Genomic DNA, 104981 nt, shown 5'->3' on the forward strand with positions numbered 1-104981 from the left:
GGCAGGGGTGGTGGCTGGTCTTGCCCACCCCGGCATGGGGACAGTTTCCCCCCATCCTGGGTGCACCCCATGGTTTGTGGGGTGGTTCCCTGACCATGACAGGGACAAAGTAGAGATGGGTGGGGGGGGAAAAGGGGGTGTCAGCAGCCATGGGGAACGGGGGAGATGTGGGGAATAAGGGAAGCCATGGGGAGTTGTGGGAAACCATTGGAAATGGGGGAGCCATGGGGAGCCAGAGGGGTTCTGGGGAGCTATAGGGACCCACAGCCAGCGGTGGGGAGCTATAAGGAGTGGGGGGAGCTGTGGGGGACAAGGGAAGCCAGGGGAAACCATGGGGGACTGTTGGGGACAAGGGGGCAGCTGGGGAAGGGGCTCCTCCATGCCCCACTGAGGAGCCCAGCCAATGCCCAGCCCCTCCGCACCCCTCTGGGGGTACCCAGCATGTGTGGGGGGGGCGATAGGCCCATCTCCACCCCAACTCGCAGCCCAGCAGGGCAATGGGGTGAAGCAGCCCCTCGTTAGGGCCACGCAATTAGGACCTTCTTAGGAAAGGAAGGTAACAGCAGCCCCCTCCCCAGGGGGCTTCCTGCCAGCCCCCACCCACGAAGCCAGCAAGCAAAGGGTGTCTCTCAGAAGCCCCTGGGTGGGCAGGTGCACCCGCAAGTTTTGGGGTTCAGGGAGAGCAGGGATCAGCCCTGACCAAGGCAGCTGCTGCCTTCTGAGGCACGGAGTAGCCAGAAAAAGCCCCACAGGGACATTTTTTTGCTCCAAAACCAACAGGGACCAACGTGTCCCTGTACCTTCACCCACGTGTGTTGCTGCAGCAGACCTGGGGTGAGGAGGTCCAGCTGCGCCTGGGTTGTCTGTGGAGTCTGAGCCCTCCCCAAAGACCCTTTCCTGACATCCTTGAGGATGGAGATGACAGAACCGGGGTCTCCCTTGCTTTCTTCTCCCCCTTCCACAGAGACCAGTCCATCTCCAGCAGCCAGCCTTGTGGCCCTGAGCTATGGGAAGCCCTAACTTGCATCTTCCAGGGTTTTGGCTGCGTCCAAGCCGCCCCTGCACTCCAGCACGGGTGATCCAAGGGTCTGGAGGGTCTGACCCACGAGGAGCGGCTGAGGAAGCTGGGGTTGTTTAGCCTGGAGGAGGCTCAGAGGTGACCTTAGTGCAGTCTACAACTACCTGAAGGGAGGTTGTAGTGAAGTGGGAGTCGGCCTCTTCTCCCAGGCAACCAGCGACAGGGCAAGAGGACACAGCCTCAGGCTTCGCCAGGGGAGGGTCAGGTTGGACATTAGGAAGCATTTCTTCTCAGCAAGGGTCATTAGGCATTGGAAGGGGCTGCCCAGGGAGGTGGTGGAGTCACCATCTCTGGAGGGGTTTAAGAAGAGAGTGGACATGGCCCTTAGTGCCCTGGTCTAGTTGCCATGCTGGTGTCAGGGCAATGGTTGGACTCGATGATCCCAGAGGTCTCTTCCAACCTCGTTGATTCTGTGATTCTGTGATTTATCACCCTAGGAAGGCTGTCAGCCCCCAACTACATCTGCTTTGGGCAGCTGATTGCTGGGACAGACGCTGGCTGACACTGAGATATGAGGCTGGGGGCATCTCTATGTGGACAGGGGCAAAAAGCCCACATCAGGCAGCGGAGACAGAGAAACAAGGAGAGGGAAACAGGAGAGGGAGGCAGCCGGACACTGATCCCACAAGGACGAGCATCCCGAAGGATGTGGGAGCCATGTGCCAGGTCCAGAGCTCACCCAGACCCAGAAGCACCGCACCAGCAGGCAGCAAAAAAAGAAAGAAAAAACAAAAGTGAAATGTTTATTCCCACCTGGCGTCACTTCCCTGCGCCGCTGGTGATGGGCCACAGCTGGACAAGACGGTCACCTTTGCAAGGTGACAACGTCTCCTTGTTTGTCCCACATGCCTGCGGCACGTCCCGGCTCCAGACAGGGCTGTCGAAGCCCTCTGGGCCAAGGGCTACAGCAGCAACTGGTGAAGGCGGGGGGGCTTCAAGGAAGGCAGCCAGGGAGGAGGGGGGGGCCCAGCGGCTGCTGGGGGCTGCGTTTGGCACGGAGCCTCCCTGGCATCCCCTTCCCCAGGGCACGGAGCTGCCGTGGGAGCAACTGCGAAGCAGATCTCTGCAGGACCAACGTGATGCCTCATTCAGGAGGAATTCATGCTCTCCCACTGCCGGAAAATGCGGAACACCTTGCAGGACTTCACTGAGAGACTCTGCGAGAGAGGGGAGCAAAGTGACAACCGGAGGTTAAGACATCGCAACAGCCCTGAGGACCCACCTACAAAGCTTGTGGAGAGAAACTGCAGCAAAAAAAAAAAACCATCTGAAATATCCTGCCAGGACATCAAGTCACTCCTCTTCTTCGTTAACCCTATTTACCAGAACCAGAGGGGAGAACAGTAAGGTGACTTCGCCAGGGGAGGTTCAGGTTGGACATTAGGAAGCATTTCTTCTCAGCAAGGGTCATTAGCCATTGGAAGGGGCTGCCCAGGGAGGTGGTGGAGTCACCATCTCTGGAGGGGTTTAAGAAAAGCCTGGACATGGCACTTAGTGCCATGGTCTAGTTGACAGGGTGGTGTCAGGGCAATGGTTGGACTCGATGAGCCCAGAGGGCTCTTCCAACCTCATTGATTCTGGGATTCTGTGACTGCAAGCAAGAAGCAGGACTGGACTCCAGTCATCCCTGCTCCATCCCTTGCCTCCAGCTTGGGTCTGGTCCTGGAGGACCTGCAGGGGCTTCCCCAGCACAGCTGGAAGGGACCGACCTGTTGGGGACACAACTCACACAGAGTCCCCAAGACAAATGCTGAAGCAGGACTGTTCCACTGGTCCCTGCAGCTCAGCCCCAAGCTGGGAAGCCAGAAGGAGGAACCCAAGCGGATAATGGTGCCCAGGGAGGCAGCAGCAGGTACCGGCTGCTCCACGGTCACTCGGGGAGGGGGGCTGTGGCCTCAGCTGCGCTCCCTTGGCTCAGCAAACCCACCAGTCCAACAGCCTGGGGCTGCAGGAGGTCTGCAGAGAGACTCGGGAGCTCTCTATTGGGACGTGAAATGAAACTGGATCTTGGGCAGCGCTGAGCCGCTCGGGAAAGGCTGTTATTTATAGCAGCCCTTGAGCAGATCTGTGCACAACACATCACGGTAACGGATGAGACCTGGCCGAGAGGCTGCCAGAGCAGTCAGGGGGAAGCTGAGACTCTGCAGACACACGCTTGGTCCTTGCCACCTCGTTGGGTTTGCATTCAGCCCAAATGAAGCCTGTCTACCCCAAATTCTGCCCGTAGGCTTTCAGCCCTGGGCAAGGCTTTTGAGCGCTTGGGTTTGGGGCTGGGGATCCCGCAGGCTCACCACAGGCTCCGTCTCGGGCACCCTGTCGCCCTTTCTGGTGGCGAGGAGCGTGTTCAGTACCACTCGCCAGCCCGGCTCTGCCTTCGCAGGCTCCTTCTCCATCTGGGCTGTGGGATCCACCGGGCCTTCCCCTCCCTCCACTGCGTTGACCCAGGGACACCAGTCGCGATGCTGTGAGCTGGGGTCAAAGAAGCTCCTCAAAGAAGTGTCCTGGATGGGTGAGGAGATGACAGTGAAGGAGGACAGTGACAGCACGGTTTAAAACAGACTCCAATGACACAATAAAATCCTCTCCATGCCTAAACACCAGTCCTGAGCTGGCCTAGGGCTGTGTTACAGGGACAACACTGGTCCCTGGATCAGGAGCACCCTGCCCAGTTCCCTCTCCTCGCCACCCAGGCTCCCCCTGTGCCTGCACCCAGGGAACTCACCGAACTGCTAGAAGAGCAGAGCCGTGCCCGCTTGGCTCTGCGGAGAGGACTGGATGGCACCTCCACATTGTCCCCCTGCCCCATGCTGCGGGTGACGGGGCGGCTCCTCAGGGTGGGGCTGGCCACCTCCAAATCACTCCGGTCCATGGGGATGGGAGAGTCCCAACCCCGTGGGCGAGAGACGGATGGGGACGGGCTCTTCTCATGCTGCCAGTGGGGAAAGAACAAGGAATTAATGGAGGTCCTCATGTCACCAGCATGTCCTCTGCCTGAAGTGGACGCCCTGCCCAGCTCAAACGAGATCAAAGCCTTCTCAGCCACCCTGGCAAGAGCCCTGTCACCTTCCCTTCACACAAGGAGCATCTTAGATGTGTCTAGTTGGACACGGGTGAAGGCAGCCCCTGATTCGGAGCACCCTGAGTTAGACAAGCCCCAGGGTCCTGGCTGGAAAATCCCTTTTTGTGCTTTCCTACAGGAGGGCAGAGCGCTGCAAAAGGCAGGGACAAAGGCAGCAGCCACCCACTTCTGCTGGCCGTTGCCTACAGCTGGAGACGCAGCACCAAGATGAGCCTCTTTCAAGGTAAAAGGCACTGGACACCCAAACTAGATCAGCCTTGACCCCTGTGTGCCCCTGCATCACCCAGACACCCCAAGCTCAGGGGCCGGCTGAGCTGGGCCATACCTGCTCAGAGCCCGGAGGGAGCGTGTCCTGGCTCCGCGTGAGCATCCTGCGCGGGGACGTGGGCACGAGGAGTAAGCGCTCGGTGGGCGTCAGTGGAGCGCTGCTGGGGCCGCAGGAGTCCAGCTCCGGCCCCACAGACTCCAGCTGGTGGAAGCCCCACAGTCCCACCTTCCTCATGCAGCGGGAGCAGGTGATCACCGAGAGGTGCACGGAGCCGGACGCAGCACTGCGGGGACAGAGCCAAGGCACGTGAGGAGGTCAGGGGTGAGCCTGGGCCCTTCCCCAAAAATCGCAGCTTTCAGAAGAGATGCAGGGATTTGGCAGAGCACAGGAACAGCCCCAGTCACAGGTACTTGATCCAGCACGTTTCAAGACATCAGTACCCCCGGGCTGAGGCACAGACTTACTGTTTTTGTAGCCCCTTGTGCTAAGAAGTAAAACAAGTCCATTAAAACCCATCTATAGCGTTGATTTAAACGCTCTCAGCTACATTTTGGCTTCCCACGAAGCAGGAGCACACTCAGTTATGGCTGATCAGACAAGAGTGTTCCCATCACAGATTCACAGAATCAACCAAGTTGGAAGAGCCCTCTGGGATCATCGAGTCCAACCATTGCCCTGATACCACCATGGCAACTAGACCAGGGCACTAAGTGCCATGTCCAGGCTTTTCTTAAACACCTCCAGAGATGGGGACTCCACCACCTCCCTGGGCAGCCCCTTCCAATGGCTAATGATCCTTGCTGAGAAGAAATGCTTCCTAATGGCCAACCTGAACCTCCCCTGGCCAAGCTTGAGGCTGTGTCCTCTTGTCCTGTCGCTGGTTGCCTGGGAGAAGAGGCCGACTCCCACCCTGCTACAACCTCCCTTCAGGTAGTTGTAGACTGCACTAAGGTCACCTCTGAGCCTCCTCTTCTGCAGGCTAAACACCCCCAGCTCCCTCAGCTGTTCCTCGCAGGTCAGACCCTCCAGACCCTTCACCACCTTGGTCGCCCTCCTCTGCACTCGCTCCAACACCTCAACATCTTTCTTGAAGTGCGGGGCCCAGAACTGGACACAGGATTCAAGGTGCGGCCTCACCAGTGCTGAGTACAGAGGGACGATCCCTTCCCCAGACCGGCTGGCTACACTATTCCTGATAGAGGCCAGGATGCCATTGGCCTTCTTGGCCACCTGGGCACACTGCTGGCTCACGTCCAGCCGCCTGTCGATCAGCACCCCCAGGCTCTTTCCGCCGGGCCGCTTTCTAACAACTCTTCCCCGCTCTCAACCCTGCACTGCTCAGCCACAGCAGCAGCTCTGCTCTTCCCCACTATAAGCCCTTTTCCAGAGAAATCTCTCCACCTTCAGCAAGCTGCCTCAGGCACAAGCACTGTGTCTGTCCTGCTCAGGGCACACGCTTTGGGAAGTCACAAACCTTCAGGTCACGAACCTTCCCTCCCTTCCCACAGGCCTGAGGAGCAATGAAGGCATTACTGAGGATGACATTTCAGGAATTGACTTCAACATCTACATCAGCAACGAGCGGGGCAACTGACAGCTCAGGTTTTTAAGACTCTTTGCCGTCTCAGGGAGACATCTATTTTAGGTCAGGTAGTTTGGCACTGGGGTTTCTGGAAGCCCATCAATTTTAATGGCTGGAGATAAGAATAAAATAGTGAAATAGAGGACATTGGACATCTCACAGGAGGGATATCTGCATTCCTCCAGCCTCTGACAGGTTTCACTGCAACCACAAAGCGCAGCAGCCACCTGGGTATCAGTCCTACCCCACAACCCACCTGCAAGTCCAGCCGCACAGAGCCAGGATGCAGGCAGGAACGTGCACGTGCAGGACTTCCGTGGCAAACTTCATCAGGGGTTTCTCTCCCTCCGTTTTGTGCTCCAGTTCCTCCCCCATGAGCTGGAGGAGCAGACTGATCTTCTCCTCCGTCAGGGACTGCGGGACAGAGAAAGGTGGCAGAGGCTGATAAAATACACTGCTTTTACTCACAAACCACACCTCACATGGAGAAAAATCCTTTTTTCACTCCCCAAAAGGGCTGGGTGCATGAGTGAGCACCCTCAACGCTTCCACTCTGGTTAACAGGCAAAAGCCAAGCGGAGCGAGTCCAGAGGAGGGCGACCAAGCTGGGGAAGGGTCTGGAGGGTCTGACCTACGAGGAACGGCTGAGGGAGCTGGGGGTGTTTAGCCTGGAGAAGAGGAGGCTCAGAGGTGACCTTAGTGCAGTCTACAACTACCTGAAGGGAGGTTGTAGTGGAGTGGGAGTCGGCCTCTTCTCCCGGGCAACCAGCGATAGGACAAGAGGACACAGCCTCAAGCTTCACCAGGGGAGGTTCAGGTTGGACATTAGGAAGCATTTCTTCTCAGCAAGGGTCATTAGCCATTGGAAGGGGCTGCCCAGGGAGGTGGTGGAGTCACCAGCTCTGGAGGGGTTTAAGAAAAGCCTGGCCATGGCACTTAGTGCCCTGGTCTAGTTGCCATGGTGGTGTCAGGGCAATGGTTGGACTCGATGATCCATGAGGTCTCTTCCAACCTCATTGATTCTGTGATTCTGTGACTCTCCCCAATCCCTCGACTTGGTCCAAGCACCATTTGCTCCCCCGAGCACGCGTGGGGACAGCGGAGCAGGTCACAGCTCCACTGCTCATGGCAAGTATGAGCCCAAACAGCCCCCGTCTGTCCCTCCAATCCCAGGGCTGCGTTTGCCTGTGCTCAGGCAGACAGGGAGCGCTTCTGGGGCCGTTGCCGAGACACAGTGAGAAAGGAGAGTCCCTGAAGGCTGTCAGTCGGGCTCCAGACCTCGCTGCTCGTGGGGAGTTAGCCATGGAGAGACAATATGGCCATTGGCTTTATGCTGTCTCTTCTCAGGGGGCTCTGCTGGGTTTCATAGTTCAGCCAGCCCGTGGTGGCAACCATAAAACACCTCTGGGATTTCTGCTGAATAGATGAAGAGTTCCCCGGTTCCTGTACGGCTTCTCGCTGCCGAGAGCCATCTGTTTCCCAGTGAGGGAGTGCCCAACAAGCCAGACTTGGCCGGAGTAGAGGAGAGCCTGGCCAAGTCCCTACGAGGAGGCAATCCCACACTTGCTCCTGGCTGCAGCTACACTCGAGCCTCTTGTGCTGTAGCTTCCCCCCTGCCTGCTGAGCCTCCTCACACAACTGTCTCACACAAGAGGCCCCCCCGCACTGCACTCCCTGTGCTCCCTCACCTTCACGGGTCTCTGCCCACACAGAATCACACAGAATCAACCAGGTTGGAAGAGCCCTCTGGGATCATCAACTCCAACCATTGCCCTGACACCACCATGGCAACTAGACCAGGGCACTAAGTGCCATGTCCAGTCTTTTCTTAAACCCCTCCAGAGATGGTGACTCCACCACCTCCCTGGGCAGCCCCTTCCAATGCCTAATGACCCTTGCTGAGAAGAAATTCTTCCTAATGTCCAACCTGAACCTCCCCTGGCGAAGCTTGAGGCTGTGTCCTCTTCTCCTATCGCTAGTTACACCTCTGCTCTGGGGCACCCTCTGGCACCCCAAACTCCCGATCCCACCTAAGGCAACAACTGTCTCCAGTCATGTGGGATCCCAGTTAAAGGAGCGATCCACAGGCTGCTGCAACTCATGGAGTGCTTGGAGTTAACAAACAGTGGTGGGAGCTGCCAGGAGGAGCTCCTGAAGGCATCTGTGTGACCCCAAATCACTTCTGCTGGGCACCAGAGAGTACCTCGCACGCCAGGAAAGGTGCAGAGGTGGAACTGGACACTACAGCCCACTTCTCACTTGCAACATCGTGGTGACATGAGCTGTGCCTGTGTTGTGCCCTTGGTCAAGGGCTTGTACAGCAGATACGCCTTTCCAAACTCCCCTTTATGTGCTTCCAAAGCCACCAGGTGAAACCACCACGTGGGGAAGGCCCGAGGAGAAAGCCAAGGCGATGACAGACCATTCACACACACAGGCAGGGCTCTGCTTTGCCCACCCAAACCGTTTGGGTCAGGGTTTGCACAGCCCTGGCATCATCACCGGGGACTTTATTGCACCCGATCTTGGGGGCAGATGGGAACTCACCATGTTTTTCATGTCTTCTGGCCTGAGGGAGGGCAGCTGCAGCTCCAGCTGACACAGGCTCTGAAAGCGGTCCAGGAAGTCCTGGAGAAGGGCTCTGGGCTCATCGACCAGCAACATGGCGAAGCGATCTGGGGAAAGCAAACACAGGAGGCCTGAGCTGTGCCACCAGCCTTCCCTCCCCCTCCTTCTCCCACAGGGCAAGAGAGATGAGTCCAGCCAAGGTCTCCCCGTAACGGTCTCTTGGCTTTTAAAAGAAAAGCTGAGCACAGCCTTTTTCCTCTGCAACCACCCTTCTCCTTGCAGTGCAGCTTTGAAGATGAGATCTTATTGCCCTTTGAGCATCCCACATCATCCAGTCTCCCCTGTCCCCTCCCAGTTACAACCCAAAAAGCATTTTAACTGTCCTAGAGGCACGCAAAGGTTAAGAGAGGCTGGGTACAGCCTGGCCTGGGGCTCCAGCCACAGCTCAGTTGTTTATTTGCTGAGGCTGCTCAGAGGTGTTGCTCTGCCACTGTGTGTTTCATCGGCCCCACAGGGGAAAAGGGGACTGTGATGACGCTGCCTGCTTTGAGAACTTGAAGAGAAACCACAATTCCTACAGTGGGACACAAGAGCAGCGACAGAAAGGGAGAAAAGAGGGAATAATGCCAGACATGTGCATTAGCTGGGACTCTGAGACACCAACCTGGGCAGGGGCTGTCCGGCCAGAAGCAGAACTTCTCATGAGCGGTGCACAAGGCCTTCTTCAGCTCCACGCAGCGCTCCTTATCTGCAGAATCACAGAATCAATCAGGTTGGAAGAGACCTCTGGGATCATCGAGTCCAACCGTTGCCCTGACACCACCATGTCAACTAGACCAGGGCACTAAATGCCATGTCCAGGCTTTTCTTAAACACCTCCAGAGATGGTGACTCCACCACCTCCCTGGGCAGCCCCTTCCAATGGCTAATGACCCTTGCTGAGAAGAAATGCTTCCTAATGTCCAACCTGACCCTCCCCTGGTGAAGCTTGAGGCTGTGTCCTCTTGTCCTGTCACTGGTTGCCTGGGAGAAGAGGCCGACTCCCACCCCGCTACACCCTCCCTTCAGGTAGTTGTAGACTGCACTAAGGTCACCTCTGAGCCTCCTCTTCTCCAGCCTAAACACCCCCAGCTCCCTCGGCCGTTCCTCGCAGCTCAGACCCTCCAGACCCTTCACCAGCTTGGTCGCCCTCCTCTGGACTCGCTCCAACACCTCAACATCTCTCTTGAAGTGCGGGGCCACCAACTGGACACAGGATTCAAGGTGCGGCCTCACCAGTGCCGAGTACAGAGGGACGATCCCTGCCCCAGCCCGGCTGGCTACACTATTTCTAATAGAGGCCAGGATGCCATTGGCCTTCTTGGCCACCTGGGCACACTGCTGGCTCATGTTTAGCTGGCTGTCGATCAGCACCCCCAGGGCTCTTTCCGCCAGGCTGCTTTCTAACCTCTCTTCCCCCTGCAAGGCAAAGCTCACTTCTACTCCCCTGCGGAGCCACCTCCTCAGGGAACGGTTGGGAAAACCAAACCAGGAGAGGAAGGCACCAGGCTACGAGGGCTTCCCCGCTCTTCCCCAGCACGGCTGGGGTGATGGATGCCACCTGAGGCTGTAGGTTGCAGAGCCTGAAGCTCTCACCTCAGACTCACCTCCCTCCCCACCAAAAGGAGCTGCCGCACCTCCAGCCTCCCTGCAGGCAACCAGGGAGCGGTGGTGAAGGCAGGCTGGCTCAAGGGTTATCTCCACGACAGCAAGCGTTACCCGAGCCTCCCCGCAGCCAAAATCCCCTCCTGTTCCCTGGCACCCTGACCACGGAGCAGGGGAGCCTGCCATGCTCCCAGCTCAAACCAGAGAAACCCAGCTCCAACCAACCACGGGCACAGGGACTGCCTGCTCTTGCCAGAGTTACATCCTGGGCTGCTGCCAGTCCCTGGCTAACTCACCTGACCCCTCCACCCTGGCTGTAGGAGCCAAATCTGGAAATCAAGCTCCCCCCAAAAAAGATTTAATACTTAATTTAACTTATTCACCCCTTTCAGAACCAAATAATTTATTTTTCCGTTTATTTTTCAAGCCTTTCTTCCACGCTCTGATTATTTTAGATTTTCCTAAACCAGTGCGATTACCAACGGAATAATTAGGCCAAAGTTTATTTAAAAAAGATAGTCTGAACAAACAGCAGATGTCAATATTCAGAGTGACCGAAAATGAAACATGCAGCTCCCTGTTACACCTGAGCCACCCTGCATTTGTCAGACACCAGGGCTGTGCCCTCTGCTACCTTCCAGATAATGAGAGCAAGGACTTGCAGTCAAGAAAATGGAGAAGTGGAGATGACACTTATTTGTGGTGGGGAAATAAATGTCTTTCTGCAGAGGAGAGATGCAGAAAAAGGCAAGTGAAGGTCTGGGCAGGTGATAAAGCCTCGCAGCGTCAGGAGTGGCCCATGCTCTGCGGGCAGGGGAAGGAAACTGGTGCTGGGCCCAGCAGGGACCCCAGCGAGGGCAATGTTTATTGCTGGTAGGGCAAGTAGTTTAAAGAAGGCAGCAGAGGAGTTTATTAAAGTACACAGTGTGACCACCTGAACGCGCTGGCTTAGTGACCAGCAGCTGCCAACAGCCCACATCATAGAATCGTTTGGGTCGGAAAGGACCGTTAAGATCATCGAGTCCAACCATAACCCAGCACTGCCAAGGCCACCACTAACCCATGTCCCTCAGCACCACATCTACACGGCTTTTAAATCCCTCCAGGGATGGGGACTCCACCACTGCCCTGGGCAGCCTGTGCCAGCGCTTGACAACCCTTTCCATGAAGAAATTGTCCCTGATCTCCAATCTAAACCTCCCCTGGTGCAACTTGAGGCCGGTTCCTCTCGTCCCATCGCTTGTTACCTGGGAGAAGAGACCGACCCCCCCTCGCTACACCCTCCTTTCAGGCAGTTGTAGAGAGCGAGAAGGTCTCCCCTCAGCCTCCTTTTCTCCAGACTAAACCCCCCCAGGTCCCTCAGCCGCTCCTCATCAGACTTGTGCTCCAGACCCTTCACCACCTTCGCTGCCCTTCTCTGGACTCGCTCCAGCACCTCAAGGTCTTTCTTGTCGTGAGGGGCCCAAAACTGCACCCAGGATTCGAGGTGCGGCCTCACCAGTGCTCAGTACAGGGGGACGATCCCTGCCCTAGTCCTGCTGGCCACACTAGTGCTGATACAAGCCAGGATGCTGGTGGCCTTCTTGGCCACCTGGGCACACTGCTGGCTCATATTCAGCTGCCCATCGACCAACACCCCCAGGTCCTTTTCTGTCAGGCAGAAAAATTTAGTATAGGATCAGGGCAGCAGCCCGAGCAGCCAGGGAACAATTTAAAAAAGGATGTGAAGGTCCTTGAACGCATCCAAAGGAGGGCAAGAAAGCTGGTGACTGGGCTGGAAGGCATGTCCTGTGAGGAGCAGCTGAGGACTCTGGGTTTGTGTGGTTTGTGGAAAAGGAGGCTGAGGGGCAACCTCCTGGCTCTCTGCAGCTTCCAGAGGAGGGGAAGCAGAGAGGGAGGTGCTGAGCTCTGCTCCTTGGGATCCAGTGACAGGACGTGTGGGAACGGTTCAAAACTGCGCCAGGGGAGGTGTAGACTGGCCATTAGGAAGCATTTCTTTACTGGGAGGGTGGTCACACACTGGAACAGGCTTCCTAGAGAGGTGGTCGATGCCTCAAGCCTGTCAGTGTTTAAGAGGCATTTGGACAAAGCCCTTAATAACGTGCTTTAACTCTTGGTCAGCCCCGAAGTGGTCAGGCCGTTGGACGAGATGATCACCACAGTTCCCTTCCAACTGAAACGTTCTATTCTAACCCCTCTCTGACCAGGGGAGCAAGAAGTTTCATCATGTTCTCACAAACTAAAGAAAATTTATTCGACTTAGAATCATAGAATGGTTTGGGTTGGAAGGGACCTTAAAGATCAACTAGTTCCAACCCCCTGCCACGGGCAGGGACACCTTCCACCAGACCAGGTTGCTCCCAGCCCCATCCAACCTGGCCTTCAACACTGCCAGGGAGGGGGCAGCCACAGCTGCTCTGGGCAACCTGGGCCAGTGTCTCACCACCTTCACAGCAAAGAATTTCTTCCTTATATCTCATCTCAATCTCCCCTCTTTCAGACTTGCGCTTTATTTTCAGAGATACCAAACACCCAGCACCACTGAGGACAACACTAGGGAAGTCACTTGTACACAGGATGAGGTATAGACACCCCCAAACCCTCCTGCCCACCCCCCAAACCCGCAGGATGCCGGCATACGTACACTTGTTGAAGTCAAAGGCGAGCTGCAGGCTCACGCAGAGGAAGGCCTGGCAGCTGGAGCACTTCAGCATGTCGCACTCCACGTTGGTCCAGCCGTACTTGGCGCAGACCAGGGGAGACAGCTCGTGGGGTTTGCCCGCCCACTTCAGCGGGTGCTCGCGTTAAGGATAAATCCCAACAAATTATGGGTTAAAAAGTCAAAGCTTTGGCCAAAGAAACGCCTCGGAGAAGATGGAGCCTGAGGGGAAGCCATGGGGAGGGTGACAGCAAAGCAGGGTGGGGGACGGCTGGGAGCTCAGCGTCAGAAAGGATATAGTGAATGTTTCGACTCTGCTGAAATAAGCTTCCTTGCTGGTGGACTCCAAGGAAAGAGCATCCATTTGAGAAGATCCATTAGCTGATTCTGACCAGTCGGACGTGTCCTTCCTAAAAGGAACAGCAAGTGAAGCACGTCGTCCTGGAGAGATTTCATCAATAAAAAACGCACAGGCCACTTTCTAACCTCTCGTCCTTCAGGCTCACCCTTATGAGAACCTTTTCTCCAGAGCTCCTAAGCCCCAACTTTTAATTATTTTGCTTTTTACAAGGCCAAGGGCAAGGTCCTGCCCGTGGGTCGGGGCAATGCCAAGCCCAAACCCAGGCTGGGTGGAGAATGGATTGAGAGCAGCCCTGAGGAGAAGGACTTGGGGGTGATGGATGACTCCCAATAGCTCCTAGTACCACCAGTACTGCCTCCCAGTGCCCCTTAGTCCCTCCAGCACTCCCAGTACCTCCTAGTCTCACCAGCACTGCCTCCCAGCGCCCCTTAGTGCCCCCAGTACAGCCTCCCACCTTCCAGTGCCCTCCGGTGAGTCCCAGTCCCTCCCAGCACTCCCCAGCGCCCTCTTCTCCCAGTACTCCTCCCATAACAGCTCCCAGTACCTACCAGTGCTCTCCAGCACCCCCCAACAACTCCCGCCGCCTCCCAGCGCCCCTCAATAACTTCGAGGGCCCATCACACACCCCCCCCCCGCCCCCCGCCGGTGCCACACGGCCGGGCCGCCCCCCGCCCCGCTCAGGCCCGGCGCCAGCGCCGTCCCCCCGCTCCCCCTCACCCGTCGGGGCCGGCGCCCTCGAGGGCGATGCCACCGTCGATAAGGTCGCGGATCTGCTGGGGGGTGACGGCGGGCTGCCTCCCCCGCGCCCCCCCCGCCGCCGCGGCGCTGGGCGCCGCCATCTTGGTCCCTCACCCCGTCACGGCCCGGGGAGAGGGGGCGGGAAACGCAGCCGCGCAGAACCGTTCCGGCTCCGCCGGGGGGTTGGCCATGACCCCACGCAGCTCCCGCACGGCCTCCTCGTCCCCACGGAGCGTTCGCGGTGCGGGACCCCGCGTCCCTCCCCGGGTCCCCCCCCCCACCACGTCCCGGGCGCTGCACCCCGCACACCCCCCGTCCCCGCTGCCGCTTTCGGCGCTCGATTGCTCTTGCCTGTCTCCGCGGCGATCGACTGCGCAGGCGCAGCGATCGATGGCGCAGGCGCCTTTATCGATTTCTCAGCCTTCCCCCAACAGTCTTCTCGCCGCGGCGGTCCCCCCACCTGCCAAGAAGCCCGCGTTTCATAGGCCGCGGCCGCAGAAGCTCGTCGCTGATTGGTGGGTTGCGAGGGAGGGGAGGGGGGGGTTGCTCGCCGCTGGCTCGCCCTGAGGAGGAGCGGCCGGGGCCATGTCGGCGGCGGACGGCGCCCGGGAGGGCGTCAGGGAGGGCTCGGGCAGCGCGGCGGGTGGTGACGGCGGCGGCGGCCGCGGGCTCCTCAACCGCTTCGTGCAGCTGCCGGGCCGGCCGCGCTCGGCGGGTGAGTGACGGCCGGTTGCCGGGGTGAGGGGGGGGGGGGGGGGTGACCCCGTCCCCAAGGCCTGGTGGGTGACGGGAGGGGGGCCGGGGAGACCTTCTAGCACCTTCCAGTGCCTGAAGGGGCTACAGGAAAGCTGGAGAGGGGCTTTTTACAAGGGCATGGAGTGACAGGACGAGGGGGAACGGTTTTAAACTGCAAGAGGGGAGATTGAGATGAGATCTGAGGAAGAAATTCTCTCCTGTGAGGGTGGTGAGACGCTGGCCCAGGTTGCCCAGAGAAGCTGTGGCTGCCCCCTCCCTGGCAGTGTTCAAGGCCAGGTTGGATGGGGCTTGGAGCAACGTGGTCTGGTGGAAGGTGTCCCTGCCTGTGGCAGGGGGTTGGAACTAGATGGGCTTTAAGGTCCCTTCCAACCCAAACCATCTCGTGATTCTATGTTCCCATCCCAACGGCCCCGGGATATGGGGGCCAACAGTCGTGGATGGGGGCAGTCACCCCTTTCCAGATGGTTTTAGGGTGCTGAAGGGGACCCATAGTCTTGGGGGTGGGGGTCACCCCCCTCCTACGACCCCAGGAAATGGCAGTTCTTCCCTCCCCATCCTGGCGGTCTCAGCGCTTTGGGGGGTGCTTGGATGGTTCATCTGCATCACCATGGATGCAGGGTGTGGGGAGGTACAGGGTACCCCACAGTCCCTGGTGGAGGTCAGCCCCATCTTGGTGATCCTGGATGGGCCTGGGCTAACCCATGGTGACACGCACATCCCCTCCCCAATCCCAGCATGTCAGGTTTTTGGAGTGGGGAACCCCACAGTCCTGGGAGGGGTGATCCTGGGCTGGGGGGTCCAAGCTACTAGAGGGCCCTTGAAGAAGATGTCAGCCCAGTCCTGTGCCCTGGGAATGGTGGTTCTTGGTCTTTTCCACCTTTCTTCTGCCAGTGTTGGTATGTGGGGGGGTTACCCCATGGTCTCTGGATGTGTGGGTCACCCCACCCCAACAGCCCCAGGATATTAGGGGGAGGAGGCCAGGTTTAACCCACAGCCGCAGGATTGGGGAAATCATCCCCATCCCAATGGTTCTGCAATACTGGGAGAGATGTGGGGCACCCCATGGTTCTGTGGTGGGGTGGGGGGCTGTTCCCAGCTGGTTTGGGGTATTCCCCCCTCCTTATCTCCATAGCACCTTCTCTCCTTAAGGGCCACATGGTGCTGAGGTGGGTACCCCTGGTCCAGGGCATCCTTTTCTGCCCCAGCTGCCCCTGGCCCCACCACTCAGATCCCTCGGTGGGGGGTGTGAAGCCCCTTGATGCCTCCAGGTAGGAGCCTTCGTCTGGTGTGTCTGGAGCATCAGCAGTGGCTGGGAACAGGCTTTCAGACCAGGGTCTGTGTTTCCATCCCTGTGAAACCTGTCACGATCTGGATCTGCAGCCAGGACACCTTCAAGCCTTGCGCAAGACCGCTGCGAATTTGCTGAGTGGCTCCACACCTTCTATTTTGGGGCAAATTCTCAAACACGTTTCCTTCCTCCTGTGATAAGGGCCTTTTTTGGTAACACAAGAGCTGATTATCTTCACATTCCTGAATTTTAATCATTGCCTTGAGTGAACCACTAACGCATCCTCCTCACACAGCTGTAACGATCCCGCTTTTGACAATGGATTATGTCCCGACGTGGAATCCTGCCCTCTGCCACCTCTGCTGCAGCCCTGGGGACAAACCACCCCCGTTCAGCTCAGCCTTAGCACTTAAGTCTGGCCTTAACAAAAAACTACTTGATGGAAAAACCCCGTTTGAGTCGATTGCTGGAGTTTTCTCCCCATTTGACACTTGTTAACGACCTATTTATAGAGCTCCAGCAGCAACCCTTACATAAGCATTGAGATAGGAATATTTTTCCCCCTCCTTCCATTTCCTCCAACCAGGTTTGTTTTCTTCCCTCCCAATTCTCTTTCAGAGTTTTCAGGAGGCGTTCCTTCATCCCCCACCGCCATTCCATGCCCTAGACTCTTTCCATACAGCATGCTATCTCCTTTTAATCCCGTTTTTATAAGCAATTACTGTGGTGAAGGAGCTTGTAGCACGCTTTGGCGTTGGATGTGTTCCACACATCCCTCTCCGCAGAGCTCTCTGCTAAGCCGTGTGTCGTTTGAAGTAGATCTGGGCTATCTCTTGGTTAAACACCACATATGCATTTATTTAGCTGCTGCTTTGTCACATTCTCCTTTTCCACCTACTTGTAGGCAAGATTTTAAACTTTTGTCACCTTTTTCACTCGGGAGAGTTTCATTTGCAGGGGGAAATGATGACAAAAGAAGCAATTTGTTTGTGTTTTTGCTGCCTCACAATGTGTAAAATTGTACGTTGGATAAGGGAAAGGAAAGAACTATTTTTAGAAAGCTTTAGAAGGATCAAAAATGTCAAATATAGGTGGTGTGTGGTTTGTTCTCCTCCTCGTTGGAAACCTTCCTGTCCACATTTAAATTTTTTCAGTGTTTTCATCAGACTCTTGGGGTTAAGTGGATAGAAACAATCAGGAAACCTAAATATATCTTTGCTTCTCGCATGGTCAGCTTTTACGTTCTTGTCTTGAGCTGTAATTTTCCCAGTGTACCAGTCACGGTAGAGGGGTTTTTGTCTGTGGAGAGGTTCAGAATTTCTAATATGTGTTTAAAATGTGTTTTGTGTGTGGAGAGGTTCAGAGTTTCTAATATATGTTTAAAAAAAATACAACAGAGAACCCAAATATCACTGTTTTCCGGCTACGAAGAGGGTCTCTCTTCACAGGGAGCTGCATGGAGAATACAAGGGGCGATGGGTACAAGTGGCACCAGGAGAGGTTTCATCTTGGTGTAAGAAAAGGCATTTTTTACAGTGAGAACAGTCATTTGCTGGAACAACCTCCCCAGGGACATGGCAGAGTCCCTGTCGCTGGAAGGTTTCAAGATGCAGCTGGAGATGGTGCTGGATAATCTCATCTCAGCTCCCTTTCCCACAAGAGGTTGGACCAGACAATCTTTCCAGATCCCTTCCAGCCTGGGCTGTTCTATGGTTCTCAGTCTCCAGAATTCCTTTCTTTATTTTCCTTTTACATTTAAAAAAAAAAAACCCCAAACAACCCAAGGAACACTCAGTTTTAGTGGTGTTAAATCTGTAATATATAAATTTCTGGGGCAAACGTTTCCTCTTTTGCTCTGGTTTCTCATTAAAGACAGTTCATTCATCAGGACTCCTTAATTTCTGCTCTGAGGTTCTATCTCGTGTATTAAAATCCCATTCCAGTTTTATTTATAAGGGGAAATACTGACAATCAATTCCACGCTTGTAATTGTCAGATTGATGAAATATGTGATTGCTACAAAGACAGAATCACAGAACCAACCAGGTTGGAAGAGCCCCCTGGGATCATCGAGTCCAACCATTGCCCTGACACCACCCTGTCTACTAGACCAGGGCACTAAGTGCCATGTCCAGGCTTTTCTTAAACACCTCCAGAGATGGTGACTCCACCACCTCCCTGGGCAGCCCCTTCCAATGGCTAATGACCCTTGCTGAGAAGAAATGCTTCCTAATGTTCGACCTGAACCTCCCCTGGCCAAGCTTGAGGCTGTGTCCTCTTGTCCTATCACTAGTTGCCTGGGATGTTTGAAAACAAAAGCCTTTGAGAAGCAGATAAAGAGGTGGACCTGTTCTGGACATCGATCCAAACCCAAAAGCTCTCACAGCTGGATGTGAGGATGATCATTCTCCTAGAAACCCTGCTTGAGAGACTTCAAATACTTGACAGGCTCTTGGCCGGTGGCCTGTGAGTTGTGTTTGGCATCGTTGGCCGCATCCTCTGGCCTCTCCCTCCTGCCATGGAAGGGAGTTGTGTGATCTGGAGAGGCTGAACACAGCGGGATGAACAAACAGGTTTTAAACCTTGTTCTCAGCGATACATTCACATCCTGCTTATCCAAACGTTTGCAAGGGACTCTCATTACATGGGTAACCAACACATTTTGTCTGGCTGGTACGAAAAAGATGAAGCTTTGAAGAGTGGAGTCAAAGTGAATGTTGACTTGTCTTGTTCTCTCTCCCAAGAGCTAGCAGTGCTTTAGCTTCAGCCCTTGACCTAAATGTCCTTCAGAAGTCTTGCAGAAATCATAAATCACAGAATCAACCAGGTTGGAAGAGCCCTCTGGGATCATCAAGTCCAACCATTGCCCTGACAACACCATGGCAATTAGACCATGGCACTAAGTGCCATGTCCAGGCTTTTCTTCAACCCCTCCAGAGATGGGGACTCCACCACCTCCCTGGGCAGCCCCTTCCAATGGCTAATGACCCTTGCTGAGAAGAAATGCTTCCTCATGTCCAACCTGACCCTCCCCTGGTGAAGCTAGGGGGAGGATGGAAAGGGAGATATTGAAACCTGCTATTCTGGATGATGAAGAACTAGGTAGGAGGGGAAATAATACTGATACCATCTTTAGAAAGCCTTAAGAAGCAGCAAAGAGGATGCATACACACACCTTATCTATTCATCACTGGTGGGTTACTTTGAAGAGATGGGAACCCAAAGCCACACCATGTTTGTTAGCTTTACATCCTGTAGTTATTTTGTTTGTATTTCCAAAACCAGTGCTTGAAATAGAAATTATATTGCTAATAGTAACGCTAATAATGTTGCTGTGTAATATATGCCACGTGGTATGGCCTTGCGGTGGCTTAGTAGGATTGAAGATCACAGATTGATGGAAAGAGCCAACATGTTTGGGGCAAGTCTTGTGAGTGGAAGACCGTGCTCCCTGATAAGAGGACAAATTCGATGTGGTTGCAGCTCGGCACCCGTGCTGTTCCCTTTCCTGTTAGCCCAGCAGGAAGAACTTTAAGAAACTCAAAATGAGGAAACGCAGACAATAGGCAGCAGATCTGCCTCAACCTCATGGAAGCAGAAGGAAGCAAAACTCTGAGGCTGAAGCATCTCGCTGTAGGAGCCAGAGGGTATGAAAGACCTGCCCAAAATTAGTCTGTCCTTCTAAATGAAGAAGAACCCAGGAATCGTAGCGAGGACTCGGCAGCTTGTCATCCTTTCACCCTCTGTGCTGTATGTAAGTCGTCCTGGCTGGATCACTTGGATATCACAGAACTTCCCATGTCTCAGCTTGTGCCTGTTGCCCCTTGTCCTGTCACTGGGCACCACTGAGAAGAGTCTGGCCCCATCCCCTTGACACCCACACCTAAGGTATTTGTAAGCATTGACAAGATCCCCCCTCAGTCTGCTCTTCTCCAGCTGAACAGCCCCAGCTCCCTCAGCCTCTCCTCGTAGCAGAGATGCTCCAGCCCTCTGACCATCTCCGTACCCCTCCGCTGGCCTCTGTCCAGTAGTTCCTTGTCTTTCTTGTACTGGGGGACCCAGAACTGCACACAGTTACTCCAGATGTGGCCACACCACAGCCGTGTAGAGGGGCAGGAGAACCTCCCTCGACCTGCTGCCCACACTCTTCCTCACGCACCCCAGGACACCATTGGCCTTCCTGGCCCCAGGGGCACATTATTGGCTCATGGGGAACTTGTTGTCCACCAGAACACCCAGGTCCTTCTCTGAAGAGCTGCTCTCCAGTAGATCAGCCCCCAACCTGTACTGGTGCATGGGGTTATTCCTCCCAAGGTGCAGGACCCTACACTTGCCTTTGTTGAACTTCATGAGGTTCATTCTGAACGGAATCGACAGTTCTCCGTAATTTCTGTTGCCTTTATCTTATGTGCTTTCCTTTTTGTGAATGGCAACGTCTTCAAATGGCCAAATGAACAAGCAATACAATGGTTGCATGAAACAAGCAACCAGTACGTGGAAAAACAAATCATAAACGCTTTGACTGAAGGAAGAATTTCTTCTCAGCAAGGGTCATTAGCCATTGGAAGGGGCTGCCCAGGGAGGTGGTGGAGTCACCATCTCTGGAGGGGTTTAAGAAAAGCCTGGCCATGGCACTTAGTGCCCTGGTCTAGTTGCCATGGTGGTGTCAGGGCAATGGTTGGACTCGATGATCCCAGAGGGCTCTTCCAACCTCATTGATTCTGGGATTCTGTGACTGCTGCATTGTTTGGATCTTTCTGTAATTTGGTGACTTGGGATGGGGCAAGCAGCGTGTCAAAGCATCGTAATTGTGCTCTGATTTCAGGTGGGTCTTTAGTGGTCCTTTAAGGCTGAAAGAATAAAGAGGCAACACTTTAAAATCAACACCTGCAGCTTGGAGTCTGCTGCTCTGACTACAAAAGGATTTTTTTTTGCACCCTTAGCAAGCAACAGCGTGGGGCGGAGTTTAGAAATGAGGCATCTTGAAGCTGGGAAGTCATCAGCGTTGCAGCTCCAAGGCGGTAACCCCCGGGGAAGGGGTATGTGTTTGCAAGAGGAGTATCTTTAGTCCTGCTCGTGCCACTTCTGCTAGCTACAGGCTAATCTCTTTCCGGTATCTGTGGTGGCGAAAGAGCTTGACTTGTTTCCATTTCCAGAGTTGCCTTTTAAGCGTGACGTTAGCAGTTTCGCTTCCCTCATCTTCTTTGCTCCTAAAGGATCTAGGAACCATTTTTTCTGCTCCAGGTTGCTTTGGCTACTGCTCAACCTCGTACCTGGCCCTGGCGGGGGTTGTTCGTCTTTGCCTTTCTGCTTACAGGTTTCTGAGCAGATGGTGGGACAGCCCAGACCCTTGGTCTCTTCCTTCTGAGGCTGGTTGGGAAAGGGAAACAGCAGTTGTGGATTTGCCACCTTGGGAGAACAGCACTGCATTGGTTCGCTGGGAACTGGTAACGAGGCGTGGTGGTGATTAGGGAAAATTCCCTGAAAAAGAAAAATTAAATTCTGCAGAACCTGAGTAGCAGGTTTCACTCTCTGCTGAGAGCTTCCCCTTGTGTGCCCAGGTGGCCAAGAAGGCCAATGGCATCCTGGCCTCTATTAGGAATAGTGTAGCCAGCTGGTCTGGGGAAGGGATCGTCCCTCTGTACTGGGCACTGGTGAGGCCGCACCTTGAATCCTGTGTCCAGTTCTGGGCCCCGCACTTCAAGAGAGATGTTGAGGTGGTGTAGTGAGTCCAGAGGAGGGCGACCAAACTGGTGAAGGGTCTGGAGGGTCTGACCTACAAGGAACGGCTGAGGGAGCTGGGGGTGTTTAGCCTGGAGAAGAGGAGGCTCAGAGGTGACCTTAGTGCAGTCTACAACTACCTGAAGGGAGGTTGTAGTGAAGTGGGAGTCGGCCTCTTCTCCCAGGCAACTAGTGATAGGACAAGAGGACACAGCCTCAAACTTGGCCAGGGGAGGTTCAGGTTGGACATGAGGAAGCATTTCTTCTCAGCAAGGGTCATTAGCCATTGGAAGGGGCTGCCCAGGGAGGTGGTGGAGTCACCATCTCTGGAGGGGTTTAAGAAAAGCCTGGACATGGCACTTAGTGCCCTGGTCTAGTTGCCATGGTGGTGTCAGGGCAATGGTTGGACTCGATGATCCCAGAGGGCTCTTCCAACCTCATTGATTCTGGGATTCTGTGATTCTGTGAATAGATTTATTTGGGTTTTCTCTGGCAGTATGGTCATGATAAGAAAAAGGATGGTTTCAAGCAGGCTCTCAAAACAACCCCATATCCAACTCTTCCATGGTTTATTTTTATTTTTAAGAAATTATTTCAGCTAATTAGACCCTTTTTCCCCTCTTGTTTAAAAAAAAAAGACCAGCTGGGTGGCTTACTAACTCGAATAGCAGGTACTCCCCTCTTGTTTAACCTAGCTAGTGAGATGATGCCAGCATTTTCCTGCGGTCATGAAAGGGAGGATAATGGAATGGAAAGAAAACGCCTTTTTTCTTCGCAACTTGTCTTTGTGCTGCTCTGTTGGAAGCGCCTCTTGCCTTAACGTTTGTGCTGCGTGTGACTCAGCGCTACCACTTGGTACTTCGCAGTTTAATTTTCGTCTTCTGTAACTTTATTATAGAATCATGGAATAGTTTGGGTTGGAAGGGACCTTTAAAGGTCATCTAGTCCAACCCCAGAGCGATTGAAAAGAGGTAGAGAAATCCAGTAGACTTGAGCGTAGCTGTTGACACGTGCTGTGGTTCTGGGCGTGCTGGTAGCATTTAATTCGCTCTATAACTTCAAGTAATCTGCTGATGCCAAGGGATTTTTGTGGTGTTTTTTTTTCTCCAGGCCTTCCATAGATTTCTGTAGCTGTCAAGGCCCCACAGTTAGAATTTTAATAAACTTTTAAGCTGGTGTTAGTCAGAATAGGAACAGTATTTATAGCCCAGCAGGTGCAGAATCACAGAATCAACCAGGTTGGAAGAGACCTCTGGGTTCATCGAGTCCAACCATTGCCCTGACACCACCATGTCAACAAGACCATGGCACTAAGTGCCATGTCCAGGCTTTTCTTAAACCCCTCCAGAGATGGTGACTCCACCACCTCCCTGGGCAGCCCCTTCCAATGGCTAATGACCCTTGCTGAGAAGAAATGCTTCCTAATGTCCAACCTGAACCTCCCCTGGCGAAGCTTGAGGCTGTGTCCTCTTGTCCTATCACTAGCTGCCTGGGAGAAGAGGCCAACTCCCACTGCGCTACAACCTCCCTTCAGGTAGTTGTAGACTGCACTAAGGTCACCTCTGAGCCTCCTCTTCTCCAGGCTAAACACCCCCAGCTCCCTCAGCCGTTCCTCGTAGGTCAGACCCTCCAGACCCTTCCCCAGCTTGGTCGCCCTCCTCTGCACTCGCTCCAACACCTCAACATCTTTCTTGAAGTGCAGGGCCCAGAACTGGACACAGGATTCAAGGTGCAATTCAGCTTCGTTCTCCCTGTAAGAGGGACATTTTGAGTGGGAGTCTTGTTGGGCACCATTCAGGACCATTACGCTTTCTCCTCAAAATAAAGGGTTTCTTTAGATTTTCTTAATGAACATCTCTGTTTTCTCCTCCTCCTCGCCCCAGACCTGTTCTGTATTCAAAGTTTTTGGAGAGGTAGGAAACGAATGTCTCGTGCATTGGTTGCTCTGTTGTGCTGCATCAGGAAACTCGGGAACAGATCTTCATGCCGCCTCTTTGCCTCCTCTTCTGTTCTAATAACACCTCTCGCAGGAGAGGTATTCAATTAGGAATCCACTTTAACGAAGTCCATCTGGGCCATCCGAGCAGCTCCCTCTGAAGTCACTCAATGAATCACTTGAAAAGGGTGAATTTAACAGGGTGTTGATAGGTCAGTGCATAGCCAGCAAGCAAGTTACTATCAGGTACCTTAGTCCTAAATTAAGACTTCCCTTAATTATGTCCCTGTCGCTCCGTTTCAACTGTTGTGGAGCTGCTTCTTCTCTGAAAGATTTATTGTTCCCATTTCTGCCCTCAGGACCAAGGAAAAGGAGTCTCCTTGTGAATGCACCTTCCCATCCTTCCTTCCTGCTTCGCTTTGGAGTCTTAAACTGGGAAAGCAAGTGCTTTCTGAATTATATATGGGAGGTTGTAGTGAAGTGGGAGTCGGCCTCTTCTCCCGGGCAACCAGCGATAGGACAAGAGGACACAGCCTCAAGCTTCGCCAGGGGAGGGTCAGCTTGGACATTAGGAAGCATTTCTTCTCAGCAAGGGTCATTAGCCATTGGAAGGGGCTGCCCAGGGAGGTGGTGGAGTCACCATCTCTGGAGGGGTTTAAGAAAAGCCTGGACATGGCACTTAGTGCCATGGTCTAGTTGCCATGGTGGTGTCAGGTCAATGGTTGGACTCGATGATCCCAGAGGTCTCTTCCAACCTGGTTGATTCTGGGATTCTGTGATATCTGTCCACTTTAAAGCTATTTTCTACAACTAGCTTTACGACCTTTTTCCCACAGATCTGTCTTGACTTGGGACATCGTGCTGCTACTTTCCATGTCCAGCATCAAAGAATTCATAGTGGGGCCCAGTGACTTCCAGCTTTTCATGGTGATGGTGCTTCACTTAGTGTTGGGTGCTTCTTTAATCTGTGGCAGGTTCAGCTCCTGGGGAGATGGGCTTTGCTAACTAGAGGAGGAAGTTAGCAAACCCTTGGGTGTTCCCATCTTCCTGCATGGTCTGAAGTTTGCACTTGTGTAACAGGCTCGTTGTGCACCGCTAATGCTGGAGCAAACACAATCCAAAACTTGCATGAAGGATTTCAGTAGATGTGAATCATCAAATAAAACGTGATTAAATGGCAATGCAGCTCTTTGTTGGAGGTGCAAGTCATAGAGCTTGTCTGCTGAAGAAACTAATCTGAATTAACTCTTAAACAGATTCAGCTTTTACAGGTCTCTTCTTTAAAGAGACATAACTAGAGGAATCTTTTTCTAAGACTTCCTTCCAAAGTGAATTAAGGCCACTTCAACAGAAGAGTTTGATGACAATTTAACTCATTTTCACATTGTTCATGGATACATTTGCGAGTGTGCTTCCATAGGTGATCAGAAGATGTCTTGGATAATTTTTTTTCCTGTTTTATGGGTAGATATGGATCATTAGCCATTGGAAGGGGCTGCCCAGGGAGGTGGTGGAGTCACCATCTCTGGAGGTGTTTAAGAAAAGCCTGGACGTGGCACTTAGTGCCATGGTCTAGTTGCCATGGTGGTGTCAGGGCAATGGTTGGACTCGATGATCCCAGAGGGCTCTTCCAGCCTGGTTGATTCTGTGATCTTCTGTGGGCCTCTGCAAGCGGGAGGATCTAGTCCATTGAGATGAAGGGGTTAGTGAAGAGCGAAGCTTAGAAACAGCAGGCTGGAAATGTGAAGCCTTTGGAGAGAAGTCAGTCATCACGTGTGGAGCACGGTGTTGAGCAAAGGCAGCTGGGATCTGCTTGAATAGAGCAGAAAATCTGTTACTCTCGAGCAGAGCAAAATGAAATTCCTTGTGTTTGTAGCTACAGAGGTTGGCCCTGAGCTTGTGGAAACCTTGCTCTGGTCGGCATTTCCAGCCCTCCTTTCCCTGAGAGTCACCATCACATAGCAGGCACAGTAGGAGGAAGCATTTTGGCTGCTCTCACCCACGGTTTGGTGTTCAGCTTAACGCCGAGGACAGTGGATGCAGCTGAGTTGTGAACGTGTGACCAGGGACAGGTATCATTTCTCCTGCTAGGTCTGCCATGAGGATCCCAAGCTTCTGGCAAAGGGCAGTTACTGAGTGAGTGTTTAATTAAAAAGTTTGTTCCTGTAGTTGACCGAGCCCTCCGAGTTGCCAGCGAGAGTGGTGGGTCCAGGCAGGGAAGTAGCAGCAGATGTGGTTTGCAGCAGGAACATCTGAGTGGGAAGGGGCGTCCTTTCAGACCATCTCAATTGGGTACTTGTAAGTTACCTGTTTGACACCAGCTCTGGCTTCTGATGGCCTTGAAAATATCTTGAAAATATCTTGAAAATATCTGGAAAATATCTGGAAAAAAATCATCTTTTAAAGATAGGAGATGGGTTTCTGGGTAAATGGGAAGAGGTGAAACCAGTTGGGCTGTGTGTGGGCTTAATGTACCCATCTTGCTATCTTGAGGGCCTGCATGCATCATAGAATCACAGAATCAACCAGGTTGGAAGAGCCCTCTGGGATCATCCAGTCCAACCATTGCCCTGACACCACCATGGCAACTAGACCATGGCACTAAGTGCCATGTCCAGGCTTTTCTTAAACCCCTCCAGAGATGGTGACTCCACCACCTCCCTGGGCAGCCCCTTCCAATGGCTAATGACCCTTGCTGAGAAGAAATGCTTCCTAATGTCCAACCTGAACCTCCACTGGCCAAGCTTGAGGCTGTGTCTTCTTGTCCTATCGCTAGTTGCCTAGGAGAAGAGGCCGACTCCCACTCCCCTACAACCTCCCTTCAGGTAGTTGTAGACTGCACTAAGGTCACCTCTGAGCCTCCTCTTCTCCAGGCTAAAGACCCCCAGCTCCCTCAGCCGTTCCTCATAGGTCAGACCCTCCAGACCCTTCACCAGCTTGGTCATCAAACGTTGATCCCTTTCTGTTGAAACTTAACTGGTCTGGGGCAAAGTCAGGTGTCTTCCCTTTTTAATTTTGAGAGGGGAATGGCAAGGAAGGCCTCCTTGGTGTTTTTTTTTTTAAATTTATTTTCTTTGAATTATGCCTTTTACTCTTTAGTCTGTTGGCTTTATATAAACTCAGCCTTAATCTCTTATCTTCCCTCTGGAAAATTCTCACAGCTAGTGTTATAGCCAGAGGGAAGTAGGATCTGTAGTTAATGTAATATTTGAACTCCTAATTCCCTACCACCTTTTAAATTCAATGGGTGATTGAATTAAATCCTCGTTCCCCTGCAAAATGTGTGCAGCAGTGCTCCCAGTCTCTGCTGGAATTAAGCTTCCATTTCAGTTCTTTCAGGTCTTTTTGGAGACCTTCAGGACAAACACAGAAGAAACAAGCAGGAGGAGCTCCCCTTGGCCGAGCGCAGACACGTGAGCCCTTCGCTAGGATATCCTCTGTAGGCTGCAGAAAGGCACGGGCACTTCTCAAGCACGGTTTTGTTTGCAGAAACTCAAGATCAGATGAATTGTCCTCTTGAAGCATCTCCGATGATAAGAGTCTGAACAATTAACCTTGACTGTAAATAACTTTATTGTCAATGTGTTCACTTAAAAATGAATCCATCTCTTTGGATAGACTCAGAGTTTGAAATAAAAAGCCCAAAGGGACGGATGCTTCTCTTCCCCTTTGTGAATCACCTCTAAAGCATGTAATATTTGTTTAACAGTTTAGTCCAGCGCTGAGGCCAGTGACATCCTGGCTGCTGATATTGGTACATGTGACATCACCCCTCCATGCCACGCCGGGTGCCCGATGGCACTGCGCTGTCTCAGTAGCCAGGCCAAAGACTACAGATTTTTCCATTAATTCCTTAACTTTCTTCCCCTCTTTTTCATCCAGTGCTTATTAGTTTTCTAAGCGGGGATTTAGCTTCGCCAGGGGAGGTTCAGGTTGGACATTAGGGAGCATTTCTTCTCAGCAAGGGTCATTAGCCATTGGAAGGGGCTGCCCAGGGAGGTGGTGGAGTCACCATCTCTGGAGGTGTCTAAGAAAAGCCTGGACATGGCCCTTAGTGCCATGGTCTAGTTGCCATGGTGGTGTCAGGGCAATGGTTGGACTCGATGAGCCCAGAGGGCTCTTCCAACCTCATTGATTCTGTGATTCAAGATGCAATTATTACTGGAAACAACCCAAATCTGTCAAAACTTGGCCACGAGGAGTTTGTCTGAACCCTGTAGAGCAGCTTAATTTTGGACAAGGGCTGGAGCTTAAAGCAGCAGCAAACGGGCAACGTGATTAAGCACAGCTGCTTGTGCTGAATTAAAATTCATTATTCAGTCTGGACACATCATTTATTTCACCTTTCCTGTAGGAAAGATGCTTGATGCCTCATTTGTTACTGCTCCGCGTGTCCGATTCACTGCTGATAATCACAGAATCAGTCAGGTTGGAAGAGCCCTCTGGGATCATCGAGTCCAACCATTGCCCTGACACCACCCTGTCAACTAGACCATGGCACTAAGTGCCATGTCCAGTCTTGTCTTAAACACCTCCAGATAGGTCCTAATTAGATGCTTCACTGGGTCCCATTCCATCCTACAAGAGCTCTGAGGGCAGGTGGGTGGCGAAGGTCACTGGTTTGTTTGGGTGAGGGGTCTTCAGGGATCTTCATTTGATGATTTTTTTTTGGTTTGCTCTTTATTGTCAACTGAACCAAAGCGAGCCTGTCTCGAGGAGCAACAAGCACAGGGTGTGCTCGAGGGAGTGATGGTTACATGTTGAAATTGTACATTTTAGGGGACTATTATGTATCCTCCTTCTCAAGATGAAGCTTAGAGTTACTCTCACCAAAACACTGTTGTATTGCGGAGAAAAAAATGATTTTTGAAGCCTTCCTGGTTTAGTCGGCTTGAGATGTTCTACACGTGTCTCACAACCAGCTCCTTTGTTCAGGGCCTGATCATTTTCTGTTCCTTTCATCTTGTTCGTTTTGTGGTCCTGTGTCTCGTTGGAGAAAAACACCCACCCTGGCACTGTGCTTGGCTCTTGCTGTGCATCGAATTCGAGCAAGCTCAGAATTACTTTTTGATCACTTGTTGGCTGGGACTTCGATTGCTGTTGTCCAACAAGAATGTTGCTCTTTAGATTTTCTGGACTGAATCGGTGGTTTTGCCTGTTCCAGTTGAGGTCTGAGCTTGCATTATCCTCCCTGCTTTTATTTCCTTTGGCTTTTAGGGAAGAGGGTGGGTAGGCAGAGGACGTCAACAAGGTTCAACAAGAACAAGTGCCGGGTCTTACACTTCGGCCACACCAACCCCCTGCAGCGCTACAGGCTGGGGGAAGAGTGGTTAGAAAGAGCCCTGGGGGTGCTGATGGACAGGCGGCTGAACGTGAGCCAGCAGTGTGCCCAGGTGGCCAAGAAGGCCAGTGGCATCCTGGCCTCTATTAGGAATAGTGTAGCCAGCCAGTCTGGGGAAGTGATCGTCCCTCTGTACTGGGCACTGGTGAGGCCGCACCTTGAATCCTGTGTCCAGTTCTGGGCCCCGCACTTCAAGAAAGATGTTGAGTTGTTGGAGCGAGTCCAGAGGAGGGCGACCAAGCTGGTGAAGGGTCTGGAGGGTCTGACCTATGAGGAACGTCTGAGGGAGCTGGGGGTGTTTAGCTTGGAGAAGAGGAGGCTCCGAGGTGACCTTAGTGCAGTCTACAACTACCTGAAGGGAGGTTGTAGTGGAGTGGGAGTCGGCCTCTTCTCCCAGGCAACCAGCGATAGGACAAGAGGACAGAGCCTCAAGCTTGGCCAGGGGAGGTTCAGGTTGGACATTAGGAAGCATTCCTTCTCAGCAAGGGTCATTAGCCATTGGAAGGGGCTGCCCAGGGAGGTGGTGGAGTCACCATCTCTGGAGGGGTTTGAAAAAAGCCTGGACATGGCACTTAGTGCCCTGGTCTAGTTGCCATGGTGGTGTCAGGGCAATGGTTGGACTTGATGATCCCAGAGGCCTCTTCCAACCTGGTTGATTCTGTGTGATTCTGTGACTTCCTTTTGGGAAGGGCTGCGTCTGCCAGTCGTAGTCAACCTGTAGGATCTCAGGGGGGTTCCCTGCCACACTCCCTCCCAGTGCAAATGCTTTTATCTACAAGCAGATTTTACTTGCTGTATCAGACCTGCGTTGCTTAATGTTTAGGGGTGTCCAAGATGAAAGAGCCTTCTGGAGATGTGAGGTGCCAGGAGCAAAAGAGAAGAAACAGAGAGAAGGTTTGTGTAGGAGGGAGAGTCATCATTTTTCTTCTTTATTCCCTTCGGGCAGCTTTAAATATAAACATTTTGGAACTGTTTCCGAAGTGAAATGTGCTGTGCAGAACGACAGAAGAGGGAATTTGTGAGATATCTCAGAAATAGCTTTTATGGAAGGATTGCCACGTGGAAAGGTGTCAACCTGCAGGAAGGTCTCCTTAGGCAGGTGTGGTCCAGGGGCTAGAGCAGATGTGAACGAGCTGGTGACACACACAGGCTGTCCCCATTCCTGCCCAGAAGTGGATCTGTCATTATAGAGCCGTTTCCTCCTGGCTGCAGATGTGCTTCCCGATGGCTAAACACCAGCCACTCCTGCTGGAGGACCTCCCCAGCAGGTTTAGTCCTGACCCTCGGACACAAACTCACCTCCTCTTCTGACATTTCACTGAAGCTCTTTTCCTTTCTCATTTTGCTGTAGGCCATAGATCTCCACCAGCAAGAAGTGGCCATCGTTGCGTGGCGGATAATGCCAACTTGTACGTGTTTGGAGGCTACAATCCTGACTATGATGAGTCCGGTGGGCTAGAGAATGAAGACTACCCGCTCTTCAGGGAGCTCTGGCGGTACAACTTTGCTACAGATACCTGGCATCAAATGGGCACTGAAGGCTACATGCCCAGGGAACTGGCCTCCATGTCACGTACGTATGGAAATTCAATTCCTATGCACCTACTCCTGAAGCTATTTTAATCCATGTCCCTGGTGGAATGCAAAACTGGGCAAGAACTGGGAAATCTGGATCCTGTTTCCAACTGTTCTGCGAGTAGGCCTGAAGTTTGGGTTGGTTTTGTGACGTTTCTTTCCCCTTTCACTCGGATTGAGGCAGAGGGAAGGCAAAAATTTCAAATGCAAGAGGTAATTTATAGGTATTTAGCCTGAGAGTCGCAAGGCACCTGCACTTTCAGCAGCTAAGTGCTGAAAATGATCAGACAAAGCATCCAAAAATAGATCTCTCTGTTCATTAGCCATTTTTAAAAGTAGACCTTTGGTTACCATGGTTTTAACTTGCATTCTTTCTCTTTTAGAGCATTTCAAAGCCATAAATGCGTAGTGGGAATTTCAGGGTATTTGAACAATATTGAACGCTCGCTGCTGACTGTCTCCAGAGCAGAGAGTCGTTCTGGTTTACTGCATCTCACAACAACAAGTATCTCTGCTCTCTCTCTCTCTCTCCTAGTTGTATTGCATGGCAACAACCTGCTTGTGTTCGGTGGGACCGGGATCCCCTTTGGGGAGAGCAACGGCAACGACGTCCATGTCTGCAACGTCAAGTACAAACGATGGGCTCTGCTCAGCTGCCGAGGAAAGAAACCCAATCGAATCTATGGCCAGGTAGGAAGGACATCCCTTGTTGAGGCACTTTGAGCGTGACTGCGTGTGCTGTGCTGTGTGTCACAGAAAAGGGGCCGGAGCACGGAGATCTCTGCTAGTAACTGGAGTTCTTCTCTCTGTGCATAAGTGTAAGGAAAGGCAGGGATCACAGAATCACAGAATCACAGAATGTTAGGGATTGGAAGGGACCTCGAAAGATCATCTAGTCCAATCCCCTGCCGGAGCAGGATTACCTAGATCATGTCATACAGGAACACGTCCAGGCGGGTTTTGAATGTCTCCAGAGAAGGAGACTCCACAACCTCTCTGGGCAGCCTGTCCCAGTGTTCGGTCACCCTCACCATAAAGAAGTTTTTCCTCATATTTATGTGGAACCTCCTGTGTTCCAGCTTGCACCCGTTGCCCCTTGTCCTGTCAATGGGTGTCACTGAGAAGAGCCTGGCTCCATCCTCATGACACTTGCCCTTTACATATTTATAAACATTAATGAGGTCACCCCTCAGTCTCCTCCAAGCTAAAGAGACCCAGCTCCCTCAGCCTCTCCTCAGAAGGGAGATGTTCCACTCCCTTAATCATCTTCGTGGCTCTGCGCTGGACTCTCTCTAGCAGTTCCCTGTCCTTCTTGAACTGAGGGGCCCAGAACTGGACACAATATTCCAGATGCGGCCTCACCAGGGCAGAGGAGAGGGGGAGGAGAACCTCTCTCGACCTGCTAACCACACCCCTTCTAATCCACCCCAGGATGCCATTGGCCTTCTTGGCCACAAGGGCACAGTTCTTTGAGATTTCAAAGGAAAGGAATAGTTTTCTGTACTTGGAAAAGCCAAAATTTGTTAACTAAATGCCAGATGCAGTTGAATGAAGAATCACAGAATCAATGAGGTTGGAAGAGCCCTCTGGGATCATCGAGTCCAACCATTGCCCTGACACCACCATGGCAACTAGACCATGGCACTAAGTGCCATGTCCAGGCTTTTCTTAGACACATCCAGAGATGGTGACTCCACCACCTCCCTCCAGCCCCTTCCAATGGCTAATGACCCTTGCTGAGAAGAAATGCTTCCTAATGTCCAACCTGAACCTCCCCTGGCGAAGCTTGAGGCTGTGTCCTCTTGTCCTGTCGCTGGTTGCCTGGGAGAAGAGGTCGACTCCCACCCTGCTCCAACCTCCCTTCAGGTAGTTGTAGACTGCACTAAGGTCACCTCTGAGCCTCCTCTTCTCCAGGCTAAACACCCCCAGCTCCCTCAGCCGTTCCTCGTAGGTCAGACCCTCCAGACCCTTCACCAGAGGTGTGTCTGATTTCAGGAGTGGTTGGTAGTTTCTGGAGTTGCTCTCTAGCCTCCTCAAAGCCTTTAAAACCCCAAACTATAAATGAAAACAGTGGTTAGTGGCTATTATTTGTATCATCCTTGTTTGCCCTTAATGTTCCTCCTGATCACATCATTTTGTAAGCTGTAGGTAGAGCTTTGCAAGCAGCGTCTTGCTTTGGGAGTGTGAGAGTTCTCAGGCCCTGATGTCTGTGTCCTTTCTAACTGGTTTCTCTCTGTTACCTTCCAGGCCATGGCCATCATCAATGGTTGTCTCTATGTGTTTGGAGGAACAACTGGGTACATTTACAGTACCGACCTGCATAAGCTAGATCTCAACACTAGAGAGTGGATCCAGCTGAAACCAAACAATATGTCCTGTGACATGCCAGAGGAGAGGTGAGAAGCTGGAAAGTCTCAGGGAGCTTTTGTACTGGGGAGTCACCACCTTTACTGGAGGGAGAAGCTGAGAGAGCGCAGACACAGCGCTCTTAGAGCAGTGTTTGTGACTGTGAACCTTGCACAACCAGTGCTCCAGCACTCTGGCACGCAGCGGGATGTAGCGATGGGATGTGAAGCCTCTGCCAGGGCACTGATCTGTATTGAGTGGTGCCAGAACAGAGCTGGGGACCTGGGGCAGCTGGTGAGTGCTGAGGAGGGGAAGAGGCTCCGGTTGATCCCTGTGTCCTATTCTGTAGGAAGGAAGGCTGGGAGATCAATCAGTGACCATCCTAGTGGGAGAAAGGGATGGAGTATTGAGGGCCACCATGGTGCTCCGTAAATCATTGTACTTAAATTCTGTGATGCTCAGCTCTCAGAAAATGCCTTTCAAGCTCCTGGGCTGCTTCGCAGATTGCTCGTGAAAGCTTCCACATCTTCTGCAAGCTCCCAACCTGAGGAACTAATACATAGCCATGGGGTGTCTGCTTACACCACGGGAATTTGATAGTGTTTTCCAGAAGGCTTTTGTTGCTGCTCACTTGCACTAATTGCTTGTGCTGCTCAATGTCCTTCTTTGCACCTTCAGGTACAGACATGAAATCGCACACGATGGTCAACGGATTTACATCTTGGGAGGTGGAACTTCCTGGACAGCTTATTCCTTAGATAAGGTGAGGTGATCAGAAACCTTGAGTGCTTGCCTGGATAGGAGATTTTCTACAGTGAAGTATCACAGCACGGTCTCTTCATCTGGCTTTGCCTGGAAAGCTTGGTAAAAAAAATAGATAACTGGGAGCAGATTGTTCTCCTATTTCTGAAAAAAAAAGTGTTGCCACACTGACTTTTTATCTCTCTATTCTCTGCATTTCTTTTCTCCTTATGTCCAGTATGAGATAGGTATTTCTAAATACTTTTGAGAACTAGAGGGTGTGGGTTTTAATTCGTCCAGTTTTTTTAAAAGCAATATTCTTTTTCTTCAGCTGTGGGGCTCAAATAGCAAAGCCCGAGATGAGCTGGTACGCTTTGAAGGTGATTTTATACCTGCTTAGTCACTGGCTGTGATTAGCTATTTTTGTTTTTACACTTAATGAAAAAGAGGTGTTATTTATAGTGACTCCTTGGGTCAGAGCCTGTAACTGCGTCATCGTAGTGCTGGAAGAGCCAGGAGGAACTAATGGCTCCTCTTTGTCCCTTCAGATCCATGCGTACAACCTTGAAACCAACACCTGGGAGGAAATTGCCACAAAACCTCATGAAAAAGTTGGTGAGTCTGGAATTTCTCACGTCTTCCCCTGCAAACCAGAGAGTGGCCAAGAGGCTCGAAGATGCTGTTTGCTGGCAGGCTGACAGCCTTTTTCATAACCTTGTTATACAGTACGTGACTTAACGCTGGCTTTGAGGTCCTGCTTGTTTAGAGCAGTGAGGACTAACCCATCTGAAGCATGTTTAGCACTCCAGCTTCTCTCCTTCCCTGGGTGTGAAAGATGATAGTGGCTGGCTCTCCTCCCAGAAAGTGACACACATCATCTCTGCTCCCTCTGAGGGACCCTGTGCTGGCCTGGATAGCAGCTGGGGTTTCCCTGAAACCCTGTAGGCCCTTGGCTTCTGCCTTTCACCAAGCCAGAGCTGGGAGCTGGAGTCTGTGGGGAATGAGATTCCAGCACATTTCTTCCTTCCTTCCCTGGAGAGCAAGTAGGAGTCAAACCTGAAACAGCTGGTTGCTGAATTAGAGATGTTATACCTGTGGTTGTAGGAAAGCAGAAGCCCCTTTTAAATCAGACAAGTGACTCCTATCCATGATTATATGTTGAGATATAATCACCACTTGCCCAAGCACTTTAAAGCATCTATAGTTGATACTTTTTTTTTATTCTCTCCAGGCTTCCCAGCAGCCAGAAGATGCCATAGCTGCGTTCAGATTAAAAATGGTAAGATCTGCTTCTTGAAAATTGGTGTATCTTATACAGCCTAGCAATGATGAGCCCATCCTTCTAGCCTGAGAGATGTTGGCCTCCAACACGTGTTTGAGAGAACTGCAGGGAACACATGTCTTTTCTGGAAGAGGATTTCTTGTTAACAGGCCTTAAGCTGCCCAGTTGGCACCACTCTTCATGTGAGGGATCTTGCTGCTGTAGGCAAATTCACTTCTGCACTGCACAGTACTGTCACTGTCTGGAAGCCTGCAGGATTTTATGCAACACATAAATAACTCCTTTGGACATGTGGGGCCAGTCCTGGAATCACAGAATCACAGAATCAACCAGGTTGGAAGAGCCCTCTGGGATCATCGAGTCCAACCATTGCCCTGACACCACCCTGTCAACTAGACCATGGCACTAAGTGCCATGTCCAGGCTTTTCTTAAACCCGTCCAGAGATGGTGACTCCACCACCTCCCTGGGCAGCCCCTTCCAATGGCTAATGACCCTTGCTGAGAAGAAATGCTTCCTAATGTCCAGCCTGAACCTCCCCTGGCCAAGCTTGAGGCTGTGTCCTCTTGTCCCATCACTAGTTGCCTGGGAGAAGAGGCCGACTCCCACTTCACTACAACCTCCCTTCAGGTAGTTGTAGACTGCACTAAGGTCACCTCTGAGCCTCCTCTTCTCCAGGCTAAACACCCCCAGCTCCCTCAGACGTTCCTCGGAGGTCAGACCCTCCAGACCCTTCCCCAGCTTGGTCGCCCTCCTCTGGACTCGCTCCAACACCTCAACATCTTTCTTGAAGTGCGGGGCCCAGAACTGGACACAGGATTCAAGGTGCGGCCTCACCAGTGCCGAGTACAGAGGGACGATCCCTTCCCCAGACTGGCTGGCTACACTATTCCTAATAGAGGCCAGGATGCCATTGGCCTTCTTTTAATTGTGCCAATAAAAGTAAGGCAGGAGCTGGGAGATGCTTCCAGTCACCATCAGCAGCAGGATTTTGCTGCAGTGCAAGGCTCGAGTTGAGAAGTTGGGCAAAGCCTGGAGCAAGGACCTGCCTCTGGCAGGCAGCAGGACTAGGAGCTGGGGCTGCGTCTGCTCCCTGTGGGTCTAAAACCAGTAGAATCCCATCAAACCCAGGTACCTGTGAGCTCAGCTTAGTGAGGGCTTAATGCAGCTCCTTAAAGCAGGAGTTGTGCTGCACTCCTGCTTCTCAGCAGCATTTAGCTCTGAATGTGCCGTGGTGGGGCTGGGATCACAGGTGGGCTGGGAAGTGGACATGAGCCGGCAACGTGCGCTGGCAGCCCAGAAAGCCACCCATGTCCTGGGCTGCATCCCCAGCAGCGTGGCCAGCAGGTCAGGGAGGGGATTCTGCCCCTCTGCTCCGCTCTCGGGAGACCCCCCTGCAGTGCTGCGTCCAGCTCTGGGGCCCAACAGAAGAAGGACACGGAGCTGTTGGAGCGAGTCCAGAGGAGGCCACGGAGATGCTCAGAGGGCTGGAGCCCCTCTGCTATGGAGACAGGCTGAGAGAGCTGGGGATGTTCAGCCTGGAGAAGAGAAGGCTCCGGAGAGACCTTCTAGCACCTTCCAGTACCTGAAGGGTCTACAGGAAAGCTGGAAAGGGGCTTTTGACAAGGGCAAGTAGTGACAGGACGAGGGGGAACAGTTTTAAACTGAAAGAGGGGAGATTTAGATGAGATCTGAGGAAGAAATTCTTTGCTGTGAGGGTGGTGAGACACTGGCCCAGGTTGCCCAGAGAAGCTGTGGCTGCCCCCTCCCTGGCAGTGTTCAAGGCCAGGTTGGATGGGGCTTGGAGCAACCTGGTCTAGTTGAAGATATCCCTGTCCATGGCAGGGGGTTGGACTAGATGACCTTCAAAGATCCCTTCCAAACCCAACTTTCTGTGATTCTATAAATGGCCTCTGTGATTCTGACCAGTGTGCTGGAACTGATCTGGGAGGTACCCAGAGCTCGTGTGGAGGTGAGATAAGTGTTGATCCTAAACCTGTTGCGCAAAGGTGATCGTTGACTTCAGTCCCTGCACATTCTGCAGCTGCTGAATAAAGGATGGTCGTGGGTTTCCTCTCTTACAGATGTGTTCGTTTGTGGAGGCTATAACGGAGAAGTGATTCTGGGAGACGTTTGGAAGCTGAATCTGCAAACTTTCCAGTGGGTCAAGCTCCCAGCTGCCATGCCAGAACCAGTGTATTTTCACTGCGCTGCTGTCACACCAGTAAGTGACTCATTTCTTCCCTGCGTAGCTCAAGTCCAAGCTGTTTGTCCAAGCCCTCTGATGGTTGTGTGGGCTGCAAATAGAGCTGAACTGATGTTACCAAGGAGGTGACCTCCACTGAATGCGGTGTCTTTAGGGAGGCTGAGGGCTGAGATGAGGTCACTGCATCGACACCTTTTACTCCTACAGCCCTCTTTGGAAACAGCTGCTGATGGGAAGGTTGGGATTGGCAGAGCTTTTTGCCATAACTAGAAGCTTGGAGACCTGTGGTTGATAAGCAGCAGGCAGCAAGAAATGCATTTAGGTGTGGCTTCAGGCTAAATGTGACAGGCTGGAGAGTTGGGCGGGGAGAAATTTAATGAACTATAACAAGGGCAAGTGTAGAGTCCTGCATCTGGGCAAGAACAACCCCGTGTATGAGTACAAGTTGGGGACAGACCCGTTGGAGAGCAGCAGAGGGGAAAGGGACCTGGGGGTCCTAGCGGACAGCAGGATGACCATGAGCCAGCAGTGTGCCCTTGTGGCCAAGAAGGCCAATGGCATCCTGGGGTGTATTAGAAGGGGTGTGGTTAGCAGGTCAAGAGAGGTTCTCCTCCCCCTCTACTCTGCCCTGGTGAGGCCACATCTGGAATATTGTGTCCAGTTCTGGGCCCCTCAGTTCAAGAAGGACAGGGAACTGCTAGAGAGAGTCCAGTGCAGAGCCACGAAGATGATGAAGGGAGTGGAACATCTCCCTTATGAGGAGAGGCTGAGGGAGCTGGGTCTCTTTAGCTTGGAGAAGAGGAGACTGAGGGGTGACCTCATTAATGTTTATAAATATGTAAAGGGAAAGTGTCATGAGGATGGAGCCAGGCTCTTCTCAGTGACATCCATTGCCAGGACAAGGGGCAACGGGTGCAAGCTGGAACACAGGAGGTTCCACATAAATATGAGGAAAAACTTCTTTACGGTGAGGGTGACTGAACACTGGCACAGGCTGCCCAGAGAGGTTGTGGAGTCTCCTCTGGAGACATTCAAAACCCGCCTGGACGCGTTCCTGTGTGACATGATCCAGGTAATCCTGCTGCGGCAGGGGATTGGGCTAGATGATTACAGAATCAGAATCACAGAATCACCTCGGTGGCTCCTGAACAGCAGCAATGCCTCTTCTTTTCTTGTATACTAAAGAAATGCCACTCAAAACAGGCCAGCAGCTGAGCTTTTCCTGTCTGTGTTCATGTGATTCCTGGAGCAGGGTTATGCTGAGCCAGCGGAGGGAACGCAGCGGGGCTGTGTATGGTGTGGTGTTAGTTTTAAAAAAAAACACATTATTTTTAGCTGAAACCTAAAAGTATGGTTCTATACTCATTTTTGAGTATATTCTCATTTATTACCACTTTGCCCTGCTCCTAAAATCGATTTCTTGGGGTAGAAATCACTAAAATACAGAGCAAAATAGCAGATACGTGGTTTAGGATGAGCTGTGTCTTTCAGCAGCAGGATTTCCTCCCCTTGGCTGCGAGAGGAGCCTGGGGTGGCTGGCCCAGGCAGTGACACTTCTGTTATCAGCACATATTTACACAGCCTCAAGCTTGGCCAGGGGAGGTTTAGGTTGGACATTAGGAAGCATTTCTTCTCAGCAAGGGTCATTAGCCATTGGAAGGGGCTGCCCAGGGAGGTGGTGGAGTCACCATCTCTGGAGGTGTTTTAAGAAAAGCCTGGACATGGCACTTAGTGCCATGGTCTAGTTGCCATGATGGTGTCAGGGCAATGGTTGGACTTGATGATCCCAGAGGTCTCTTCCAACCTGGTTGATTCTGTGATAAAGCTTTGTAAGGTGAATCCCACTCTGATGTTCCAGGTGGGAATCTGGAGAATCAGATCCTGGTTTTTCTGGCTGTGTCTCTCCTCTGCACCTTCTGGTGTCCCAGTTTGGTCTGTGCCCCGTGTAACTCCCCTCTCCCCCTTCTCCCATCTAGGCTGGCTGCATGTATGTTCATGGAGGGGTTGTCAACATCCACGAAAACAAACGGACTGGCTCGCTGTTTAAAATGTGGCTGGTGGTACCCAGCCTGCTGGAACTGTCGTGGGAGAAGCTCCTGGAATATTTCCCTCATCTAGCGACTCTCTCCCCACCTCAGCTTTTGCACCTCGGACTGACGCAGGGACTCGTTGAGCGACTAAAATGAGACCATCTCCTGCTTCTGGCCAAGACACACTACGTTCAAGAAGCCCCCTCCCACCCCCCTATTTATGGATACCGTGGATGGTCTTGCTAAGAACATGGAGGAACCCGCTCAGCGCCTTACTCAGCAAATACATCGATGCCTTTCTAGAGATTTTTAAGTTGTTTAAAAAAAAAAAAAAAATCCACTTTTTATTTATGGATCTCTTAAATTACACCATTAATCAAAAATACTCTCTGGGCCTAATCTGTAACATCAACTTAATGTGTAACTTGCAACTTAATTGGGGAGCTTAGTGAATGTCTCAGCCCGTGCTTACACGTGGTGCATTCAACTTTTAGTGTTTTCATGAGACTTATCTAACAGAGGACTTTTGATGCCACCCTGTGCTCTTGCTTTGGCTGAAACTCATCCCCCTCCTGCCCAGCTGAGCTCTCCCTCTAGAAAAACCAAGAACTCGCTGCCCCTTGAAGGCTTTGCATGCGGTTCATGGGCACGTTTCCCACCTCCTTGAGCTTCAGAAGACGGCTGGAACGTCACAGCGAGCAAAGCTTGGCCCGTGCAGTGTGCAGTGATTTGAACCACCCCCTGTCTGTGTTCCTCACCTTTTCATATTGAAAGGTTGGCTTGGAAGACTGGGTAAAAGTTGCCACTTACTGGACTACTGTGTAGTTTACTCGGGGTGGGGAGGGAAAAGGTTTTGCTGAATCGTTTTTAACCCTTTCTGCTCACATCACACTCTGCAAAAACTCACCCCCGAGCTTTCAGAGCTGTCTTGGACCCAGTGCTTGGGTGCGAGCCACCCACACCAGCTCAGTCCTGCTTCTGTGTACTGGGAGCTTCTGGTTTGGTCTTTTTCTGGTTAGCTTCATGTTCTTCTGGGGTGGTGTTACTGCTGTGGTGGGGTTAATGTGTGTCCCTGGAAGCTCCTGGATCACTCCTCCCAGGAACCACAGCATCAAAAAAGGGAGAGGGAGCATCTCTGTGGTCATCTCTGCCCAGGCAGGGGAGGAAGGGATGTCTGTCTGTCCCTGTACTGTGAAATCAGCTCTAGAGACCACGTGTGAGTGACCATCAAACTGGCATGAGGTTTGTGCAAAATCCTTTTCCTTTGCAGACCATTTTTAAGTGCCTTTTTTTTTAAATCAGCTTTTCCCAGTCCCTTCCCCTCCTGCCAAAGGCCAAGGTTAGACCCTGGGGTTTTAGTTTCTTTTTAAGAGCTTGCATTTATGTTTAAATAAACCATAGCGTTGTCTTCATGGTGGTAACCTGAACAGCACTGGCTGATTGAGTCCCTCCTCCCCCTCTTAGGGACCACCTACCCCTGACCTTCAGCTGAAGTGTTACCCCTTGCCCCAAGGTTAAGCTTCCCCTGTTCTTGGGGAGAGGTTTTTTTCCCCCTTCTGTAGCCTCAGTTGCTGCTTTTTTCTTCAAGGCCTGGAGCAATAAAGGTTGGGCATCATCACTGAAGCATTCCCTGGTGCTTTGGACCACAGAAACGGGTGGCAGCTGCCCCTCCAGGGCTTTTGCAGCCCCTCCCCACCTCTCCAGCCTTTGCTCCTGGAGAGTCTTAACCATCCTATTTCAACCCCTTCCAAGCCTCCCTGGCTGTTTCCTGCAGCATCCCAGTGCTCCCAGTTCAGGGACTGACCCCCAGACCCTGCGAGCAGCATGGGCTGGGGAGGGTGGAGTCACCATCTCTGGAGGGGTTTAAAGAAAAGGCTGGACATGGCACTTAGTGCCCTGGTCTTGTTGCCATGGTGGTGTCAGGGCAATGGTTGGACTCGATGATCCCAGAGGTCTCTTCGAACCTGGTTGATTCTGTGAAAGTAGTCTGTGAAAGGGGTTACCTGCTCTCCTGGCCCTGGCTTCTGGTGTCCTCTTCTGCAGGACCATGGTGGGCCAATGGGCCTTTCCTCCAGCTCCCTCGGTGGCTCTCACCTCCTCTTGCAGAGGCTGAATGTCTGCACTTCACCTTCTGGACTCCAGTTCTGCTGGGACCTTTGTGGTGGAGGAGCCTGGTCACACATGTGCTGGTTCTTCCCTACTTTAAAGAGCATCTCCCATTGTCACCAAGGCAATATTAAAACCATCTAAGCCTGGACCTCTGATCAAGCAGAGGCCTTAAGCTCCAGTGTTTTCCTTGCTCCTCATGGGTCCAGGAGCATCCCCCTGATGTGAATGCAGGGAAGAAGGTGGTGGGTGTTTATCTGGGGAACATCTGGCCTCAGCCCAGCTCCATACTGACACCTGTAACACTCAATCTTAGCTTCAACTCTTGACATGGAACATGTTCAGCCACCCAGGCAGGATGATATGGTCCTTGACATCCCTGTGACACACCAAGTCATTGCTAGGTCGCCCAAACACATGTGCCCAAGCCTCTTCCACTGGCTGGACCACGGAAGGTGCGAGCCCAGAGCCTGCCTGTGCTTTCCACCACGCATCTGGAGCTGGTCTCACCCTTCCAGCACACTCACTTTTGCTGATACAGGCAGATAACAACCATTGTCCACTGATGGGAGTCCAAGGGCCTCTGCCCTTCCAGTAACCTGGGGTGGCTGCTGCATGACGGGCATGAGGTCTTGGACGCTGCTCTGCTGCTCTTCCTAAAAAAAAAACCTTACTTGCTTTAAGCACTGCAAAGCTCAAGTTGGCTTGAGTTGCTGCTGGGCTACTGCATGTGGAGGTTTTTGAATGATAAAAACTGTGTCCAGTTCTGGGCCCCACACTTCAAGAGAGATGTTGAGGTGTTGGAGCGAGTCCAGAGGAGGGCAACCAAGCTGGGGAAGGGTCTGGAGGGTCTGACCTCCGAGGAACGGCTGAGGGAGCTGGGGGTGTTTAGCCTGGAGAAGAGGAGGCTCAGAGGTGACCTTAGTGCAGTCTACAACTACCTGAAGGGAGGTTGTAGTGAAGTGGGAGTCGGCCTCTTCTCCCAGACAACCAGCAATAGGACAAGAGGACACAGCCTCAAGCTTGGCCAGGGGAGGGTCAGGTTGGACATCAGGAAGCATTTCTTCTCAGCAAGGGTCATTAGCCATTGGAAGGAGCTGCCCAGGGGGGTGGTGGAGTCACCATCTCTGGAGGGGTTTAAGAAAAGACTGGACATGGCACTTAGTGCCATGGTCTAGTTGCCATGGTGGTGTCAGGGCAATGGTTGGACTCGATGATCCCAGAGGGCTCTTCCAACCTGATTGATTGAAAAGCTTCTCACTGGCTCCTGGTGGCAGAGGCTTCACTTGAAGGATAGATGGCTCCAGGCTTTTCTTGCTTCATCTCCTGCACATCTTCACCTCCAGCCCAGGTGATGCCCAAGTAGTGGTTCCTCCCTTTTAAGGGCAAGTCACCAGGGTTTTGTGTGACAGCCTTGCTGCTGTCACCCCACATCCTACCCCTACTCCCAGCACCAAGCAGAGCAGCTCAGGGCAATGTGGGACCTCTTTATGGCCAACCAGGATGGCCCTGCACCAACTGCGGTTGGGGACTTGGATGTAACCCCTTGAACCACGCTCTGCTACATGTCCCTAGGGTTGGGGACAGCATCAGCCAAGGTAGGAGACATCTGACCCCACCTTCCCCTGCACTGAGCAGAGGAGAGGAGACACTGGGGATGGGGACTGTGCACTTACCACATCCCATGGAGCACTGGCTGTCCCCAGCCCTGCTGCGGGAGGTCACCCAGGGGCTGTCCTGGGGCTACTCACATAGAAGATGGTGAAGAGCACCAGGATGGGGATCTGGAGCATGCAGAACAGGGCACTGGGGAAGGACCTGCAGTGCTGGCCCTACCACCCTATCCCAAACACAAAGGCAGGGTCTGGCTCCAGGAGAAGCCCCAAACATCCCTCACCCCAGGGTAGATGTCTTCTGTTTAGTCTCAGATGAGAATCATAGAATCATAGAATTGTTAAGGTTGGAAAAGACCTAAAAGATCAAGTCCAACCATCAACCCAATGCCTCCATGCCTCCTAAACCATGTCCTGAAGCGCCACATCTAGACATTTTTTGAACACCTCCAGAGATGGTGACTCCACCACCTCCCTGGGCAGCCTGTTCCAATGCCTAATGACTGTTTCAGTGAAGAAATTCTTCCTAAGATCCAGCCTGAACCTCCCGTGGTGTAACTTGAGGCCATTTCCTCTCATCCTATCGCTGGTTACCCGGGAGAAGAGACCAACCCCCACCTCAGAAGTAGAAGAACTTGGTGCCATCATCTTCTGCCCTCCCATCCCACACCTTTTCCATCCCTTCTGCCCTCCCACCCCACACCTCTTCCATCTCTCCCTGCCCTGTGCTGTCAAGCCCATCTGCTGCCATCAGCCAACTCGCCCAGGAGTCCTCCCAACCATCCCTATTAATGATGGCAGGATTGTCCATACTGATGCTACACTAGGAGAACAAGAAGAGCTTGATAAAGCAGCATCATTAATTGCTAACGAGGAGCTGCCCTCCCTTGGGCACATGTTAAAGCCTGTTAAAGACCTCTGAGCAAGGGTGACCCAGGACAGTCAGATAAAACCAAGCTGGAAACAAGAGCTGGAGCTTGGGGAGGGTCATGGAGAAAGCCAGAGCCCACAGCCACCCCATCGCTGGCTCTGTCCCCACAGCACGGTGGTGGGTCTCCTCTGCCACATGCTCTGGTGCTGTGACAGAGGACATTGAGCGCTGTCCTCCTCTGTTCCAGGGATGCTGGCTCCAACCGAGCTGTCACTGGTGCCCAACGCCCACCGCATTGAGAGCCAGCCTTGATGGGCACCAAGCAGCCATCACCCCACGACCATCACTAACCTGGGTGGTGGGCACGGAGGGGCCTGGACAGGCTTGTTTAAGGAGAAACGAGCTTGTTTCTGATTTGTACAAAACTGCTTTAATGACAAAACAGCTGAAAAATACCTTTTGGTGCATTTCTAGTACCATCAAGAAGCCCCATGTGATCCCCAGACCCAAGGCCCTTCCAGCAGGGATCTGTCTGGAAGGGCAAGAGGCTCTTCTCAGGCACTTTCTCCCAGTGCAACACATCCCAAGGGAGGGGTCTGTCCTTGAGACCACACAGAAACCCCCTTCGAGACCTTCCACTTAGGACAATTTTCCTTCCAACCACACAAGTGTGGTCTGGAAATACCTCTGTGAAGTGCTCTGGCATTGAGGCTCCTTCATGGTTCAGGATTGCTTCCATTGCCACCACCCTTCCCATCACTGAAGCCCTGTTGGCACCCCACTGGGGGAGCCAGGCAGCAGCAGAAGCTTCAAACGATGCTTCCAGACCGGAGCCAGCCCGGCCAAGTCCCTGAGACACCAGATAACACCTTGATGGGTGCTGAAGCCAACGAGAGGGTTGGAGAAAGCAGAGTCCAAACCTCAGCAACCACTGGGCGATGGGGCGAAGAAATACACAGCCAGGAGGATGAAGTAGACCATCACCAGCACTGTGCCTAGGGCAGACAGAGCAGGTTGGAGGGGGTTAGTCCATGGAGGAAGGAGGGAGGTTGCTTTCAAGACCTTCTGGTGTGGTCTGGATGAGCCTGCTGTAGAGGACTTCCATGGTCCTCTGCAAAATCTCAATTAAAAGGGGCTTAAACTCTTAAGAGTGACAAGGGAATGGTCCCCCTTGGAGCTGCTGCAGGGTGGCAGCTCCAGCGCTTCCAAGACGGTCAACCAAGACCCCAGAATTGCTCAAAGCCACCACATGCCAAGAGCTGCAGCAAGCAGGTGGCCCCAGGAGCCCCCCCACCCCATCAGCACAGGGAAGGTGGGTACACCAAGTCCCCCAGCAGCCTCATGGGCGAGCAATCACCTTGGAAGTAGTCACATTTGCCATCCATGAAGATGTAGTTCATGAGCACCACGCTGAACATGCTGGCGTAGACATGGAGGTCGCTGAAGACTAGCGTGAAGTTGGTCGGCTGTGAGGCAGAGAGGATTTGGGATTTATGGCCAACCAGGACAGCCCCACACCAGCTGTGGTTGGGGACTTGTGTGTCACCCCTTGAACCCCCTCTGCCCCATGTTCCTAAGGCTGGGGACAGCATCAGCCAAGGTAGGAGACATCTGACCCCACCTTCTCCTGCACCGAGCAGAGGAGAGGAGACACTGGGGACAGCAGCTGTGCACTTGCCATGTCTCATGGAGTGCTGCGTGTCCCCAGCCCTGCTGCAGGACGTCACCCAGGGGCTGTCCTGGGGCTACTCACATAGAAGATGGTGAAGAGCACCAGGATGGGGATCTGGAGCATGCAGACCTGGACAGCAATGCAGTTCCCAATCTCGATGCTGGGGAGGACAGAGAGGTTAAGAGCCACCAAGAGGCAGGTCCCCAGCAGCCCTTGGGGTCACTCATCTTAGGGTGAGAACAAACCCATTTTGGGGAACCAAGTCATGGAGCCCAACCTGGTTCTGGCCTCATTTTTTGGGTGGCTTTAAATCCTCTTGGGGGCAAATCACAGAATTGTTTGGGTTGGAAGGGACCTTTGAGATCATCGAGTCCACCCGTTAACCCAGCACTGCCAAGGCCACCACTAACCCATGTCCCTCAGCACCACATCTACATGGCTTTTAAATCCCTCCAAGGATGGGGACTCCACCACTGCCCTGGGCAGCCTGTGCCAGTGCTTGACAACCCTTTCCATGAAGAAATTGTCCCTGATCTCCAATCTAAACCTCCCCTGGTGCAACTTGAGGCCGTTTCCTCTCGTCCCATCACATGTTACCTGGGAGAAGAGATCGACCCCACCTCGCTACACCCTCCCTTTCAGGCAGTTGTAGAGAGCGAGAAGGTCTCCCCTCAGCCTCCTTTTCTCCAGACTAAACCCCCCCAGGTCCCTCAGCCGCTCCCCATCACACTTGTGCTCCAGACCCTTCACCAGCTTCGTTGCCCTTCTCTGGGCTCCCTCCCCACAGATCTGACCCACTATTAAGCCAGGCAGCCCATCACTGTCACTGAGGCACAGCTATGGGGCATGGGGACCGTGCTGGAGAAGGCCACCCCAAACCCATCCTTTGAACCATCTCACCTCAAGCTCAGGTTGTTCTGCAGGGCAAACTGGATGCCGTTGACAATCTCCGGCAGCTCAGGCACCATCGCCAGCACAGTGACACCGATGAAGTACTGCAGGGAAGAGGTGACATCAGTGCGTGTCTATGGCCTGATCCTGACCACATCCAAACCCTGGGCAACCATAGCTCCTCCTGCGTGGAGCATCTCGGCATCTTTCCTCCACTGCTTTCAGGACTCAAACTGCAGCCAGGGCAGGTTCCCCATCCCTGGAGGGCACATCTTGGTCCCCAGGGTCACCCCAACCAGGCTCACCACCATCCCCGTGCTCACCTGTGAGATGGTGGAGTTGGTGAGGATGGGGCTGATGTGCTCCGTGGCCAGGTCAGCACAGGCCGACATGCAGAGGGTGGAGAGCAGGAGGATAACCAGGGCACGCCAGCGAGACCAGTGGACCACGGCGCTGTGGTGGTGGCCGGGCACTGAGGAGAGAGCAGAGACATGGTGAGACACCCTGGGGCGGTGAGAAGAGCTGGCCCCGCAGCCAGGACCTCCCACAGTTTGGGGACACTCACTGTGACAGTCGCTGATGTGGATGTCGTAGATGTGCGAGTGAGTTTTCAGGGTGAAGAAGAGGCCGATGAGGTAGGCGGCAGGGAGGAGGAGGGACACGGTGTACACCAGGGGTCTGTGGGACACAGGTGACACATGCTCAGTGCCACCAGGGTCCAGTGTGGAGACCCCAGGGGGGTCTCCTCCACCAGCTGGGGACAGAGGAGATGGGGCTGCAGGGTTGGAGCCCTTTAGGGTGGTGAAGGGGGGACCTGGGACCACAACCCAGCCCAGGAGGTGCCACCCCACTGTGGGGACAAGCCTGTCCCCACCCCAGCAGACACTCACTGGACGTGGCTGTAGTAGAGGGTGCCGTTGTTCTCCATCTGAGGAGAGAGAACCTGTCAACGGGGACACAGGGGACAAGGGACAGCCCCACTGCCACCACCCAACATAACAGCAGGAGCCAGGTGGGCTCGGAGCGTCCCCAACCCCAAACCCCAGCGGTTGGGGGTCCACGTCCCCACTCACCAGGTCAAAGTGACAGTTGTGGCAGAGGTAGTGACCCAGGGGGTTCTGGGTGACGTTGTGGCACTCGCCGCACACCAGCTTCCCGTACACCTTGGAGAAGAGCGTCGGGGCAAAGACGCCTGCAGGGATGGAGGGACATGGGGTGGGCACCCACGCTGGTGGGATCCCCCCAAACCTGGGGACACCCCTGTCCCCAACTCACCTCCCACGGAGAGGAAGAGCAGGGCTGAGCCAACACCCGCTGAGCGGCTGTTGAACCGCTGCTCCTGGTGCCGGATGCCCCCGATGACCATGCACAGACCCTTGGGGATGGAGAAAGACCCCCCCAAAAAACCCCCATCAATGCTTTGCTTGCAGAGACTGGGCACCCTCACGCCATGAGTGTGCCACCCCAGCTCACCGGGACAAAGAGGACGCAGCCCACCAGCGTCCCCGTCAACGCCGACTTGACGATCTCGGCGTAGCAGCGGTTGCCCTCGCGCGAGCCCTTGATGAGGGCCGTGATGTAGAAGGTGAGCTCCGTGATGGAGCCGAACGTGGCGTTCACCACCGCTCCCACCGCAAAGTTGCTTTGGGCCGAGATGCTGGAGGAGAAGGAGGGCATCAGCGGGGCTGTCCCCACCTTGACACCAAGTCCCCCCCCCGCCGTCACCGCTCACCTGGCGATGGCCATCCCAATGTAGTAGGACAGAGGCATGATGGAGAGCAGGGCCAGAGTGAACTTGACAGGAGAGCTGGTCAGGCGGTTGTGGCTGTCCACGTAGCCCAGCACCAGCGTCACCAGCACCAGCGGCAGCAGGTCTGGGGTGACCAGTCAAGGAGACAATCACCAAATCGTTTGGGTTGGAAAGGACCTTTAAGATCATGGAGTCCAACTGCTAACCCAGCACTGCCAAGGCCACCACTAATCCATGTCCCTCAGCACCACATCTACACGGCTTTTAAATCCCTCCAGGGATGGGGACTCCACCACTGCCCTGGGCAGCCTGTGCCAGTGCTTGACAACCCTTTCCATGAAGAAATTGTCCCTGATCTCCAATCTAAACCTCCCCTGGCACAACTTGAGGCCGGTTCCTCTCATCCCATCGCTTGTTACCTGAGAGAAGAGACCGACCCCCCCTCGCTACACCCTCCTTTCAGGCAGTTGTAGAGAGCGAGAAGGTCTCCCCTCAGCCTCCTTTTCTCCAGACTAAACCCCTCCAGGTCCCTCAGCCGCTCCTCATCACACTTGTGCTCCAGACCCTTTACCACCTTCGTTGCCCTTCTCTGGACTCACTCCAGCACCTCAAGGTCTTTCTTGTAGTGAGGAGCCCAAAACCCCATTTTGGGGGTTTTTGTTCACAACTGGAGCTAAATCTGGTTTTCTCCAGTTTGGGACTTTGAGAAGGACCTTGGGCTGGTGGTTGTGAGTTCAGCCCCTCAGCCTCCTTTGGCCAAGATGGGATGACTGAGGTGAGTGGGATTTGGGGTCACCCTGCCCACTCCACCACACAAAAGGATACTGACAGCGAAGACGTTGATGCCATCCACGGCGTACTTGTAGTAGTAGGGGTTGACGGCGCGGTAGCAGCAGAGGATCACCTCCCCCTCCAGCGGCACCTCCGTCTGCAGAGGGACAAGTGGGTGACACTGCTCCGAGCGTCCCCACCACCCCCCCAAAATCCACCCCCAGAGGCACCCACCATCCTCAGATGCCGGACGAGGACCCGCTCTGGGGGCAGCAGCAGGACGCGGGCGGCGGTGCGGGCGCTCAGCTTGGCCACGGGGATGAGGACAACGAGGAGCCACGCGGTGACGCACACCAGTCCGTGGGCTAGCGCCAGCGCTGGGTAGCCCAGACACAGCCACGCCACGGTGCCAGCACGCCGCTGCGGACGGGGAGTCACCTTTAGGGTTTGCCCACCCCAGGGGAGCGGGGGCACCCATGGGTGCCATCCCCCCTGTGATGGGAGGCTCAGGGGTGCCCATGCACAGGAAGGGGGTGTCACCATGTCTGGTGTGGGGCTCACCCAGTATCTAGAGTCCACCCAGCACCGTGGGCTCCAGCGGCGCGGCGTGGGGCCACCAAGCAGGGCTGAGCTCTCCCCTGCGCCGGCCTCGCACGCGCCCAGCGCCTGGCGGGATTTGGGGACCTGGGGGAGACGGGGGGTGTCATGGTGTGGCATGGGACACCCCAGTTCATCCCCCAGTGGGGTCCCAGTCAGGGCACACCGTTACCTCCACTTTCTGGATCACTTTGCCAAAGGGCCAGAGGAAATACCCAGCCAGGTCCCAGCAGAGCCGCCCTGCGGGGACACGAGCATCAGCTCTGTTGGGGACACACATGTCCCCTCCAGCTACAGGGCCACCCCACAGGGAAGGGACCCAGGAGACCCCAGCACCCATCAGTGCCATTTTGGGCTCAGCCAGGAGACCCACAGCTCACCAACCCTTCACACGGGGGTCCCAAATTTGGGACTCACCATAAGGAGCCCCCACAACGGTGACAAACATCACGGCAGCCACGAGGACATAGAGGAGCGAGAGCCACCAGCCGAAGAGCAGCAGATAGAGGACGTTCCCGCATGTCACCGTGGACCCTGCAGGAGGGGAGGCGCCAGATGGGACCGTTGTCACCTGCACCATCCCAAATCCACGTTGCCACCGCACAGCGTGTCCCCAGGGTCACCCACCTCCAGAGCCACGGATGACATTGAGATCGGAGTAGAGCTCCTTGACGATCTCCGACCTGTCCTCCCAGGGCCGCGCCGTCACGTGGCTCTTCCATTTCTTGAAGCCAAACTGCAGAGAGAATTTTTTTTTGAGGGGCAAGAGAAAAAGAGAAAAAAACCCCTTACGGCAACCCAGGAGCACCCATGGGTGCCCTCACCCACACCACGAGCACCCACCTTGTAGTTGTTGGAGAGCTTGTTGGCCTCCACGGCGTTTTCGGCCGTCAGGGTGGTTCTCACCACGCAGCTCTCGCAGACCTCCTCCGAGTGCTGCTGGCAGCAGGACGGGGGGCACATGGCTGCGGGCGAGATGGGGGGTGACAGGGGGTGTGGGGACCCCCCTGGAGCCCCGTGACCAGCCCATCCCATGGCTGACCTACCTGGGGGGATGCGGGGCCGGTGGAGGTGGCAGCCCAGGTCACCCAGGTCACCATGCACGTTGTTGATGGCGGCGCAGTGCCGGTCGCAGAGGGAGCCCCGACGGGGGCCGTCGCTGTCACCCCGGGGCTCGGTGGCCTTGGGGACATCTGTGGGGTGGGCTTAGAGTCACACTGGGGCCGCATCCTGCCTGGACTCAGCACTGCAGAACACCTGGGTGCTGCTGCACTGGGGTGGCACCCAGGTCCCCAAACCTCATGGGGGGGACACAGAGCCCCTGGGGTGGTACCCAAGTGATGCTCAGGAGGAGGGGACCCCACTGGTGCCCAGGCTGGGGGTACCCCCCCGGTGTGATGCCCAGGACGGGGGGACCCTACCGGTGCCCAGGATGAGGGGAGACACTCTGGTGCCCGGTGTGATGCCCGGGATGACGGACACCCCCCCTACACCTCCGGTACCCGGCATAGGGGGGACCCCCCAGTGCCTGGGAGGGGGGTATCACCCCAGTGTGATGCTCGGGACGGGTGGTACCCACCCGGTGCCCACGATGGGGTTGGGGGAACCCCCCCCGGTGCCCGGTGTGATGCTCGGAACGGGGGGAACCTCCCCGGTGCCCGGCATAGGGGGGGGTGGCCCCCCGGTGTGATGCTCGGAACGGGGGGGACCCCCCCGGTGCCCGCCCGCCCTCGGAGAACCCCCCCCCGCTCACCGGGTGTATCCTGCGGGCAGCAGCGGCGGCCGGGCTCCCCCTCGCTGGCCATGGCGGCGGCACCGGTCCTTGTCCCGAGGGCGGCGGTGTCGGTGTGCTCCGACCCGCCGGTATTTAACGGGCGGTGCCGGGCATGCGCGGGGCGCCCCCGGGAGCCGCCCCCACGGGAGCCGCCCCCCGGTTCTCACCGGGAGGGGCCGGGGCCGACCCGCCTCCGCTGGGGGCTGGGGTGTGCGGGGGCGTGGGAACGGCGGGGTGCGCGGTGTAGCGGGGTGGAAGGGAGCAGGGTGCGCAGGGACGGGATGCGCGGGGATGCAGGGTGCGTGGGGATCGGGGTGCGCAGGGACGGGATGCACGGGGATGCAGGGTGCTTGAGGATCGGGGTGCGCGGTATACCGGGGTGCACGGGAAGCAGGGTGCGCGGTGGGAGTGTACAAGGGCGGGGATGCACGGGGATGCAGGGTGCGTGGGGATCGGGGTGCGCGGTGTAGCGGGGTGTGCGGTGTAGCGGGGTGCACAGGGACCAGGGTGCGCGGTGTATGGGGGTGCACAGAGACGCACGAGGATCCAGAGTGCGTGGGAACGGGGGGTCGCGGTATATCGGGGTGCACAGGGAGCAGGGTGCGCGGTGGGAGTGCACAAAGGCGGGGATCCAGGGTGTGTGGGGACCGGGGTGCGCGGTGTAGCGGCGTTCACGGGGTTATGGGGTGCGTGGGGCTGGGGTGCGTGGGAACGGGGGGGGGGCGTGGTATATCGGGGTGCATGGTGACCAAGGTATGCGGTGTATGGGGGTGCACGGGGACGGGGATGCACGGTGCGTGGGGGTCGGGGTGTGCGGTGTAGTGGGGTGCATGGGGATGTGGGGTGCGCGGGGCTGGGGTGCGCGGTATATCGGGGTGCTTGGGAACCAGGGTGCGCGGTGTACCGGGGTACACGGGGCCAGGGATGCACAGGGATCCAGGGTGTGTGGGGATTGGGGTGCGTGGGAAGGGGGTGGGGGGTGCGGTATATCGGGGTGCACAGGGAGCAGGGTGCGCGGTGGGACTGCACAAGGGCGGGGATGCACGGGGATCCAGGGTGCGTGGGGATTGGGGTGTGCAGTGTATTGGGGTGCACGGAGCTGGGGTGTGTGGTATATCGGGGTGCTCGGGGACCGGGGTGTGTGGTGTATCGGGGTGCAGGGGGACTGGGGTGCACAATGTATCGTGGTGGGGAATGGGGCAAAGCCCAACTGGGGCCGGTCACTAGCGGTGTCCCCCAGGGCTCAGTGCTGGGGCCGGTGCTGTTCAATGTCTTTATAGATGATCTAGACGTAGGGATGGAGTGCACCCTCAGGGAATGTGCAGGTGACCCCAAGCTGGGTGGGAGTGTCGATCTGCTGGAGGGTAGGAAGGGTCTGCAGAGGGATCTGGGCAGGTTGGATCGATGGGCCGAGACCAACGGCGTGAGGTTCAACAAGAACAAGTGTCGGGTCTGACACTTGGGCCACAACAACCCCCTGCAGCGCTACAGGCTGGGGGAAGAGTGGTTAGAAAGAGCCCTGGGGGTGCTGATGGACAGGCGGCTGAACGTGAGCCAGCAGTGTGCCCAGGTGGCCAAGAAGGCCAATGGCATCCTGGCCTCTCTTAGGAATAGTGTAGCCAGCCGGTCTGGGGAAGGGATCGTCCCTCTGTACTGGGCACTGGTGAGGCCGCACCTTGAATCCTGTGTCCAGTTCTGGGCCCCGCACTGCAAGAGAGATGTTGAGGTGTGGGAGTAAGTCCAGAGGAGGGCGACCAAGGTGGTGAAGGGCCTGGAGGGTCTGACCTACGAGGAACGGCTGAGGGAGCTGGGGGTGTTTAGCCTGGAGGAGGCTCAGAGGTGACCTTAGTGCAGTCTACAACTGCCTGAAGGGAGGTTGTAGTGAAGTGGGAGTTGGCCTCTTCTCCCGGGCAACCAGCGATAGGACAAGAGGACACAGCCTCAAGCTTCGCCAGGGGAGGTTCAGGTTGGACATGAGGAAGCATTTCTTCTCAGCAAGGGTCATTAGCCATTGGAAGGGGCTGCCCAGGGAGGTGGTGGAGTCACCATCTCTGGAGGGGTTTAAGAAAAGCCTGGTCATTGCACTTAGTGCCCTGGTCTAGTTGCCATGGTGGTGTCAGGGCAATGGTTGGACTCGATGATCCCAGAGGGCTCTTCCAACCTGGTTGACTCTGTGATTCTGTGGGGTACACGGGGTGCGTGGTTTATGGGGGCTCACAGGGACTGGGACGCATGGGGACCAGGGCGCACGGTACTATCGGGGTGCACGGGGGCGTGCAGGGCCCTGGGGGCGCCAGGGCTCCGGGGGTGGAAGGTGCCTGCAGGAGCCCGCTGCCCCCCGGGGTGCCCTGCGGGCCGGGCTCTGCTCCAGAAACACCCATTTTTTGGTCAAAGAAGCAAATTTCTGAACTTGAGGAGCCTTCAGTGCACGAGAGTTAATGGAGCTCGCGGAGGGGGGAAGGCAGCGGGACGGCCCCGTGAGACTCGGGGTCAAGCCCAGCTAAACCCGGCTCTTCCCCCTCCCTCCTTGGTCCCTCGATGGCTTCAGCGACGCTGAACCCCAGGAAAAACCCAAACGAGTGTTTGAGAAAACAAAACTCCTTTAATACCGGAACCAAACGAGCCGTTTGGGGGAGCTGGAGGCGCCGGGAACGGTCGGTTCCCCCCGCGGAGGTGAAAAGGGAGAGTAAAAAAATACAGTACAAAAATATCTTCTCAGCAGAAAACCCCCCGGGTGGTTTTTGGGGGCGGTTCTTCGCCGAGACGCAGCGAGGAGGAACACGCCGACACTCTCCAGCTCACAAAAATCTTCATCTCGGGGTTTATGGATTTTTACCCCTCTTTAAAAAAATAACTAACTACTAAAATTAACTATATACACTTCTAAACCCCTCGTTTGTCAGAATTTACAACAGATTCTTTTCTCTTCCCCCTTAAATAAAAAGTTTTTTGGCAAAATCAGAACGAATCCTGCTTTGAAATAAATCCAAACGGGTTTTTTTCCCCTCTTTTTTCCCCCAAAAGTGGGGACTTAAAAAGTCTGTGGGTCGTAGAGCCTGGGCTCCCCCGAGGAGCTGGAGCCACGTGTCAGTCCCAACACCCCCAAACAAGAGGGTCCCAGCGGAAAAAGCTGATGGGAGCAGTAAAAATAAATAATAAAAATCTTATTTACTGAAACCCACAAGTCAAAGAGGGTTTTCTCTTTCCTTCCCACCCGCAGGGCAGAGCCCCAACACATCCTGTGGGGTCAGAAAATCCAATTAGAGCCACAGATAAAAAAAATTAATGTTTTTCTTCTCGTACATAATAAAATGAACCAAACCGAGTCTAAACTTTAGGCCTTGGCTTTTCTTGCGCCTCTGCTTTAAATAATAGTCACCAAACCCATGCAGGAACGACAAATGCTTCCCCTTAAAATCCTGAATCCTTAAATCCCGAGTCCTTAAATCCCAAGAATTTAAATCCTTAAAGCTAAACTCAAGAACGTTAACGCTGCTGCTCGGTTCCTCTCGCCAGAGCAGCAGCGTCCCTCCGACCCGGCGTCCCGCGTTACTCTCCAAAAATCCACAGGACGTTGACTCCCGACAAACCCAGATTGACCCGCCTGCAAAACCAAAAATTATCTTAATAAATCCAAGCCAATTAAAGCGCCTGTTTATAATATCACACAAAAAAATATCGATTCCACGCTTCGGCGTTTGAACAGGCGGGTGGGGGCGGGTGGGTGGAGGAGAAGACGAGGATTTGAACCCCGTTAATATCGATAAGATGTTGAGGGGTTGGAGCGAGTCCAGAGGAGGGCGACCAAGCTGGGGAAGGGTCTGGAGGGTCTGACCTACGAGGAACGGCTGAGGGAGCTGGGGGTGTTTAGCCTGGAGAAGAGGAGGCTCAGAGGTGACCTTAGTGCAGTCTACAACTACCTGAAGGGAGGTTGTAGTGGGGTGGGAGTCGGCCTCTTCTCCCAGGCAACCAGCGCTAGGACAAGAGGACACAGCCTCAAGCTTTGCCAGGGGAGGGTCAGGTTGGACATTAGGAAGAATTTCTTCTCAGCAAGGGTCATTAGCCATTGGAAGGGGCTGCCCAGGGAGGTGGTGGAGTCACCATCTCTGGAGGGGTTTAAAAAAAGCCTGGACATGGCACTTAGTGCCATGGTCTAGTTGCCATGGTGGTGTCAGGGCAATGGTTGGACTCGATGATCCCAGAGGGCTCTTCCAACCTGGTTGATTCTGTGATCCCGCTGTCGTGATTTCGGGTTGAAGCGCTTCAAAAGAGGACGCCCAGGGAACGGCGGGTACTTACCCCAACATCCCCGATTCTTTCGTCTTGATGATGCACAGGAACATGAGCAAGGTGTGGAACATGTTGTTTCTGCCCTGGATCCACGGGAAGAGAAAAGAGCTTAGAAATGGAGTCGCTGATGGGAAATCAGAGCGGTATTTCAGGGTAGAATCATAGGATGTGAGGGGCTGGAAGGGACCTCTGGAGACCATCAAGTCCAACCCCCCTGCCAGAGCAGGACCAATCTAGGGCAGGTCACACAGGAACGCATCCAGACGGGGCTTGAAAGTCTCCAGAGAAGGAGACTTCACACCCTCTCTGGGGAGCCTGTTCCAGGGCTCTGGAACCCTCACAGTAAAGAAGTTCTTCCTCATGTTGAGGTAGAACTTCCTGTGCTCCAGCTTGCATCCATTGCCCCTTGCACAAGTGACAAGAGGTTGCCCCTTTCCTCTTGACACCCAGCCCTCATCTATTTCTACCCATCAATCAGATCCCCTCTCAGTCTTCTCTTCTCCAGACTAAAAAGCCCCAGGTCTCTCAGCCTTTCCTCCTAAGGCAGGTGTTCCAGTCCCTTCATCATCCTCATAGCCCTCCGTTGGCCTCTCTCCAGTAGATCTCTGTCCCTCTTGAACTGGGGAGCCCAGAACTGAATGCAATACTCCAGGTAAGGTCTCACCAGGGGAGAGTAGAGGGGGAGGAGGACCTCCCTCGATCTGCTGGACACACTCTGCTTAATGCGCCCCAGGATCACAGAATCAACCAGGTTGGAAGAGCCCTCTGGGATCATCGAGTCCAACCATTGCCCTGACACCATCATGGCAACTAGACCAGGGCACTAAGTGCCATGTCCAGGCTTTTCTTAAACCCCTCCAGAGATGGTGACTCCACCACCTCCCTGAGCAGCCCCTTCCAATGGCTAATGACCCTTGCTGAGAAGAAATGCTTCCTAATGTCCAACCTGAACCTCCCCTGGCCAAGCTTGAGGCTGTGTCCTCTTGTCCTGTCGCTGGTTGCCTGGGAGAAGAGGCCGACTCCCAATATAATATATTTCCCAATATAATAAGCGACCGTAGAGAAAGATGTCACAAAATGGTGTTTCAGGGAGGGTTTTGCCATAATAATTTACTTTTTTCAATGAGGTAAATACCAGAAAAAGACCAAACGTGGGTTTTGGCTGGTTTATCATCTCCGAATGCTTTAAATGCCGTAGCGTTTTGGAAAGCAAGAGATCCAGCAACAACCAGGGCTCAATATAAAACGAAAATTTGCAGAATTTCACTGGTTTGAGACTGGAAACTTCCCCCTGCAATTCTTACGGGCAAGCACCGGGGCTCGGTGGCCTGAAGGGGTGAGAACGTGCATCAGGGACTACATGACTTGGTATTTTAAAATAAATTATCAGAAAATAAACAAGAGGAAGTTAGTACATATATATTTATGTATCTTAAATAGATACTAAAGCTGTTATTTAGTAGCAGATGAAGAACCACGTTGTGGTCAAAGACCACACTGATGTTTATCTCCTGCCTCGGGCCAGCCTACGCGTAAATTGTCGGAGCGAGTCCAGAGGAGGGTGACCAAGTGGTGAAGGGTCTGGAGGGTCTGACCTACGAGGAACGGCTGAGGGAGCTGGGGGTGTTTAGCCTGGAGAAGAGGAGGCTCCGAGGTGACCTTAGTGCAGTCTACAACTACCTGAAGGGAGGTTGTAGTGAAGTGGGAGTCGGCCTCTTCTCCCAGGCAACCAGCGCTAGGACAAGAGGACACAGCCTCAGGCTTGGCCAGGGGAGGTTCAGGTTGGACATTAGGAAGCATTTCTTCTCAGCAAGGGTCATTAGGCATTGGAATGGGCTGCCCAGGGAGGTGGTGGAGTCACCATCTCTGGAGGGGTTTAAGAAAAGACTGGACATGGCACTTAGTGCCATGGTCTAGTTGCCATGGTGGTGTCAGGGCAATGGTTGGACTCGATGATCCCAGAGGGCTCTTCCAACCTCATTGATTCTGTGACTCTGTAAATAGTCACTAAATGTGGCTAATTCCTTAAAAACCCACCCCAAATCAGACCCACCACTGATTTCCTGGCAGCGGGAGAAGAGCACGACCACCATCGTACCTTGGGAAGGTTGTAGACGTGGCGCTGGTAGATCAGCTCGTAGTGGGGTGGGTTGATGCTGCTTTGGTAGATGCAAAAGACGTTTTCGTTTGACGTGTCTGCGAAGGAGAAGTTTATAAAGACGAGGGGGATTTCAAGGGTGCTGCTGTGAGGTGAGAGGCAAAGAGCAGCTACACGTGGGTGCCGGTACCTGGTTTGTCTGGGGTCTGAAGGAAGTGTTGAGAAGTGAAGGTTTTGCCGTCGGGATACTTGGGGTGAGGCGGCAGCCTGGAGTCGAGGTAAGTGCAGAACACGTGCATGATGATCTGGGCAAAGAAAAACACATCTCACTTTCGTGTCCTTAAAAATACAGCAGCTTTCTTGCCATAAGCTCAGCCACGTGTCACTGTATGGGACAGCCTGGAGGTGTGACGCTGACTTAACCCCTCTGTGTTTAGGAGCCCAAGGCAGCTTAAAGCTCAAAGCAGAGATTGCAACGGTCCAGGCACGTCATTTTGGTTGGAAAGGACCTTTGAGATCATCAAGTCCAACCATTAACCCAGCACTGCCAAGGCCACCACTAACCCATGTCCCTCAGCACCACATCTACACGGCTTTTAAATCCCTCCAGGGATGGGGACTCCACCACTGCCCTGGGCAGCCTGTGCCAGTGCTTGACAACCCTTTCCATGAAGAAATTGTCCCTGATCTCCAATCTAAACCTCCCCTGGTGCAACCTGAGGCTGTTTCCTCTCATCCTATCACTTGTTACCTGGGAGAAGACACCTACTCCCACCTCGCTACACCCTCCTTTCAGGCAGTTGTAGAGAGCGAGAAGGTCTCCCCTCAGCCTCCTTTTCTCCAGACTAACCCCCCCCAGGTCCCTCAGCTGCTCCTCATCACACTTGTGCTCCAGACCCTTCACCACCTTCGTTGCCCTTCTCTGGACTCGCTCCAGCACCTCAAGGTCTTTCTTGTCGTGAGGGACCCAAAACTGCACCCAGGATTCGAGGTGCAGCCTCACCAGTGCCGAGTCCAGGGGGACGATCCCTGCCCTGGTCCTGCTGGCCACACTAGTGCTGATACAAGCCAGGATGCTGGTGGCCTTCTTGGCCACCTGGGCACACTGCTGGCTCATATTCAGCTGCCATCGACCAACACCCCCAGGTCCTTTTCCACCAGGCACTTTCCAGCCACTCTTCCCCCAGCCTGTAGTGGTGCGTGGGGTTGTTGTGACCACGTGTGGGATCCTGGCATCCTGCAGAATTTGGCAAAGTCACGGGTGTTGTTAGTGTATCAAGGCCAGAAACTCCAAACCATCTGTTTTTAGGGGTGGGTTCTGTACCAGCTGTGAGGATTTGGCTGAGAAGGGCAGAAGAAATCAAACTCCAGCTTTACTGACAGTACATCTTAACAAGACAATTTCTCTTCACAAAAGGCAAAACAAAAATCACTGGACAAACCTGAGCTGGCCACGAGTCTTATTAAGAATGCCAAAATTTTGAAATAAAGTCCTAGAACAAGTGTCCAGAAAACCACATCACAGCCTGCTATGTGTGTGTTAACCCTTCCTGGAGAGTTCTCAACATTTGATGTGGGCAATGTCACCAAATTAACTGTAATCTGATGTTTTCTGTGTTCATTATAAATAGAATGATCTATTTTGTAGAGAAAACAAGAGAGTTTCTCTGGGCTAAATGCCAAAAGTCTCAAGAAGTCTGGGAGATGCACCCTGGAAATCCCAGCTCTGTATCACCAGCAGCATGCTTAAAAATGTGAAATTCTATTTTTTTGATAGTAATTGTCTGAGTAAGTTAATGTCAAAACTTCACAGCAAGTGTTTATCTGAGTCTCTCCTATCAGAATTTCTTTCCCAGAATCCTTAAAAGTTTAATATATTGCCCAACACCACCCCTCCCAGCTGGCTGTGATAACTGACTGAATTATGGGGCGTGCTGCTCTGCCTCGTGATCTTTAAACACTTTGGAGCTCATCACTCTGCTGCCTATCAAGGCACTAAGAGTTGCTCCCTGGCCAGGCACTATCAATAATCTTCACAAAACCAAAATCAAATCCCCTTTCAAGACTGATTTTGTACAATTCCAGCTTCCAGCCATTGAATCTCATTCTATCTTTGTCAGCAAAGCTCTGACATTCAGATCTCCCGGGTTTTATTCTCACGAGTAACTGAAAATCTATTTACAGTGGGGAAAAAATAAATCACCCTAAGTCTACTTTCAGATACAGAGTTCAGCTGAAGGCTCCCAGTGCAAAGCCCGTTTTTCTACTCCCTGAATTGCTCTGTGGTCTTCCTTTTAATTATTTTAATTACCTCAGTTGAATTTTCAAGTCATTGTTTACACTGAGGTGCTGTTCCTCCCGAACTTTCAGATTAACGGGCTCAGCATCACTACAAGGCTCCTCTCAAGAAGAATGTGTGACATCTTCTGATTTCTCACAAAATATTACACAAAATATTGTTGCAGCAAGATGTCTTCGAAAACTTACAGAGGAGTCAGTGGGTAAGTCGGTGTCCCACTTGCGGCCTTTGAAATCCCCTCCTCTGTTCCAGCGGAATGAACTCATGCATCCTCCCTGAGAAAGCTCTGGAAGCAACACAATTTATTCAGTTATTGGGGGCTGAACGTGTATGAAAGTGGGATTTTATGCTAGTTTCAGGGGCTTCTGTTTCTGGTGTATGGACAAATTCAGCTAATGAAATGCTTGGAAAAATAATATGGGGAGGTAAATTTACAGGATGATTTTTATTTTCAGTTAATGAAGAGATTAAATCCAGCACTTTGCACCCCAAGCACACAGGAGGAAAAGGAGAAATAAAGCTTTTAAAAACCATTCCCAAAGTTACATCCAAGTCATGTATCATTCATAAGAAAAATGATAAAGTCAATATAGTGACACCACGTACCTTTGATCCTTTCAACCAAATACTCCTGGTTCGGTGTGAGATCCAGATACTGCACTAAGGCGTTCAGGGTTGGAATGAGCGGAGCTTTAACGAGCGCTGCCTGCTTCAGACTGCTGATGCTGGCTTCTGCAACACAAGAGCCAGCACGGGTCAGCTATGACCACCCCAGAACTCTGACCAGGCTCCCTTACCAGGCATCCACCAACATCCACTTGGAAGAGCAGAGGGAGAGTAACGAGGCGGGGACAAGGCCAGCGTTGAGCAGTTTTTCTACAGGCATCGCAACAGACGCGGCTCTTGAGGGGACACTACAACAAACAGCCTGCAAAAGGTGGATTTAATTTAAATGCAGCACACCAAATCCACTTCTTGGTTAAGGGGGTATAAATTTGAAGCAACAAGAGGAGTAGTTCCTTCAGAATTGTGTTGTGACATGAAAAATGGAACTCCAGTTTCTCAGAATTTAAAAAAATAGTTCAGAAAGTAGCTGATTTTAAGGAAGAATTTGGAAAAGCACATAGGGCTTGAGACACTGAGAGTTTATAGGGAGACACCAAGAGTCTACAGCACCTCTATCCTTGAAATGTTTTCTGACAATTTAATATGCAATAATCAATGGTAATTTGAGCCTTTAATTCCCCAGCAGTAAGTTTAGGGGGAAAAAAAAGAAAAGGAAGGAAAAAGAGAAGGAAAAAGAGAAGGAAAAAGAGAAGGAAAAAGAGAAGGAAAAAGAGAAGGAAAAAGAGAAGGAAAAAGAGAAGGAAAAAGAGAAGGAAAAAGAGAAGGAAAAAGAGAAGGAAAAAGAAAAGGAAAAAGAAAAGGAAAAAGAAAAGGAAAAAGAAAAGGAAAAAGAAAAGGAAAAAGAAAAGGAAAAAGAAAAGGAAAAAGAAAAGGAAAAAGAAAAGGAAAAAGAAAAGGAAAAAGAAAAGGAAAAAGAAAAGGAAAAAGAAAAGGAAAAAGAAAAGGAAAAAGAAAAGGAAAAAGAAAAGGAAAAAGAAAAGGAAAAAGAAAAGGAAAAAGAAAAGGAAAAAGAAAAGGAAAAAGAAAAGGAAAAAGAAAAGGAAAAAGAAAAGGAAAAAGAAAAGGAAAAAGAAAAGGAAAAAGAAAAGGAAAAAGAAAAGGAAAAAGAAAAGGAAAAAGAAAAGGAAAAAGAAAAGGAAAAAGAAAAGGAAAAAGAAAAGGAAAAAGAAAAGGAAAAAGAAAAGGAAAAAGAAAAGGAAAAAGAAAAGGAAAAAGAAAAGGAAAAAGAAAAGGAAAAAGAAAAAAGAAAAGAAAAGAGAGAACAGAGAGAACAGAGAGAAAAGAGAGAAAAAAGAAAAAAGAAAAAGAGAGGTTTATTAATTTTATATGAGCTAAGCATCAGTGTGACTTCATCAATATTTCCAGAAGTCTTATGAAGAACCTTTCCAGCTTACTGAAATGCAGGCCGTGGAACAAAGACCACACCAGTACAGAGCAGAAATGGAACAGCAATGTTTAACAGACCCAATTTATATAACACCTATGCAATGCCCCAGTGATGGAGCAGCTGCCCTCCACCGGGAACCCCAAAGCTCCTGCCTCCTCCTACCTCCGATCTGCAACTCTGGACACCCCATTCTCCTCAGCTGAGTGCTCACAGACTCGATCTCTTGGACAAGTGGCACCAGAATAGTCTCATTAATCCACTAGAAAAGAAAAATGTGAAAATTCAAGAGGTCAGAAGCAACAAAACTACGTAAAAAACCCCCAAGCCTTATATTACACCCTACTAGTCATCACCGTTACAGCCACAAAGGAGCTTCACAACAGCAACACTGAAGCCAAGCAAGCAGGAAAGTAATTAAATTAGAATATCAAGTTAGGCAGAGTTTAAAGGACTCTTTAATACCTTCTAAAAATGCCAGAAAATTCAATGTAAAGGAGTCAGGAAAACAAACCTCTAGAAAGTATCAGATAAAGCTTTTCTGAACAATGAGGAAAGGGGTATTATGAAGCACAGCCCTCCAACCATAAAGCTAATTTATTCTTTAATGAGTCCACTCCCTCTGAGATTTGTTTCAGGAAAGGAAGAAGCCGATAAACACTACGTGTGGGATCTGGGAACTGAAGCAAGCTGGCCCCAGGTTTAGGGACAGATGCTCAGGAATCAGGTATGGATCTCAGACGACTTTTGTTTCTCATCCAAAGGTGGATGAACTTTACAGCTGTGAAGTTTTCAGAATACAAACCACCGAGGACAGGGTGAAAACGCATCTCAGTACTCCTCTCTTACAAGCACGCTGTGTTGTTACCTCTTTGCATCAGCCCACCTCAATCCCCAAGACACTGCAATTCTTTCCACCTCTTGGCATACAGGGGACACAGAGGGGCTCTTCCTAAAACCTTTTTTCCTAAAAACCAGAGTCCTTAGAGATGGGACTTACGTTTCTGAACTTAGCAGTCCAGGAATCCATGTGATCAAGGAGCTGTCGGTTCATTGTCACCCGTGCCCAAACCTATGGAAAGGTTTATTATGTATAAGAACTTCATAGGATGCCACAAGTCTTTAGGGTTCTGATATTAACTACACCACATAATTCAAATTGCATTTTTCCCCAAAATTCTTATATATCTCCTGGCTGTATCGTGGGATTTCTACAGTGGCTTCACATACGACACTCCCACTCTCAGCATCAGCCCAAATTCAGTTTTAAGCTCTCTGCTCTATTAGGATAAAATTGATTTGAATTGTAGGCTTGATTTAAGAGGGATTTGAATGGGCAGCTTTATTAGGTTAATGTAGGAAATAAAGCGAATTGATCAAATTTAACTGAAGCCACATGAATTGTATTCCTTCGCATCAGACTTCTTTCAGGCAATGCTTTATATCCTTCAGCTGTTCCACACAGATCCATTTCAAGTCAATTTTTATATCACAAATGTATTTTATCCAGCATAAGCCTTGCTCTCTGAGGGAGAAATAATTTCCCAACTACAATTCAGAATTTGAAATGTCCATTTACAGTGAAGCTGTATGAAGTTGGTTAAATGCTAGAGGATTTCTCTCTCCAACGTTTCTGATACAGTTCAAATCCAAACCTTTGCACAAAACTGTCTATTTTAGAGGCCTGTTTCTCCCTCTTGATCCCCTTGCTGTTGAATTTACCTCTTCTGCAGCCTGTTTCGAGCTCAGATCAGCTTCGTCCTTGTGTGCTGACGGAGCCTGGGACCTGCAAGCCAGCTGATACTGGAACTTTCTCAGCATCTGTGAGTAGTCTGCCATGGAACGGCTGTAGTTCCAAAAACTTGGGCTGCTGGAAGGAGAGCTGGAATCTGAACTTCCTGAAACCATTCATTAAAGAGTCACGTAGTGCCAAGTAATTCTAGAAGCAGCACTACAGGCAATAGGTCAGTGATATTAAGGCTTTGACAGGAGACACGAACACAAACTGCCACAAATACCTACACTGAAGTCAGTCTGCATAAACACTGATATCACCCTTGATTGTTCCTATCCAGGAGAAAAACCAGCTGCAGGTAATTCACCCCCTTTATCTGAAACGCCTTCTCCACAAGATATCCCTCTCCTCAAGGTGATAAAGCCACTCATCATGCTCCACTACAGCCAACAAATACTACAGAAACAATCTATCAGCAGATGTTCCACGTGCTGCAGCAGCAGCATATATCCTACCCAAAGGAATACTTTGGAGGAAAGCTTTCTGAAGCTCCTAAGCCATGGAGACATGTAGAAAGGATGGCGTCCCACCTCGTGTGCTAATTACTCAGTAGAAGACTAAACTGGTCAGCAGGCGCCTTTACCAAGGTCACAGGTGATGACCATAAATGAGTTAGGTCTGTTTACTAGTACAAGTACACTGGAATCCTTTGCCACTTTTCTCATCTGCAAAAGTCAACCTCAAATAAATCAAACACCTTCTCAGAATCACAGAATCAATGAGGTTGGAAGAGCCCTCTGGGATCATCCAGTCCAACCATTGCCCTGACACCACCATGGCAACTAGACCAGGGCACTAAGTGCCATGTCCAGGCTTTCCTTAAACACCTCCAGAGATGGTGACTCCACCACCTCCCTGGGCAGCCCCTTCCAATGGCTAATGAACCTTGCTGAGAAGAAATGCTTCCTAATGGCCAACCTGAACCTCCCCTGGCCAAGCTTGAGGCTGTGTCCTCTTGTCCTATCACTAGCTGCCTGGGAGAAGAGGTCAACTCGCACCCCGCTACAACCTCCTTTCAGGTAGTTGTAGACTGCACTAAGGTCACCTCTGAGCCTCCTCTTCTCCAGGCTAAACACCCCCAGCTCCCTCAGCCGTTCCTCGTAGGTCAGACCCTCCAGACCCTTCCCCAGCTTGGTCGCCCTCCTCTGGACTCCTTGCCAAGCTTTTCCAATCAAATCTGGTTACTTACCCAGTTGAATTCTGTTTTGTTTCTCTTCTTCGTTTCGAAGGAAGGTGTCCAGTGACACGAGGTCTGTCATATAGTCTTCTTTGCCGGTGGGAGAGTTATACATAACGGGGGAAGAGCGGGAACGAGACCTTAGCCCGCCGCTTTCCACTGGTCCGATACTCGTGGGGTATGGTGATCCACTGGGAGAGGGGTTGAAGGTGGAAGCCTGAATAAAAATAAATGGTTGTGTCACATGAGGAAGACAGAATTACACCTTGATTTGTAAATGACACAGAATCACAGAATCATTTTGGTTGGAAAAGACCTTTAAGATCATAGAGTCCAACCGCTAACCCAGCACTGCCAAGGCCACCACTAACCCATGTCCCTCAGCACCACATCTACACGGCTTTTAAATCCCCCCAGGGATGGGGACTCCACCACTGCCCTGGGCAGCCTGTGCCAGCGCTTGACAACCCTTTCCATGAAGAAATTGTCCCTGATCTCCAATCTAAACCTCCCCTGGCACAACTTGAGGCTGTTTCCTCTCATCCCATCACTTGTTACTTGGGAGAAGAGACCGACCCCCACCTCGCTACACCCTCCTTTCACGTAGTTGTAGAGAATATAAATGAATAAACATGAATATAAAAGACTCCTGTTTGGGGTTTGGGTTGTTTTTTGTTTTTGTTTTTTTTTTCTCCTTTGCATTTACATTCTGGTTTTTGATTTTTGTTCTGAAACAAATTAGTCACTCTAAAACAAATGAAGTGACACCACCTAAAAAGGACAAATCCTGATGTGACAAATTGCCATGATTTGCAAAAGGAGCAAATGAACAAATACAGAATCACACAGAATCACAGAATCAATCAGGTTGGAAGAGCCCTCTGGGATCATCGAGTCCAACCATTGCCCTGACACCACCCTGTCAACTAGACCAGGGCACTAAGTGCCACATCCAGGCTTTTCTTAAACACCTCCAGAGATGGTGACTCCACCACCTCCCTGGGCAGCCCCTTCCAATGGCTAATGACCCTTGCTGAGAAGAAATGCTTCCTAATGTCCAACCTGAACCTCCCCTGGCCAAGCTTGAGGCTGTGTCCTCTTGTCCTAGCGCTGGTTGCCTGGGAGAAGAGGCCGACTCCCACCCCGCTACAACCTCCCTTCAGGTAGTTGTAGACTGCACTAAGGTCACCTCTGAGCCTCCTCTTCTCCAGGCTAAACACCCCCAGCTCCCTCAGCCGTTCCTCAGAGGTCAGACCCTCCAGACCCTCTCTGCTGGGTGCTGCGCACCTTCGATGGCGTATGGCACAACACAAGGGCCAAGCTGTACCCTTGGGAGCTGCCTTGGTCGTTACCTTGCTGTAGCTGCTGCCTGGTGAATAGGTTACAGCACCGCCGTAAGAAGCGCCGCTGCTTGACAGAGCCTGTAGCTGAGGGCTGTACCCTGTGATACAACCGGTAGTAAACTTTGGACTGGCACTGGGGGAGCGGGATGGGCTGTAACTCAGCACGCTCTGACCCTGGATTGGAGGAGAAGGTGTCGAAGACGGGACTTTCTTTGCTGCCAGCTCACGTGGGGGAGTTGTTTGTACCGCTGTGATAAGGAAGAACAGAATTAGCATTGTGGGTGCAGGAGCCCCAGCCTCTCCTCCCTTTAAATGCCCAACAAATCACACACACAACGCTACCTTAAGGCAATTTTAAAAAGATGCTACAAGGGACGTTAGAAAAATCTGGCCCCTACAGAACTCAGCCACTGACAGGAAAAAAAAGAGAGAGACTGAGACACACGACCACAACTCAGTACAAACCCCACAGCTTCACACTTCAGTTAGGCTAAAAATTCCTTGTCCAGCCTCACGATGTTCGAGTCTCTCCCTGTCCTTCAGCAGCCACTACCATCCTGTCCTTTTTCACAGCGTGTTTGTTTCCCCTCCAGTTCTCCCACAAACACTCATCAAATCACCACCTGATGTCATGAATTAAAATTCACGACATCATGACATGACTGCTCATGTCAGAGGAGGTAATTCAGAACTCACTTCACTAAAGAATCCTGCTATTGAGAAAGATATAGTCTCAAAACACACAAAAAAAAGAATAAAGATTGCCAGAAGTATTTATTACACCCACCTGCATTCCGCAACCCCAGCAGGGTCTGCTGGCCAGGACTCATGACCAAGCTCGTCGGTGCCACTGTGTATTTGAAGTACCTCCAGAAATCAAACAGGGCGTTGAGGCTGAACAGAGATGCAAGTGCAAGTTCTAGGGGAAAACCAGAAGTTTTTATCATAGCTTAAGTGTCAGGAATAATAAAAGTATTTGCAGGCATAAGTCCATGAAAAATAGATCATTATTAGTGCTGTCAATAAGTACCAATTTGGGCAAGTATCTCAGATTTCTTCACCTTCTTATGCAAGAACCATTGGAGATAGTCTCAGTATAGCAAGGGAAATTAATTTATATCACTAAAATTGATTTTTAAAAAATGAAGTTGTTTTCCAAAAAGGACACAAACTACTGCAATGAAGTTTCACAGTATTCCTCAAACGTCATCGTCTGTCAAATCATGTCACTCATCTCATGATTTTTCTCTGCCTCTTGCTTCACCCTCTAGTAGTATTTCACACAATCAATCAGGTTGCAAGAGCCCTCTGGGATCATCGAGTCCAACCATTGCCCTGACACCACCATGGCAACTAGATCATGGCACTAAGTGCCATGTCCAGGCTTTTCTTAAACCCCTCCAGAGATGGTGACTCCACCACCTCCCTGGGCAGCCCCTTCCAATGGCTAATGACCCTTGCTGAGAAGAAATGCTTCCTAATGTCCAACCTGAACCTCCCTTGAAATGCTGCAGCGACTCACCAATATACCAGAGTGGCCAATATGTGATGTTGTAATACGAGCTTATGAGTTTCCCAGTCCTGAAAAGAAAACCAAGAAGTGACCTTTTTTTGCAACAATTTGGTCCCAGGGAAATATTTAGGGATATACAAAGTAGGATGCTTTGTGTGTTTGAACCTTACGTAACAATTAACGTACATTTCAGTATAGATCATGCCTGCAACAGACACGTTAAGGAGTCCCCAGGCCAAGACCACTTTCCGGGCTTCAGTCTCCTTCCTCATCTTGATGGTCCTGTCGATGAGGGAAGTCGCTGGACTCTGTTCTGGCGTCATTATCTGTAACAAGAAACCCAGAGAAATGACAGAATCTGTCAACTTTTATACAGTAACATTCTCAGGCAGCATAAGATTAAGCAGTAATCCAAAACAAACTACATAAATGGACCTTTAGCCAGAGTCATGCTTAGTGTATTAAAAAAAAAGGCATTGTTTTTACCAGTAAAAATAGGTAATATTTCTTTGATTAACTCTGTCAGCACTGTCACCTCATCACCGAGGAACAGCGTCCACTGTCTCCAGTGAGATGCAAATCACAGAGGCAGATTCCAACCTCATTTCTGAAAAATAACATCCTTCAGAAGCGAGAGGCAAAGCTCCTGCCTTCTCCAAGCAAAGGAAGCCAGAGGAAGGAAAGGCCTTGCACAGCTCTGCAGTTCTTCCATTGAAAATTCCCACTCATTTCAGCTGATAACAGAGTATTTTCAGACTGTACAGCCACCTCCTGTGGGTTCAGTACATCGGAAAGGTGGCTAAATTTACGCCCTCTAACACCTTATGTGAAAGAAATAACCCTGGGGACATTTTCTGCTGGTCCTGTCACCCAAATCCACTACTGCTCCTTTCTGCAACTCGCTTAAAAACTTGTCACATAATTCTTCACTAGATGGGAACATAAATAATTTGCTTTTTGGGACAAATAATTCAACTGTATATTACTACCTAAAAAAAAAGAAATTAAAAAATACAAACCCCAAATCCCATTACCTGCTTCTTACTGGCATGACGATGAAACAGTTAACATCAGGATTACTGGAAGAATTACACAAGAATATGTTGCCTGGTACTTTTTTTGACAGGTTTTTCACCCAGTTTGAGCCCCAAGGCTTCCCTTCCCACACTGACAAGTGTAGCAGCCCTAAGCAGAGATCCTCTCCCCCATCCTCACACTCCCAACTTCTCTCCCTGAACCATGTCCTCCTACAGAAGTAGAAACTACACTGTTAGGCACTGAAATAAAAGGGAGATTTGGCCCCTCTCTACTCTCTCAGGAGGGCTGGGTGTGGGTTTTCACCTCCAAACTGAAATACGTTCCCCCATACCCCCTGCCCTCATCCACTAAGGCACAGTAATGAAGGAAGGCTTCACCTTGATAACCCCTAAGACACTGACCCCAGTGCCACACCTGGAGGTCCCCCACATCTCCCCTTGCCCCAAACCCCCCAGCTTCCCCCATGCATGCCCCTCTGTCACACATTGCCCCAGCTCCCCTTGCCCAAGACCCCACAGCACCCTCCACCCAGATCTCACTGTCACACACGAGAAACCCCCATAGTTCCCCCTGCCACACACAGGGACCCTCTGAGCTCCCCCTGCCCAGACCCCACTGTCAGATGCAGGCAGCCTCCACATCTCCCCCCACCCAGCACCCCCATACCACCTCAGGGGGCCTCTACAGCTCCCCCCACCCAGACCCCACTGTCAGAGAAGCTGCCTCACCGCTCTCCCCACCCAGACCTCACCGTTACACACACGCAGCCCCACAGATCGCACCGCCCACGTCCCTGTCACACAGAAGAGGCCCCACATCCCCCCCTCATCCTAACCCTTGTCACACGGAGGTGGCCCCACATCTCCCCCCAATCCTGACCCATCAAGTGGAGGCAGCCCCACATCTCCCCCCAATCCTGACCCCTGTCACACGGAGGCGGCCCCACATCTTCCCCCCATCCTGACTCATCACACGGAGGCGGCCCCACATCTCCCCCCCATCCTGACCCATCGCACAGAGGTGGCCCCACATCTCCCCCCCACCCTGACCCCTGTCACATGGAGGCTGTCCCACATCTCCCCTCAACCCCCCATCCCGACCCCTGTCACACAGAGGTGGCCCCACATCTCCCCCCCATCCTGACCCATCACACAGAGGCGGCCCCACATCTCCCCCCCATCCTGACCCATCACACGGAGGTGGCCCCACATCTCCCCCCCATCCTGACCCATCGCACAGAGGCGGCCCCTCAGCTCCACCCGCCCACAGCCCTGTCACACCCGGGTGGCCCAAGGCCTCCAGGGCTCGCTGCCGGACACTGCCCGGCTCTAGACAGCCCCGCCTCAGAGGCCCCGGTGCAGGCCCGATGAGCCAGGCGGTGCCGGCGGCGGGCAGTCACAGTACCTGCCGAAGGGCTGAGGGTCAGGGCAGGCGCGGGGACACACAATCCCCCCCGGGGAGGGCAGGGGCAGCCCCTTTTCCCAGCCGGGGGGACGCAGGGCAGAGCGCTCCCCTCACACCCGCCACAGGCACCGGCCGCGCCGCAACGGCCGCGCCGTAACGGTCGCGCCGTCTGCGCCTGCGCGAGCGCCGCGTCACGGCCTGCGCCGCGCGGAGGCGGGGCCTGTTGCTATGGGGACGGCGGGGGCGCTCGCGCGGCGGCCGTTGGGCCCCGGCGTGTTTTGGCGGGAAGGCGCGCGTGAGGCGGGCGGCGGGGCGGCCATGTTGGCCGCGCCGGGTGGTGTGAAGATGGCGGGGGGGGGGGATGACCAGCTAACGCGCTGTCCCATGCGATTGCTGTGTTTTCCCTAATTAATTTCCAATTTAAACTAATTGATTACACATAGTAACGTATATCAGACCTCACGTTGCCAAGGTCAACAGTTTTACTTCAGTTCAAACAGTTCTTTACAACAGTTCAAACTTCTGTGAGGGTGCCAGAGCCCTGGCACAGGCTGCCCACGGAGGGTGGGGAGTCTCCTTCTCTGGAGATATTCAAACCCGACTGGACATGACCCTGTGCAACGTGCTCTGGGTGACCCTGCTTTGGTAGGGGGTTGGACTAGATGATCTCCAGAGGTCCCTTCCAACCCCAACCAGTCCGGGATTTTGTGATTCTGTGATTCTGCGAACAGTTAAAACTTTAAGAGATTTTGGGTCTGTTTGCACGCTGTACAGGCGTAATGTATTTACGATCTGAAATGCTGTAAAGGAAGAGGGTTGTGTGAATTTTGTGCTAAATGGGTATATCCAGAAAGTATTCCCTGAGGTAAAGATGGTCCAAATTGACGTGGTGGCTTTGGGTAACATGTTTGTCTCATTAAGTCTGGATGGCAAATCATGCAACATAGTCAGTGTGGTGATATACTGACTTCTCTCAGTGACATTTTCATGTGATACATCCTTTTGAGGCAAGAACAGAACGGTAGGTCAGCACATGGGAAGAATCTGGAGACAGATCCGGAGCACAACCGTTATGAGGAGCAGCTGAGGGAGCTGAGGGTGTTTAGTCTGGAGAAAAGGAGGCTGAGGGGAGACCTTCTCGCTCTCTACAACTGCCTGAAAGGAGGGTGTAGCGAGGTGGGGTCAGTCTCTTCTACCAGGTAACAAGTGATAGGACGAGAGGAAACGGCCTCAGGTTGTGCCAGGGGAGGTTTAGATTGGAGATCAGGGACAATTTCTTCACCAAAAGGGTTGCCAAGCACTGGAACAGGCTGCCCAGGGCAGTGGTGGGGTCCCCATCGCTGGAGGGATTTAAAAGCCGTGTAGATGTGGTGCTGAGGGACATGGGTTAGTGGTGGCCTTGGCAGTGCTGGTTTAACGGTTGGACTTGATGATCTTAAAGGTCCTTTCCAAACAAAACAATTCCATGATTCTAATCGGGAGGCAACAAAGCGAGAGGAGCTGGATAGAGGAGCCAGACCTGGCCCAGGGAGGCATATTGAGCTGAGGTGTCTGCAACAGCTTGTACAAGGTGGCAGCAGCTTTGCAAAAGAAAAATTATATGGGATATTCTGATTATCTGGGATATCCAGCCTATTTCTTAATTTTTCCCAGTCTGATTTCAGTTTGGGTAAATATGGTAAGTTCCAGGTTGTCCCACTGTAAAGGCTGGTGGAATGTGTTAGTCCTTTATAAAAAGCTGGTTATAGGAAACATATGGTAATAAAAATAAAGTTGGAGAAAGGGAGGTGACAAATTTAAACAGGATGAAAGTTGGTTTGGTAGATCCATGCCAATGGGTGATTTCGGTTGGTTTGAAAGTCTCTTGACTTTGACTCTTTTCCCGAGCAAGAGGATGAAAGAAAGAAAAGCATGAAATGGAGATAATATTGAAGGACTGTTAAAAGCCTACTTTGGCCTCATAGTCTCAAACAGCTATTTGAGGATGGGGTGAATCACCCTTCATCAGTTACAGAGGAAGAAGAGCCTTGTTCTGATGCGATTCCCAGCTTTGATACTGCTCGAGTGAGAAATGAATCTCACCCAACATTCCCAAATGCTACAGACCACCAGGACTTGAAGGCACTTCCCCAAATTGCAGCCAAAGGACTTAATGGGCAGAAAAGAGGCAACTTTACGATTCCGTCATCCCCATGGCTCCGCAGGTGGCCGACATGTCAGGGCTTTCTGAGGTGGTCACCTGGACAATGAGTTGCTGAGGGGCTGCTCTGAATGCAGAAATGCTCGCCCCTCGCAGGGAGGTCGTCCCCGTGTCCCACATCCAGCGCTGAGGCTCCATGGGATACCCTTTTTCATCTCTGACGTACGAGGAACGGCTGAGGGAACTGGGGGTGTTTAGCCTGGAGAAGAGGAGGCTCAGAGGTGACCTTATTGCAGTCTACAACTACCTGAAGGGAGGTTGTAGCGCAGTGGGAGTCGGCCTCTTCTCCCAGGCAACTAGTGATAGGACAGGAGGACACAGCCTCAAGCTTGGCCAGGGGAGGTTCAGGTTGGACATTAGGAAGCATTTCTTCTCAGCAAGGGTCATTAGCCATTGGAAGGGGCTGCCCAGGGAGGTGGTGGAGTCCCCATCTCTGGAGGGGTTTAAGAAAAGCCTGGACATGGCACTTAGTGCCATGGTCTAGTTGCCATGGTGGTGTCAGGGCAATGGTTGGACTTGATGATCCCAGAGGGCTCTTCCAACCTGATTGATTCTGTCATTCTGTGATTCTTTGGTGGTATTACTGGCAGAATGACCTCTTGCACTCAGGTGTGAGTCAGAAACCAGATGAGAGGGAATATGATGAGGATGAGGAAGGCTTTGGGGGCATCAGAGGGAAAATCTCGCTGTGCTCCTGCACTGGCATTTTGATAATCTGTCTTGTCCGCTGTGCTCGAGTAAGATCTTATTTAATTCTGTGTTTTCTGCTGACACCTGCTGGCCCTTAGCAGGAGGTTATTGTGGGCCTTATACTAAACTTTCCTGACTAAAAGGCTTTCACAACCTCGGAAGTTATTACTATTGATAACTACCTCATGGGATGATGTCACTGTTAGAACCGGTCTTTAATCTCCAGGTGTAGGTAGCTGATTGTGTCTCTCCCAATACTCTTCCCATCCCCTTCTTGTTATGACCAGTTACAATTCATCCATCTGCTTGCTGTCCTAAAATATAAAGCTGCAACATTACCCAATGGAGTGTGTGGTGCATTATAAACTGCTTTGTGACTCAGCCATGTGAAGTCTGGGGACAACCCTGGGACGTTGAAGGTCTTGATTTCCTGTTCTAGGGAAATTTGAGTCAGAAATAAGAAGCCTCAAGCTTCGCCAGGGGAGGTTCAGGTTGGACATGAGGAAGCATTTCTTTTCAGAAAGGGTCATTAGCCATTGGAAGGGGCTGCCCAGGGAGGTGGTGGAGTCACCATCTCTGGAGGTGTTGAAGAAAAGACTGGCCATGGCACTTAGTGCCATGGTCTAGTTGACATGGTGGTGTCAGGGCAATGGTTGGACTCGATGATCCCAGAGGTCTCTTCCAACCTGTTTGATTCTGTGATTCTGTGAGCTCCATTGCAGTTGGTGTTATTACACTGGCATAGAGCTGCAGATTTTCCCGAGAGATCAAAATGAGGGTTCTCCTTCTAAAATGATGCCAGTCACATCTACAAATAGTGAGCCACATATTGAAATCCCTACTCATTCTTTATCCAGGACAGTCCTAAGGTGCCTGACGGATTAGGAACATGGAAATAATCCATTCCTTACAGAAGTAATAGTTCTCTCACCAGTAATCCAAAATTAATTGCGTTATAGCCAATTAACTTTGATCATCCAGGAGATGAGTTGCCGATGGAGGCCTTCGCCATGTCGGTGTTACAGGACTAGCTTGAGATGATGGGAAAATAAACATTTCTATCCAAAGGTGAAATGTGTATGGGATTTCTGAAGGAATATGGGCTTGTTGAGAGTCTTGGTAGAAACAGCGAAGGCATTGAGGGCTCAGGCAGGGGCTGGTGCTGCTCCCTGTGCATGAGGAATTAATGTTTATATGTTGTTCTAAGTAACATCATGTCTACGATGTTATTTCCCTGAACCAGGTCCTCCAGAAAGCCCAAGATAACAGATTATGTTCTGACGAAAGGGAGAGCAAATCAAATGGTAAATACGAGCTTTGTAAGTTGTGCGTAGGGCTCAAAAAAGCAGTTTAGAAAATGCCAGAGGCCCCATGAGAGAGCAGGAGGCGATGCAGAATGGATGCGGAGAGGGCAGAGGGGGCAAGTGGGGCAGCAGGAACACAAGGAAAGCTCAGTCCAGCACAGGTCATCTCCCCTCTCCTCCGCTATCCTACTCTGTTGCTGAACGCTTATTTTGAGAGGATGCGAGACCAAGCCATGGGCTCACTTAACCCTTCCCATGTGATAGGAGAGACTACTACGCTGTATCTTGGTGGCAAGAACCTCTTTTAGATAAGGGGCAACAACAGAAGGTCTGGACTTTACAGAAAAGGAGTGATTCCACCTAAATTTGATGCCTTTTGAGGCCTTTCTAGTTGGCAGGCGCAGTCGTATCCATTCTGGCCCTCTGTCAACGACAGCACAGGCAAACTGTCTCTGTGTCATTTTTTTTTAAGCAACAAGACGAAGTTTGGTTAGACGAGATTCATTTATCCTTTCATTTCTTAATGTGTCACCAGGGTGCTCGTGATTCACTGCATGATAACCACATCCTCTTAGGACTGTGCAGAGAGTATGTCCCACCCTGCCCACGTTAGGGTGCCAGGGCCCTGAGAGTGCTAATTGCCCTGACCCGGCTCATGCGGGGCCCCCACCCACACACCCTCCACCCCTTTGGCACGGGAGCTGCATTTAAGCTGAGGCCATCTGGTTTGGTCCTTGTTTGAGCTGCAGTGGGTGCACGGTGGACTTGGTTTGTAGCTCTTGACAACCTGCCTGTGGACCTGCTGTGTGACGGCGGACTTACCTGAGGACCTGGATTGTGGTTGTTCCTGGTCAGTGCCGCCAGACCTGCTCTGCTCCTCTTATTTGGGTCCCGTGGGGCTGTGCTGCTTGTGGTGAGCTCTCTACCCCCACCTGCCTCGCTGTCACCTTTGGCTCCTGGCTTGCTGTTGCGATGCACCCCTGCTCTTGTAGCTCCCTAATTTGCTCAGGTGTTTTGGGCCCTGAGCTGAGCACAACAGAGGCTGACTTTCAGCCTGTGCAGGACTTCACCCATAGGACTTACCCTGTGGTTCAAGGCTGATCTCCAAACCCTACAAGACCTTATGGCTACAGTGGGAGGTCACAGTGCCGCAGGCTTCTGTAGCCCTTTCAGTGGGGATTAGGAGTGCGTACAAAGACTTGGGCTTAAATGAGATGGGTGGAGGCCCAAGATGAGGCTGGTCAGGGCACCCAGAGCTTGCTGGTACACTTTGGATCCTGATATAATGTTTGGCAGGATCTCTTGGCAGCCTTTAAATCCACACGGGATGTAGCATGAGTAATGAAGCAAGCTATAATTTTGCCCTAAATTAAGTCCCTCCTTCCTGTTTTCAAAGAGTGAATCCATTAGAGGTGGTGTGGACAGTCTGTCAGTTCTTTATGAAGTGTTGAAGGCCATAAGCTACAGGTGGGATTTGACTTCCACCAGAATTACTGTAGTGCTAGATGCAGGAAGTTCTCATGATGGTTCCCGTCTCTTTGGATAAACTCGCATTACCTGATTTATGTTGAGGGGAGTGTAGATTTGCTTGTTTCCCAAGGACTGGGTTAGGTTAAACCTCAAAGACCTGAGGACTCGCAGGAACATACCTTACCTCCCTGCAGAGCATATGTTCTCCATAGTGTGCCCCCAAGATACAACAGTTGCAGGATGACTAATTCCTATATGTCAAAACAGGCAGAATCCCTGCCTGAAGCTCCCTTTGTTCTCAAAACAAAGGCCTGGCCTTACAAAAGACTTGCTTGGAGTCTGCTGTGAACCCATGACAAGAACCCCCTGCCCTGGCTGTGGAGGGTGAGAGTGGGAGTGGAGATGGGTGGGACTGGAGACTGGGGGCGGCTCCCCAGGGAGGTGCTGACAAATGTTGAGAACAGTACAGGTGAGATCCTCTGGGGATTGTCAGAGACTTCCTTTCCTTAGAATCATAGAATCGTTTTGGTTGGAAAGGACCTTTAAGATCATCAAGTCCAACCGTTAAACCAGCACTGCCAAGGCCACCACTAACCCATGTCCCTCAGCACCACATCTACACGGCTTTTAAATCCCTCCAGGGATGGGGACTCCACCACTGCCCTGGGCAGCCTGTTCCAGTGCTTGGCAACCCTTTCCATGAAGAAATTGTCCCTGATCTCCAATCTAAACCTCCCCTGGCACAACTTGAGGCTGTTTCCTCTCGTCCTATCCCTTGTTACCTGGGGGAAGAGACCAACCCCCACCTCACTACACCCTCCTTTCAGGCAATTGTAGAGAGCGAGAAGGTCTCCCCTCAGCCTCCTTTTCTCCAGACTAAACCCCCCCAGGTCCCTCAGCCGCTCCTCATCACACTTGTGCTCCAGACCCTTCACCACCTTCATTGCCTTCCTCTGGACTTGCTCCAGCACCTCAAGATCTTTCTTATAGTGAGGGGCCCAAAACTGAACATGGGATTCGAGGTGCAATGGTCTTCTGAGGTTGATTACAGTGTAGCTGTACCGTCTGCCTTCTGTCCCATGTTAGTTCCCAGGATCCCTGTCTGCAGGTATCACAGCAAGGCCAGCACTGGGACCTTCCTTAGTAGCATTTTCAGTGGGATGAAGAAAAAGTGGATCCAACAGCCCTCTGGCCCTACCTGTCATTCTGGGAGAACTGCAGCTGGGTGTTCCCACAACGAAAGGCAAGTGAGATGGTTCCCAAAGCTCAGCCAGGAGATTGCCCGTCACCGTTACTCCTTCAGTGTGAATAATGACAACTCAAATATCTGAGCACCTTTACAGAAGGTGAACAAGATGGAGGCTATTCCCCATGAAGCAAGACGTAGACGGAGTCCAGCACAAAAGCAAAGGAACCCAGAGAGCTACTGGATCAGAGAACAGCCCTGCAGGCATTGTAAAGCTGAGAGGACCCGGCAGTGGCTGTTCCAGCACTTCTTCAAACCTGTGTCACCTCTTCCTGAGATGGATACTTCATTAGGAGAGGATTTCTAGCAAGGTTGTCCAAGGAGAAGGGTCTAGCTGCAGAGTTGAGCTCCTCTAAGTTCCTGTTCACCCAAGGCTTTTTTTCTGCTCCTACTATACAACTTGCTTTCGTGTGAATCTTGCTGCAACCTTAATTTGCTTGAAGCACTGGCTGGCTGGATCTGTAGGAAACAATCCCAACTGAAGATTGAAGATTTCAATAAAGAATATATTTAAACTATCTGGATTATATCTAGAAGTGTGTAACTGGTATATAAGAGCGGATTTATATCATAGCCTGGGCCTAGTCTATCAGAGAGAACTTGCTGAATAGCAGGCAGGACCCACAGCCTGCATGCTATTGCCAGAGTGATTATTTCACCCAATTATTTCACCAGAGTCATTATTTTGAAGAAATAATTGAGTATTTTTGCTGGAGTGAGACCTTTCTGCTGGCTGCCTCTTTGTAACAAGGAGTGGGCCACTAGAAATGGACAGTAGGAGAAAAACCGATGACCAAGAGTCAACTGGTAGAGCTCCTCACCCCCAGTGAGAGCTGGGATGACGTTCAGTTTGCCTCCATTTTCCTCTACCTAGAAAGATGTGTGAAAGGACACCGAGGAGCTTTGTGGGCAAAGCTTTGAAAACAACTCCTCCCTTACAGGTTTGAATGTGTCAGTGGAAAATATTTTTGTGGAGGTGAAATAGGCCTCCTATCTGTTAGTTGCCTTGAAAGCTCTGATAAATGTGAGAATGTAGTCACATACAGATATGTTTTATCTGAAAAAGGATTTCTTAACGAGTCCTGTATAAATTCACCTTTGCTAGGCTGGGTTGAACTTCACATCAAACATGAAGCTGATTTGGATCTTCAGTGCCCTCTTCGGGGCTTCCTTGTGCCTGGAAACTTTTGTTGGGTGAGTTATGCTTTTATGGAAGACCTTTCGTTTAACTCCGTATTTTCCAATTGTTGTTTTTCACGATCTTAACTTTACAAAATCTGCTTGGGGCACATTCTTTGCTTTTTATGACTGACCTGTCTTGTGGCTTTGGTACTCTGGTATTTGAAGGAATCCCTCTCTTTAGTTTCATTTGGGTTTTCTAAGGAGAAAGGTCTAGCTGCAGAGTCGAGTTCCTAAATTCCTGTTGACCTAAGGCTTTATTTTGGCTTTGACAGTACCTAAGGAGCAGTCTCGAGCCTTGATCTGGAGCTGAACCTCTCTGCAAAGCTCAAGTGTTCAGCTTGACAGATCTGGTCTAGAACAAAGCAGAGCTGAAAGACCAGAACCTGGCTTTAGGTGGGAAAAGTCACTAGTTTCACTTTGGTTTTGAAGTTTCTTACTCTTAAAATGCTTAATCCTCTTCAGAACCTTTGTAAGCAATTTGAATCCTTGTATCCAACCATTATCTGTACGTTGCATTGCAAAATTATCTCCTTCTGGTGTATTTCCTCACAGTCTTACTGAGCGTGTAAGAACAACAATAGAAGATGATAAAAAAACCTAACAGATGCTTCCTGAGACGTAGTAAAGTGAGCACTAGATTCCAGTCAGTAAATCTGTATATTAAGATGTAAGGATTGAGAATAAGAAATAATGTACATAATTTACTAAACCCCTAGGATTTGTAAAGTCAGGAGAAGCTATTCTGATCATTTAATCTGGGCTCTGGCATAATGTAGACTGAATTCTTGTGAATTCATTCCTCAGTCATGTCCAGTAGCTGTGGTTAATGAGCCTCATCTCTTCACAAAAGAATCCAATCCAGAAATAAAGCTTATGGTGGTGGAGAATCCAATAATTAGTAATTAATGTGGTAAAGTGCCTTCAGTGTTGATTTAACTTGGTTCAACAATAGAATCTTGCACCTCAGCTGGCCAGACTGGGGAACCTGGTGTTAACGAGCGTCTCTTCTCAGCAGCTGAGGCCACGCTAGCAAATAAACACACATGTAACTGAGCTCATATGCCAAGTCCCTTGTTTACCCTGTCTTAAGATGTGTTTTCCAATTCTGTAGTTATTCATGTCGATTTGCTCTGAGTCATCTCCATTTTTCAGTACTGCTTGCGGTGGGTGCCAGCAGAGCAGCTGGGCCAGGTCAGGATATGGAACTCTGCGGACATTTATTCTGTCTCCAGCTGTGGCCAAAGGCAGATGCCTGGGGAAGAGAACAAAACCAAACGCACCAAGTGCTTTAACCACCAAATGCCATTTGCAAACACAGCGTTAATGCTGGCCTCGCTTGCAGTAACCCCCAGGCCATACAGCTAAGGAGCACATTGGTGCTTTTGGCTACGGCATCGATCCCGGCCTGTCCTTCCAGTTGTTAATTCATTATGGCTTCCAGGTTTCGTTCAAAATCCCCCCTGGTTTTCCAGAATAGGATCTTCTGTCCCCCAACTGTTGCATACACTTGTTGTTCGGAGATCGTTTTGTCATTTCGTAAAATGAGGTGTTGGAGCGAGTGCAGAGGAGGGCGACCAAGCTGGGGAAGGGTCTGGAGGGTCTGACCTCCGAGGAACGGCTGAGGGAGCTGGGGTTGTTTAGCCTGGAGAAGAGGAAGCTCAGAGGTGACCTTATTGCAGTCTACAACTACCTGAAGGGAGGTTGTAGTGAAGTGGGAGTCGGCCTCTTCTCCCAGGCAACTAGCGATAGGACAAGAGGACACAGCCTCAAGCTTTGCCAGGGGAGGGTCAGGTTGGACATTAGGAAGCATTTCTTTTCAGAAAGGGTCATTAGACATTGGAAGGGGCTGCCCAGGGAGGTGGTGGAGTCACCATCTCTGGAGGTGTTTAAGAAAAGCCTGGACATGGCACTTAGTGCCATGGTCTAGTTGCCATGGTGGTGTCAGGGCAACGGTTGGACTCGATGATCCCAGAGGTCTCTTCCAACCTGGTTGATTCTGTGATTCTGTGAAAAGCATTGGGTGGAAGGGAGCTCCAGAAGTATTTAGTCCATCCTCCTGCTCAGAGCAGGGCCTGGAGCTGTTTCCCCTTGTTATCACCATCCACCCTTCCCGAGAAGAGTTTGTAATTTTTTTGCAACTACTCTTCAAGTAGTTGTAGGCTGCAATTAGATCAGCCTGAACCAGCCTGGGTTCATCAGCCTCTCCTCATGGTACTCTTTGCTTGTACCTATTTTACCAAGCAGCCTTGAACATTGTGTATTTGAAGGGGATGTATTTTTGTAGTGATCTAAAAACCACTTAGATACTCTATGCTGTGATCACTCTACGTTGTACAATGCATCGTCTAAGTTAATCGCTGAGGTTACCTCTATAACCGGTGGAGTGAGGTACTTCCAGGTGATGATTCATTCCACCTGGAATGGTGCAAGCCACCCTCTGATGGTATCAGCTTCTGACAACACAGGGATGTTTGTCAACTGTCTTTACTAAACTGAAGAAAGGAGAAACAAATCCCGTACTTAGTGTTCTGCTTGCTTTGTTGTATAATGCTCCCCAAACGCTTGATCGTTTGCAAACTCAACTAGAATTTTTTTTTCTGCAAGTTGTTGACAAAAAATAACCAATAGATGCAAGGCTGCTCCTTGTAAGCAATTAAAAACTCATCCACTTGATGTCTTGTTTGTGATGAAATCTTAAAAATTGCCATTTAACTCGTTACTAATCTAGTGCATGTAGAGCAGGCTGGCCCTGCAGGTTGGTCCCCTGCAAGAGGACACAGCCTCAAGCTTCGCCAGGGGAGGTTCAGGTTGGACATTAGGAAGAATTTCTTTTCAGAAAGGCTCATTAGACACTGGAAGGGGCTGCCCAGGGAGGTGGTGGAGTCACCATCTCTGGAGGGGTTTAAGAAAAGACTGGACATGGCACTTAGTGCCATGGTCTAGTTGACATGGTGGTGTCAGGGCAACGGTTGGACTCAATGATCCCAGAGGGCTCTTCCAACCTGGTTGATTCTGTGATTCTGTGTTGGTTGAACTCTTGGGTCAACTGCATTAAAGAAGTCCGTACCGGCTGGTAGCATGCAAGTAACTACCCGCCAAAGTGATGATCTTAATAACAAGCTAGTTCAACCAGACCCCTTTTTGAGACTGTTTCTGAAGACTTATGGATTTATTGCAGGCACCAGGTTCTCCGAATCAAGACAAGAAATGAGGAGAAGGTTAAGAAGTTACAGCTTTTGGAATCGCTGGAACACCTTGAGGTATTTTATTACCACAGTCGCATTTTTCAACATTTCAGACTGGGGTAGGACTTATCAGGGTAGGACTTTGCATCGCTCAGAAGGTTCATACCACACTGTGGCAGCTGCCATAAATAAATTTACTGTCTCAATACTTGGTGTTTGATCTGCAAGTTCTAGTAACTGGTATTGAGGAGTGTCTCCATTCACATTTTGTTCCTACTGGGTTTACAATCAGATTTGATCTGATCTGCTCCTAATCTTAGTATCGGAAATTTTGTCTTTAAAGTGGGGGTGCTAATGTTTTCATACTTGCCTGCCAGTGCTGTGGGAGGAATTTATTAGTCTACACTGTATTGAAACAGGAAAACACACTATAAAATTCTAGGTTATTACTCTTCTTCTTGCCATTGGTGAGAATTTTTATTGTCACTTTCTTTAAAATTATTGGTTTGAATAGTACAGAAATGAAAATTTTTAAAACCCTACCAAGAGAAATAAAACAATGGGTTTCATATAACCTGATACTGTAATATGGAGCTTTTCTTGAACTTTCTATAGTTTTTTAGCAGAAACTGTTTCTGGTAAAAGGGAGAACAGTAAAATAACCATCATAGAAGACTAAAATTTCGTTTTGATTATATGACTGAAGCTCTGAAGTCAGTGAAAATGCTGACTTTAGCCTTCTGTGGATCTTTGTTGGGTTTTTTTTTGGTGAGTTTGTCACATTAACTGACACAAGGTTGTGGTGAGGCCAAGCTAAGGAACGGAGCGTGCTGTAAGCGTGATGGGGCACAATGCTGCAGGAGTCGTTCAATTTGGGAGAAATCGGTTTCTAAAGGTTTAGAAGAGCTGTTTGCAGAACGCTTTCCCCGTACCAAATCCATTTTCCTTTCTCCTTTCAGCTTGATTTCTGGATAAATCCCTCCACGCCTGCCCTCCCTGTGGATGTGCGAATCCCCGCTAACAGAGTCCAAGCAGTCAAAGCCTTCCTGGAGTCTCATGGGATTGAGTACTCCATCCTGATTGAAGACCTGCAGGTAGATGATGCCACGGGCACATGATTAGCTTTTAAATCCTGTGGAAACAGACAGTGATTCACAATCTGGCCTCGTTCATTAATTCATGGGCTCTTCTGTACTCTCCTTTCCATGAGGCCCTGCCCTTATTTTTGTAGTCTTAGTTTCTCAAAGATGATCCGTGGATTGCTGCTGTGCTGGGAAGCTGTGGAGATCATTCTGTAGATGCTATCTGAAACCATGTTGAAGTGACATCAATAAACTCATAGGCTCCATGTGGCTTTTCTTATAACCCCTGAGGAATTTCCTGTGGTCTTTTGGCCTCAGATATTTGGGAATCACAACACTAAAGTTACTCATAATTCATTAAACTGCATGAAGAGCAGCTCTGGATCATAATCCGAAAGCATTATACAACACCGTGTGAGAGAGAAGTCATCCCCTGGGGCACTAAACTGACATTTCTTCGTGAGCAGTAATCCCCAAATGGCAGCTAAAATAGCATTAACTCAGCTGAAACGTTGCCTTTTTTTTTTCCTCAAGCTTTCCAATGCTATTCTTGTTCATCTCAACAAGCATTAAAACTTAATGCCGACCATTTAAACACTGGTTTTCTTGCCCACTTCCCTACAGATACATTCAGGAGAAGCATCTGTTTGCTCCATAGCTGTGGGAAGTTTGGGTCTGGGGCTGGAGCCAGTCTGCAGCGCCACCATTTTGTTATCTGAGATAAACATTTGGTCAGAAGTTTGCAAATTAAGCTTTTCTCAACGTTTGAATGGCTTCTTTTAGGTTGTTCTAGATGAAGAAAACCAAGATATGGCCTGTAGTCAACAAAGGGATCGCAGCGGCAGCACCTTCAACTATGGAACTTACCACACTCTAGATTCTGTGAGTACCTCAGCTTTGGGGGAAAAGGATTCTTTTTTCTGGCCTTTATTCGTGGTGTCTTCAGTTAAACATTCTATATTAGGATCTAAAATGTCTTTCCAGCTTCTTTTGGCATGTGGTTTTGTTTTTAAATGGATTAATTTTGTGGTCAGCGCCATGAGCCAGCGCTCTCCCTGACAGAGTATTGGAACAGACAAGTGTTGATCATAATTTTTCACAAATTCTTCTGCAGAGTTCTGTCAAAACCCTTCCTTCTGACCCTCAAAAGAGATTGAGAAATAAATGAATCTTGAAACAGGGATATTTAGGAACCCAGTAGCGATCAAGCAGAGTAGAGGGTAAGGTATTTTTACTACCAGAAGTTCTTAAAGAGGGTTTTGAACTTATTTGAACACTGGGCCCCGCACTTCAAGAAAGATGTTGAGGTGTTGGAGTGAGTCCAGAGGAGGGCGACCAAGCTGGGGAAGGGTCTGGAGGGTCTGACCTATAAGGAACAGCTGAGGGAGCTGGGGTTGTTTAGCCTGGAGAAGAGGAGGCTCAGAGGTGACCTTAGTGCAGTCTACAACTACCTGAAGGGAGGTTGTAGTGAAGTGGGAGTCGGCCTCTTCTCCCAGCCAACTAGCGATGGGACAAGAGGACACAGCCTCAAGCTTGGCCAGGGGAGGTTCAGGTTGGACATTAGGAAGCATTTCTTCTCAGCAAGGGTCATTAGCCATTGGAAGGGGCTGCCCAGGGAGGTGGTGGAGTCACCATCTCTGGAGGTGTTTAAAAAAAGCCTGGACATGGCACTTAGTGCCCTGGTCTAGTTGACATGGCGGTGTCAGGGCAATGGTTGGACTCGATGATCCCAGAGGTCTCTTCCAACCTGATTGATTCTGTGATTCTGTGATTCTATTCCTGAAATAAGTAGATCTTGATGATACAGCAGTGCTTTCTTCTACTTTGTGATGTTAGGAACAGCACTGACTACACTGACGTAAGGTGAGATGAGGCTTTGAAGAGGTCATGGTAATGAAGGCAAAAGTAGATTTCATCAGGTGCTACAATTGTTCTGGGCAGTACTGTACATAAACGTAAATGTCATCATGACTTTTCATTTCAGATTTATGCACAACTGGATCATCTTGTGTCTGAGTATAGCAACATTGTCAGTAAGCTCCAGATCGGGGAATCCTATGAAAAGCGGCCTTTGTATGTGCTCAAGGTATGACACATAGAACGTGCACCTACATATCTGCATGCATATATTAATATTCATATGCATTATTGATACAGCATAATTCAATCTAAAGCATCCCAGTCTGTGCGGGATGGTCTTGACTAAAAGGGATCAGTGAGAGTTTTAAAACTTTCTGGTTTTTTTTGGCAGTTCAGCACTGGAGGAAGCAACCGTCCTGCCATCTGGCTTGATGCCGGTATCCACGCCCGAGAGTGGGTTACCCACGCGAGTGCCATCTGGATAGCTAAAAAGGTCACTTCAGCCGTGTTGGATTTTGATTTATCTTGGGAATACCTCTGACTATTTCAAAGTATATCACACCTGGATGTGTTTAGCCAGCTCTGCTAACTCTCCGTCACCCCTCTTAAAACACAGCTGACTCCAGAGAGAATATGGCAGCTGCCCAGAAAAAAGAATTGAAGAATGCTGTGTATTGTTAGAGCCACAGGAAGAAGTTTGGGTAGACAAAATGGAGTAGCTCAGGTGAAATTGTTGAGGACTGCAGGGTTAGTAGTTACACAAACTAGTAGTTAGTAGTTAGACATTGGAAGGGGCTGCCCAGAGAGGTGGTGGAGTCACCATCTCTGGAGGTGTTTAAGAAAAGACTGGACATGGCACTTAGTGCCCTGGCCTAGTTGACATGGTGGTGTCAGGGCAATGGTTGGACTCGATGATCCCAGAGGGCTCTTCCAACCTGGTTGATTCTGTGATTCTGTGAAATAACCAAGGACTTTTTGAAGAGTTTGCTGCTTTGGCCTGCAGACGCAGAGGAACACCGTGTCATTGGTTACCTTCTGCAAAAGTGCCAAAACTTCCAGCTCTGTATAAATGAACATTTAAGTTCTGCTGAAAATGACTAAGCCACCAGAGGAGCACAGCACAGTTGTGTGTTCCCGACCTGGCTGATCCATCTCAATCTTAGTGCCAGCCTTGGCCCATTCTTGGCACCAGGTGCCCTCTGGTGAGGCCACACCTTGAATACTGTGTCCAGTTCTGGGCCCCGCACTGCAAGAAAGATGTTGAGGTGTTGGAGCGAGTTCAGAGGAGGGAGACCAAGCTGGTGAAGGGTCTGGAGGGTCTGAGCTGCGAGGAACGGCTGAGGGAGCTGGGGGTGTTTAGCCTGGAGAAGAGGAGGCTCAGAGGTGACCTTAGTGCAGTCTACAACTACCTGAAGGGAGGTTGTAGTGAAGTGGGAGCTGGCCTCTTCTCCCGGGCAACTAGTGATAGGACAAGAGGACACAGCCTCAAGCTTGGCCAGGGGAGGTTCAGGTTGGACATACATTAGGAAGAATTTCTTCTCAGCAAGGGTCATTAGCCATTGGAAGGGGCTGCCCAGGGAGGTGGTGGAGTCACCGTCTCTGTATGTGTTTAAGAAAAGACTGGACATGGCACTTAGTGCCATGGTCTTGTTGACATGATGGTGTCAGGGCAATGGTTGGACTGGATGATCCCAGAGGGCTCTTCCAGCCTCATTGATTCTGTGATTCTCCAGGACAGGCAGGAGAAAATTTTGTTGCCCTCTTCCATTAACTTCCTGTCTTCAGAAGAGAATAGTAAACCAGATTCATTGCTCTCTCCACGCTCCAAATCTAACAAGGAACAGTTATAGCCAGCAGATAATGAATGTTTCTTATTTCCCTGCCCTGAAAGCCAGACTTGCCTCTGTACCTAGCTGTTAGACCATAAGCATGTGGGAAAGAAATATGCTGATAATGACTATGTACCATATTGTCTCTGCTTAGATTGCCTCCGACTATGGAAAGGATCCATCCATCACCTCTCTGCTGAACAAAATGGACATTTTCCTGCTGACAGTCACAAACCCTGATGGATACGTGTTCACTCACACCACGGTGAGGAAGCGTGCTCTGTGTCTAAGCTGATCTAGAAAGCTGTCACGCTCTTCCAAGCGAACAATAAATGCGAGGGAAGTAGGCTCTGAAAGTCCATTTCTTAACTCTGTGAGGAGGAGTTACAAAAGAGTTGGGCAGCCAAAGATACTAATTACTTGCCTAACCCATCTAAACCCTCCGTAAATTCACCAGCCCTTCAATTTTTGTCCATTGGCTCATCTCGGCAGTCAGCCCATCAGAAATAATCTTAGGCTCGCGCCTAGGACCGCTTCCTGGAGAACGGCAACTGTTTCTGGGTAGTGGTTTTAATGTGAGGACCAAGATTTGCTCCTTTTCAAAGCTGTAGCGTGTGTTTGTTTTAGAATCGCATGTGGCGGAAGACCCGCTCCAAGAATCCAGGCAGTCTGTGCGTTGGAGTCGATCCAAACAGGAATTGGGATGCAGGTTTTGGAGGTAGGAATAAAGTTTCTGGATTCTGGCTGTCACTATGAAGAAAGTTCCCCTTCATGGTCCCAGATCTGGTTACACAGGACCAACAATTGCCTTAATATAAGGGATTCAGAAAGAAAATGGTCAAATGTGATGGTAGTGTCTTTTGTAAAGATAATTTCACGTTGATTGCCAGCGAGCACAAGATGAAGGCAGTAATCTGTATCATCTAGAAGTATATCATCTAGGACAAGAGGACACAGCCTCAAGCTTCGCCAGGGGAGGTTCAGGTTGGACATTAGGAAGAATTTCTTTTCAGAAAGGGTCATTAGCCATTGGAAGGGGCTGCCCAGGGAGGTGGTGGAGTCACCATCTCTGGAGGGGTTTAAGAAAAGCCTGGACATGGCACTCAGTGCCATGGTCTAGTTGACATGGTGGTGTCAGGGCAATGGTTGGACTCGATGATCCCAGAGGGCTCTTCCAACCTGGTTGATTCTGTGATTCTGTGATATCCTGTGAGTATTGATGCTCTGTCGCTGCTGTTTGAGCATTTATCAGCACTTAAGGCCCTGCCTTTGGCTGAAGACCTGTTCTTAGGAAAGCCCGGCTTTGCGTTGGTCTGCTTTGACCTTCCGTGAATGCCAGTTCTCAGAGGATCGCCTTTGTTCCCCCTTTGCACCAACAGGTCCTGGAGCGAGTAGTAATCCCTGTTCCGACTCTTACCGTGGACCCAGTGCCAACTCAGAGGTGGAAGTTAAATCTGTTGTTGACTTCATTAAGAATCATGGCAACATCCGGGCCTTCCTCACCCTCCACAGTTACTCGCAGCTCCTGATGTATCCCTATGGCTATAAATGCACTGAACCGGCAGACTACGCCGAGCTGGTGAGACCCAATGACTTGGCTTTAGCTTCCTCTGCTCTCTCCAGCTGGTTTTCTATACTCAAGTGTTACAGTGAGATATCAGGGTAAAAGCAAGAGGCTGAACTCTGCCATCCATAGCAGTAACTATAAGCAGTATCTAGACTTCAGTGAGGCATTCGACACTGTCTCCCACAGCATCCTCCTAGACAAACTGGCTGCCCGGGGCTTGCATGGGTGGACTCTTCGATGGGTTAAAAACCGGCTGGATGGCCGAGCCCAGAGAGTGGTGGGGAATGGGGCAAAGTCCAACTGGCAGCTGGTCACTAGCGGTGTTCCCCAGGGCTCGGTTCTGGGGCCGGTGCTGTTCAATGTCTTTATAGATGATCTAGACGTAGGGATTGAGTGCACCCTCAGGGAATGTGCAGGTGACACCAAGCTGGGTGGGAGTGTCGATCTGCTGGAGGGTAGGAAGGGTCTGCAGAGGGATCTGGACAGGTTGGATCGATGGGCCGAGACCAACGGCGTGAGGTTCAACAAGAACAAGTGCCGGGTCTGACACTTGGGCCACAACAACCCCATGCAGCGCTACAGGCTGGGGGAAGAGTGGTTAGAAAGAGCCCTGGGGGTGCTGATGGACAGGCGGCTGAACGTGAGCCAGCAGTGTGCCCAGGTGGCCAAGAAGGCCAGTGGCATCCTGGCCTCTCTTAGGAATAGTGTAGCCAGCCGGTCTGGGGAAGGGATCGGCCCTCTGTACTGGGCACTGGTGAGGCCGCACCTTGAATCCTGTGTCCAGTTGTGGGCCCCGCACTTCAAGAAAGATGTTGAGGTGTTGGAGCGAGTGCAGAGGAGGGTGACCAAGCTGGTGAAGGGTCTGGAGGGTCTGACCTCTGAGGGACGGCTGAGGGAGCTGGGGGTGTTTAGCCTGGAGAAGAGGAGGCTCAGAGGTGACCTTAGTGCAGTCTACAACTACCTGAAGGGAGGTTGTAGTGAAGTGGGAGTCGGCCTCTTCTCCCAGGCAACCAGCGATAGCACAAGAGGACACAGCCTCAAGCTTCGCCAGGGGAGGGTCAGGTTGGACATTAGGAAGAATTTATTTTCAGCAAGGGTCTTTAGCCATTGGAAGGGGCTGCCCAGGGAGGTGGTGGAGTCACCATCTCTGGAAGTGTTTAAGAAAAGCCTGGCCATGGCACTTAGTGCCCTGGTCTAGTTGCCATGGTGGTGTCAGGGCAACGGTTGGACTCAATGATCCCTGAGGGCTCTTCCAACCTGATTGATTCTGTGATTCTGTATGCAAACACGTGCCATCCCCACCCATTCTCAGCCCTCTTTGCTCGTCCACCTTTCCTTCTTTCTGCTTGAATGACAGTGTCACAGCTGTAAGAATATCTTCGAGTGATATGGATCTCACAATCATAATTCAAATGGAAAAGACCTCTGGAGGTCTCTAGTCTAACCCTCTGCTGAAGGCAGGCAGGCTTTGGAGTCAGAGCCAACGTCAAGGTTGGATTGGTTTGCTTAGGGCCTTGCCCAACTGAGTTTGGATTAATTGTTTTGATTTGTTTTGACATTTCTAAAGACAAATTCCACAGCTTCTTCAAGCCCTTCCCAAAGTTTCCCCACCATCATGGGGATTTTCTTCTTCCATAATACCTAAATGCAATTCCCTGTGTGGCAGTTTGTGCCCCCCACCCTTTTGCCCTACACCTCCAAGAAGAGCCTGGCTCTCTTTTCTCTACAACCACACGTTATGTAGTTGAAGTGAGCACAAAGTTGACCACCGAGCATCAGAAGTTCTCCATCTGCCTTGGGATTTTCTGCTATCTCCTGAACCTTCTCTTGACAAGACAGTTGGTGAGATGAAACACTGGATGATCAGGTATAGAACCTGCTATGACTTAATCCATCTGCAATGTCACCTCCCAAGAATACTGTGGAAGCTGTGAGTGCTGTCACTCATATGAGTGATTAAGAAATGGATTGATTTGGTACAACTAGTTTATCTGGGAGGTGAAAGCAGGCTGTAAAGTCTGGAGATTTCCATGAACGTGGTTAAGGTTGGTGAAATCCTAACATTTAGTCTCTTTAAGCATGGATACTTTCTGACTCATCCTTCATCTTCTCCTCTCCAGGATGCCGTGGGAAAAGCTGCTGCCAGTTCCATCAAGTCCCTGTATGGCACCACCTTCACCGTGGGGAGCATTTGCACAACTATCTGTGAGTATTATTTTGCTAGTCTGAGCTTTTATGGGCTGTCCCAGGGCAACAGTCTCTGTCCCCCTGCCCTGCAAGGTCTCTCCCTCTTGGAAGCAGTGATGCTTCTGCAGAGTGATGCCACCAGTCAAACATCAGAGCCGAGTGTTTGCATAAAAACCTAACACTTATCCCTCACAAATATGACCAGTAGGACAGCAGAACTCAAGTCAATCCTCTGTTCACCCCTCTGGCTCTTCTCCCTTTCTCTTTCAGACCAAGCCAGTGGAGGCAGCATTGACTGGAGCTACGATTATGGCATCAAATACTCTTTTGCCTTTGAGCTGCGAGACACGGGTCGCTACGGTTTCCTCCTGCCAGCCAACCAAATTATCCCAACTGCAGAGGAGACCTGGCTGGGTCTGAAAAAAATCATGGAGCACGTGCGAGACAATCCATACTAAAAGCTGGGCTGGGAATCATCTGTCTGTAGCAGCCAGCTCATAAATCCTCTTCCCTTGGTGTGCTTCACACAGCCGTAATGACATGGCACCTGGCTGAATAAAACCCCTGTGTGACTCCTCCTACAGCAATATATGTCTGCACGTAAAAGATGTTTCACACTTGTCTTCTTCACTGCATCTCTGTGTCTGTGGTAGACCCTTTAGAAGGTGTCACAGATTTTTAGGACTGGGTTGCAGTCCACCTCGATGAGTCACAGTAGGAACAGTGACAAGAGGAGGAAGGAAGATGGGAGCGCTTGTGTGGCTACTGAGATGCCAGAGTGACCTCTGGAGAGGTGAAGAGAGCAGGCCTTTTCCCACCTGGATAAACAAGAAATCAGCTGAGGGACTTGTGTCAGTGCAGAGGCTGAGGGGGGGTTAAATCTCAGAGCAGAATGGAGGAGATGCTCATCCCCCAGCTCATGACTGCTTCACGCTGTCCTGCCTTGTGCCCTCTGCAGCTCCATCTCTTAGTAAATGCAGAATATATTTGCTCCAGGCATCGCTAGCCCTTAGCAGGGTTTTGTGCTTCTGCAAACCTCCCTGCCCTCGCAGCGACCCCCTCGTCACGACCAGCCCCGTCACCGGTGCAGGAGCTGGGGGCAGGATGGGATCCTGCAAAGGGCCTGATGTTAAGCAGCATAATCCAGGCTGTGAGACTGATTAAAGGAATTTAATTCCTTTTAACGAGCCTCAGGACGCTGCCAGGCCACCGACTGCTGGTGGGAAGGGGGTCTCCTGGGCTGATATCCCCATATATTTGTCCTGCCCCTTTTCTCCCTCCCAGAGGAGCAAGTCCAGAGGAGGGCGACCAAGCTGGTGAAGGGTCTGGAGGGTCTGACCTAGGAGGAACGGCTGAGGGAGCTGGGGGTGCTTAGCCTGGAGAAGAGGAGGCTCAGAGGTGACCTTAGTGCAGTCTACAACTACCTGAAGGGAGGTTGTAGTGAAGTGGGAGTCGGCCTCTTCTCCCAGGCAACCAGCAATAGGACAAGAGGACACAGCCTCAAGCTTGGCCAGGGGAGGTTCAAGTTGGACATTAGGAAGCATTTCTTCTCAGCAAGGGTCATTAGACATTGGAAGGGGCTGCCCAGGGAGGTGGTGGAGTCACCATCTCTGGAGGGGTTTAAGAAAAGCCTGGACATGGCACTTAGTGCCCTGGTCTAGTTGCCATGGTGGTGTCAGGGCAACAGTTGGACTCGATGATCCCGGAGGTCTCTTCCAACCTGGTTGATTCTGTGATTCTGTGATTTGCCCAGTGGGCACAGTTGGAGGATGGAGGAGGGAGGACGCCTGCTCTCACCCAGCCCTGCCAGTCCGTGGTCTCTCCAGAGCCCACCTCCCTCGTTCTGTTGTTCACAGTGCCAATTTCTTGGGGATTAAGAGCAAACAGCTCAGGGCCGTGCGCGGGAGCTGCTGAAGGACCAGAGATTAGCAATCCCTGCTGCTGCTGCAGTGATTATCAGTCTCACAGGTTTATCTCCATGTCCTGTGATCCCCCCCAGCAGCTGGTGAGTTACTCACTCCTCCGTGAGCTTGGCAGGAGAGCAAAAAACACCTGATAAAGCGAGTAAAATAGTTCAGGCTCAAAGGACGCGAGGCTGGTGGCAGGGAAAGGAGGGTGAAGGTGCAGCTGAGGCATCGGGAAGCACCACGTGGGTTTGGTTTTGGGTTAAGTGGAGCTGTTTTGGAAAGCAAACGCGAGGAAGGGGCAGCTGGTGCTCCCCACGCATGTCCCTGTCCCCTCTGCTCATGGCCCTGTCTGGTGGCACCTGCTTCCCAAAGCGACCCACCCTTCCAAAATCCTGTCCTCCCGCTGATGATTAAAAATGCCGCTGGTAAAACCCTGCTGACGGGGAGGGAACACGGTTGGCTCCTGGATCTGGCCAACCTGCTGCCACCAGAGCAGGCACCTTGTGGCAAGTGGTGGGCAGGAGCCTGAGGAGCCTCAGCTGGGGTTGTAGACTTGTGGTCTCACCCTGACTTTGAAGCTCCATCCAACCATCCAGGCCTTGAGGCCACCTGGGCCCTCTTCTTGTAAGCTCGTGGCTTGACGACAACTGCATCCAGTTTTCGGACCCTTGGCACCAAAGAGACCTGGAGCAAGACTGATGGAGGCCACCGAGAGGAACAGGAGGATGTGTCCCATGATGGGATGCTGAGGGAGATGGGCTTGTTTGGCCTGGAGATGAGACAGCTTTGGGGTGGGAGGACCTAATGAGAGGACCCTGCCATCCCTATGAAGAGGTTATTGAGAAAATGGCGCTAAGCTCTTCACCACAAAGCGTGATGGGAGAGACAATGGTGTCAGCTGAAACAAGAGAGACACAAGCTGGACAATGCTTTTCCACCAGGAGGACAGTCCAGCAGCAGGACATGTCGCCCAGAGGGGCTCTGCAGCCTCCATCCTTGGAGGACTCCAAGACCCAACGTGGAGGGACCTGCTCTGCCCTCAGAGCTGACCTGGCTTCCTCCAGAAGGTCAGATACAGACCTCCTGCGATCCCTTCCCACCTCAACTACCCCATGATCCTGCCTCAATGAGGACCTCTGCCCTGGCACCACCACTTAGGATTAGCTCACCAACATCACCGGTTCCTCATTATGAAGTCGTAACAGAACTCTGACCACGGCACCTTCCCCACGGCACAACCTGCTGTCGGTGCAACCAGGAAGATGACCTGGTTTTAGTGGGAAAAAAGAGGGTTAGAAGCTAAAATACTGCCCGAGATGACATCTGCCAACCTGGGAACCCAGCCCAGGAACCCGGCGCTTCCTTGACAAGCGCGGGCGGGAGCTCGGGGCCGTCGTAGATAAGCGCACAACAAAGACCCTGCTATAACCTGGGGAACAAAGACGCTGCTATACCCTGAGGAACAAAGAAACCACTATAACCAGCTGACCTCCTAGGACAGCAGAAGTCAGCGGCGGCTGCTCCAGGAGCTGCTGCCCTGCGCCCACTCGTGTGTCTGCACTGAAGGCATAAAAATAACTCGCTTTCTACCCAAAACCGAGCCCCTCCTTCTCTCTCTCCAAGCATTAACCCCAGGTGAATGTCCCTGTGCGACCCCTCGGACCCTCGCTGGGGACGCCTGGCTCCGGTCTCTGTGATGCCCATCATCTTTGAAGTGAGACTTCATCCATCGTCAACTGGCCCCACTCCTGGGAGCGGTTTTATTAACGGCACCGGTAAAAATTTGAACGATATATTTTGAATTTTATTTATATATATATATGCGTGTGTGTGTGTGCATATAAGTAATTAATCATAAATATATACATGTTTATATGCTTCTGCTAGTAATTTCGTAGTAACTTGTAATATACACTTGCTTTACTAATCGTAATTACACTTGACTTACTAATAGTAACATGTAATAAAGAAATTCATGGAAACAAAGCGCCGTGTCCTTATGTGCTCTGGGGTCCTATGACCCCACCGTCCCACGCCTGTGGGTTGGCTGGTGATTGTGACCACGGCACCTACTCTCTGGGTGCGTGGGCACGCGTCCTCTCTCGCCACCCACAGCAGGACCTGAGCGCCGAGGAAGGCGTTATCGGATCCTTTCTAATTTGGCTGCTCTTCTATTGACTTGGCCAAATAAAGCAAATATTTGGGCTCCTGGGAGCTGTTCCGACCTTATCTGTTTGTTGCTGCGGGGACAGCAGATGTGGCCTTGGTGAGAAGGTCCACGAGTGCCCCCGGGGGGCTATATATGCCCTCGGGGGCTGAGGCTCATCTGCATCCACTCACCATGAAGATCCTCCTGGTCTTCGCCACCCTCGTGGCAGCTGCCTGCAACGAGCAGCTTTTCGTGGGGTGAGTCCTGCCGAGAGCAGGGGGTGGTGGGGCACCTGGTTGGGGATGGGGACTGGGGTGAGAGATGCCCAGCCCTGTCTGCCCTTCTTTGGGGTCAATGAGAAGGGTGACATCCTGAAGGAGGGAAGTGTGTCAGGTTTTGCCACACGGACACCAGGAAAGATGTGGTTTCACCCAGCTTTGGAGGGAGGTTTTGAGCACCCTCCTGGCCACCGCAGTGGGTACAAATTGGAGGATGCTAAATCCTGAGAGCATCAGCCTGAGCTTTTCCAGGGGAAGCACTGAACTGAGATGGGGAAACCTTGCTGCTGGGCAAGGAGAGTGTTTCCTTCTCTGCTGGGGGCTGTACCCATCCCTGGGGGAGCCCAGCCAGGCTGGAGCAGAGGCTGTGTTAGGAAATCACAGAATCACAGGATGGTTTGGATTGGAAGGGACCTTAAAGATCATCTAGTTCCAACCCCCTGCCACGGGCAGGGACACCTTCCACCAGACCAGGTTGCTCCAAGCCCCATCCAACCTGGCCTTGAACACTGCCAGGGAGGGGGCAGCCACAGCTGCTCTGGGCAGCCTGGGCCAGGGTCTCACCACCTTCACCACCCTGTCAGAGACCACCACGTGCTCTCTGGCACTTGCTCTTTTTCCCATTGCGGCTGTTCTGAACCTGTAGTTTTCGCTCTTGACACCAAACCTCCAACAACTGATGCACTTTCCAACCCACCAAGCCGGTGTAGACCTTTCACAGCCTCCACCCAGCCTGTGATGGGGCCACGTCAGCGCTGGAGGCTCAGCTCCTTCCCCTGCTCCTGTGATCCCTCCCACGTGCGCTGATGGCTTTGCCTCCCTGCAGGGACCAGGTCCTCCGTGTCACGGCCAGCGATGAGGAGCAGGTCGGCCTGCTCAGGACGCTGGGCGAGCAGACAGAGCTGCAGGTGAGCTGCGATGAGGCCCCAAGCATCCCCCGGTGTAAAACGGGGACTCTGGTGACATCCAGGGCTCCCTCCTTTTGACCTCACAACCAATTTTCCTTCCCGTTTTGACTACGCATAAATTATAGCCTTATGAATATAATATTTAGCTTAGGGCACCTTGAGCCCTAAGGAGATATCCTGAGGACCTGAGCTGATCTAAGGAGATATCTCGAGTGAATTAAAGAGCAAAACCAGCACGCAGTGACCCCGGTGTCTCATTGTGTCTGCTCAAACCACAAACATCAGTCAAAAGGATCTTTGCAGCCAACAAGCAACTTGGGCTGAAACGTGTTTCTGTAGAAGATCCATTGAGTGAGGCAAAGGGACACTGACCCATCCTGGTACCCATGTGTGTGTCCCAAAACTTGTCCAAAGACCTTTTTAGATCCTTCATGGGAAACTCTTATGAGACCCCTTTTGGTGCTTGGGAGCTCAACAGATGAGCACCAGCACAGGATGGGGTCGAGCTCTCTCCTTTATGCCAGGTTGACTTTTGGCGTCAACCCACCAGACCTGGGCGCCCAGCTGACCTGCGGGTGCCCTTCCCGAGCCTCCAAGCAGTCAAAATCTTCCTGGAGTCCAACAGCATCTCCTACAGCATCATGATTGAGGATGTGCAGGTAAGGGCTGTGGTCGGAGGGTGGCATGAGCTCCCATGGCTCAGTCCCAACAGAAGGCCCAAGAAGTTGGAAACCATGAGGAGATGGAAGAAAAACCCAGCCCCCTGCTCCTTCCAGCCTGTTGGTGGTTTTTTTTTCTCTCCTAAACAGGAATTATTGGATGAGGAAAAGAAAACCATGATGATGTCCAGAAGGATAGAGAGAAGCACCAGCACGTTCGATTTTGCCTCCTACCACACGATAGAGGAGGTACTTTGCTCTGCAGAGCATCCATTTCATCTTGTTGGGGTCATGTTCAGCCTGTGCCATGGTTGCACCCATGCGGTGACGTTCGTGGTGGGAGCAAGACCCCTCCACCCAGGATGTCTCTTCTTCTTGGGCGGAGGTTTTAGCTGAGCTGGGAGACCAGGCATCCCTCCCTGTGCAGTGTGGCCTCTCCTGGCACCTCCCTGTCTCACTGGAAGACATCAACTTCATTTTGGGGGTCAAACCCTATGGTTAGAGCCCAGTGGGTGGTTGATGGAGGCTGTGATGCTGGCGGGGAATCTCAGAGCTTTCTTCCCCCCACTGTTCATCTGCTTTTGCAATAACCTTTGAGATGTGCACCTCAGAATCACAGAATCACAGAATCAACCAGGTTGGAAGAGCCCTCTGGGATCATCAAGTCCAACCGTTGCCCTGACACCACCCTGTCAACTAGACCATGGCACTAAGTGCCATGTCCAGGCTTTTCTTAAACACCTCCAGAGATGGTGACTCCACCACCTCCCTGGGCAGCCCCTTCCAATGGCTAATGACCCTTGCTGAGAAGAAATGCTTCCTAATGTCCAACCTGAACCTCCCCTGGCGAAGAGGTCCAAGCACCTGGTCTTCTCCAGGGAAGCACCAGGTCTTCTCCAGGGAAGCTTTGCATGTTGCATCTGGTGCCGGATACTCTAAAGACCAAAAGCAGAGACAGGGTGAGCCGTGTGACCCAGCAGTTTCTCCTTTTAGATCTACAACTGGATGGACACGCTGGTGGACAATCACCCCAGCCTCGTTAGCAAGATCCAGATCGGGGAGAGCTACGAGAACAGACCCCTGTACGTGCTGAAGGTGGGTACCAGGAGCACCCTCACCTTGCCCAGCCCTGGGAGGGCACAGGGCTGAAATCCCCCCTCTCCGTGCAGTTCAGCACCGGGGGATCGAACCGGCCGGCCATCTGGCTGGACACCGGCATCCACTCGCGGGAATGGATCACCCAAGCCACCGGCGTCTGGACGGCCAACAAGGTAACCACGTGCCCTCGGACCCCAATTCTTACCCCAGCTCTATTTTAACACCTCTCCACCGCGCCGCTTGGTCACCTCCCTTGTCCCTGAGGGGCACCGAGGCAGCTCCCACTCCCTTTCCCACACAGATCGCCGAGGAGTACGGCCAGGACCCCTCCATCACCGCCATCCTGGACAGCATGGACATCTTCTTTGAGATCGTCACCAACCCTGATGGCTTTGCCTTCACCCACAGCTCCGTAAGCGTGGGGACACTACGGGAAGAACTTGCCCCAGCGCTTGGCTCCAGCAAGCGTGGCTCGCCGTGGATTTTGGGTGGGGAGGGATGTTCCTTCCTGTGTGGGATGACAGGTTGGCGGAGGTGGTTTCCACCCACCCCTGGAGATGCTTGGGCAGGAGGGTGTCATCTGTCCCCCAAGGTGGGGGGATTCACCTCCCTGTGACAGTCTCACCCCCATCTGCTCCTAGAACCGCCTGTGGCGCAAGACGAGGTCCATCAACGACGGCTCCCGCTGCGTTGGCGTGGACCCCAACCGAAACTGGGACGCAGGCTTTGGAGGTGAGAGCTGGGCCACTGGGTCCCCACGCTGGGCATCGCTGGTGCCTCAGAGCATTGAATCTTCTTGCTAGAGGGGAGAAACCTGGGGGCTAGAAACCCTTCCCCGGGGCAGCCTCTCTGCATGGTGCCTCCTCCGCCACGTCCCAGGCCCCGGCTCCAGCAGCAACCCCTGCTCAGAGACCTACCACGGTCCTTATCCTCACTCCGAGAGCGAAGTGAAAGCCATCGTGGACTTCATCCACGGCCATGGGAATGTGAAGTCAGTCATCTCCATCCACAGCTACTCCCAGATGCTGCTTTTCCCCTACGGCTACACGACAGCGCCTGCGCCCCACCACCAGGAACTGGTGAGATGGCCCCAAAATGTAGACATGGGGCTGTGAGCACCAGTCTTACTGGAAGAGTCAGATGGGATCATCCTGGGACCCCTCCTGCTCCTCTTGTTAGATGCAACCTGCACATTGAAGCCCATCACCTGGTTCTTGAAGGGAGGGCGATTGCAAGATGTACCTCCCGTCCATCAAAAATTAAGGGTGTTTTGGGGAAAAGCAAGAGCAGAGAGGGTGGGAAATGACGCTGGGCTCTAGATCTCGCTGCCCCAGGGTTTCTGCTTGCCCAAGGTCTTGGTCCACCAGGTCTCACCACTTTTGGGCTCTCCCTTGCAGAATGAACTGGCTAAAAAGGCAGTGAGCGACTTGGCCGCTGTGTATGGGACGAAATACACCTACGGCAGCATCGTGGACACCATCTGTGAGTGTCCCTTCCTCATCCCGCAGTGTTGCACCCACCACAAATGCTCAGCGTTGGGATCACTTCTCCCCTTCTCTCCCCACAGACAGGGCAGATGGCACCACCGTCGACTGGGCCTACGACAACGGGGTGAAATATTCCTTCACCTTCGAGCTGAGGGACACGGGGCGCTACGGCTTCCTCCTGCCCAGCACCCAGATCATCCCCACCGCTACCGAGACCTGGCCAGCGCTCCTGGACATCATGGTCCATGTCCTGGAGCATCCATACTGAGTTCAGTGCCTCTCATGATGTCCTCTCATCTCAATAAATAAACCTGAAGACCACAGTTTAAGGCTGGCACCTTTATTTTTTCATGCTAGACTTCAAAAAAATGGTGAAAAAGGGTTCCCAACCCTACAGGTGTCTATTTCCCACCTGTGGCTTCCACCCTACAAGTCCCCATTCTTTGGGCCAACAGCCCTGAAGGACCTCAGAGGGGATGGGTGTTTTTTTTGGGCAACCAAACCCAAATTTGTGCGTTTTTGGGGCAGTATTGCTCCATCATCCCTTCCCTTGGGGGCTGGGAGGGGGGACATCTGGCACCCTCAGGGCCACCGCTGGGTGCAAAGCGCTTTCAGGCATTTGCTATTTTATTTGTGCCACCTGGGATGACCATCACCCGCTCTGACCTCTGTCCTGTGCCAAACTCCAAACCAATTTCCTCTCCCCCACCACCCCAAAACGTGGCCAGGGTTTAGGTCCCCACCTTGCTGAGCCCCCCATGCCAAAAATCCACATCTCGCACTTTCTCCACCCAGTTTTGCCTTTTTCCACCCTGCAGCAGATGCCGTGGGTGGTGGGATGTTGGCACCTCCCCACCTCTCACCCCACCAGTGGGTGACTCAGCGACGGCCCTGGCCGGTTCCTGGGACAGGTTTGGCCAGGACGGAGAGCGCCGACCTTGGCTGGTGTCAGCCGGAGCCTTCCCACGGCGCTGGGAAAGGGGACAGCTGGGGGGGGCCGGGCTGGTGGCCACCATCCCGATGGGATTTAAGAGGTCCCCAAGTGCCATCGGGACACAGGACGGGCTCTTTCGGCTGACCATGAGGGCTCTCATGCTGCTGGCTGCCCTGGTGGCAGCGGCCGCTGGCACCGAGACTTTTGTTGGGTAGGGGGGGGTCTGGCTGGCAGGGGGGTGGCTGGGATGGGGACGGTGGCACCAGTTGGGGCAGAAGGAGCTGGTTCAGCCCCGAGGGGACACAGACACCCTGTGCAAATCCCCAGGGTGGGGGGGATGGATGGGGTGGGGGTTAGGCTGGACCCATGGAGGCCGGAGCTTGGCCCCACGCCCCCCCCAGCACCCCCTGACCCCACAGGCACCAGGTGCTGCGCATCGTCCCCACCAACGATGAGGAGCTGCAGATGGTTCAGGAGCTGCAGGAACTCGAGGACCTGCAGGTACTGGGTGCAGTGACAGGGGTGGCTTTGGGGACAACCCCCCCCCAGCCTGTATCCTTTGCTTTGCACCCCCCAAGCCACGCTGTAGAGCAGGGATGGGGGCTGGATGTGGGATGGTGGGGCTGGAGGGGGCTGGATGTGGGATGGTGGGGCTGGATGTGGGATGGTGGGGACCAGCTGGTGAAAAGCAAGAGAGAAGCTGGTGAGGGGGGTGCAGCCCAAGGCCAGATCTGACCCCCCCACCTTGCTTTCTCCCCCTCCAGCTGGATTTCTGGCTGGCACCCCGCAGCCCCGGGCACCCGGTCGACGTCCGCGTGCCCTTCCCCAGCCTGCAGCCCCTCAAAGCCCACCTGGAGGCCAACGGCATCTCCTACTCCATCATGATTGAGGACGTGCAGGTCAGCGGTGGTGGAGGGGAGGTGGGTGAGACATGAGGTCTTGTCACGAAGGGGGACGAGGTCTCATCCTGCCCCTTCTCCCCCAGACGCTGGTGGACGACGAGCAGATGGAGATGCTTCGCAGCCACCGCAGGCTGCCGTTCTCCACCGCCACCTTCGACTATACCAGCTACCACAGCCTGGATGAGGTGAGAAAGGGCATTTTTGGGGTGGGGGGGAAAAAATCACATCCTGAAATTGCTCTTGCAAAGCCCTTGGCTCCACGTGCAGCAGGGGCAGGGGGTGAGCCGGGAGTGACCCCCCCCATCCCTCTCCCCCAGATCTACGCCTTCATGGACCTGCTGGTAGCCGAAAACCCCAACCTGGTCAGCAAGCTTGAGATCGGCCAGTCAACGGAGAACCGCCCCATCTACGTGCTCAAGGTGAGGATTTGGGGTTCCTGGGGTGACCGGAGTGGGGAGCGGGGCCAGGGTCAAAGCCAACCCCCCCCCAACCCTTCTGCTCTTCCAGTTCAGCAAAGGGGGGACGAACCGCCCGGCCATCTGGATCGACACCGGCATCCACTCCCGCGAATGGGTGACGCAGGCCAGCGGTGTCTGGTTCGCCAAGAAGGTACGGGCACCTTCTGGACACATCTTACGTCCCCAATGGGCCACAAGGTCCTGCAGCCACCACAGATGCCAGGTGGCCAACCCCGCAGAGGGGATGGCGATCCAGCAGTGCCAGGGAAGCCCAAACCACCATCTTCTCTAGATTGTCCTGGATCATGAGAACGATGAAGGTCTGGCCTCCATCCTGGACAAGATGGACATCTTCCTGGAGATTGTCACCAACCCCGATGGCTTCGCCTTCACTCAAGCCCAGGTATCACCCCGGCTTTCCTCTCCACACCTCCTGTGGCCACGCTGGATGGGGCTGGGGAGCAGGACTGGGGTGCTGCACATCAAGGGTCCTGAAAGGTCAAAGCCTTGTTCATGTCTCCACGGGATGGGAAGGGGACCACCCTTTAGACACCCCAGATGACAGCCCCCTGTCCACTAAAGGCCGGTGGAGCTCCGGCTCCAGACACCAGCTGAGACAGCTCTGCCTTTCCAGAATCGCCTGTGGCGCAAGACCAGGTCCAAGCAATCAGGCTCCCGGTGCGTCGGCGTGGACCCCAACCGCAACTGGGACGCAGGTTTCGGAGGTCAGAGCTCTCCCACTAATCCCACAGAGGGGTTCTGCCCTCCAAGTGGAGGTTCTGAGGCCATTTCTGGCTCAGAAGGATCCTCCGATGTCTCGTGGGGAAGGGATGGGATTTGCTCTCAGTGGGAGAGATGTGGGTTTGGGTTCCACCAGGGTTTTGGTGTCCCCTAGTGACCAGCACCGTGGGGACCACAAATGAAAGCCATCATACACTTAGGAGGAGCCCCAAGAGCGTTCCTCCCTGGCCACCAAGCAGCTGAGGGATGGGAAAAGCTCTTGGACTTGGAAATGGAAAAGGGCCTTTGCCCTTGTGACTCTTTGAGCCACCCAACTGCCACCAAAGCCACCAAACACCCACACGGTGTTTTCACTTCTCCACAGGGTCCGGGGCCAGTAAAAACCCCTGCTCGGAGACATACCATGGACCCTACGCCAACTCGGAGCCTGAGGTGAAGGCCATCGTGGACTTTGTGAAGAACCATGGAAACATCAAGGCTTTCATCTCCATCCACAGCTACTCCCAGCTCCTGCTCTACCCCTACGGCTACACCAGGACCCCAGTGCCTCACCAGGAGGAACTGGTAGGGCTGACGCAGAGGTTTGAAGGGGGCCAGGGTGATGTGAGGCTGCTCTCCTCCTCCAAGGAGGAGCAACCTCCACCCTGCACCGTGGAGGGGGCATTGGCAAGCCAGGAAGAAGCCCTGGCTCCTCTGCCAGCCCCTGGGGACACCCCCAGGCCAAGGCCACCGAGTTTTGGCATCTTTTTGCCTGCGGCATGAGAAAAAAACCTCTCCTGCAGGCTGTATCACGCCGTCTGTCCCCTTCACTGGCTCATCTTTCTCTCTTCTGTGTCCTTCCAGCACGAGATTTCCGAGAAGGCGGTGGCAGCTCTGTCTTCTCTGTACGGCACGAAATACAAGTACGGCAGCATCATCACCACCATCTGTGAGTAACGGGGGGGCAGCAGTGGTTCCCCCCTAAATAAACCAAAATCATCACTCCCACCTCAGCTTAGACAAAAGGTCCCAGCTACACATGAGCCAGCAGTGTGCCCAGGTGGCCAAGAAGGCCAATGGCATCCTGGCCTCTATTAGGAATAGTGTAGCCAGCCGGTCTGGGGAAGGGATCGTCCCTCTGTACTGGGCACTGGTGAGGCCGCACCTTGAATCCTGTGTCCAGTTCTGGGCCCCGCACTTCAAGAGAGATGTTGAGGTGTTGGAGTGAGTGCAGAGGAGGGCGACCAAGCTGGTGAAGGGTCTGGAGGGTCTGACCTACGAGGAACGGCTGAGGGAGCTGGGGGTGTTTAGCCTGGAGAAGAGGAGGCTCAGAGGTGACCTTAGTGCAGTCTACAACTACCTGAAGGGAGGTTGTAGTGGAGTGGGAGTCGGCCTCTTCTCCCAGGCAACCAGCGATAGGACAAGAGGACACAGCCTCAAGCTTTGCCAGGGGAGGTTCAGGTTGGACATTAGGAAGCATTTCTTCTCAGCAAGGGTCATTAGCCATTGGAAGGGGCTGCCCAGGGAGGTGGTGGAGTCACCATCTCTGGAGGGGTTGAAGAAAAGCCTGGACATGGCACTTAGTGCCATGGTCTAGTTGCCATGGTGGTGTCAGGGCAACGGTTGGACTCGATGATCCCAGAGGGCTCTTCGAACCTCATTGATTGATTGAAATAACTGTACGACACAGAGCGATTAACCTTTCACCTCCCTCACGTTGTTTTCCCCGCTCAGATCAAGCGAGCGGAGGAACCATTGACTGGACGTACAACGAAGGCATTAAGTACTCCTTCACCTTCGAGCTGCGGGACACGGGGCGCTACGGGTTCCTGCTCCCCGCCAAATTCATCGTCCCGACCGCCGAGGAGACGTGGCTGGCTCTGAAGGTCATCATGGAGCACGCGCGGGACCATCCCTACTAAGCGGGATCAGAGGCCGAGCGATGGTCGAATCAGCTGTGGGAGGGAAAAGAATGTGATAAATAAACGTAGAGAAGGATGAGAAATGCCTCTTGGTGTTTTTCCCTTTTTTTTAATCATGGTGAAAGGCTGTTTTTGGAGCCTGACTCAGCGCTCCTGGGGGTGCACATGGCAGCAGCCAATATAAACAGCACGTGCTGGCCCAGCGGCCCGAAAAATCATGGAATCATAGAACGTTAAGGGTTGGAAGGGACCTCTGGAGACCATCAAGTCCAACCCCCCCTGCCAGAGCAGGGCCAATCTAGGGCAGGTCACACAGGAACGCAGCCAGATGGGGCTTCAAAGTCTCCAGAGAAGGAGACTCCACACCCTCTCTGGGGAGCCTGTTCCAGGGCTCTGTAACACTCACAGTAAAGAAGTTCTTCCTCATGGTGAGGTTGAACTTCCTGGGCTCCAGCTTGCATCCATTGCCCCTTGGCCTGTCGCAGGGCACAAGTGACAAGAGGTTGCCCCTTTCCTCTTGACACCCAGCCCTCATCTATTCATACCCATTAATCAGATCCCCTCTCAGTCTTCTCTTCTCCAGACTAGAAAGCCCCAGGTCTCCCAACCTTTCCTCCTAAGGCAGGTGTTCCAGTCCCTTCATCATCCTCATAGCCCTCCGTTGGACTCTCTCCAGTAGATCTCTGTCCCTCTTGAACTGGGGAGCCCAGAACTGAATGCAATACTCCAGGTGAGGTCTCATCAGGGTAGAGCAGAGGGGGAGGAGGACCTCCCTTGATCTGCTGGACACACTCTGCTTAATGCACCCCAGGATCCCACTGGCCTTCTTGGCCCCAAGGGCACATTGCTGTCCCATGGATAACTTGTTGTCCACCAGGACTCCAAGGTCCTTCTCCACGGAGCTGCTCTCTAGCAGATCACCTCCTAACCTGGACTGGGGCATTTATTCCTCCTTTTTTAAGGGGATTAAAAGAACATGGAAATAGTGGGATGCAGAAGAAAGGAAGGTGCTTGTTTTCCCTCTGCTCTGGCAGAGGATGGAAGTGGAAGAGGTTGAGTTTGCAACTTACTGGGCAAAGCAGATACCTCGGACACGATTTATTCTGCGCATTTTTGTGGTTGAACACCAACTTGCAGCGCTGATAGAAAGGTCCCTCCTCACCCACCGCAGTCCCACGAGGATGGGAGCCAAGCCCCTGCCAACCCTTGGCTTCTGCAGGCGCTGCTCCACGCTCTCCGTTAGCTGTCAAAGCTCAAACTGAGAACACTCAACCACAGGGTGTCATTGACTCTTTATTAAATTAAACAATTAAAACTCCCAGACTATAGAGTTTGACTCTATCCTCCAAACACCACCAAGAGTCCACAACCACAGAAATCCATCCAGATGATGGGAAAGGACATTCAGTTCTTCCTTTGATGCCCCAGATTTGGAGGATCTCAAACAGCTCAGACTAGTTTTGTCCATCCGTTGGATCTGTCAGACTTTGGATCTGTCTCCCACAGCTGGAGAGGAAAATCAGGACTTACACCAACACAGACGATC

The 104981-nt window shown here is 52.1% G+C and overlaps 7 protein-coding genes across 10 annotated transcripts; 4 read left to right on the plus strand and 3 right to left on the minus strand.

Moving 5' to 3' along the window:
- Positions 1–1807: 1807 nt before the first annotated feature.
- ZC3HC1 (zinc finger C3HC-type containing 1) lies at positions 1808–14250 on the minus strand. Its single transcript, XM_068401340.1, has 10 exons — positions 13957–14250; positions 13177–13288; positions 12864–13014; positions 9240–9323; positions 8555–8682; positions 6264–6421; positions 4483–4708; positions 3801–4007; positions 3370–3579; positions 1808–2235 (listed from the first exon to the last, which is right to left on the minus strand). The coding sequence occupies exons 1-10, from the start codon at positions 14076–14078 to the stop codon at positions 2167–2169; spliced, it is 1467 nt and encodes a 488-aa protein (XP_068257441.1). The 5' UTR covers positions 14079–14250; the 3' UTR covers positions 1808–2166.
- Positions 14251–14530: 280 nt separating this feature from the next.
- KLHDC10 (kelch domain containing 10) lies at positions 14531–40625 on the plus strand. Its single transcript, XM_068401267.1, has 9 exons — positions 14531–14692; positions 30371–30592; positions 31130–31284; positions 32842–32990; positions 33619–33703; positions 34230–34296; positions 34913–34960; positions 37047–37186; positions 39145–40625. Exons 1-9 carry the CDS (start codon positions 14563–14565, stop codon positions 39352–39354), a joined length of 1206 nt encoding a protein of 401 aa, XP_068257368.1. The 5' UTR covers positions 14531–14562; the 3' UTR covers positions 39355–40625.
- A 4084-nt stretch (positions 40626–44709) lies between these two features.
- Positions 44710–51274, minus strand: LOC137664238 (uncharacterized). The gene is made up of 20 exons (XM_068402102.1): positions 51223–51274; positions 50516–50662; positions 50313–50434; positions 50097–50205; positions 49887–50003; positions 49642–49709; positions 49434–49556; positions 49107–49292; positions 48927–49029; positions 48084–48225; positions 47825–48008; positions 47627–47726; positions 47425–47543; positions 47242–47294; positions 46917–47029; positions 46675–46823; positions 46361–46455; positions 45542–45620; positions 45146–45254; positions 44710–44783 (listed from the first exon to the last, which is right to left on the minus strand). Exons 1-20 carry the CDS (start codon positions 51272–51274, stop codon positions 44710–44712), a joined length of 2244 nt encoding a protein of 747 aa, XP_068258203.1.
- Positions 51275–53825: 2551 nt separating this feature from the next.
- On the minus strand, positions 53826–70367 carry TMEM209 (transmembrane protein 209). Of its 2 annotated transcripts, XM_068401235.1 has the most exons (16): positions 70212–70367; positions 68804–68848; positions 67956–68095; positions 67779–67837; positions 67044–67175; positions 66266–66504; positions 64926–65130; positions 63664–63839; positions 62942–63013; positions 62107–62203; positions 60537–60662; positions 60119–60216; positions 57822–57936; positions 57632–57729; positions 55543–55616; positions 53826–54847 (listed from the first exon to the last, which is right to left on the minus strand). In XM_068401235.1, the coding sequence occupies exons 3-16, from the start codon at positions 68090–68092 to the stop codon at positions 54793–54795; spliced, it is 1683 nt and encodes a 560-aa protein (XP_068257336.1). In that variant the 5' UTR covers positions 68093–68095; positions 68804–68848; positions 70212–70367; the 3' UTR covers positions 53826–54792. The 2 variants fall into 2 exon arrangements, with proteins under 2 accessions (XP_068257336.1, XP_068257337.1); XM_068401236.1 differs by lacking the exon at positions 68804–68848.
- A 2719-nt stretch (positions 70368–73086) lies between these two features.
- Positions 73087–90471, plus strand: LOC137663700 (carboxypeptidase A2-like). 2 transcript variants are annotated; one of them, XM_068401184.1, is made up of 13 exons: positions 73087–73148; positions 74345–74405; positions 78227–78315; positions 81482–81563; positions 82448–82582; positions 83354–83452; positions 84555–84656; positions 84822–84923; positions 86414–86524; positions 86887–86977; positions 87639–87838; positions 89947–90031; positions 90284–90471. In XM_068401184.1, the coding sequence occupies exons 2-13, from the start codon at positions 74403–74405 to the stop codon at positions 90469–90471; spliced, it is 1287 nt and encodes a 428-aa protein (XP_068257285.1). In that variant the 5' UTR covers positions 73087–73148; positions 74345–74402. The 2 variants fall into 2 exon arrangements, with proteins under 2 accessions (XP_068257285.1, XP_068257284.1); XM_068401183.1 differs by lacking the exons at positions 73087–73148; positions 74345–74405 and having other exon boundaries at positions 78251–78315.
- A 3751-nt stretch (positions 90472–94222) lies between these two features.
- LOC137663704 (carboxypeptidase A1-like) lies at positions 94223–98767 on the plus strand. The gene is made up of 11 exons (XM_068401192.1): positions 94223–94326; positions 95174–95255; positions 95780–95914; positions 96065–96163; positions 96908–97009; positions 97084–97185; positions 97314–97424; positions 97654–97744; positions 97892–98091; positions 98410–98494; positions 98580–98767. Exons 1-11 carry the CDS (start codon positions 94223–94225, stop codon positions 98765–98767), a joined length of 1299 nt encoding a protein of 432 aa, XP_068257293.1.
- A 752-nt stretch (positions 98768–99519) lies between these two features.
- Positions 99520–103435, plus strand: LOC137663709 (carboxypeptidase A1-like). 2 transcript variants are annotated; one of them, XM_068401200.1, is made up of 11 exons: positions 99520–99644; positions 99853–99934; positions 100198–100332; positions 100419–100520; positions 100653–100754; positions 100843–100944; positions 101086–101196; positions 101428–101518; positions 101899–102098; positions 102378–102462; positions 103248–103435. In XM_068401200.1, exons 1-11 carry the CDS (start codon positions 99520–99522, stop codon positions 103433–103435), a joined length of 1323 nt encoding a protein of 440 aa, XP_068257301.1. The 2 variants fall into 2 exon arrangements, with proteins under 2 accessions (XP_068257301.1, XP_068257302.1); XM_068401201.1 differs by having other exon boundaries at positions 99580–99644; positions 99853–99957; positions 100227–100332.
- The last annotated feature ends 1546 nt before the right edge of the window (positions 103436–104981 follow it).

The sequence above is a fragment of the Nyctibius grandis genome, chromosome 5 (genome assembly GCF_013368605.1).
Source record: "Nyctibius grandis isolate bNycGra1 chromosome 5, bNycGra1.pri, whole genome shotgun sequence".
NCBI lineage: Eukaryota > Metazoa > Chordata > Aves > Nyctibiiformes > Nyctibiidae > Nyctibius > Nyctibius grandis.

Bases quoted from the DNA above. Each gene is read 5' to 3' on its own strand.
- ZC3HC1 (XM_068401340.1), bottom strand. From the start codon at position 14,078: ATGGCGGCGCCCAGCGCCGCGGCGGCGGGGGGGGCGCGGGGGAGGCAG. The intron at 9,324-12,863 runs GTACGTATGCCG...GTGATTCTGCAG, and splicing joins CGCCTTTGACTTCAACAAGT to ATAAGGAGCGCTGCGTGGAG. The intron at 3,580-3,800 runs GTGAGTTCCCTG...TCACCCATCCAG, and splicing joins TCTGCTCTTCTAGCAGTTCG to GACACTTCTTTGAGGAGCTT.
- KLHDC10 (XM_068401267.1), top strand. From the start codon at position 14,563: ATGTCGGCGGCGGACGGCGCCCGGGAGGGCGTCAGGGAGGGCTCGGGC. The intron at 30,593-31,129 runs GTACGTATGGAA...TCTCTCTCCTAG, and splicing joins GGAACTGGCCTCCATGTCAC to TTGTATTGCATGGCAACAAC. The intron at 34,297-34,912 runs GTGAGTCTGGAA...TATTCTCTCCAG, and splicing joins AAAACCTCATGAAAAAGTTG to GCTTCCCAGCAGCCAGAAGA.
- LOC137664238 (XM_068402102.1), bottom strand. From the start codon at position 51,274: ATGGCCAGCGAGGGGGAGCCCGGCCGCCGCTGCTGCCCGCAGGATACA. The intron at 50,206-50,312 runs GTGGGTGCTCGT...TTCTCTCTGCAG, and splicing joins AGCTCTCCAACAACTACAAG to TTTGGCTTCAAGAAATGGAA. The intron at 47,727-47,824 runs GTGAGCTGGGGT...TCCATCCCCAAG, and splicing joins GCTGCGTCCTCTTTGTCCCG to GGTCTGTGCATGGTCATCGG.
- TMEM209 (XM_068401236.1), bottom strand. From the start codon at position 68,092: ATGACGCCAGAACAGAGTCCAGCGACTTCCCTCATCGACAGGACCATC. The intron at 55,617-57,631 runs GTACGATGGTGG...CCGTGGATCCAG, and splicing joins ACGTCTACAACCTTCCCAAG to GGCAGAAACAACATGTTCCA. The intron at 54,848-55,542 runs GTAAGTACCCGC...TTGGTTTTGCAG, and splicing joins AAAGAATCGGGGATGTTGGG to GCGGGTCAATCTGGGTTTGT.
- LOC137663700 (XM_068401184.1), top strand. The intron at 81,564-82,447 runs GTATTTTATTAC...TTCTCCTTTCAG, and splicing joins AATCGCTGGAACACCTTGAG to CTTGATTTCTGGATAAATCC. The intron at 87,839-89,946 runs GTGAGACCCAAT...TCTCCTCTCCAG, and splicing joins CGGCAGACTACGCCGAGCTG to GATGCCGTGGGAAAAGCTGC.
- LOC137663704 (XM_068401192.1), top strand. From the start codon at position 94,223: ATGCCCTCGGGGGCTGAGGCTCATCTGCATCCACTCACCATGAAGATC. The intron at 96,164-96,907 runs GTACTTTGCTCT...TTCTCCTTTTAG, and splicing joins CCTACCACACGATAGAGGAG to ATCTACAACTGGATGGACAC. The intron at 97,745-97,891 runs GTGAGAGCTGGG...GCCACGTCCCAG, and splicing joins CTGGGACGCAGGCTTTGGAG to GCCCCGGCTCCAGCAGCAAC.
- LOC137663709 (XM_068401200.1), top strand. From the start codon at position 99,520: ATGGGATTTAAGAGGTCCCCAAGTGCCATCGGGACACAGGACGGGCTC. The intron at 99,935-100,197 runs GTACTGGGTGCA...CTCCCCCTCCAG, and splicing joins AGGAACTCGAGGACCTGCAG to CTGGATTTCTGGCTGGCACC. The intron at 100,755-100,842 runs GTGAGGATTTGG...CTGCTCTTCCAG, and splicing joins GCCCCATCTACGTGCTCAAG to TTCAGCAAAGGGGGGACGAA.